The sequence below is a fragment of the Spea bombifrons genome, chromosome 5, assembly GCF_027358695.1.
Source record: "Spea bombifrons isolate aSpeBom1 chromosome 5, aSpeBom1.2.pri, whole genome shotgun sequence".
NCBI lineage: Eukaryota > Metazoa > Chordata > Amphibia > Anura > Pelobatidae > Spea > Spea bombifrons.
The window spans coordinates 73910812-74051544 of NC_071091.1; the positions used below are offsets into that span (position 1 = coordinate 73910812).

The 140733-nt window shown below is 37.8% G+C and overlaps 1 protein-coding gene across 1 annotated transcript; it reads right to left on the reverse strand.

Moving 5' to 3' along the window:
* Nucleotides 1-27242: 27242 nt before the first annotated feature.
* LOC128496956 (cadherin-7) lies at nt 27243-93869 on the reverse strand. Its single transcript, XM_053466797.1, has 12 exons — nt 93474-93869; nt 78336-78664; nt 61492-61786; nt 55329-55448; nt 49321-49488; nt 42922-43109; nt 40324-40577; nt 38657-38793; nt 36178-36299; nt 35102-35216; nt 31260-31511; nt 27243-28166 (listed from the first exon to the last, which is right to left on the reverse strand). The coding sequence occupies exons 2-12, from the start codon at nt 78543-78545 to the stop codon at nt 27673-27675; spliced, it is 2355 nt and encodes a 784-aa protein (XP_053322772.1). The 5' UTR covers nt 78546-78664; nt 93474-93869; the 3' UTR covers nt 27243-27672.
* Between the last annotated feature and the right edge of the window lie 46864 nt (nt 93870-140733).

Sequence of the window (140733 nt, forward strand, 5' to 3'; positions counted from 1 at the left end):
TTGATGCTTATTGCTCATATACAATACTGCAAGTTTATTAATAAAGTAATGATAGTTTTTTTAGTGCAGAAAATGTACTGGTGTGGGGTGGATTGGACACGCTGTAGCGCATGTATTTAATTTATATACCACTTACAGGGACTACATCAGACATTTTATCCAATTTATTTTAGGGCAACATTTCTAGTTTTTGGTCAACACAAAACAAATATTTATGACAATATTATGCATTTGTCTGTGCTTACATACTGTGTGTTTTAGTTGTTCTGTTCCTGAGTAGAGTTTATTTGATTAAGACAGTTGCCTATTTCCACCACTAGTCAAACCTCTAATTTGTAGACAACACAAAATATTGTAATTTGTATTAACTTTATATCTTATGATATATTATTCTTCATCCTCATTGATAAATATTGGTGACAAAACTAGGCATTCTACTGGGCACATGTAAAACCTGTTCCTGAGTAGTTTAAGTTGCCCATTTACACTACCAGCCAAACTTGTAATTTGGGGACAAGTAAAAAAAATGTATTATAATTATTTTTATTTATTGTTTTCTTTAGCGCCATAAAATTCCGTAGCGCTGTACAATGGGTAGACCGGACATAACAAGTAGTATGTAGCATAACAATTTGACTTACGGAGACAACGGGTGAGGAGGGCCCTGCTCAAACGAGTTTACAATCTAGAGGGATTTAGGGTGTATTACACAATAGGTAAAAGTGCCATTGTTAGGGATAGACCAGCCACACTAGTAAAAGTATTGCAGGAGAGGGACTAGGAAAGGTGAGCTAAAGGAATATGAGAGGGCGTTAATGTGCTATGTTGTAAGCGTCCTTAAAGAAGTGGGTCTTGAGGTTTTTTTGGAAGGAATAAAGGCAGGGGGACAGACGGATAGGCAGGGGAGAGCATTCCAGAGGATAGGGGCAGCCCTTGAGGAATCTTGTAAGGCTAAGGATTTTGAAATGAATCCTGAAGCACCCAGACAGCCAGTGAAGAGACTGACAAAGGGGAGAGACGTTAGTAAAGTGGAAGGAAGATAAGTCTGGCAGCAGCATTCATGGTGGATTGTAGAGGGGTGAGACGGTTAAGAGGGAGACCAGCTAAGACAGAGTTACAGTAATCAATACGGGAGATAATCAGGGCATGGACAAGAGCCTTAGTGGCATGCTGTGTTAGGAAGGGACGGATGCGGGCAATGTGTTTAAGATGGAGACGACAGCGTGCATGGGTAGATGAGGAGATGATAGCACTATTAACATTGAGGGAGATAGATGGGGGAATCTTAGCATTGGAGGGAGGGAAGATGAGGAGTTCAGTTTTGGAGGTTTTGGAGGTTGGAGGTTAAGTTTCAAGAAACGTGCAAACATCCAGGTAGAGACAGATGCAAGACAGTTAGTTACATGATCTAAGCGATCAGGAGTGGACAGATAGATCTGGGTGTCATCAGAGTACAGGTGATATTGAAAGCCAAAGGATGAGATCAGTTTGTCAAGGGAGGACGTGTAAAGAGAGAACAGAAGGGGTCCTAAAACTGAGCTTTGGGGTACCCCGATTGAGGGAGGGGAGGGGAAGTGTTACTGGAGACAGAGATGCTGAAGGTACGATCAGAGAGGTAGGAAGTGAGCCAGGAGAGCGGTGTCACGGAGGCCAAGATCATGAAGCATTTGAAGGAGAAGAGGGTGGTCCACACTGTCAAAAGCAGCAGAAAGGTCCAGTACGATTAGCATGGAGTAGTGGCCCTTGGATTTAGCAGTTAGTAAGTCATTAGTAACTTAAGTAAGGGCGGTCTCAGTAGAGTGTCAAGGGCGAAAACCAGATTGAAGAGGGTCAAGCAGGAAGTTGGAATCTAGAAACTTAGTTAATTGAATATAAACAATTCTTTCAAGAAGCTTGGAGGTGAAAGGAAGCAGAGAGATGGGACGGTAATTGGAGAGATCAGTTGGGTCAAGGGAGGACTTTTTCAAGATAGGAGTAATGGTAGCATGCTTGAAGGAGGATGTGACAGATCCAGTAGTGAGGGAGAGGTTGAAGATATGAGTTAGAGTAGGGACAAGGGTAGATGAAAGAGACTGGGTGAGATGGGAAGGGATCAGGTGAAGGGGGCATGTGGTTGGACAAGAGGAAAGAAGAAGAGCATGTACATCCTCTTCAGTGACAGCAGAGAAATGAGTTAATGTAGTGAAGGGAGAAGAGGTCAGTGGGTAGGAGGGCACAGTCAGAGGGAGGGTGAGGCCAGGGTGGTTACTGTGCAGATATGTCATCTGTGATAGATAAATTTTATTGTTGAAGAATGTGGCAAAGTCAGATGTATTAAGGTTAGTGGAAGGGGTAGAAGGGATCGGTTGAAGCAGGGAATTGAAAGTATTAAAGAGTCGTTAGGGTTGTGAGACAGAGAGGAGATGAGGGAGGTGAAGTAGGTTTATTGAGCAAGGTTGAGAGCAGAGTAGTAGGAACGTAGCATTCATTTATAGTGGAGAAAGTCAGACATGGAATGAGACCATCATCATGAGTAGGGGAGTTAATATGTTGTTGGAGATCAAAAGAGGAGGTAATAGAAATACATTTTGAAGCCATTTGACTCAATGGGGTGTCAACTGGGATGTTAAAATTCCCAAGAACAACAGAAGAAACATCAGAGGAGAGGAAGCCATGAGGAGAAGTAATCAAGAAAGTGGGGCGATATAGCATGGACTTCAAATGAGGAGAAAGAGAGTGATGGGGCAGAGGGAATAGGTTAAAAAGTACACGTAGGGGAGAGTAAGAAGTCTACCACTCCACCCTTCCTGTCATCAGGTCTGGGAGTGTGAGTGAGGTGTAGGCCACCATAAGAGAGAGCAGAGGGAGAAGCAGTGTTAGAAGAGGTTAGCCAGGTTTCAGTTAGAGCGGGAAGGTGTAAGGAACTAGAGACAAAGTGAGGAGAAAGGGAGGAGGTAAAGTTGAGAAGTTCTTGGGATGAGAGAAGGGGAGAAGAAAGTAATGATGGTGCAATACAGACACATTGTGGGGTAGCTGGAGGCTGGAGAGAGATGATTTTGCAAAGAGAAAGAGGAAAGATAAATGAGGAACAAGAGGATTCTGAACATGGTAATTGGAGAAAAATGGTGATGGGAATGGAAGTGGAGCAAACACATATCATATCATATTTTATTTTTTATAAATATCAGCTTTTTACCAGGTATTATTGTCACATACCTACCGCCATAAAGAAGAGGAAGACCCCTTTCTATCACACTACAGCCTCTTTAGCCACCAAGGAGAAGGGGAGACCCCCTTCAGTGCCTCCTCCATGGGAAAGGGGGAGACCTCCCTCTAACAACCAGTGGCTGAATAGGCTGTGACGAGGTAGAAGGGGGTCTCCCACTTCTCCATGGCGGCAGGTACAAGACAATCACAATATGAATAATATATACCGTATTTGCTCGATTATAAGACAAGGTTTTTTCAGAGCAAATGCTCTGAAAAAGACCCCTCGTCTTATAATCGGGGTCGTCTTATAATCAGATCTCAAATAGGTCCGCTGGAGGGGACCTGGATCCTCCTGTCTTATGCCCCCCTCAAACTTACCGGTGCTTCTGACTCCCCGGTGTGTAGCCGGGGCAGTGTGTAGACGTCTATGCGATTCGCGTAGACAACTCCCGCTGCAGCCGGAAGGAGGTGCGGTTAGCAGCGGGGGTTTCTGCGTCCATCGCACAAACCCTCCCCAACTGTCAGTGAGGAAAGTTCATCTGCCAGTGCCCAACTACTAATGATGCTGCATCTCTTTCACTGTCCTTACTCTGGGGAATCCTTTTTAAAAAAAAACAATCTATAATATTGGTGAAATTCGATCCTTCTGCGAGGGGCGAAGGGTGATCCTTTTTTTTTATATGTGGAGAAATTAATTCCTGCTTTAAGAGGCTGCATGTGCCTTTCTTTACTCTGGGGGATCAATTCTTATATTTTTCTAATATAGGGGGAGTCTGTCTTGTGGCCCAATTGCTCTGTCTGCCGATGCCTGGCCTGCCTTGTTCTCTGCCCCTCCGCCTCAATGCCCTTCCTTTCTCTGGGGAGTAGATTATTTTTTTTCTAATATGGAGGGGATCAATCTTGTGACTCGATGTGTCTGTCTGCCATTGACTGGCTTGTGCCATGCCCTGTGCAAAATGCCCTTCCTTTCTCTGGTGGATCAGTTCTTGTGTCTAATATGGGGGGTCAGTCCTGCTCTGCCTCTGCTGCTGCAGCTCAATTTCCTTTCTTACTTTGAGGAATAAATATTTTTCTAAATGTGTGGGAAAGTCATTGTCATGTACGGTGGGGCTGGATGTGTGCCAGTGTCAATTTACCCCCAGTGCCCTACTACTATGGCTGTTGCTGCTAGGTACACTCTCAATAGGGTGAGAACCTACTCTCACCTTCTTCATGTGGCTAAAAGTTTTAGCCACAGTCTTGCTAGTACAGTTAACATTATGCAGAATACTGGGGCATATCTACCAAAAACACATAGTGAACAAAAATGTAAAAGGCATGGATGGAGAAAGAGTTAGGCACGCATTGTCTACCCAAATCTCTCAAAGAGCACAGCTATATACAGCATGCATAGTGGCCCAAATATAGGTTTGCCCATATTCCTTTAGGATTAAAGACAGGCATGGACAGCTGTTTTCTTAGTGTATTGTGCTTGTGCTGAATATGTTGTTTTGCAGTGGCTGGATTAAAAAAAAATCTCCTTATGTTTTCTAATAAATGATTTGCTCCCACAACCATGAACTAATGCAGTGCAGATGGTACTTAAATATTCTCTAGGGAACTATGTAGCAGATTGCAGTATGTTCTTTAATGTTAACCCATTCTGTTATAAAATAATGCAATCTAGCTGCAATATTTACTTAATTTCAGAGTCTAAATTAGACAAGTCGTAAAAGTGTGTTTCTACTCAGCGTTAAGAACTTCTGAGTAATAAGAAAGCTGGCAGAAATCCCAAAGTTATCAAAATGGGAGAATTAAAAAACTCACCAAACTGCTATTCTAAATGTCAGCAATTAAAATTAATTAAAAGTCATTAGCTAACACCCTGTTCGTTTCTCCTTATTGATGTTTTATAATTCTCACAGTGTAGTTTTAGTCATGATTGCAGAGTACATCTTATTTTTCCTTTACAGTACATTTGTTTTATATTTATATATTTAACCCATAGGGTACAGGGGAATACAAAAATATTTTTTTCAGAGGCAACGCTAGACAACAAAATAAAATAAAATTTTAATACAGAAAACATTAATTTAAGAAATTATTCTGTAAATATTGCACAGAGAGCAAGAAAGGTGGCATTAAAACCATTGGCACAAATGCAAAACTTAAACTCAACATCAATATCCAATATCAACGCTGGCTAGTGATATAATGCCATAACATTCAACATCAAGAATCTGTGCATGCAAATCTATATTATCCCACTATCAATTGTTTGGCTGTCTATGCTTAAAGGGGAACTTCCATGTAAAAAATATGTTTCAATGTGAGCATAATATACAGTGGAGGTTTGCACATACATTTTATTGTTGTCAGCCATGTTATATTTTGTATATATTCTATTTACAATCACTACACTGATCTGATTCCTTCATTAGTCTGAATGTCTGGCTGGGCGATTGCATTTTTTCATCACAAATGGTATGATAAGGAGCCAGGGTGTCTACTAGATTTGGCTAATTTAATCTAGTAGATTATAATAGAATATATTATGCAAACACTAGAAATATTTAAAAAAAAAGATATGGCGCTAGTAAAAATGGTGAGAGATCCCTTTTAGGGACCAAGATGGCATAGACAGCGTGTTTATGGGACAAAGATGGCAGAGGGTGGGCTGTTTGGTGGCAAAGATGGCTCACGCTGGGCTGTTTAGGGATAATGTTGGCTCACGCTGGGCTGTTTGGGGACAAAGTTGGCTCACTCTGGACTGTAATCTGTTTGTGTAATCTGGGTGCTGGTCAGGTTCCATGTAGGGAATGTGGACACCAGGGCTGGTTTTGGGGTGTGTAACCTGTGATTTATGCCTGTAATTTAGGGTTTTATCTATACCTTTAATGCCGAGTTTTTATGTGAATTCCAGTTGATTTATTCCGGCAAAGCTGGGTTTATGTGTTATACTGTTGATCTGTATCTGCTATGCTATGTGTCCATACATTATTTATGTATACCTGCAAAAATAGGGTTTTTATGTCTTATTCAGTTGATCTATACATGCAAGTGCTGTTTCATGTGTTGTTTATTTGATCTATACCTGAAATACAGGGAGTACGTAAAAGAGGGGTATGGTTTAGTGAATGAGGGGACAAAGGGGCTTTGGGGATGATTACAGGGGGAGAGGACCTCTCAATGTCACAGTCAGGGACAGAAGGAGGGAAGTCTACACCGACTCTCACAGTCTTCCCCTAATCTGCAATCAGTGTGGCAAATATTTTTTTTGGTGTGGGAGCGGAGGGAGTGATTGCATGCTAGAGAGCGTGGAGCAGGACCCAAGGAAATGCTTGCCTAGGGTTCAATTTTTCAATATTTAAGAAAATGTTTTTGTTACAAAGATTAGCTGTTTTTTTCCTATAATAATGTATTCAACATACATTATTTTACCAGTGTTTTAAGTAATATATTATTGTACGTGTTTGCAACAAAAGAAATGGGGAGAAAGTGGGGTAGGAGACAGTAAGGAAAGAGGTATCTGATAGGGTGAAAAAAGGGGGAATCTGATGGGGGAAAATGCTATTCCCCCAGATTTTTAGGGGTTCTTACGCTCATGACCAAAATGGCTTGTAATGGCAGCTACATGTAGCAAGTCCACAACAAATTTTCAGCACTTTTGCACTTAGTTTTCGTTAGTTTCGTTAGCGATCACCCTCATTTTCATTGATTCACAAGTCTAGTAATTATATATGATGTGACTTTACTAAACATTGAAAAGGAAAGATTACATATTTTTTTTATTGCCAGCTCCTTTAAACCTGTAATAAAAACACCTATGCCATCCTTTTAACAACTATTCCGATGACCAAGGAAATGGTAAAGGAGTCATATTAAGCACTGATTAATTACTACTATTTTGTAAGCACTTCACAAAGGTGCAGAGTCAACAGATCAATTTCTCCATTGCAGTCAGGATAAATTGGATTTGCATAATTGCATGCGCTAAACAAAGTGTTATTTAACAGCGAGTCACTCTGGAATATATTCTGCTTTAGAGAGCCTACAAATTCATCCAGATAATAATGGATTATTGTACCAAAGGCGATAAAATTAAAATTCTTATTCAAGTATAAACATGACATTATGACACAAAGTGATCAAATGTTACCGGTGGCAATTTATTACAGAGAAGGAATAGTTGCCAACTAAATCTTAGTATCCTTGCATTTTTAAAATTATTTTTTGTTCACTACTGTGTACAAATATAAATGCCCACAACAGACCTCATAAAGTTGCACATACAAGCATACGTGTGTGGGCAAATAACAGCTGTTCAGCCCATTTAGTCTACTTTTTTGCTGCTGTAAAGTCAGAAACCTTATCAAGTCCTTAGTCTTGGCTTATTATCAGGATATCCTTAGGCCTATGGTATGTATGCTTGAACACATAGTAGAAAGATAAGCCCACTGGCAGGGCATGAGACAGGAGAGCCCACTGGCAGGGCATGAAACAGGAGAGCCCACTGGCAGGGCATGAGACAGGAGAGCCCACTGGCAGGGCACGAGACAGGAAAGACCACTGGCAGGGCACAAGGCAGGAACATGGCTGGAAGCCCTCTAGGAGGGCACAAAGCAGGAGCTTGGTACTTGAAAGGGTCAGACTCACAGGTTGATCAGTCTAAAGACAGGACGCTGTAGCAGGGGCCTGCTCTCTATAGCCAGGAGGAAACTGCCAGACAAAGCCACAGCACGGTACCAAAAACAGTCCAAAGCCAATGGTCAAACCGGTATATTTCAAAGCAGCAGGGTACCAAAGGGGCAGACTCACAGGGTTAAAAAGGCATATCATGGGGCACAGTGGCATTTAGAGGGTTAAAAGGCATATCATGGGGCACAGTGGCATATAGGGGGTATAAGGCATTTCTGGGGCAGATGTGCATAACTGGGGGGCAGGTTGGAAAATAGAAGGAAATAAAACCAAAATATTTTTCTCAAGCATAGCTTTTATTAAAAAAATTGTTTAAATGAATTAACATTTACTGGTAAAACTTTTTTCCTATAGGGTCGTCTTATATTCAGGCTTTTTCTTTTTTTCCTAAATTAATATTAAGATTTGGGGGTCGTCTTATAATCAGGGTCGTCTTATAATCGAGCAAATACGGTAATGTAGAAATGAAAACCAACATTCATTTTGCCCCTTAACCTAGAAAATTATATGGATGTCATTGTTAGCCTTAGAGATAGATGTTTAGATAGCGTAATTGTATTTCCGTTCCCACAGGCTGAAGGAAGAGGGTGGTTTGAGGAAGCCCACGGGCGAAACGCGTATAGGAGGATTCACAGAGACACTTAAATAGAGTATATTTTATGATAGTTTTGTAATTTATGTAATAAAGTATTTATTCTACATTTTTATATTATATTTATATACATGTACTCCATACACTCTGCTGGATCCACTCTGCTGTTCAACACCTTAAAGGGGGAGTACAGCCCTAAGTCAGTACCGTGCTCTTTATCCCTGGAGCCAGGTTACAGGCTCTAGGCAAGGTGAGACGTTAACCATAGCCACCTTTTTCTGTTCCATTTTGGATGTGTTGCAACACTGCTCTATGTGATTTTATCCATTTGTAGATATCTCCATTCAAATACAGTTGGGTGTGTGATCCCTAATCACACCAGGCATTGATGATTACATTTATATTTATTCACCCTCGCTCCGCTCCGCTCACTGTTGGTGGGTTGCACCACCAATACCAGTCTTTTATAAAAAAAGATATGTGTGTGTGGAGCAACAAAAGGACTTCTTGAGTAGGGTGACAATGCTGTGTGATCTACAAATGGGGGGAGGGTAGATAGTGAGAAGGGAGAAGAGGGTAGATAGGGAGAAGGGAGGAGAGGGTAGATAGTGAGATGGAGGGAGAGGCGAGAATAAATGATAAATGAAAGTGTGAATTAGTGAAAGTGAGTGACTGTAAAAGTGTTTGTGTGTAACATAGATGTATACCGTATTTGCTCGATTATAAGACCACCCTGATTATAAGACGACCCCCCAAAATCTGAATATTTATTTAGGAAAAAAAGAAAAAGCCTGAATATAAGACGACCCTATAGGAAAACAGTTTTACCAGTAAATGTTAATTCATGTAAACGATGTGAACAATTGTTTGTTAATAAAAGCTGATTGAGAAAAATATTTTGTTTTTATTTCCCTTTTTTACAATCTGCCCCCCCCAGTTATGCACATCTGCCTCAGGCTTGCCACTCTGCCCCACACATGCCTTATACCCCCTATATGCCACTGTGCCCCATGATATGCCTTTTAACCCTCTAAATGCCACTGTGCCCCATGATACACCTTTTAACCCTCTATATGCCACTGTGCCCCATGATATGCCTTTTGACCCCATATGTGCCACTCTGCCTCCAGAATTGCCTTATACCTCTATATGCCACTCTGGCATTTAGGGGTTAAAAGGCATATTATGGGGCAGAGTGGCATATAGTGAGGTATAAGGCATTTCAGGAGGCAGAGTGGCATTAAGAGGGTTAAAAGGCATTTCACAGAGCACTCTGCCTCCAGAAATGCCTTATGCCCCCCATTTAACACTCCCTCCCCCTCCTCCAAACTTACCGGTGCATCTGAGTCCCCAGTGCTTAGTCCGGGCAGCGTGTAGAGCTCTACCCGATTCGCGTAGAGCAGAAGTTGTCTGCATGAATCGGGTAGAGCTCTACACGCTGCCCGGACAGTAAAATATCTTAATTTAAATTTCGATACCATGAAGAAAGTTAGACAATGAAGAAATAAATAAAATAATTATCATTCAAAATTCAGCTTATTGGCAGATTCTTCTTGACTATGTCAGTTTGCTGCTTTTCAAGTTTATAGTGATTTGAAACTATACCCATTAAAAGTTATTAAAACTGTAGCTATATCAGTTATTCTATTTTCAGTTTGACATTTAGAAATCAGTCCTCCAAATTACTTAAAAGACAAACACAACCAAATAAAAAATTCAATATTATGCATGAAAGCAGGTTCTTTGTGCATATTTTATTAAATTTATTGAGAAATACATTCTTCAAGAAAAAAAATATTTTCCTAGTTGCTAAGTTTTTATTGTCAGACTTCCAAAATCATACTACCGTATTTGCTCGATTATAAGACGAGGTTTTTTCAGAGCAAATCAAATAGGTCTGACTATGAGACGACTAAGATCCAGATCCCCTGCAGCTGCTGGGGACCTGGATCCTCCTGTCTCCCCCCCCGCCCCACTTACCGGTGCTTCTGAGTCCCTGGTGTGTAGCCGGGGCAGTGTGTAGATGTCTACGCGATTCGCGTAGAAAACTTACGCTGCAGCCGGAAGGAGGCGTGGCTAGTAGCGGGGGTTGTCTGCGTCCATCGCACAGACCTTCCCCAGCTTTCAGAGATCAGAGTTCCCCGCACCGGTGCCGGACCGGTGCGGAGAATTCTCTCTGACAGTCAGGCAGGTTGGAAAATAGAAGGAAATAAAACCAAAATATTTTTCTCAATCATAGCTTTTATTAAAAAAAATAGTTTACTTGAATTAACATTTACTGGTAAAACTTTTTTCCTATAGGGTCGTCTTATATTCAGGCTTTTTCTTTTTTTCATAAATTAATATTCAGATTTGGGGGGTCGTCTTATAATCAGGGTCGTCTTATAATCGAGCAAATACGGTATATTTCATTTGAATTTAAGTTACTCTGTGAGTACGCAGATTCCTAAGTGTGCTTTCTATAACTAAGGCCATCAGATGTTGCACATTACATTCTATTACTAAAAAAAATCATATAATATTATGCCAGACAACCTGTGCTCAATGGATAAATAAGGAAGTAACATCAAGTTCCACTTACTTCCTACCCACTTCTGACCCCTTAGCATGGCCACTTTCATCTTCATAGAACTGTCGAAGCTAATTCAAAACTTATCACTAATTATAGCAACCCATAGTTTTTATTTAAATGAAACGATTTTAGTGTTTGAATGACTAATCTTGTTTTTTTTCTTTATCTGATTAGACAGGGTGTCTCCTGTCATGGGGGCGCCATCAAAACACTCAAGTCCAGTAGTCAGCAAGGTGTCTGTAGATGGACACTGGTGTCTGCCGCTAACATTCTTGATGTCCACACATTGTCAGATCTCTTTAGAGGTGGACTGGCCTGACTGCTGCTGGGGGATCAGGGCCAGTTGAGGAGATCAGGGATCACCCTCTAACCAGTCCAAAATGAAGGAAGCACAAAGAGGTCCATTTTGCATGGACTCAGTATATTTAAATGCATTCAAATAGTTGTGGGCATTGTTTAGTTAATAGAAAAAAAAATGTCCTACCTAATACCTCTCCATCTACGGCTACAGAAGACAGGTTGTATACTACATTTCTTGCACATGCTCAGTAGCACTCCTATTTTAGTCAATGGCAGTTGAGTGCTCATAGAAATCAATGGCAGTAGCCAATCACACGTATGCTGTCTGAACTCTGATGTTAAGCGACCAAGAGTGCTACTGAGCATGTACAAGAAGTTCACATAGTAATGCAAGAGAGGTCTCATTTTCTAATTTAGCCCCAAATTCACATGCAGTAAAATACATTGGTGTTGGAAAATGTATTTTAGCATGCATTCAAAAATAAGAATGCAGTTTAGGGGACTAGACAATTGTTTTAAGTAATCTCTTTATGCAAATCATAGCCCATTAATAGCCCATTCAATATATGTCTTAAATAATATTCTGCCAAATTATAACATTCTAAAACATTGAATCCTAAAAAAGAAGTATTGTGAGGAGAAGTTATACCCAACTGCGTTCTCTATGTCATTAAAAAATAAGTATACAACATTGCAGGCAAATATGTTTACCTATTTGTTGAGAATATGAGAGTATACAGCATTTTCGAAAATATGGACCACAATTAAAATTAAAATCTATGAATAACATATTTAAAGCCAAATTATAAAACAGTACCCTAGATTCTTGTTAAATGTATTATTTATTGGCACTGTCTGCACTTAAATTTATACTTGTCAGTAACAGCTGCTATATATTAAAGTAATTATTTTAGAATAGGTATCATGTATTTTTGTTAATTGGTGTTCCAAGAAGTATTTGTAGTCCAATTACTGAGTAATCATACTAACATTAAGATTTAGCGTAAATGTGTAAGACAGAAGAGAACACATAATTATTGTAGGCTATGATTACCTCCTTGAAAACATTTTTTTTTTATTTAAGATGCTTTAAAAGTGTTTTATTGTTAGAAATGTTTCATTTTTTCTGACATTTTCTGAGCAGATCTTGGGAAATTTACTGACTGTGAAACACAAATTGTAAAATATATTTGGGGCAGATGCATTAGAAAAGACAAGAAACTGAGCAATCATGGCAATTTATCAAGGAATTACAATGTGTTCTCTGCGGGTCAACTGTGGAGAATCATTCCCATGCCAAGTTTATGTTCCAGAAAGAGAGAGCTCAGCCATGTCAGGACTCTGTCAAATTAGCCTGCCAGGATTTTAGCTTTCAGTGATAGGCCCATGTATTTCTCTTACTAGGTCAACCACACAATAAGGAAAGCATTATGACATGTGATATATATTTCTTCCCTTTTCTCTAGTCTGGTAATAAAACATTGACAGTCTTCTTTGATATATTTTTTAACTAGATAACCTGCTAAGCATTCAGTTTTACAGTGAAGTTTATTCACATAAAGGTCCAGTTGTCAGCCCCAGGATCTAATCCTTGAGTGGGGCAAGGAGTTTGCCTCCTCTTCCCCTGTCCTGTGTGGGGGCATGACTAGGCTCCCTAACTCCAAATCTCAAACTCAATAAGATAGGATGTACAAATAAGCAGTCACCCAAAAAAGTTAGGTGCCAGCTTTTTTTTTCACTTCCACCATGTACAATGTTGGCATTTCATATAAAGAGTTTTAGAAAGAATTATCAGAATATTGGATGGGGGACTTAGTTGTCACTTTTAAAGGTGATTTTAACAGGTTAGATTTGTAGAAGGAACTGCTCAATGTATTTCAGGCACTTAATTGTATCGAGTACTTTCAAATTATATTTAACATGGATCTCCTTTATTAAAAGCCATCTGGTAAGGACCCATTACAATATTATAAACACAATAATGAAGACCACAACTGGTACTTGCTTATAATTAAGAAGTGGGACCGATAATTAGATATATTATGAGTATGTTCTGTTACCAGACTGCATGTGCCTGAGAATTAAGAACCAATGGTTAAATGGTTAACTATTTTCAAAAAAATATTTTCAAAAAAATGTAGTTGAAGTAGCAATATAATTGCTAACTGTCCTGCTTAATTGGAATAGCACCTGTGCCTACCCTTCTGGACCATTGTACTAGTTTGGTATGTTTCTGAATTAGTATACATAATGTATGTTTAGTAAACATGCTAACATTTGTTTGTTGTCTGAAAATGAATGTGCCAAAAATGACTTTATTGGTAACTGGCAAGGCCTCCTCTGGCATCAACCAATGAAGAACAAAAACAGCCGTGTGTATCAATCTGCAGAAAAATCAGTGACAAGAATAATAATAAAAATAATACTATCCATCTATACAAGTGCAGCCTTCCCTAGCACTCCTCAGGTGCTTATAAGACAATAAAAGTATATGGGTTTTGGAGGCCGCAGAATGCCATTTGTGTACTTGTGTGTGAGAGCATGGATGTGTACTTTTGTGTGTGTGAGCATGTATGTGTACTTGTGTGTGAGCATGGATGTATAATTGTGTGTATGTGCGAGCATGGATGTATAATTGTGTGTGAGCATGGGTGTAAAATTGTGTATGTGTGTGAGCATGGATGTTTAAGTGAGGTGAGATGGCTTACCTGTTCTGCCTGCCTTGTCCTCTAGTTTGCCTGGCTAAGCCTACTCGACACCCTTGCGCTATCAGCAAGGCCCCAGTGCCTTACATTCTGCCTTACACTCCCACCTGTAACCTGATAGATCTCTGCAAATGCAAAGCAGGCCATGAGGAGGCAAGAAAAATGGACACTGCCATAGCATTAGAGAATGGAAGAGTATGTCGCTGACAATGGAAGAGTATACCGTATTTGCTCGATTATAAGACGACCCTGATTATAAGACGACCCCCCAAAATCTGAATATTAACTTAAGAAAAAAAGAAAAAGCCTGAATATAAGACGACCCCAAAGGAAAAAAGTTTTACCAGTAAATGTTAATTCATGTAAACTATTTTTTTTAATAAAAGCTATGATTGAGAAAAAGATTTTTTTTGTTTTTATTTCTTGTATTTTCCAACCTGCCCCCCTGTTACGCACATCTGCCCCCAGGCTTGCCACTCCAATATGGCACTGTGGCCCATGATATGCCTTTTAACCCTCTATATGCCACTGTGCCCCATGGTATGCCTTTTGACCCCCTATGTGCCACTCTGCCTCCAGAAATGCCTTATACCCCTATATCCCATTCTGGCATTTAGGGGGTTAAAATGCATATTATGGGGCAGAGTGGCATATAGGGAGGTATAAGGCATTCCAGGAGGCAGAGTGGCATTAAGGGAGTTAAAAGGCATTGTATAGAGCACTCTGCCTCCAGAAATGCCTTATACCCCTATATGCCACTCTGCCATTTAGGGGGTTAAAAGTCATATTATGGGGCAGAGTGGCATATAGGGAGGTATAAGGCATTTCAGGAGGCAGAGTGCTCTATTAAATGCCCCCTTAACGCCACTCCAGAAATGCCCTATGCCCCCATTTAACACACACACACACCCTATACCCCCATTTAACTAACTAACACACACACACACACACACACACTCTCTCATCCCCCTTCCCCCGCTCTCCCCCCTCTCTTACCGGTGCTTCCAGCCGGGGCAGCGGGTTGACGTCGCCTTCTGCTGCAGCCGGAAGGAGGTGTGGCTAGCAGCGGGGGTTTGTATGCGTCCGTCGCGTATACTTTCCCCGGCTGTCAGAGATCAGCTCTCTGATCTCTGACAGTCGGGGAAGGTCTATGCGACGGACGCAGACAACCCCCGCTGCTAGCCACACCTCCTTCCGGCTGCAGCGGACGTTGTCTACGCGGATCGTGTAGACGTCAACCCGCTGCCCCGGCAACACAGAGGAAGCAAGGAAGCACCGGTAAGTGTGTGTATGATGGGGGGGGGGGGTCGGGTGAGACAGGAGGATCCAGGTCCCCTGCAGCGGTGCGGGGGATCTGGATCTCAGTCTCCTAATCAGACCTCTATTTGAGGTCTGATTAGAAGACGACCCCGATTAGAAGACGAGGGGTATTTTTCAGAGCATTTGCTCTGAAAAAAACCTCGTCTTATAATCGAGCAAATACGGTATATGTATCCATCGATCAATCTATCCACATGACAGTCAATGTCAGTTTGTCAATATGTACCTTTGTGTATACATCTATATGTGCATGGTGGGTTTCTGAATGACGTTTTTGAAGTGATGGGTACCTCCGTGTTGAATTGGCAAATTGAGGCTAAAGACCTAAGGCCAATCATGTATCTGATGGTCATACTCAGGCCCGGACTGGCCATCGGGCACACCGGGCATTTGCCCGGTGGGCCGGGCCACGGCAGGGCCGCATTGACATAGGGGCTGATGGAGCTGCAGCTCCAGGCCCCTACCCTACCTACCGGGTCCGCCACTCTAAGGGGCCGGGAAGTCCCCACCAAGGCCGGCCTTACGGGTCTGCGGCCGCACAGGCTATAAATTAAAACATCGGTTTTTTTTTTTGTACTTTATTTAACATCCTCCATGTTAAATAAAGTTTTTTTTAACTTTATTTAACATGGAGGATGTTAAATAAAGTTGAAAAAAAACCCCGATGTTTTAATTTAAACCCTGTGCGGCCGCAGACCCCTAAGGCCGGCCCTGGTGGGGGCTTCCCGGCCCCTTAGAGCAGGACCGGCCTTTGGGGTGTGCGACCGCACAGGGCGTCACACTCTAGGGGGCGTCACACTCTAGGGGGCGGTCCGCACCGGGTGCCGCTCATCAGGGGGTGCCAACTTGCGGCACCCGGCACCCCTCCAGAGACGGACAGTAATGTCCGCCGCTGGAGGAGCAGGTTCGCAAGGGAGCGGTATTGGAGGTCTTTAACAGACCTCCGGTTCCCTTGAGTGATTTTAAGCCGGGTTCAACCCGGCTTAAAATCACTCAAGGGAGCCGGAGGTCTGTTAAAGACCTCCGATACCGCTCGCTTGTGATCTGCACGGCAACAGCTGCTGTGCGCCGGGATCTGACAACAAACCCCGGCGCACAGCAGCTGTTGCCCTCTGAACCGGAAGAAGACAGAGAAGACAGAAGAACTGAAGAAGAGGAGCGAAGAGGAGGAAAAGGAGCTGTAAGGAGAAAAGAGGAAAGGTAGGAAAATATTCAGTGAGAGTGGATTAGTATATGTGTGTGGATTGGTATATATGTGTGGATTGGTATATATGTGTGGATTGGTATATATGTGTGGATTGGTATATATGTGGGGATTGGTATATATGTGTGAATTGGTATACGTGTGGATTGGCATACGTGTGGATTGGCATACGTGTGGATTGGTATACGTGTGGATTGGTATACGTGTGGATTGGTATGTGTGTGTGGATTGGTATGTGTGTGTGGATTGGTATCCGTGTGGATTGGTATACGTGTGGATTGGTATATATGTGTGGATTGGTGTATGTGTGGATTGGTATATATGTGTGGATTGGTGCATGTGTGGATTGGTATATATGTGTGGATTGGTATATTTGTGTGGATTGGTATATATGTGTGGATTGGTATATATGTGTGGATTGGTATACGTGTGGATTGGCATACGTGTGGATTAATATACGTGTGGATTGGTATACGTGTGGATTGGTATGTGTGTGGATTGGTATACGTGTGGATTGGTATACGTGTGGATTGGTATACGTGTGGATTGGTATATATGTGTGGATTGGTATATATGTGTGGATTGGTGCATGTGTGGATTGGTATATATGCGTGGATTGGTATATATGCGTGGATTGGTATATATGTGTGGATTGGTGTATGTGTGGATTGGTATATATGTGTGGATTGGCATACGTGTGGATTGGCATACGTGTGGATTGGTATATGTGTGGATTGGCATACGTGTGGATTGGCATACGTGTGGATTGGTATACGTGTGGATTGGTATACGTGTGGATTGGTATGTGTGTGGATTGGTATGTGTGTGTGGATTGGTATACGTGTGGATTGGTATATATGTGTGGATTGGTATACGTGTGGATTGGTATATATGTGTGGATTGGTATATGTGTGTGGATTAGTGTATGTGTGGATTGGTATATGTGTGGATTGGTATATATGTGTGGATTGGTAAGTGTGTGAGAGTGATGGGTGTTATGCTGTACCATTTCCAATGTCTTTTTCATGATCTAATTATGCTCTAAAAGTACATCATAACTCCCATCACTCTATACTGTTCCATACAGTGGCAGAGCTGGGAGGCAGAGGCCTTGCACCCCCACCGCAGGACTCCTGAAAGGTAAGTGAACTTCAAAGAGGGAGAGGGTAGATAGTTAGGAGGGGGTAGATAGGGAAAAGGGCGTGAGACGGGGGAAAGAGGGTAGATAGGGAGAAGGGAGTGAGAAGGGGTAGATAGGGGAGAAGGGAGTGAGAAGGGGTAGATGGGGCAGAAGGGAGTGAGAAGGGGTAGATAGGGCAATCATACTCCTATCATGCCAAGTCTGCAAGTACATCCTGGAATCTGGGTATGCCTGGGCATGATAGGAATGTGATTGCTGTTAACAATCATATATATATATACATATAATATTGTTTTTTTAATTGGTTTGTCCTATTTTGGTGTGTTACTTACTTTAAATAAAAGTGTTAGATTTTTTTATGGTGTGGGGAGGTCATATTCGGTTTCGGACAGGTAAATGCTGCATTTTCGGTTTCAGTCCAGAATTCGTTTTGGTGCATCCCTACTACTAAGCCAGACAATGAAGTGGTAGGCCTACACCACATCAATGTTTGGCGTAGTATATAGTGATTGGTGTTATGCTGCACTATTGTCAATGTCTGGCTCAATGTATAGTGATAGGGATTACGCTGTACCACTGTCAATGTGTGTCTCAGTATATAGTGATAGGTGTTATGCTGTACCACCGTCAATTTCTGCCTCAGTATATAGTGATAAGTATTATGCTGTACCACCGTCAATGTCTGCCTCAGTATATAATGATAACAGTGAGAAGAGGCAGAGGTGGTAGATAGTGATACAGGGGGATAGATAGTGAGAAAGGGGAGTTTTGTTACAAGTTTTTATTCCTTTCTTTTTTTGGGATGGGGGGGCACCAGAGGAGTAGTCCGCACAGGGCGCCAGAACACCTAAGGCCGGCTCTGCCTTAGAGTGGCGGACCCGGTTGCAGTTGCGGCGGGCTTAAGGGGCTCTGCCTTAATGCGGCCATATTTTAAGGTACTAGCCTGGAGCTGCAGCTCCATCAGCCCCTAAGTCAATCCTGCCCTGCCACAGGCGCGGTCGCAGTTGCTGCTTGCTCTGGCAACAAGGTAAGTAGGGTGAGGGAGGGGGCTGCAGTGAGAAGGGGCAGAGGGGGGTTAGGTAGTGAGAAAGGGGGAGGGGGGATAGATAGAGGCGGTACATATTGATAAGTGGGGAAGGGGGTTACATAGTGAAAAGGAGGAACATGGTGAGAAGGGGCAGATAAGATGATGAGAGGGGGTAGTGTGAATGCGTATGAGAATGAATGAATAAATGTGTGGATGAATTGTGTGAATGCGTATGACAATTAATGAATTCATGTGAGGATGAATTGCTTGAATGATTTGTGAGACTGCATTAATGAATGTGTTAATGATTTGTGTGAATGATTAAATGCAAAGATGGTACATGAAGGGTGGGCTTTAACAATAAATAAATAAATAAATAAATATGGGCTGCTCAGGCTTAAATGCCCGGGCCTATTTTTTGTCCCAGTCCGGGCCTGGTCATACTACAATAATATGGCATAGAATCAGACAATATAATGTCACTAACTGACTGCAGCTGGCCCAGCACAGTCTGTTACCTAGAATACAATACAGGAAAGTGGAATACACACATTGCTCAGCTGGGCTTTCCTTAGCTGTTGACTCTCTTCATGTTATAGCAGGAATTTTTAATTATCTCAGAGAAAGACTGCTCTTGGGACTAGAATTTGTTGGCAAAATAACATCTGACAACAACAGGCAAACATAGTTTAGTAAGGTATGTGTGAGCATTGTGATGAATCTGTATTCATACCTGGGAATGCTCAAGGTTTGAACCGGAGTCCCCTGGTCTCAAGGTCACACATTCTGGAACTGATTCATTTCTGTTATACAATGCTGTGATCGTGTATAAGACTGATTGGGTTTTTCCAAAAGTATGTTAAGGTTAATATCCCTGCCTGAATGCAAGTGATGCAAATAAGTGTATGTTTAAATAACAATAAGTCAAAGTTTCCTATAAGGATAGGTATTAGGGAACACATTTGGTGAGTCCCTCCATTGAATATTCTGTATGGGCTATTAAAGGGTTAATATTTGAGTCTCAGAGTCAGCTTGTTAGAATGCTCCCAGTTATGTCTGTATTTCATATCTAAATTGTATTCCATATTTAAATACAATATGCAAGGAAGGTACTTTACCTGGAAGGAAGGTATGATTTGTTATATAAAGCCAAACCATTAGTGTTAAAATACACTAATCAGTCATTGAAACAATATCCATATCACCTCACTCAATTATTACTAGAAAATACCTTTCTTTCTATATATTGATAACCAAATGTATGGATGCAAGTCATTATTAATTCATTATGACTGCTAGAATCTGAATTCATTGGGTAATGCAGAATATGAGAAAAGTTATGAATAAAACAGATTAAAGGCACCCCAAAGCATTGCTGGCATAGGAAAAAGCAGGTTGTTTCTAGGTTGATGTACATATATGTAGTTTGCACACAAAGTTTGCCATTTTGATGACAACTCACAATATAACACAGCAGCTGTGTTTGATATCCGGCTAAAGAAACAAAATGTAGGTAAAAAAAATGGCATTCTTCTATGAACCTCTTTTGCAACTGCTTTTGAGGACTATAACTCATCACCCTTGGCTTTATACTGGCTGAAGGTTATGAGAGTTGCAATCCACAGAAGCTCAGCAATTCATTTTTTGTTTAAAATGTATTTTTAAATTTAAATTAAAGCATCTGTGTCCCTTTATCTCTCCAGGTAGTAAGGGGGTTTAGTGTGAGCAGGAACTTGCGACACCATGATTCCATAATAGAATGGATCAGACTTTTTCCTCCAGCTAGCTGATATTACAATTGGTCAACTATTCTGTCACTTTTATTTATTTTTTTCAACTTACTTGGTTACCATAAAGACAATTGGCTGGATTGTAATTAATTCATTTATTTTTTGCTTTTTAACACTCACAGAGAAGCCACCCATCAGTCAAAGGCCAATCAGCAGACTTCAGTTCTCCACAGACAAAGTCTCTATTTAACCCCTTCATGACAAAGGCAGGTTTTATTTTTTTTAGTTTTTTTAACATTTTGCGGTGCTCATGTATTCTTCTTTCTCATTTAATGTACCCACACATTTATTTTTTTCAGGACAAGAAGGATTTTTTTTTAGATACCATTATCATCTAGATCATATCATCTAAAAAAAAATATAAAATATGGTGAAACTTTTATAACTTTTCTTACCTTAATTTAAAAAATATTTTTACAAACAGATTTTACTATTTGTCCTGAGTTTAAAAATACCCAACATTTTTATTAGTTTTTTTTCCTCCAAGTTATATGCATTGATGCAGGTAGCACTACCCAGCAATGGGTGTTTATATCCTAGAATAGATTGGAATGAGGTACCTCCCTTTGGTGTCTTCGGGAACATTGCATATCTGTAGGGGGGCGAGCTGTGATGCTGCCCTGGGAGCAGAAATCAAGGAGGCACGGCCACCAAGGCGGTAGGGAGCGGAGGAGAGGGGCGCCGTGTGAGTACAGCAGTGAGACAGAGGCTTAATACTCCCACCGCAGGACTTCAGCAGGGTAAATGAACTACAAAGATACCCACATGCCAATCAGGATTCATTCATTTCATAAATATTATCTTACAAAGATATTGACAATATGCCCGAAAACTAAAACTGCTATGTGATCACTCAGCTGGATCTCTTATTTCCCATGTTAGTAGTTTAACGTGGTTAACAAAAACACTTGAAAAAAGAATTAAATAAAGTACCTGTAAATCTTGCTATAGAACCATAACCCCTTTATTGCCAAAGGGACCTATCACACATTACATTATATCACGTTACTGTGACAATGCAAGGATTTTATTCTATTGAACATGATACATTTAGCACTGATTTAATCTTCCATTTCTCCGTTAAAATCTAATAGAAAATGGGATTATAAAACTGGTGCTAAACTTTTTACTGGTAATATAATCTAAAACAGAGTATATTGCACTCTTAGCATTTTTAAACCCACAAGGATTAAAACACGATATCGAGCACTTCCGGATGATATACTTATATGTCAATATGTGTGAAAATTATTCAGAAAATCTGAAGATACTTGCCGAATATGTTCCAAAAGTATAAAAATTCTCAGACCTAGATCTAATGTCTGTTGTTCTTGTCTTTTGGATTACGTTGGAAAGAGAGGGGAAGAAATAGGATAGATAGATAGATAGATAGATAGATAGATAGATAGATAGATAGATAGATAGATAGATAGATAGATAGATAGATAGATAGAAAGATAGATAGATAGATAGATAGATAGATAGTAAAAAATTAAGAGATAAATAGAATGATATAGGGGAGAGATAATGAGGAGGGGATAGAAAGGGAGAGATAGAGAGTAAGGGAAGGTAATGAGAAAGAGGAGAAAAGGGCAAGAAATGTCAGGTCGATTTTTAATCAGAATTCAAGGATCATTCCCTGACACCTTCTGGCCTCACCTTTCACCTACAGCAGTACCATCTTGAGTTTTATCCAGACTCAATTTTGCACAGCAGGACCAACAGCAGCACTACACTAATTATCTTCAAAAGGTAGAGCACTTTGATTAGTTTATCTAAGAGAATAAGGAAAATGATGTGGCAGCAGCCGCAGTAGTAGCAGGGAGTGGGTAGACACTGGCACACATCCAGCCCCATGGTACAGGATACTGAATTTCCCCCCAAATTAGAAACATATTTAAAGAATTTTTCACTCAGAGTGAGGAAGGAGATTAAGCTACAGCAGCAGAGGGAGGGCAGAGTACATGGCAGGCACTGGAAGACATACTGAACCCCCCATATTAGAAAAAGAACAAGAATTGATTTTACAGAGTAAGGAATGACACTGAGGTTCTGGGGCAGAATAGAGTATAAGTCATACACTGACAGACAGACACATACAGCCACATGACTGACCCCCATTTTAGAAAAAAAGAAGAATTGATCCCCAGAATAAGGTAGGACACAGAGGTGCAGGAGCAGCACAGGGTATAGACTATGCATTGGGAGGCAGACATTTCCACCTAAAAAATGAACTCCCCAATATTAGAAAAAAAAAATGAGAATTGATTCTCCAGGGAAAGGAAGGAGACAGCTACCACAGCTGCAGAGGCAGGACCGGTCAAGGCACAATACAAGCTCTGCCAGACAGGGACATCCAAATAATACAGGATTGTACAAAACTGATCCCTCCGCATAAGAAAAAAAGGAACAATAATTAAAATGACTGATCACCAGAGTAAGGATGGTGAGAGAGGAGCCGCAGTGGGAGCAGAAGTAGGCACATGCAGCCCCTTGGTGCCAGTAGCATTGGGGGCACATGGGGGGCATAGAGACCAAAGTAGGGGGCCAATTATAAAACGCTACATAAACACTCTATGTGTATGTGTGTGTATATATATATATATATATATATATATATATATATATATATATATATAGGGAGTGCAAAGGAAATAATTCCCTAAGGTCCAATTCTTTCAATATTTAAAGAAAAAATGTTTTTTTTTGTTAAAAATAGTTCCCCCCCCCTATATTTACTGTATTTAAGGTGCATCATTGTTACCAGTGTTTCCAGTTATATATAATTATACTTGTTTTCACTTGCACATAAATAATCTCTAATTAAAACTAGTTGTTTGTTATAAGTTTTTTTCCCTTTCTTTTTTGTCCATTCTTATCTTAACCTTGGCAACAAAAGTGAGTATACCCCTAAGTGAAAATGTCCAAAATGGGGCCAATTAGCCATTTCCCCTCCCCGGTGTCATGTGACTCATTAGTGTTACAAGGTCTCAGGTGTGAATGGGGAGCAGGTGTGTTTAATTTGGTGTTATCACTCTCACAGTCTCTCATACTGGTCACTTGAAGTTCAACAAGGCACCTCATGCCAAAGAACTCTCTGATGATCTGAAAAAAATAATTGTTGCTTTAGGGTAAAGGTGATGGACTGGCCAAGCATGTCTCCAGACCTAAACCCTATTGAGCATCTGTGGTGCATCCTCAAACGGAAGGTCTCTAACATCCACCAGCTAGGTGATGTCGTCATGGAGGAGTGGAAGAGGACTCCAGTGCCAACCTGTGAAGCTCTGGTGAACTCCATGCCCAAGAGGCATGATGAACATTGGCTGTATAATAATTTAAACATGACTGCAAGCAATTACAAATTACTATTGGAATATTTCATTTGGATGGATCATAAGTATGGGCAAAGCCTTCTGATTTATGTATAAAAGTTTTATTATTTTTAACATCAAGGAGCAATTCTGAATGGACAAGTATAACATTTTACTTAAACCAATTACCATCTTTTATATAAATATTCATAGTTTTTCTTGAAGCTGAAATGATCTTAAATGAAATCATGTACTACTATAGTCTGTAGTCTTGTATTGACCTACCTATTTAATAAACTTTTTACATACCATTTTCTTTATTTTAAATGTTTTTTTTTTTTTCTAATTTGAAGAATATGCTTGCACTTTTCAGGCAGGCTATTTAATCCCATTTCCTTTACAGTTGTTTACTATATGCAGATTAGCAAAATATATACATCCTTATGTCTGCCTATCTGCATTCTCAAGGACCCTCTAGGATTCAGGCAGATACTGGACCCTTTACAATTCTGTACAATGATTCTTTCAAATAGAAATTTGCCACATGAATTTGATTGTTCCACCATCCACAAAGAAATTATTAAATGACAGGATAGTTATCTGATTTGTGATAAACAAAATGATACATTTAAATAAATGTAATTTCACTGTTCGTTTCTAATAGCAAATCAAGAGTAGTTTAAAAATCTATTCACATTTTGTTGTTAAATTTACATATATTTAAAGAAATTGTTAAAAACATTAGATGACATATGTATGTATATTGCCCTAGTATGAAAACTCGAAAATGTTAATGTTTTTGATACTATAAAAAGTGAAGAGTAAAAACTATATATTTGTTAGAAGTCTGAAACAGTGCTTTCTAATAGATTGAACCAGTGTATAAAGTGTTTTTTTTCAGAAACAACATGTGTAAAGAAGCAACCGTGTGTTTTAGATTCAAAATTATTGTGACACATTAAACTGAAATTTTTGGAAAATATTTTTTTTTCTACTTTGTATATTTGACAAAACACAAAAGAGTAATGTCACATTGGTAACTTGTTTAAAAAGGTATTTTAAAAATCAGATTTCAGACCACAGACATCTTATTTAGTTTGCTATGGAAAAATATTGTACAATAATTTGATTCAAATGTCTCATACATTTTAATGGCTAAAAATCAAATGTCCTTGAAACTGGGTTTATTTCTGTATCAATGCAATTCAATAACTTTTTGTGTAGTTTCTCATTTCCTTGGTTCATTTCATTTATACAGCAGTCTAGAGGAAAATCAGAATATCCTAGTGAGTCTGGTGCTGCAAGGCAACAACACAGACCTGAATTTAGCATAGACCTGAGCCCAAAACAATAAAATGTAACATTGAGTGAAATGCTAAAGTCTGGAACAAACTAAAATAAGGAAGCAAAACATAGCAAATATGTTAAGCTATTTCCTTACATACCAGCATCTTCAGTTGAAATACGCTTATATGTTGAGCATCTTCTGTGTACTCTGTAGCTAAGGCAAAGAATTATAATGATGCTGTAAAAATGTTTTCCAGCCTAATGTAGGCAATTATAATAGCTTTCTTTGTTTTTTTTTTATATATATATATACTGAGTCGCACACAATAATTTATATGTACACACATTGCTTCCTATGTACATAACTATATATATATATATATATATATATATATATATATATATATATATATATATATATATATATTTATCTATATGTGGGTTTTACAGACTGTAGAATGGCTTGAACTAAGGCAAAGCCAAATCATACCACAGTGACAATTCCCCCTCCATAGACTCAGGTCTAAAATTACAGTAAGAACCAACTGGTAAAGAATAAAAAGTGTTTACATTAATTCTGTGCTCCTTCCTCTGTGCTTGTTGGGCCAAACACAAACAAGGGTAACAACACTTTTCAAGGGCACATACACATTTCACTTACTGTTACTCAAGAGCTGTATAAAATCACAGAGAGGAATCAGTTACTTAGTTATACATCCTATGTTCTGCAGGGGAGCACGTTCCATGTTCTTGTCAGCAACATGCAAACACCAGTGTACTGGAAACAAGAATGTGGTCATCCTAGTCCACACTGGCTTGCCTTCATTGTATGTCTGTAATTTATGTATACATATGTATCCAGGGTGTACTTTACTATAAAAAGGACTGATCTGGGAGCCGTTGAGGGGAGTTGTAGGTCCTCATACCATAACATTAGTAGAACATGTAAAAGATATTTTGAATTGTCCTTGTGTTCTGCAAAACTAGCTGATTCATTTCTACTAACAAACTTTTTCATTTTCAGATCACTAATTACATTTTTAAAATTTCCCCATGCCATTATATATATATATATATATATATATATATATATATATCTTTACTAAGCATGAACCTAATTATTTTAGCCTTTAAAAGAGAAAGGCTATGCAAGCCAACCAGCGTGAGTTCTGCATTTACATGGTATTTTACATTACAAACGATGTACAGAATTCTAGCTGTTTTAGATCATTACTCCTATCATGTAACACTGTCCTCTTACAGGTCTTGCTATCGGGTTTCTAGTACCTACAGTGAAATATGCGTGACACATCCTGCATGAACCTGCTTAGACTAGCTTTGCACCTTTATGCAGGTGCCCAGGTCGCCTACATGGTGATGTAGGTTTTGCTGTCTAACAATAACTGGCGTTGTAGCACAAATAGAGTGAGATAGTAGCTGCAGTTACCAAGCTTTGCTATATTGATAAGGCACCCTATATAATGCATAGTAGAAAATTGTTACGTTTGGTAATTTTGATTACATTCAGATTCCAGGGTCATTTTATCTTAAGTCCCCAGTCTTAGAGACAGTGGGTTAACATATATATATATATATATATATATATATATATATATTTGTTTTGTCCTGCTATAATACAAAAAACTAATGTATTACAGAGCTCAATATATACAAAGTCTAAAAGGCTGATTTTTATTCATTTAGTACCAGGGGACTCTGGCTTTTTTAGAAGGTTGCTGTTAACTATGTAATTGCCACCATTATTTTGTTTTGGATATTTTAAACACATTAATAAAAAATAGCCTTTTAGACTTTGTATACATTTATATTGAATATTTAGGGATTTAGTTCCCACAATTAAATCCCTTGTGGCCATATACAGGGTAGGTGATAATTGTGTTGAGCTGTATTACAGCGTTTGCAGATGCCTCGTTAAATAGGCTTAAATATTTTCCAATGTCATACATATAACCTGCAGAGCTCCAAGTATCTTCTCCATAGCAGTAAAATGACAATGAATACAGTTCTTGGGGGTTCTGACATGCTATTATCAGTTGCCAATTCTGTACATATAAAATCTGTTTAGCTATTAAAAGCCTCAATTATTAACATGAATACTGCATTATTATCCATATAGTGAATCAATTGTTAGATGGCGTGATAACAATGGCTGTGAAATTACAAAATATGTAATTAAACCACATCCTGCACATGTTACCATACTGTAATTGACTCCCCTTTTTGTCAAAAATTTCAGCTAACCAGAATCAGTCCTTAGATGATTAGTGGCAATTTTTGTTTGGAAATGAAATTGTGTCACAAGATACCGCTATCGTAATATAACAAATCTGTTTTCATAAGCTCACATACATTTTTATAATCTAAAAAATAAAAGATGAATTGTCAGTGCAGTCCCCAGGACAGGTATAACAAAGATATTGTTTTTCACAAAACAAAAATCCTAAAATATTAAAATGAGAACATAAGTACATTGTTATAGTCAATACTGAGTTGTTGGTTTTTTTTTTGTAGTGCATTAATCAAATGTATTCAAATGCTATGAATACAAGGTGTCCTCACCAGTTCCATACATATCAGCAAGTCTTTTAAAACGTGGGCCCCAGTCACTCAAGTAATCATAATTATGTTCAGAGTTTGAGCTGACTGACTCCAGTGAACTAAGTGAGTCTGCAACTGAGCCACTCCCTTCAAATGCATAGGTCTGCAGGGAGTCATAGGGAGGAGCACATGGATCCACATCCGCTTCTTTTAGTCTTTCCCAAATAAATTCTCTAAAGATCAAATTGTCTGGAGCACTTCTCATAGATGGTCTACTTAAAAACTGAATTTCTGGCGTTACATCTCTTCGTGATTTGTTGTCTCTAATGATGTTAAGATTTCTTAATGTAGTCATATCAAAGGCTTCGGTGTCTTCTTCACCTCCACCCTCATCGTCATACCTCACGATATTCTCTCTGATATCTCTTTCTTCATCAAAAATTAAAGGTTCTTTTTTTCGTCGTCTCATTGTTACAATGAGAAGGACAAGCACTGGAATATAAAATGTAGTATTAGTGTGAAGTACCCCATGTCTGATTTTATAAGCAATTGAATATGCCTGCTTCAACTTCAACACATGACTCACTCCTGGCTTGTTATGAAAGTAGAAAAATCAACCAATTCCTCCTCTTAGCATTGAGGTTCTTATAAACAGTGACTTGAATCGTGCAGAACTCACTGAGTTTGGGGTTGGGCCTAACTTGGCTCAAGCTACTTGATGGCAGACTCACCCACGTTTAGTTACTGTCTATTCTGAAAAAAATCATATAAGTATCCTTTTGCTGTTTTTATTTTTAGTTGAATTAATAGTTTATTACAGTATTGTTTAAATGGTACATTTAATCATTTAGTATGTTTATTCATGTTGTGTTTACTTTTCAAAACACCTTTACAATGAATGAAAAATAAAAGTGTTAAGCATCTTACGTTTATCAACTTACCTACCTTTAATTAATGTCAAATATCTCTGTATGGGGAAAGCAGTTGAAATAATGTTTTTCTAGGTGTGCACATTTATTTTACTCATTACAAGATAAATGAACCTAATTTACCATGCTTACCTTCTGTATCCTCTTTTGAAAGTATTTTCTTTCTATGCTTAAGCCTATGGGGAAAACCTTTAAAAGTCGTCCGGTTTCTCCATAATAGGGTGAAATACATTTTTTCCTGCAGCTTCCCTCGACACATATAACAAGCAATAAATTGCTTGTCATGTCGTTGCTAGTAGGCTTTCTTTAATGATCCATCTATTAGGAGATGTCTTACAAATGTAAAATATTGCTACTTCAGCCTTAATGTTTGCTTGAAAAATAATGTAAACAGTACTTCTCTCCGTTTTAAATTAAATAGAGAAGACAGTGGTTTCAGGCATCTCGGAAAAAGTTTTCAGAAAATGTTTGTGGATAAAAATGTGACCTTTACAATATCATTTAAATAGTTTGTTATTGTCTAAACAAGCACAGGCAGTATCAATTATAATTAAATGAAAGGCAATTTTCCGTGAAACTCTTGCCAATTTTTTTAATATTACCAGAACCATAAGTGTTGAGATTTCTAATTTTATTCTGTTAATTTCCAAGGAAGACAAACTAAGTCCTCAATTGAATAACGATTTAGTCTCTTTATTCCAATGTCATGAATATGAAAGTGCTGTGACAGTATACATCTGTCAGACAATCTGCCAATGTGTAATTAGTATAAAATAATAAACAATAAGCATTAAGTTAGCCAAATAAAAATACCCATAAAAATGAAAACCAAAAATCAAGCAATATTTGTCATTAGAATACATACAAAGATATATAGTATTTTTTATATTGCTCTTCTATTATTTTATAAAGATGGCAATGGAGCAATAGCAGACTGCCAATTAGGTCTGATTTGATTCCTTCTGAATCATATGTTGCTCTGTGGTTTCAAGGTTCCGAATGTCACATTTATTCCTTGTTGGAAATCCTTCTTTTGTCTTTGAGGAGCATGTCAAAATGTTCATCATTTATTCTGATATTTTTACTTTGATTCTATTACTCATTCCCCCTAATAGTGACTTAGTAAATATCAACCTCAATAGAGCTGGGAAATAACTGGAGCAATTTCAATGCTGAATTTGGAAATAGTCTCCTGGTTTCTATGGCATTTGTCTCAACTTTCATGCAGGGTTTCTCACGCCTATATTTAATTTTATAGGAATTCCTGGAAGACAATATAATTATATTCTAACAAAGTAGTAAAACCTTGGGCAACATCATTTAGTTCTCTATTACAGTCCTATTACACTGTAATCAGAAACATGACAAGATTTGTAATTAGGTTGCTGTCCCTGTGTGTATTTTGTAATATTTATTATGAATAAAACAGTATAGTTGGATATCCATGTGTTATTTAAATACTGCTACAGCCAAGACTTAAATATATTTAAGTAACTCCTAAATTTCTAATGGTGTGTGCCCATGAAAAAATGTACTACCTAGAAAGGACTATGCATCTGGAATTGGTAGCTTTTTGGCCATTTGGCCAATATTATTAGGTTGCATGCCTGTGGACATCTTATTATTTGTCAAAATTGACTTACCATCATATACCGTATTTGCTCGATTATAAGACGAGGTTTTCTCCAGAGCAAATGCTCTGAAAAATACCCCTCGTCTTATAATCGAGATCGTCTTCTAATCAGACCTCATTCTGCTTCGGCCGTGCTGCTTACCGGGCTTTGATCGCGAGCAGCGTCTCTGCTATTAGCAGCAGGAAACAGGAAGCTAGCACAGTCCTCACATAACTCTACCTCCCCCCTCCTTCCTCTGGGGGCGGGGCCAGAGAAGTTGCTCGCACAGCCAGGCCCCTGCAGAAGTCTGCGAGTGGGAGATCTGCAGTTCAGGTAAGGGGGTGGGGGGTTTGAGCGTGTGTGTGTATGTGTGATTAATGGAATGAATGAGTATTTAAATGTTTGTGAATGAGTGTGTGTGTGTGTGATAGCATGGATGTGTAAGGGGGGTGGGGGTGGTAGCATGGCATAGGGAGGCTGTAATCACACTTCTAACATCCCCAGGTTCCAGCATGTACTGGCTGCCTTGGCTTGATAGGAGTGTGATTGCTGTTAGCAGTATATATATATATATATATATCTCCAGGAATGCATTTTAACCCCCTATATGCCACTCAGCCCCATGATATGCCTTTTAACCCCCTATGTGCCAGAGTGGCATATAGGGGTATAAGGCACATCATGGGGCAGAGTGGCAAATAGGGGGGTATAAGGCATTTCTGGGGGCAGAGTGGCAAGCCTGGGGGCAGATGTGCATAACTGGGGGGGGCAGGTTGGCAAATAAATGGAAATAAAAAATATATTTTTCTCAATCATAGCTTTTATTAAATATGAAAATTAGTTTACATGAATTAATATTTACTAGTAAAACTTTTTTCCTATAGGGTAGTCTTATATTCAGGCTTTTTGTTTTTTTCCTAAATTAATATTTTGATTTTGGGGGGTCGTCTTATAATCAGGGTCGTCTTATAATCGAGCAAATACGGTTATATCCACAATACCAAAAAAATAAATGTAAATAAATTACAAAACTAGACACTTACCTAACAATGTCAGTACACAGGCTAATATTGCAATGAGAGCCCCCGTGCTCAAACCAGCTGGTAAGATGTACGCTTCCGCATTGCATGTTTGGGCTATGCCATCTGCATCACAGTCACAAACTCTAATAGTCAGGGTATTTGTACTGCTAAGAGAAGGGGATCCACTGTCCACAATAACGATGGGCAAATAAAATACTGACTGGTCTTGTCTCCGAAACCCATTTCTCCTTGTTAGAACCGATGCTGTATTATCTGTAGTTAAAAAAAAAAAAATACTATATTTACTTAAACATTTTCTGTACCAAGTATTCTTTTCCAATATTTCCACTGAGACGTTTAGGTATCAAAATATTGAACAAAGCAAGATTCCTTTCAAAAAATGTCCATTTTGTATTCTAGAGAAGACTATATTCCTAGTTATCTGTTACATTGCCAAAGGCATCTATAAATCCTGAAAGCTTGCTTATGAAAAAAAGACCTGAAAAACATAGGCAGCAGTGGTATACATTTGTCAAATGCAATTCAATTGGATAGGCTACACTAGATACAGGTGCTTTTCCCCCATAAGCATTAGGAATAAATTAGCATTTAAGTGTTGTTTGGAAACATATTTATTACTTCTTGGTACATCACAATTTCTGTCTAAATACAGGCATGATACAAAGTCAAGCAAATGTCACATTGCGGTTCTTCAATCAACGAAGTGAGAGAAAAGGGACAGCCAATTTAGCATTACTTTTGACTTTTCACTGGTTGTCAAAGATTTATTACCCTTTGGCAATGCCAGAACTAATCAAACAATCTATAATATGAAGAAAAAAAACTGTGTGAAAAGATTTCATAAATATCTAAACTCAGATTCTGAATATGTACTGTTATGTTCCAAAGAAGCCAATTAAAATTGTGTTTTTATTATTTTTTTTTGCAACAAATATATATAAATATTAAAATGTTAAATAAACATATATAAACAAATTAAATCTCATTCAGTTCTATTTATAGGGATCTCAAAACACAAAAACATTTTGAGGAAAAGAATACAACTATGCTGCGAGGACAAGAATGCAAGAATGATGATTTTTTTTTTCTTTGGGAAATTGATGTCCTTGAAGATATACTACAGTTGATCTGTGATAGCATTGAAAACAGTTACCATGACATTGCTTTATTATATGGCTGAGCAAGCTTCTGTTTGTACAAAAAAAAGTATGCTAGAGAGGGTTAGCAAAGGAGCTTGAAGAACAAAATAAGAAAGACTATTGTGCTTTGATTAAATAATTTTATGCTGTCAATAAATTATTTTTGCAATGACTTTTTCTATAGTTTTTGGATTGTTTCAAAATAGGTCATAGAGATTTGGCCATAATTTATTCTCACATAATATCTATTTGAGTAGTTTGACTAAATTAAAGAATGGTAAAATATATCTGCAATGATTACATACCATATCAACATAATGTAAATGCTATTTAGACACTTTTGGTTTTTCCTTTCAGTTTAGAGACCATTTTATTACATTTGGGAAACTAATGTCCATTTGTGCTTTAGGCAGTTTCATATTACTTTTGATTACATGAAAAAGAATATATTATTGAGAACTATGATATATTAACAGATGACCTTAAGTCTGAATAGATCACAATGTGACATCAATTCCCTCTAGGTAAATGTGTGTCCTATAGCAAAATTTTGTATAAAAGATTATTGTAAAAGACACATTTTACATACCAGTACTCATAGTAAAACGATGACTAAATGAATGTATTAAGATAATAAAAATCTTCCATCTAATGGCCGCAAATTGACACATACACTATATGTACGTATGTGCACTAGCGCCCCTCAGTGTTTGGAAGCTAAATTGCATCCTCCATTGAATTGAATGGACACCATTTTTTTGGACGATTACTTTAGGGTGAAGATGAAAAGCAATGGCTTAACATCATGGCTCTAAAAAATTAAGTGACTGATTTATGTCTTAAAGATATTCATCCATTAAGGACAAAGGTGAGGGACATAGATTTTTACTGTCCACTCTTGCGGCACCCGAGGGTGATTGGATAGACCTCATGCCTTCATACCAGGGAAGGTATACTTTATCCTCTCTCTCAGGAATAGAAAGGGAGTAGTCAGAGGATGGGGAATGTGCAGGAGATAGGGGATTAGAAAGGATGTCCCTAAATGGGTATTCTTTTATATTATTCTTATCTGATATAAAGTTTGCGCACCTGGGTAAATTAACATTTGTTTCATCTTCTCTTTACATTTCACATGTTTGTTTCATTTTATATGGATATAAAATATAAATCTGCCTATAGGTTATTGCCCATGCATTTTTTTAAGAAGGGGCAGAAAACAATTCAGAATGTTATATATATTTAGTTATTTTCAGTACTCCCAACAATGAAGCTTTTGTGTATGTATAAATGTATTTTATTTATGCACCATGAGAACCATGTAAAGTGTATGCATGTTTAGCACTTCATTCTATCTTTAGGTTTGCCAAAGATTCGTAGTAAGACCGGAACCTAGACTTTTTATACACAGCACAATAAATAACATTATATAATACTCAGCATTCACAACAGTCTCATGTGCCTCGTTTACAATATTATAACAATGCAAGTTAATGTCAGCTTTCCTCTATAAGCAATATAATTGCAAATTTCAGATGGAATCATACTGAAAATTGTAAAAAGTGAATGTATTTAGAACAATATATTTTGGATTAATTATTAACAACATTGCCATGAAGTATCAGCTTGTGACTTCATTGCAGAGAAACAGCTTGGATCCTATTTTTTTTTCAAATTTTTATCAAGGTTACTCACTAGCGATACCAATCTCATGGTTAGAGAGTTCAATGAACCCTTGATTTAAAAGAAAAAAAAAAGAAAAATTATAAGATTGCTACAACAAAGTGTGAAATGATCTTCTATGGGAAGATTTAAGGTTACAATACCATAAATCTGATAAATGTGGATCAGAGGTTGCATGAAGTCTATTGTGTATGGTCAATGTTCAGATATTTACTGATAAATATTATGGGACCATCATGTGCCTCTTCAGTACTATTAATTGGGAGTCTCAAATACTGCATTCCACACAAGAATGTAAAAAATAATATTTAAATTTGAATTCTGCCATTTTGTCCTCTACTAAAATTCCTGGCTCCACTAGGCAGAGATTTACAATTTTACTATCTTGGTTGCTGTTATCTTTTTACCCTTCAAAGTAAATCAATGAAAATATTTTGGTATTTAACTATTTGGGAAATTCTATGTCATGCAGTAGTGTGTTGATAAATAGACATTGTGTATATGTGTACCCCATCAACCCACTGTATTTTGTCTAAAAGAAACAAAGCCAGACGGAGGAAGTAAATATTTTAGTAAAAGTAGACCAGGATGAACAAAGTAAATACAATGGTGTCTCCTTGAAACAGATTTATAAGTAGAACAAACGTATAGTTAATTTTTGTCATCACAAAATTTATGATATTGGCAACAGAAAAATGGCATTTCCTGATGAGGGTTGCTATATCCTAGCTAGCAACAGACATTCTCCTCCCTGATTGGCTGCACACATAATAGCTTTTTAAAGCGTTCTAACATTTACATGGCACAGGAATAGTAAATATAAAACGTGCACTGGAAACAGATAGTTTAAAAAAAAAATTTTTTACAAGTATCTTAAAAATGCCCATATGGCCCGTTAAAAATGTTAAAACAATATTCAGGCAATTTGTAATGATGAATTAAAATTTTTGATCAAGTCACTTTGAAAATAATTTAACCATATTAACAAATGTGATTTAATCTCTGCAAAATAATAATACATACCTTTATTGTCTCTCAGTGTAAAATTTATATTATTTGCTTCTGGTGGTACACTAAAATAAAACCAATGACCACTTGATGGATCATCTTTATCCACTGCACTTATTTCTTGAATTACCTTTGGAAGAGAAAAACATACTCATAATGTACAATCTATATTATTCAGCAATGCACAGAGAATATGTAAGATTCCACTGCAGTAATTCCACATTTATATTATAGTATGAAATAAGTGGCAGGAGACTGATATGAACATCCATCAAACATGACAAAAATAATTAAACCAATGGATCTTCCCCTAAGATTATTTCCAGATGAATGTCAGATCAAAACTGAGCTGTAGAATGCTTAGACAGAACAGACATATTCATTCCAGGTTTTAAACCAATGCATTCGGCACATTTATTTATTAAACAGCTTGTCATATATGAAGAATGTCAATTAGAAGCTATAGGGAACATCTTACTGGTTCAATTATGTTTTGCTTTGTTCTAAAAGATTGGTTGCAGATGTGTGATATATCTTCTGAAAAGTTTTAAGCAAGGATTCGTCAAACAATTCCCCTTGCATCGTTAAATACACGATGGAGCAGGGGTGGGAGGGTATGATTGAAATGATTCAAGTTTGCATGTGCATTGCATTTAATTTAATAAGTCCAAGAATAATACAGAAGAATACTAAGATGCACTAAAACTATAGTGGAAGAGATACTTTAAAATGTACTTCTTAGAATAAATAGTTAATACAAGCACATTTGCTTCAGCACAGTAGAGAGAATTAAGAATAATTGGTTTAAAGTATGTCTAATGACATAAATGAAAATTAAGGAGCAGAAAACTAGGCTATTCATAATGCAATCAGACCCTACCTTCATTGTGATTTGACCTAGACAAATAAGATTGGAGGCATTTCCCCTAATTTATGGACACATGAAGATCTACAGTTGCAAGTAGTTAAAATTATTTAAATATCTTCCTGAAAGCGTTAACGTACACATGAAAACTTTAGATATTCTGCAACACCATAGTAAAAAGAAATTTAGATATCAATTCATAAACTGAGGTTTCATGAAAACTTACTTGACCAGGGGGAGAACTTTCACAGACAGTAGTCTCATATTCCATGGCAAATTCAGGAGCATTATCATTAATATCAACTATATTTATAGCTACAAATCCTTTCCCAATCTGTGCTGGATTTTCTGTAACAAGTAGAAAAAGTAGATTGAAATGTATTGTTCTTTAAAAGCCCTGTCTCCCCTTTGGCTTTTTTGTCAATACTTTGATATATCCTAAATGTAGACACATGGTTAACCAGTCTTTCTACAGTCCAGTGAGCTGATGACAGTTCTTGTGAATAGGTTAGACTGCATTCATATTTCTTCATGATTTCTTAGCAATGCTTTATAGAATAGGTTTCCTTTTGTTGAAAACGTTTACTACAATCTAAACAAACACTGATATATGGAGATATAGATGATTAAGGATATACACTCACTTGCCACTTTATTAGGTACATCTGTTCAATTGCTTGTTAACACCTCAAACCTTGAGCCACACCGGGTGCCGCTCCTGTCAGCTAAGAACAGGAAAGTGAGGCTACAATTCGCACAGGTTTAACAAAATTTGACAAGGAAAGACTGGAAGAAAGTTGCCTGGTCTGATGAGTCTCGATTCCAGCTGCAACATTCAGGTAGCAGGGTCAGAATTTGGCATAAACAACATGAAAGCATGGATCCATCCTGTCTTGTGTCAAGGGTTCAGGCTGGTGGTGGTGATGTAATGGTGAGGGGGACATTTTCTTGGCACACTTTGGGCCCCTTAGTACCAATTGAACATCGTTTAAGCGTGACATCCTACCTGAGTATTGTTGCTGACCATGTCCATCCCTTTATAACCACATTGTACCCATCTTCTGATGGCTACTTCCAGCAACATAATGCACCATGTCACAAAGCTCACATCATCTTAAACTGGGTTCTTGAACATTAAAATGAGTTCACTAAACTCCAATGACCTCCACAGTCACCAGATATCAATCCAATAGAGCATCTTTGGGATGTGGTGGAACAGGAGATTCGAATCATGGATGTGCAGCCGACAAATCTGCAGCAACTGTGTGATGCCATCATGTCCATATAGACCAAAATCTCTGAGGAATGTTTCCAGCACCTTGTAGAAAGTATGCCACAAAGAATGGCAGTTCTGAAGGCAAAAGGGGGTCCAACCGGGTACTAGGAAGGTGTACCTAATAAAGTGGCCAGCAGTGAGTATGTGTATGTATGTATATATATATATATATATATATATATATATATATATTTATACACACACACACACAAGGGGCGTTTGAAAATATTCTGTACTTTTTTAATTTAAATTATATATACAAAAGTGTGGAAACTTTTCAAATGCCCCTTGTATGTATGTACACATCTATATATATATATAACATATACACACACACTGTACAAAGGTATTGCGATACATCTCTTACTTCAGGGTTTTCAATCATACCTGTTGCCATGGGTATATAAAATGAAGCACCTAGCCATTCACTCTGCATTTACAAACATTTGGGAAATAAATGGGTTGTTCTGAAGAGCTCTGTGAATTCAAACGTAGCGCTATGATAGGATGCAACCTTTGCAATAAGTCAGTTCGTGAAATGTTATTCTTGCTGGATATTCCACAGCCAACTGTAAGTGGTATAATTGGAAAGTGGAAGCATTTAGGAATAGCAGCAACTCAGCCATGAAGCAGAATACTTTGTAAAGTCACAGAACTCTGCTGGTTCCACAGCTGAAGAGTTCCAAACTTCCACTGGCATTAATATCAGCACAATGTGCACCGGGAGCTTGATGGAATGGGTTTCCATGGACGAGCAGCTACATGCAAGCCTCACATCACCAAGTACAATGCCAAGTGTTGTATCAAGTGGTATAATGCACACCTCTACTGGACTGTTCTGTGGAGTGATGATTCATGCTTCCCTGTTTGGCAGTCTGATGTGTGAGCCTGGGTTTGGCAGATACCAGGAAAATGTCCTGACTGCATTGTGTGCCTGACTGCATTGTGTCTGGGGCTGTTTTTCAAGGATTGATGGGGAATTTGATGGGGAATTCCACTGATGGGGAATTTGCTTTAGCATACCAAGATATTTTGGACAATGCTATGCTTGTTCCTTTGTGAGAACAGTTTGTGGAAGGCCCTTTTCGATTCCAGCATGACTGTGTCCCAATACACAAAGCAAGGTCCATGAAGACATCGTTGGATGCATTTGGTGTGGAAGAAATTGACTGGCCAGCAGAGAGTCCTGACCTCAATCCCTTCGAATAATACAACTAACCATATTTCAAATCTCCAGATTTAGAAAACAAACACCCATGGATGGAACAAATATTCTGTATAATAACTGTATTTTTCTATCTGGTTACAAATTTGCCATCAGGTTCCAGAGAATATACTGCAGTAAAACGTTAGAAGTGAAATAATATGAAATTAATTCATAGATCAAGTAACAATCCATACAATGTAAAGATAAAAATGAACAACTTACGGCTTTCTATGGCCAGGACTGTGATATTGTGGACTGCATTGGTCTCTCTGTCCAAAGATCTTGCTATGGTAATGAGTCCACTGTTGGCATCAATATTGAAAAATCTCTCAAGGTCAGTATTGCGATCTATTGAGTATCTAAATTAAGACATTAAAGTAATTAGGTTGGCACATATTCCAAACTTGGAAGACATATGACGAATATATTTGGCCAAATGGACTGCATGCATTATGAATTGAATACCATGATCTGGGTTAGTGATTCTCATCATTTGGAGGTCCAAAGAATAACAGCTGTAACTGACACTGTAATACACCCTCATACTGTTCAGTGCTTATGTGTGATACCTTAGTTGATCTAGAAAATGTATCTACACATTCATATGCACAGAGAAGAATCTGGGCAAATGTTTATATAGATATGCTCTTGATCAATTAACATCTCACACATAAGCATTGGATGGTTTACAGAACACTATGAGGGTCTGTTATCTAGAATGCTGGCAGCCTTCCCTAGTGATAACTATCCACTATCATTTTAAGCAGACAGGACAGGGTTAATGGAAAAAGATTTAATAGATAACCAGAGATAACCCTCTGCTCATGTTTAATCTCCTCATTGCCTCAAATTGTCCCGTTCATTTTTATGAATATATCAAAGTTTTATGTTTTATATAAAACTTTTTGCTTAACTATGATATTATTATTGAGAAAATCTTAGTTTTCCATGATAGTTTTTACTATAGAATCATGAAGATCTTGACTAAACTAGCATAATAAATATTGCCTACACACTGTCAGAAGACAAGCTATATTCAAAGCATGCAAAACAATCTAAACTACAGTTTCTGAACCCAGGTTGTGTTAGTAATAGTTAGTTGAAGTCCCCAATTTTAATTCCTTCTATTATAATGTGTGAACCTTCAACATGTTGAACCCCATAGTGGTGAATAATTTAGAATGACTTCCCAGTATGTCGAAGGCTGCACAGTTACTGCCTTTGTCAATTTCACATGTCAATGTTTCTGCCATTTTGCAATGAGATGCAAGGTTTCCACAATGAGAAATTGTTTAATTTTCAACATGGGAACATGTCCAATGAGGCATTGAATTAATATTTGCCACATGAACACTACATTTCTGGAGGCTAGCCTAAATGTAAAACGAGAAAGGCATGTGTGATATATATGATGCAATTGTTTTTGATGTCATGATTGTTATACATTGGATTTAAAGAAATGTATTGTTTTGTTAACTCAGCTGCTACACTTGTGGAAATATATCAGCATCCCACAGTATTCCTCCACCTCTAATACTGTAACAGACTGTATAGAGATTATATCTATAGATAAAGAGAATGTTTAAATTACACATATGCATTCCAGGGAACCATATTATGCTTTGCTTACCTCATTTACACTGACTAGGTTATTTTCAATTACAATTATTGTAAAGACTTGTAAAATATATAACTATTTGGACCTAATTTAAATAATTGTGTCTCAATTCATAATGTAAAATGAATAATGTATAGATAATATACAGGTGTTTATGGATAATATAAGCAAATTAGCTAAATGTATGATTCTTCCTTTTTAAAACAACCATACAATTTATGTTCTGTTAAATAATGTTACTATTGGTTTGAGCAAGACCAAGGTTGCTTACCTCACTGGACTATTTGCTACATCTGGATCATGGGCAGATACAGTTCCAATACTAGTGCCAACTTTTGCTGCTTCTGACTCCACCATGGTGTATAAGCGCGAAGAAAACACAGGTGGCTCGTCAACATCCTCTACAATAATCTTCAATGTTGTTGTATCCACAAAGGGACCTGCACTGATGAATCGAGTGTCCATATTTTTGTTTGATGCTTCTATTCTTAGAGTATAGCTGGTTTTTGTTTCATAGTCTAGTTCCTGTAAGACATGTATCCCAAAATGCTTAACCAGCGACAGTCACCAACAGTTGCATTTTGCTTGATAATAAGATTGTGAGATATTAAATGTTTAAACTCTAAATGGTATTCTTCTTTTCAGACAAAATGTTAATTGCAAGCAACACAATAATTACATTTTTCAGTGTTGACTTTTGTGTCACGCGACAATCATAAACTTAAGAAAGGTTTTGCTTGACTTACGATGCTCTAGGTCATTTCTCCCTCATATTAGATATGCATGATATACTAATTTGTAAAGGATCTTTTATATATTTTACTATATATCCAAATATTTATTTCATTAAATAAATATCACAATGTTTAGAGATCTCTGTATTATACCTCACCTAAACTGATTCACCATGGTGGATGAAGACTTGACTATTAAAGACTGATTAGGGCCACACTTTGGGTTTCTAACACCATCAGTGAAATAGTTTCCTGTTCCAGCATACAGAAGCTTGCTAGCATACCTAAACATTGGAGATCTCTACCATTTTAGTGGCCTGGTCAGCCACCTAGTTTACCTACATGGCATGGCCAAAGCTAAGATTAGTTGCCAAACAAAATACTCCAACTTCTACATTAAATCTCTTCAAGCATTGCAATGCTAATATGAAATAAAAGCAAATAAATGGTAAGTACTGATCTAATAAGAGGTTTCCATTTACATGTTACAAGGTCTCATTGTCTCAAATAAAATATAGCACTTTGTAGTAGAAGCCAAGTACAGAAATGATTTTACATACAGCGCATATAGATTAAATAAAAATAAACTATAGAAAAAACAAACAATACTAGATACGGGCAGCATAAATAGGAATTAGTCATCTAAAAACAGGTACATTATGCTTTTAGATGTTGGGAGAAACTCAGGAATTCTGGGATTTCAGGGATTTTAGACTATGTGATGATTTGATGGAACCTGTGAGGCTATTCCACATGTGACAAACTCTGAAGGAGAATGCACATCGTTTTGTGGTGGGGCTTATACTGGATCTGAGATTGTAGGGGAGTAAGAGTGAGTTTGCTGCTCAGTTAGCATCAGCCAGATTAGCTCTTTTAATATCCCACAGCGCGTTGTACAGCATGTGAAGTTTATCAAGCTGTGTCTGCGGTGCAGAGTTATAAACCACGTCCTTATATTCTAAGACCGCCATTAACTGCACTGCACATCTCCATAGGTGGTGATCCATGCTTGATTTTTTTCAGTACAGAGAGCCCATCCTAGGATAAAGCTTTGAGGCTATCTAGTTGAGTTGTTTCTGCTTGTTTGCATGTTGGTGTTATGGCTTTTTGGCCGTAAGTATTCCAGTAGACAGGCGTCCCTGTTTTCTGCTAATCCTGAGATGATGGCACTGCTGCACATCTTCCGATTGCGAAGACATGTAAGCAATATCAGACACTGAGGATACATTTCATCTGCTCCACTAAGTTTCCTCAGCTTACCACTACGGTTCTCAACATTGCTCAAAAGAGCTTGGACAGAACATCTGCAAACCCCTGCCCTGAAATTCCTGCTTGAGAGAGACCTTGCTAATGCAATATAACTACCTTGTGACTCGTTGCTGTGCTTGGTCTTGCCATGGTGTATGACTTTTGAAACTAAATTGTCTTCAGCAACCTCACCTTTTCCGTGAGTTTGGCTGTTCCTCACCTAGTTTTATTCCTCCTACACAACTGTTTCTGTTTCAGTTAATGATTGCATTTCAGCCTAAATATTAAATTGATTATCAGTTGGGCCTAACAATATATTTATAAAATACATTGTACCTAGAAGAAGTGATGCTGTTTTGAAGGCAAATATTGATTTGATTTACATTTTCTTCTGTTCAATCAATTTGCATTTTGTTAAATGATAAAAATAAACTATTAATTAATGTGTCTGTTTTTGAACGCATTCTTACATTCCAACACCAAATACTCACACACACTGTACCGCCATACAATAACACATTCTCATCATACACTTAGACACACACTAACTCTAACACCATACACTTACAGATTCATACATATAGAAAAAACTCTCTCTCCCTCTCTCTCACAAAGCTCACCCCCACTTACCTTGCAAAGTGTACTGTCTTCATTGAAGCTTGCACTCCCAATGGCATATGTGTGAGTGGGGTCATGTAATATGAGTGACATGACCCCACTGGATGCCTTGAACCAGCAGCACTCACCTTAGGGCCCCCTGTACTCTATGCCATTAATTTAAACAAGGTAATATTGCCCTACAGGAAATACTAAACATGTTCAAATGAATTACTTCTTTTTTCTTCAAAACCCTTCTTTTAAAAAATGTAATAATCCAATAAACTTACTTTCTGAATTGTTACTATGCCTTCTTGAGTATCTTGATCGACAGATATTTTAAAAACTCCATTCCCATCACCATCCATAATTTTATAATCCATCTCTGCATTTGGTCCCACATCAGCATCAGCTGCTTTTATCTTGGCAACAACAGAGCCAATCGGCAAAGATTCTGGAACGTAGTATTGATCAGATCCTAAGGAAATAAAGAAAAAAAGTGTACAGTTTACATTTCGCATTTGTTAAAATACACCCTCCACATTATTAAAGAGGCACTCTAGTGTGACATGCAGCCCCACCAACAAGGATTGTAAGTAAAAGTACTCTAATATATACTTTAATTTAACAATAACTGTAATGCCGGTCCACAATCGAAATGCACCACCCCTCTTTGGCTCTGTTGTTTCACCACTGTTACATACTAGCACTGGAGTTGGCTTGGGATGAATACAGTATGGATGCGCTTAAGTATTTCTTCTGCAAGTTTACTGCTGCCTCATGTATGGGCCAGCCGTCATGACCTGCGTTCTCTATTGGTCCAGCCTGTTATCTTTCAATTAACTTGAATCACATTTACTTAAGATGTAAAAGGACTGCTGGAGGATACAGTATGTCGTTCACAATGAATTGCATTAGATATAATCCATAATTCATATAAAATGCATTAGTAAATCAAATTTATATGGAAATGGTTGCAAAGTAGTTTTTAAAGTGTAGCTTACAACTGCTGCAACAGACAAAAACATATATAAGAACACTGAAAAATAAATTAGAGTAGCATTGCCAAAGTAGACTTGGCCATATCTAATATGTGGTCCTATATAGCTTCTGCGCAGAATTTTTAAAAGAACCATTAAGCCCAAACACATATACACGTGTTTGACTGCATCGACTCACATTTTAATGGAAGTGTTACAGCATCTGTGCAGGAAAAGTGCTTAAGAATGCAGCCAGAAGGGAGAAAAAAATGATACATACTGACTGTCTTATTTGCAACCTCCAATAACTAAAGAATGCTTGCACCATTTTGCATACGCTCCAGTGCATTGAAGTCCATGCAAAAGGCCCTTATACGATTTAAAAAAATAAGAAATGTGGGTGTTAATTTGAAATGGGTGAAATTACATACAAAATTAACTGTAAAACTCCAGGATAGGTGGCTTCAACTAGGGCTGTGATTGTATGACTCACTATGAACTCTTGTGATATCTTGTTCAAACTGTTCATAATAACAGAACCTCCATCTGACGAAAGAGATCTCTAAAGTTCTTAAAGCTTATGCCTCACCTATGACTAAAGACTTTATGCTAGTAATGAAGAGAAAAGATGTAAGCATTTTTTGCAACCCTGACAAATGTTAAATGTATTCTACCAGCAAATTGTAAATCACAAATATGTAAAGTATAAACTGTAAATGATTGTAATATTCTTAATTATATATTGATTTCCATTTTATTGGATGCTTTTTCTGTGGTGCCAATGACATAAGGCTAAGGAAGGTCTGGGGTTATTTAAACATATAAACATACTTTATTAAACCATGAGGCACATTCTACGCATATTTTAAGTGGGATCAATAACAAATAAAGTAGTTTCTTGGAGAAATCTATCCTCAGTGTCCTTGTGTTTCTATAAAAATATACACTGTTGTTCAAAAGTTTGGGCTTAATCTTTCTTTATCCTCTGGAACTGTATCTACAACCTTCAAACATGCTCTAATCACACCTAAATCTGTCTGACTAACTATGACCCTATCTCTCATTATTTTTACCCCAAACTTAACTTTAACTTACGTTCCCTCTTCTAATTCCCTCCTTGACCCTTTACAGTCTGCTTTCAGGCCATTTTGCTCTGCTGAAACGGCTCCAACAAAAGTATCCATTGACCTGCTCTCTGCCAAAGCAAAAGGTCGCTTTGGCTTCCAGTACCATCTATATACAGATGATACCCAAATCTACTCTTGATCTTCTCCTGATGTTTCTCTCTGTCTCCCATATTACGGCCTGTCTGCTATTTCTTCATGGATTTCACAAGGCAACCTAAGGCATAATCTTTCTATCTTTATCATTAGTTTAGAGTTAATTTAACTTTTATCTTTTGCCCTTGAAAATTGTAACAAAATGAATGCAAAGTTATTTTAGGTATGAGGTGCAATCCCAGCGCACACTCAGCAAATACTATAATAGTAAACACCAATCTGAGGCATAAATATTTGGGATTCCTTCACATTATGTGGCCAAATATGTCTCAGCCTGCCACTACGTCAATGTACCCCAATTTTGGCAATTCTTTTCTAATATAATATGTGAATCACTGATGTGTTAAATTGTATTATATATTATTATTGTTATAATTAGTATTATTATTATTTCATTGTAAGCTAGTAGATTAACCCCTTAACGACAATCCCCGTACATGTACGGGGTTGCCGTGCAACGGGTTAACGACAATGCCCGTACATGTACGGGCTGCCGTTAAATAGCTGCATCGCCGCGATCGCGGCGTTTTCGCCGCGATCGGCAGCTTTGCAGCATCCACGGAAGCCTCCCAAGTGAGGCTGACCGTGGATTCGGGGAGGGCAGCCCTTGGCCGCCCTCCCCGGAAGAAAAATGGCCGCCGCCGCACCGATCATGAAAGATCGCGGCGGCGCCCGGCTAAAACAGCTTAGGAAGCGATCTGAATCGCTTCCTAAGCATAAATGGTGTTACTGACATGCCTCGATATCGAGGCATGTCAGTAACACTACCCCCCTACCCCGATCACCTTGTGATTGCTCCGAGGAGCAACCACAAGTGCCATCCTGTAAATGACGTTGCCGTCATTCACAGGATGGCATCAACAATAGAAATGAGTTCATAGAGGGTCTATCCAGACCCTCTTGTGAACTCTCGAGCTCCTCCTGCAGGTTGAATGCAGGTACTGCATCCAACCATGCAAGGTCAATGGAGCCCAGCTCACTAATGAGTGATTAGTAAAAAAAAAAAAAAATAATTAAAAAAAAATTTAAAAAAAAAAAAAATTAAAAAAATGTTTAAAAAAAATAAAAATAATATGGTAACATATAAAAATCCCCACTGTCACCAAAAAAAAAAAAAAAATTAATAAGCAAGTCCTAAAATTCTTTATCTTTACAAAAATTCCAGCATGGAAAGAGTTAAAATATTGGCATTACAAATGCCCATAGGGTGTCTCGTATTAAAAAATGCATGAGTGGATGGGATAAATTGAATTGGCCGGGTTCAAAGGTGTCCCAAATATGGGACATGGGGGCAGTAGGATCAGATGTCTAAATGGCCAAAAAATACACACCTCACAAAGGCGGCCTTTTACCTCCCAAATAACCCAACAAACCCATGCATGTGGGTATCACTGCGCTCAGGAGATGTTACTGAACACATATTGGGGTGTTGTTTGACAGGGACATATACCAGGAGCGATAAATTTATACCTGAAGTACAACGTGTGTGAAAAAAATACAAAAAAAATTACTACCATAAAGTTTCACAAAGGCTGGTGGTAAAATTAGTGCATGGAAAGGGTTAAATTACCAGCATGTGAAATACCTTGGGGTGTCTAGTTTTTAAAAATATATGACTTGATGGGGTAAATTGCATTGGCCGGCTTCAAAGATACCCGAAATGGCACATGGGGGGAAGAATTACCAGATTTTGAAAAAAAGGTTTTGAAATAGCAAAACGCTACCTGTACTTATTGCCCCATAACGTGCAGAAAAAAGCAAAAAAACAGAAAAACATTGGGTATTTCTAAACTCAGGACAAATAGTAGAATCTATTTAGCAGGTTTTTTCATTCGTTTTTGCAGATGAGTAAAAGTTTTTTGTTTAAAAAGTGAGAAAAAGTAATTTTTTAACAAAAAATCCCCATATTTTATCATTTTTTTATAGTAAATTAGATGATATGATAAAATTAATGGTATCTAAAGAAAGCCCTGTTTGTCCTGAAAAAAACAATATATAATATGTGTGGGAGCACGAAATGAGAAAGAAGAAAATCACAGCTAAACAGGAACACCGAAAAATGTTAAAATAGCCATTGTCCCACAATATACTACGAGTAATAACCCCTATTGTCCTTAAGGGGTTAATTCTAATGATTATATATCTGTAACAAGTCCGGGGTCAGGAAAGTCCCTGTTTTGGACATTATTTGCCAGCTCTCCAATGTTAAGCTTCTTCTAAAATACATATATAACAGCTATTTCTTTGCACATATAACACTTGGTTGAAGGAGCTGTGCAATTTAGGTAAAATATTAAATGATCTAGCATGTCCAGGAAATAAACACTGACATATCTATTTTTTCTTTATTTGTTTATTCAATTATACAAACAACATGAAGCATGTTCTGTTTTATGGCAAAAACCAATTAGTGCCTGCTTTTGTTTCAGATGACAACTAAGCATTCTCTTAAAAATATTATGTTGGCGATGTTGCATTTAGTTATATAATTTGATGAACAGCACCTTAAACCATTAGCATGTGCTCTGCAAGCCAGGCATAGTGTTTTCTGTCATCAGATCAGCATACGATGATGAAATGTGGCATGGCGAGATATGCTGCTCATAGGGCATGGTGTCAGAGATTCCACTTACTCATTCTGGTCTCTAAAGATATCAGAATCAGCTATATAAAATCAAAGCGTGTCTCAAATTTTTAAATTCAAGGAAAAGGAGACATAATATTAATATATGTTATTAATTTATTTTAAAAGCATTCTTCTGTTCTCAGTTATGAGAGGTACATTTGAAATAAATCAAAGTAATGACTTTCATTTTTGGAGCTTAAACATTTTTTAGCCTTATGTATATTTAATACATTTAATATTACAAGTTAAACTCTAGTCAAGCCGTTAAAATAAATATAAGGAAACGTATAAGAATTCAAGTTACATTTATTAATTTAAAAACATCTCAGGGGCTCTTTGAATAACAATGTGAGTACTTTTGAGATGCAAGTTATTATGAAATTAGTTAGAAACCTTTACCGATGACTGCCACCCAACATTTGTTTTTGTCTGCTTTTTTTGCTGCAATTCATTCCAGTAATCACTGGGATTGGATCCGCTAAAGGCAACAATGCAAACATTACATGCAGCCCACTATAATTGGTCATTTACGAAAATAGGAACAAAGTCCTTACGTTGCTCGATGAATAGCAAGTACTTGTAGTACTTAAAAAATCAATCATTGTTACTAGAAAGATCATCTCAACTGCAAATTCAGCCAGCAGATCCGTTTTGATGAACAATATTAGATGCTACTATTTAAAGATGTCTCTGCGTGTCTGTTTAAAGGAAATCTGTCACAAATTTATAGCATGGCTGTACTGTAAATATCTCTATTAGCTAAAACTCTGTCAAATATATAAATCTTGAGATGTTTTGGAAGATTTTCTGTTTGTGGTTCTATACTGTTAGCACAGTATTATTCAGGGCACCCAAAGGAAATGTTCCAAGTCCATTAACGATTTAGGGACAGAACCCAACAGTCCATCGTGTTAATCCAACACTGTGATCTCCATGATAAAAAAAAAATATAAATCCAACCCTCTCCCACCAAGGCCTCAGTTCTAAATAATTAAAGCACCCCCTCTGGCCTTTGTTACAAATTCATATTTCTAATATAGCCCCCTGTTATATCAAACATTGTTTTAGCTTCAACTAGATATTCAATTAAAAGATTCATACATTAAATTGATTTCAGTGCTATGCTGACATTATTGTACGACAGAAGAATAACAAAATATACTTTTAGCAGTAAAGGGTTATATATGTAGCTGCATACAAATACTAAAGTATGCAAATTAAGCTTTGGAGGTTTTAGGTTTGGTTCAAAGTTGCTAGAAAAATACAATATACATGCCATAAAATCTTAAAATCCCTTAAAATGTATGTCTATGTTATTGTCTATGACCAGCTGCAGTAATGTCAATAACCATATGGATACAGAGAAGATGACAACATGGCAGGAAGTGATAACACATTCTGGTGCTCAATACAACAGGGGATAAGTAAGAGCCCTGGCATGGGCGAGTGACAAGTATTTTGCAACTCACTACTAGGTTGTGACTGCAAGTTTGAAGAAAACCTTGGTCTATGACTCCAGATAGGCTACACTACAGATCAGTCTAGTTATTTTAATCCTGTATGCCACACATAATCAAGTTTTTACAGCACTGTATCATGAAAATTAAGACCATATACCACATTTTATTCTGTGAAATCTTGAAATGATTATTTACTGTAATTTTTATAATTGAAATCATAACATCACAATATATTGTACATATTTTTATTAATTACCTTAATGTTTTCAATCATGCTATCTTACATATCACTTGCTACTTAAGTATAAGCTTTGCTTATTCTTATAAAAAAAAAAAGGCTTACTGCGTGGAAATCTTGGCGGATTGTCATTGACATCAGTAAGAGTCACTGTAACAGATGTGGTTCCTGATAGTCCACCCATTTGTCCCACCATATCTTTTGCTTGGATTACTAACAAATACTGATCTTTGGCTTCTCTGTCCATGTTAGGTAAGGCTGTTCGAATGATACCTATGGTTAAAAAAGAAAAAAAAATAATGACACTCTGAATTCAGATAATTCATTTAATGTTGTGATAATACCATTTAGTATTTAATCGCTTTCGTCTACTGTGAGGTTTTACAGGAAATATTTATCATCATGTGATTTGCGGAAACATGTACATTTTTTTTTGTAACTAGAAAAAATACAAATTTTAATGTACGGTAGATGAATATGCCCTCATCCATTATTTCTTTAAGATGATTTAGATCATTAAACGCCTCTTCATAAGGTTAAAAATAATTGCATTTTATGTCAGTGTACCTACTTTGTCCCAGAGTTCCATGTCCTATAGGAGTTCCTTGCCAGGAAGAAATGGTTTCTTGGAACTCATAAACCATAGCTCATAATTCCCATATTGAAAGATTATTCAGCATCAGCAAATCTTAGTAGGGAACTCATACAGATAAGAACAGTGACTGTCTGGTCCAGGCAGGTACTTAATAATATAGATAAATTAGAAGCCTCAAAAATGAGAAGAAAATTACTTTGAAATAATTCTTTTTTTAGTTCTGTTACCTACTAGGAACCTCTAGGAACATCTACTGTCACTTTACAAAAAGCTACAAAAAAGGTAATAGTTTTTCCAACGATAAGAGTCATGTTCATATATTTCAGGATATACAGATTCATGTTTAGACAGTAAAAAATAGCTTCACTAAAGATTGTGTTGACGAGGTCATGCAATAATATGAAAAAACTTGCCTCAGACCAGAACTAACTAAGCTAGTTCTAATGTTATATATTATTGCATCTCACCTACACCTCATTGTTTAATGAATTAACCATGCTATTTATGCACACAGATATAAATTCATAAAATTACCTGAGTATAAATATGAATATTTTATTTTTGAAATCCATAAAATAGAAGAAAATGTTTATCACCATTTGTATATTTACATCAATAACTAGCGTGTTGAGAAATTCAAATGGTATTTTATGAATTGATCAATTAGGTTTTGTTTGGACCTGCAATATTTTAGCCAGAAAAGTTGGCATTTGATAGAAAAGTTACCACGAATGGCACAAACAAAGCAATAGTATTGTTGTTATGCACACCATGGTTTCTAATTATTTGTATTAATGTAGGTAATTTCAGGAAAAAAACAGAATATCATACAATGCTGTAATAACATGCCAAAAGATCTAAAGAACATTAGAGTCATATATTCAACCTACTGCTACCTCAACCCTCCCTACCATTCTCCCCTATGGAGGTTAGGGTTTTTTGCATGGAAAATCAGTTGCATATTTACCAAGATAAAGTATTCTTCACACATTTAAAGACACTTACCCATCTGAATGTAATAACAATGCATTACAAACATCATTTCTAATAAATGTTCAAACATTTCCTATAGATATTTGTGTAAAATGTTGCCTCATTCATATTTTCTTCTATGGGCACTGTAAAAGCTTCTTAAAAATGTGTGTTGTTTTTATGTAAATAAACCACCACAGGAAATGATAAAAATATGCATGTGCTAAGGTTTATTTATCAAACTCAAGTGTGTAATAAATGTTTTTGATCATTTTTTACCAAATCACCTGATTTGAATAACTTTAATATTTGACAGTAATAGATAACATTAAATTACAGTGGTTTTTTTTTCATATTTTTTTCATCTAAAATTGGGCCCTGTTTCTCCAATCAGGGAGTGGGTGTGTCTGGAAGCTCTGCCCTTTTGCAGAAATGCCCCGTGAGGCCTGTTCACAGAGAAGCGGACAAGGAAAGAAGACATGGCGGGAAGCAGATAAAGAAAGAAGACAGAACAATAAGAAGAAGCTGAGCTATGGGAAAGAAAACAGGGACATGTAAACAGTCAGCAAAGAAGGTATGGATACAATGAGAGAAAATAAGAGTGTGATGAGAAACTGGGCTAATTAGGGGGGCCACACAACAAATTAATTGGTCAACATTAGCAGAAAGGGGTTACAACTAATTCAGTAGGATAACTAGAAGGCTAAAACTAATGTGACTAACTACAATGGACATGCACCCCCGATAAAAAAATAAAAAGTAATACGTTCAATATTCTGTTTGCTACTGTTTTGGGGGGAATAGTTTTGGTATCTAAGCCTAATTCGTTACTTCAAAAACATCTCTCTCTCTGGGTTTTATTTCGTAGACTATGAATCTACATATATCTAAAGATACTAATTTAGGCTCATTAGATATTCATTAACCTCAGAATTCAGATTAATAATTAAACTTGTTCAGTACTCATATATTGATAAATTAGTATATTGATCAAAAGAGGTCTTGAAGTAGGTTGACTTCTTAGTTAGATGGGAAAAGAAAACAGAAGAGGACAGACTAAACTATGCTTCATGGTTAATGAGACTGGCATGGTTATTTACGTATTTTGGTCATTTACACGATTTAGTAGATTCATCTTTTCATAGTTTTAAAAGACAGAAAAGAAACACCTATTAATACTGCCATCCTTGGAGTGCAGGATTAGCCCACTGAGCACCTTCTGAAGGCTTTTAGCACCAGACACGATAGCTTTTTTTACATGCCGTGTGAATGTCATGGTAACTTGTGAAAAGGAAAAGCAAGCATACATACCTTTTTGAATTTTTAAAATGTTCACATATCCATTTTCATCAATTATAAGTTCTCTAAAATTGCTAACAATTTAATGTACTGGTGCTGCTAAAGAATTATTTCTTAAAATATTTGCATTTGTACTCTGGCATGGGCATGTCATACTTTCACAAGTTTACTAACATATGTTAAAAACCCTACATGTTAAAAAAGATCTAATTGCCCTTATTCACAGCCACTGAAAGCAGCATTTCTCTATATAGCAAAGGATTTGTATGACCCCATTTACCAGTTACTCCGCACAGGAGTGTTTTCAGAGAGTTCAGTTTCAGAGAGGGGTCTGTTCAGTTAAAATGCAAGAGCTTGTGAATTAGAAAAAATATGAATTTGCAAAAGTCCAATTAGTAAATTTACAAAAAACATCTTGGGGCCCAGTAAAAACCTAAAGAGAACCCCACCACTGTGCCGCCACCCTCATGCTCTTCCCACTGTCCCACCCCATGCTCGCAATAGGGGAACTTAGCCCTAAAGCTCATAATGGGGCCACTAGGCCAAAACAAGATGAAAGCCCCAAGGGCCCAGTCCTGGAAAGCAGGCCACAAAGGTACAGCCATGTGTAGTGGGCCCCTAGGGCTAATGAGGGGAACTGTGATCAAGAAGGCTGGGTTCCCCTGCTTGCTTAGGCTCACACAGGGGTACTGTTTGTGCACTTGTTGCATACATTTGACTGCAGGTGAATCAAGCTGATACAAATTGATTCTAAGGCAAGCAAACTATGTCTTCGTAAACCCGCGAGTTGCATGCAAATTGCAAATGCGAGTAAGAACTTGATTCCAAATTTCACTGTGTTAGGAGGAGAAGATTGTGCTTTTATAATAGGGGCATAGGACAAAGCCGCGCTGAGGCAAGTGCACAGGGTGGGGACACCTCTGCACAGACCCTCTCCCAGATTGGAGGAACAGGGGAGAGACTGCCCACGTGGTGCGTGACTTTGCTCCTTCCATTCGTGGAATTACATGAAGAAGCCAGAACATTGTAGATGGGTTCACATAGAAGAAGAGCTGCAGAAACATTTCTCTTTCTCCACAGTTTTCAGGAAGCACTCTGAGAGGCCAGGACAATGGAGGTGATACCGGGAAGAAGAACAAGAAGAGGCAATAGAAGAAGCGGGCTGTGCAAAAAGAGACATGGACATGGAGAAGGTAGGGAGGCAATGATCAAGAGCCTGTGAGAGTGACTGAGTAAGAGAGAGATAGAGTGTGAGTAAGAAAGTGAGAGCATGAGTAAGATTGAGTAAGAGGGAGTGAGAATAATAAAGCAACTAAATGCAAATGAAAATATTAGGAAAGGCTAATGGATATCTATTAATATAGTTGGGAAGAAAGAGGAGAGATATAATGAGATAGAATCATTTAAATACTTAAAGGGATTTAACAAAGTACAGAAGGGAGGATAAATAATAGAACAAAAGGTCATAATCTAAAAACAGAGGGTCATGGGTGTTAAGAAATAAAGTTTTATTTTACTAAGAGGGTGGTAGATAAATGAAACAGAAATGATAGACACTAATTCAGTGAGGGAATCTCAAGTCAAGCCGCCATTAGTGGACTTAAGACATAAGCAGGTTAAAGGCAATTGGGATCATAGGAGATCTATGTCATTCTCCCTAATGAAACTATTTCTTACCTATAAAAAACAAAGTCATTTAATCATAAGAATGGGATGATAAAATTTATAATTTTACTACTAATAATTTGTTCACAAATATTATCTTTCAGTAAAAAGCTTCCTTAATTCTATTTTCAATATTATAGATCTCTAACGCCAAGGCTGGAAACTCTTTCCTATAATAATTTTTTTTTCATATCTCCAAATCGTGTGGCAGTTTGCCAGAGGAAACAGAGTCCTTGAAGGTTAATGGCCATTTTACCACTTCCTAACTCAGCTCCTAAAGTATTCTTGGGTGTAAGCCATTTTCACACTGTGATATTTCACTTTCATTTTATCAGTCACTTGTATACTTCTTTGTATAATGTTGTCACTTTTTACAGCACTTAAAATTTAGCAAATTTAGCAATATCATAATGATTAACCATTTAGATGAAACAGGTCACAAAGCAGTATTTACGACAAAAAAACTCTTATTACATGCATCCTTACAAATGATAATTTACTGTACATACAACCAAACCACACTTTAATTTTCATTATTTCTGCTAGATTGGTTTGAAATAAAAAATACGAGTAAAAAAACGATACAATTATTTTATGTTGTTAGGATCTGCGTTCTTTTAAAATTCTATTTGCTTTAAAATCTGCAGCATAAAAAAATAAAATATTTTTATAATAAATGGTACCAGAATTAGGCAATAATCTGTAGGCCTTCATATTTTTGTGCTATCCCCTTTTTGTATATTTGCAAGTTCTGACCAAACCTTAGGGTTGAGCAGCCCCACCTGAGACATTAAGTGCTTTATTAACGGTGTCCAGAAACGACTTTAAATTGCATGAGCTTTCCTTTGGCTTACAATGTAGCGCAGTCCCACTGATTCAGCTCCTTGGTAAGCAATATAGCCATAAAAAATAGATAAGACTCGCCAAACTTGAGGTGCTTTGACATAGTTGTTCTCTTAGCAATATATGGCCATATGGGGTGACAGAATCCACAATATTTATGCTTTAGGTGTTTCTTGAATGGCGTTTCTTGGGTATGCACTGAACTCTGTCTTTGTGTATTTCTCTGTCATTATTATTTTAGCAGCAACCTGTGAATCTAAATATGTGTGCCTTTTATGCTTTTTAGTAGACTTGGGTGTCGGCCAACATTTGGTGTTCGTCTTTGTGGGAAAAAAATCTTCCACAAATTCGTATTCCACGAATATTTGCATGTTCTGGTGTTCAGTTCGGGCGAATATTCGTGTACATTCTTCGCGTTCTTTTTTTCTTCGTTTTTTGCTGTTTTTTTTTAGAAGAGGTTAATACGGGGTTAACGCGGTACACACTACGCAGCAGCTTTGGTGCCAGGATTTTAAAGGTCCGTACAAGCAACAACTATTGGTCGCTGGTAGGGGCCTCCTCTAGCATCAACCAAAAAATGCCCCCAAGAGAGAAGGGTCATCTAAGGTAATAATGGAACTGTACATTTTTTGTACAACAGGTGTTTAAAAAGATATACAAGATGTATAGATTTCAGCAGTGAAAGACACTGAATCAATCACAGTAAACAAAAGTATGGTAAGATTTGTTTTTTTCATACCTGTTTTTGGCTCCACAGAAAAATAGGGCTGACCCTGGAGAATGCTGTAGACCACACGAGCACTGTTTCCATAAGTGGGATCATCGGCATCTGTTGCTATAACCTGCAGCACGGACGTTCCTTAATAAAATGGTATTGTCTTTCAGTTAAGCAGATCTCAACCTATGGCAGTACATTGTAAAACATTTGTAATATTGTAATTCTAGAAACCTATCAATGATAAATATGAAAAATATATTTTGATTCAGATATAATGCACCAACAATACAACAGATATTTCAACATAATTATTACATTAAAGTAATTATTTAATCATTTATTGGATTATGGTATCTAATGCTAATGTATAGATAGATCTAAGTGTCATAATATACATCTCTGCTTTTCAGGCATGATTAGTACAATATTACCTATAGGAATTTAAATATTGCCTAAAGTTATATTTACTTTATTAAAATTGTTTAACTACACATTTAATTCTTATAAAAAATAATTATTCACTTATATAGATATGAACGGCTCATTTAACTATCTTTTTATTTAGGTTATGTTAGCAACACATCACTGTATATCATATTATTATGCTTATTTATTAAACTATATTTTTCACAGTAAGTTTAGTATTGTAATACTGTTCGTATTTTCTAACATTGTAGAGAATATCATTGTTCAATAGACAGGAAGCTACTTAAATGATGATGAAAATAATGTTTGGAATATACAATGAGATATTATATAAAATGAATGTTTAGAGACTAGTTTAACTTATATACAACCCATTGTAAAGGCTTAGGAAACTTAGGAAAGAAAGGTTAATTTATTAGTCTCTAGTTGTGGGATGGGCACTGGCTATTTAACTGGCACTTCCCTTCCACAACATCGCTGCAACTTTTTCTCGATGCTGATCTAGAAATGATGTTAAGACGCGTCCATAAGTGGCATCGCAGCTCATCCAAGAAGTCTAATTCTTCCATGTTCTTTAAAATTTCTGACTTATATGAGTATTACTGAGTATACTCAGTATATACTGAGTATTTGATCACTAAGTTTTGCTCCTCACTAATAGTCCTCACTAATAGTCAATACCATAGCTAGTCATTTTGGCTCTTTTAGCAGTCCAGCTTTGATTATTTTTGGCAGATAAGCTTTTTTTTCCCATCACACCACTATCCTCAGTTGCAATATGTAAGAATATTATGGACCAGGATAAGCCTTTATCAACTTGCATATTAAAGGCACTCTTGAGGATAGGTGCATCCCCCACGTCTTCCAATAACAAAGTCCAAAACTGGAATCCAGTAGGCATTTATTTCTCTTACCCTGTAAGCTAACAATGACGGGTTTGATGTACTGTCAATAAATTCACGTTTTGGATAACCTTGTTTGTGCCCTCTTCAAGGCCTACCAGGTACGTTGGTTATGGCACACAGATCGAATTTTCAATTATCTCTGTCCTCCTCCTCTCCATTCCTTCCCATTTGTCCTTACCACTAATGCAATTATGGCATTTAACCAAATCACTTATATAACAGCATCAAATAATAGGGTAAATAGTAGTGTTGAAGGGGAAAAAAGGCTCATCTCAAAATGGGTGTAAAATAGTATTTTCTGCCCCAGGGAAATTCTTGCAGCAAAAACTTGTTCCTGTTGTTGAGTTTTGACAAAGCTACAGGCTTTTCGGAAAATGTTCAATGTAATGAAATGCATTCACTAAAAGGAGAGTGGTTTCAGCTCCTTGATTTCACGATGCATTATGAATGTCATGGTTTAGCTTCTGCTACAGGAACATTTTGGCTGGCTGTGTATAATGTATGGTTAAATCAATGAGATTCCACTTTCCTCATCCACTGAATTAAACTGTATGCATCCAATGCTGGACTTTCATAATAAATAGCCGTATTGGGGGCGTTCAAATCACAACTCTCCTTCAAAGATTGCTACCAACTCCCCCTTTAGAGACTATTCCCTATTTGACATCAGTAGGTGGAATAGTTTCTCACTAGTCAATGTTTTTGCAGGTGTTAACATCAAAAGCAGGGGAAAAAACATTATGTCATAGTTTCTCCTAGGATAGTGTATTTTTCAGTATTTCTCCCACCTTTTGTATATATATTTACTCCCGGCCTCTAATTCTCTATAGAGACATTTTAAATGTAGTTAAGTAAAAAAAGCAATATTAACATTAATAGGCAAGTAATTAAAGGCTAGTTTAAAATAACAAAATAAAGTAAAACGTCAGTTTGGTCTATTTGTGATCAAACACAGGCAATTCATAAGTGCAAAGAGTCAGGAAATGATAAGAAAGAACTGAAAAAAAACAGTGTAAATCGTCAAGGAAAATCTATATATGTGTTAAAGCCTTGACAATTACAAAACAAATGACATTAAGACTTTATGTTGATCCCCCTCAGTCAAAATCTCAGTCAACAGGAGAATAATTACTTCCGTTTAACTAATATGCAGCCGAAGAGCCCAAAAACTTAATTCAGTATAAATCTAAAGCTAAGTAGCTTATCCTGGATGCTGGAAACATTATGAATAATAAACTTTAAACAAGTTTAAAAAACAACTTTAAAAAAGGAAGAGAAAGTGTACGTATGTTAAAAAGGTATAAGGAACCACTAAATGAGCAAGCAATATATTCTTGCTATATTATATTTATACCTCTATTGTGCAATTATAATCACAGAGAATGTGTCATGTTTTGTTTTTTTTGCATGATAAGTTATACTAGGCTACACTGATTTGTTCTGTTTTAAACTGATGTTTCCCATCAGCTTCCTTGGAAAGTTACCTCTTATGTTAAATTGTTTTTGCATTTTTTATTAACAGTAGTTTACTTTGCATATTGACATGATTGTCCAAGCTGACATTCTGTTTACTACGATAATTGCTTTACTAAGGGAGCACCAACATGTTAATATATTGTAGGTGCCTGTGAAAAATCATAGCGAGCATTTAATTTAAATATACAAAAATTAAAAATAAATAATTCTGTTTCATTAAACAGAATTAAAACATTGTCATATAGATGTTCAATGATACCTGCATTATTTATTAATTGTAATGAATAGTAATAATAATAATATATACCCCGACCGGCCATAACATTATGACCACTGACAGGTGAAGTGAAGAGTACTGATAATCTTGTTATCATGGCACATTAGGCAGCAAGTGAACATTTCATCCTCAAAGTTCATGTGTTAGAAGTAGGAAAAATGGGCAAGCTTAAGGATCTGAACGACTTTAAAAAGACCTAAATTGTGATGTCTAGACAACTGGGTCAGACCATCTCCAAAACTGCAGCTCTTATGTGGTCAGTACCTATCGAATGGAAGGAAAAGCAGTGAACTGGCGACAGGGTCATGTGTGGCCAAGGCTCATTGATGTAAGTGGGCAGTGAAGGCTGGCCTGAGTGGTCAAGTCCAACAGACTACACACGTGGGCACATGAGCATGGAGAAGAACTGGACCACGGTACAATGGAAGAAGGTGGTCTGGTCTGATGAATCATGTTTTCTTTTACATCACAAGGATGGCCTTGTGTGTGTGTTGCTTACCTGGAGGACACATGGCACCAGGATGCATTATGGTAAGAAGGCAAGCTGGCAGAGGCAGTGTGATTCTTTGGGCAATTTACTGATGGGAAACCTTGGGTCCTGCCGTTCATGTGGATGTTGCTTTGACACATGCCACCTACCTAAGCATTGTTGCAGACCATGTACACCCTTTCATGGACACAGTATTACCTGATGGCATTGGCCTCTTTCAGCGGGATAATGTGCACTGCCACAAAGCAAAACTGGTTCTGGAATGGTTTGCAGGAACACAACAACAAGTTCAAGGTGTTGACTTGGCCTCCAAATTCCCCAGATCGCAATACAATTAAGCATCTGAGGGATGTGCGTCCAGCACAAGTCCGATCTATGAAGGCCCTACTTCGCAACTTACAGGACTGAAAGGATCTGCTGCTAATGTCTTGGTACCACAACACACCTGAGGTCTAGTGGAGTCCGTGCCTCGACGAGGGGGGACCTACACAATATTAGGCAGGTGGTCATAATGTTATGGCTGATCGGTGTGTATTAATTATAATAGAAACATACACAATTCCAAAGTCTCATATGTCTACTCAGTTCTGTGTACAATTAATGTAGCATCTTTACCTTCAAATGTTACTGAACCTTATTATAGAATATAAAATTTGAAATAAAAGGGTCAGCAGTTTTCTTCTGTTAAATGCCATTGAAATTAATGGGATGGAGCACTAAAATAGTGCTTTGCTTCTTTTCATAGAGTGAGCCACTTATAGTTACATTCCGACAGATTTATTCAATGTTAAACTTAAAATAATGTGTTCTTGCCCTGATGATCTAACTCACTTTATTAAATAAATAAAATTATTGTTAGTGTGTAACTAAGAGATGGTGTAAATGTAATTCAGTCAATTGCAGCAAGGACTGTAAATTTAAACTTTTGGAGGATTTGGTCCATTCTTCAGGCATATAGTAAAAACTAGACATGCAAATGGACCAAAAACTACTCTGACAAATGTTTTTGTTTCATTGTTGGTCAATTTTGCTTCCTCCTCTTTCCTTTTTGACAAAAATCTGAGGACATTTTACATTTGGAAACTTATCACTCAAGCTGTCTCACACTATCATTCCACCAGACATTCCTCCCTTTTGTAGACGTTCACCAGGAGGCCATGTCCACAGAGAAGCAAAGAAAGAAAGACACAAGGAGCACTGCAGAAGAAGCAAGACAAGAAGATGCAAGAGGAGACGTGGGGCTGCATGCCTGGGACATGAAAGCAGTCAGTGACGGTAGGAAAACATTCAAGGAGAGTGTAAGAGAGAAGAGGTGAGAGTGAAAGAACCAGAGAAACTCAAACGAACATTGTAAAATATTCTAACACATTTAACATCTCTTCTAACCTTAAGAATATGATAAAGGACCATATGAAATTATTAGTATAGGCAATAGTCAAAGATATGTAATCATTGGGCATAAATAAATGATAATTAAGATATATTAATATGTTTCAATAATAGGCTTCAAGGTTTCCTTGACCTTAAATATAGAATGAAGGATTTGCTGAACAGGCATTCTATAGATAGGATAGTAGCTTGCTAATGCATGGTATAGTTGTAAAGGGCATTACAATATACGTACAGCGACCACCTAAAATAGGGTTTCGACGTGTAAAGATCTTAGTGAGCATGTTTACCCAATTAGGTGAAGACCAATACACTGACATCACTATCCAATCCACATATAAGCTAGGCTTTTGTAAGACATGGAGAGGCATGGGAAGAGAGGTCGAGAGAAAATGTATTTGCCATCCACGGACTCTTCACGTCCCAACACTCCCTCCCTCCATCCTCAGGAATGCATAGGACAGATGTCATGAACTAAATTCCTCTTGAAGGTTTTGTAAGACTTGTTTCGTATTTTTGTTATCTACTTTTTATATTCGTCTATTTTTGTTCGTATTAAATGTTTCACCTTTGTTTGCATCTAAGTGACTCTGCCTATTTTTGATGCACATACATATTTATGTGTTGTTCCTGATCGAAGTTTGTGTTTGGCCCTATATATATTTTCTTACAAACATTCAGAGCTCCTTGTTTTAATTTTTGTTAGTTTGGAGTCCCTCCTTATTTACGTAGATTCGGACAAGTTGACGAAATTGGCAAATTTCATTGAAATTGACATTTGTACAAATCAAAATTAACCTTTAGGTTACAAAGATCTTTTTTCAGCCAACAATAATTATGTATTTTCCTACTTGTGGTGAACTGTAATTATTTGCATCACAGTTCAACATTCCCAAAACACCCTTAGATCTTGATATAAAAACTAACACCCAGGCATCACTAAAAGTGCTGAAGCAGATCAGCATCATTACCAATGTTCAATCTTTTTCAGGTAACCTTGATGAGGACACAAGAAGCAAACATTTAAGAGCATAGCAAGGCACTATATTGTATTATTTATATAACCAATAATATAAGGTTTGTTTCTGGCTCTTGTGTTTTCTTATATATTTCTGATTTTTATTGTCTCTTACAAAGTAAGCTCAATATTGTTTACAATAACTATGTTTGCCTTGCTATTTAATTTATTCATTGAACCATACAAATATATATTATTCTTACCAACTGGAGACATTTCAGGAACTCCAGCAATATAAGGCCCATCCAGAAATTTAGGCTCATTGTCATTTATGTCCTGCACTTTAATGACAAACTCTGATTCAGGCTCCACTGGTTTATTTGTTATCCTGTCAAGAGCCTGTGCCCGTAGCGTATAATAGGCTTGTTCCTCACGATCCAGCCTCTTTGTAGCATGGATATCCCCAGTATTTTCATCAATATTGAAGATAGAACTTGCTCCTTCCCCTGACAAGACATATTTGATGGAACTATCTCCTTTGTCCACATCAGAGTGAAGCTGTGAAAGAAATGACAAGAGCTGATATTAACGTACAGAATTTAGTGATAGTAGACATGCAAAAATCAGAACATTTTGAGTTTAAGGCAGAATATAAAGATATGCCAACTGCCTTAAGAAAGGTATCTTATGCGCACTATACATAATACAAAAATATTTATAAAAAGACAATAGTAATGAATTTTACAATTAATTTCAAGATTTCCAAATCTTTCTACAGCAATATTTACATATAATTTTGTGTTCTCTACCATATAATAAAGTATTTGTTTCCATTTTCTCTTTCTGCTTTTAATTGCTGCTGTTTGTAGCGTGTATATTTAATGTAAAAGTCCTGCTTGAACATCTGCAGCTTAATTTTGAATATCCTTACCTCCTGACATGCTATGATTTGTATAAGGACTGTTATTAAAACTATTTGATTGCATCATTTAGACAGTCAACAATACAATATAATCATTTGGCTATTAAGAGTTAATAATTGAGAAACCACAGGGTCACTCATTTAGGTTTTAGTGTTTGCGTATATTTGCACATTAATGGTTAATTTTAGAACCATAACACTATGACAATATTGAATACAATTATACCACATGTTAATAATGAAAATTATTATGTGTAAAGGAAGTCTTGCCTTTTTAACTGTGTATTCAACTATGGAAATTTACAAAGAGGTGAATTTGATAAAATGATATTTCTCTTATTAAAACTGGAAGCTAAAAAAAAATATTCTGTAAAAACCTATGAATTGAAAAGCCTTTTTCTACATTTTCACCCATGTGCCATTAACTAAACAGCATTATTTCATTTTTTCCACACTAATGGAAGTTTTAAAACCTGTCCCGTTGTTCTTTTTTGTGCCATGTGTGGACATTTCAATGCACTGAACTTTTTACGGTATTACATTTTGTCCACATGATGACTTTTCCAAGTTATTGAATGCAAATGAAACTGAAATATTACATGTTTCCAAAGTAAAAAAAAAACACGACTATGCCTCAACAATAGTTAATGTAATATATTTAAGGACAAAAATGTTATTCATGTATTTATGTACTCCACGTTTTATTTATACATCTAATAAGTTACTTTTGTAAAATACATTTTAAGACGATGTAAAGCAAATTAATTAACATCCCATATTCAGCCTTTTGACACCTGGCTCCCTTTTATTAATTATCTATCAGAGAAATAGCTTTAGAAAAAAAATAAAATAAAAAGGAATATGAAAGGAAGAGAACAAGCTAAACAGCCCATTAATGCTTTACAGGACAAATAGTAGAAAAAATGCTAATGTGGTCGCCTTACTATCGCATATATATAATTATCACATGTTTCTAACTTACACAAATTAAATTCTACCCTATAGTAGACATATAAACTCACAGAATTATTAACTTAATTAAACATTCAACAATTTGAAAACATGTGAAATGAGTGGGACAAAATGATGGCTGATGCTGTATTTATGGAGGTATTAAAAGATGATACAAGATTTAAAAGATAAAAAATGTTTAGCTATAGCAGAATAAGTAAAGTATGAATAACATTTTGGCATGGGAAGTTTCGGGCAAATTAACTCTTATATGCTATTGTAACTTTGTACATTCACTAAAGTGTGAACTTAAAGCAACAAACTAACTGTCACGTTACCGAGCACTGGAGCGCTCACCGCAGAATATCTTCGCCCAGTAAAGCTGCAGCAATAGTTAGATACCCCAAGGCAGAAAACTGGGGCTTGGTGAATCCCAACAGTGAGGAGGCCCCGGAGAGGGTTCAACAAAAATGTCCAACTTACATATTTACTATTGTCAACTCGCAATTAAACCCTTCTCAAAATATAACTGACTTACAAAGAGTCCTTGAATAGCTTGCTAGCTGTAAATATATGTTGGAACATTTTTGGTGGGTGAGGTATGAGTAGGTTCCATGCCTCTCTTTAGGGTAATTTACTTAAATAACTGGGCCACCAGGAATCAACCAAACCAAAGCTGGGCTGGTGGTGAAAAGACAACCTGGCACTTTAAGGCTCATCTGGCATGTGGCTGGTGGTCAGTGTAGGCCTCACACCAACAAAGTTCTGTATAACATTTTCAGTTTTACATGCTGCTATATACCATATACAATTTGCTAACTCAACAAAATGCACATGCTTCTGACACATCAAGACACGACACAGCTGGTTAAAGTATTAGAAATTGTTTCTGTGGGAGTTACCACAAAAATCAGGCTTTGTTTCCCAGGAAGTGCTGCTTCTGTGTCAAAAACCCCAAAGCTGCTATTGTGCCAATATATAAATGTTTTTGCAATAAAATTGTCTAAAATGAAACAGTAACAAAAAAATGATTTATATATGAAGGCTCTAAGTAATAGTAAAACCAAGAAGAATATTAAATTTCAAATTGTTTTGTGTCCACAAAATCCAACAGAATTATCCTCCAAATCCAAACTGGACGTATTGCATGTATATAGATTTGGTAATTATGTATATATAATTATGTAGCAAGCGTGATTTTATACATCACACTCTAGGGGTGACCACAACCCTTAATTCTGAGAAGATGATTTAAATAAAAACGGGTAGATACATTGGATGATATTTGTCATTTTATAATTGGTATTTGTGCTGAACCAATAGGACCTTTAACTATACACTCTCCTTACACCAGCTGGGACATTTCTATGTATTTTGCCGATAATTGGATTATGTGATTTATGCTCGATAGTTTTAACCTGCATTTTAACATTTTTTTTTAAATATTTTTTGTTGTTATTGAGTGCATTGGCTCCCTGTATACATGCACAAAATAATTACTTATCCTAAGCTCTCATATGCATCTTATTATATATTCAGAAAAAAAGGTTTATAATGTAAGACTGTTATTTTCACCCTGAAATGGCTAAATTAGCTTTGAGCATTTTGGATAATAAAATATTTTATAGGAGTGATGCCTGAAATTGGATTCCTGAAGGTTATTCCTTTTATGTTCTAATTTTTTAGGTTGTAGCTGCAAGTTCTAATGATAATACATTTCCTCTATTTTACATCGCCTCTCTGGCCAGCAGAAAGAATAATTACTACTATAAAGAAGTTAAGAACTGTAAAAGGTGAAGATGTAAACCAGCTCACCTAATAACTGTGACTAATTGTCACTATATAACAATATAAACTACTGGAGTGTAACTATTCTGAAGGGTTTGCAGGGTACAATAATTTAATTTATGGAAGATTTATTATATATAGGAAAAAATGTTTTAACTCAAAGTCACAAATATTTTATCACAGAATAAAAGGCTATGATACAGGCTTTCAGGAATAATTTATGAGGAACTAAGACCTCATCCTTGCATGCTTGCATGACTAAAATGTATGGAATCTTCATTGATTAAAATGTACATCTATGGTATTTTCTAGTAATATTAGTTTAAGGATAGGATTGTTAGGTAGATGCTATTGTATAGGGCATTGTGGATAAAAAAAATAACCTAAAACCAATTTGGCATTATATATTAAAAATGTATCTAAAGATATTAGCTTTGCAGATTCTTCTCTGGTGCCAAACGATATAGGTGTTATGTAGCAATATGATAAATTTCAAGGTTAGACCAGGCCTTGTGGGCCGCTGGTCATCATCACCACATACTCACTCCAGTGGCAGATCGGGTACTGCAGTGTGTAGCAGAAGCTGCATATGCCCAATGGCATGTTACATGAGCAGAAAAGGTAGCATTCAAGGGCCACTTGAGGGCCGCCTGGCCTTCGCCAGTCTGACCCTGGGTTAGAGCCTTTCATCCACTAATGTATTCTATAAAATAAAATGCTACACAGGGCCGACTCTGCCATGGAGCAGAGTGGGACAATTGCCCCAGGCGGCACTTTTGAAGAGGCGGCACTTTGCCGTCCCAAGTGCCTTTTTTTTTTTTAAGCGGAAGAGAGGGGAGCCGAGTGGTTTTCACTTATCAAGTTTTCAATACCTGCTCGGCTCCCCTCTCTCTCTCTCTCTCTCTCTCTCTCTCTCTCTTCTCTGCAAGCCATCTAGCTTGGTCTCAATGCCGGCTTGTAATGCTAAGCGCCGGAATATGATGTCATTCCCGGTGCTCAGCAGTGAAGCAGCAGGCACTGCGGCAGAGCAGGGAGACTCTCGCCGCATGACTGCTGGAAGGTAAGTGAAGTACTAAGGGGAGGGGGGATAATGAGAAAGTAGGGAGAGGAAGGGTAGATAATGAGCTGTGCCATCGGCAGGGGTGGCGACATTTCAAACTTCGCCCCAGGCGGCACTATGTCTTGGGCCAGCCCTGATGCTACATCTTACTTAAAAGATACAAAAACTATGAATGGTAGACTGGTTTCCCCATATTTTAGGAATTTATATTGATCTTTTATAATAAGAGCTTCTTGTGCAGTACTACAGTAATTATAACAACCATTTGATTATTCTTGTTGATCAGACTATTCTATGAATTGTAATGGTGACTGTTCTACTTTTTCAATTTTGTACCACCCTGACTGAGTCAGTGTGTGATTTTTTCTTCACCACTGACCTTGTTTTGCTCAGAAAGCCCAGGAGTACAAAGGGGCGAGCATGCCTGTTTGTGCTTTTCTCTTACTCACAATGCAAATATATTACTAATGACTTTTCTATAGAAGCATATACATTAAACACAAACATATCTTGAAATAAGAGTTGACATAAAACTGTGCTGTTGGTTTTTTCAGCAGGTCCAAGCCATCCATTTATTTTGTTGAGGCTGGGAGCAGAAAGAATAGTGAAAGCAAATAATTTTTTTATCCTTTACACCTTCCTTGATGTATGGATAATGAGTACTGCATGGAACCATCACCATGCATCAGACCACACAGACCCATTGGTTGTCTGTGATGTAACCTATTCAGAGACAACCTTGGATCATAACCCAGCATGATTTGAACGGATACATTTTGTTCAGCAAATCATCACTGACGAAACAAACATACTGTCTAACTGTTCTGTCTATCACGTGTCAATTTATTTTCTTTTATAACCAACCAGTCTCAAAAATATTTTTTTCTTTAACTCTTTAAAGTTAAGATGAATTTACAATGTGTGGCATGTTATATAGCATTAAATGTATTTATTATCCAAATACTCACATATGAGAAGAGAAACTGTTTCTGCCTAGTGAGCTGTCACATTTGTAAGCTTTGGCTGAGCTACATACATTTTTTATGTGCAGTATTTTCCAGCTAACTTGGTACAAAACATAAATAAAAGCAGTGACTTAAAAAAAAATGTATTAATGACAACATATAATGTTTGTAAATTTATAAAAAGATTGCTTTATGTTTTATTATTTTCTTAAATGTATTAAAGATCAGTATTTGATACATCCAATATTAAGAGATATTATATGGTAATTATTATACCGGCTTGCCTCTATTGTGAGTTTTATAGTGCACAGTAGCATTCAGAAAAAATATATAAATCCAAAAGCATATTGGTTAACAGTAGGGGAACCATATGTACCATCCTTATTAAAACAGTATGCCGTAGATTTAAAATTATGAATGTATAATAACATATACTCGAAACCAATTGCTCACCATGTGGCCTATGTGGCCTATGATATTAAGTATGCATGTACAGGGATGACAACAATGAAAACAATGAAATGTAATAACCATTTTCTCAAACCTGTAAATTTTAGATACACGAAAAACTTAATTTAATAACAAGAGTTTGTGATACATTTCTATGACAGCAGAATTTCCCCATCCAGTGGCAAAGTACAAGACAGGAGTACACTTAAAGGGTTAAAGATTAGTATCCAGTTAATGAAACCAAATCATACAAATTGCAAAAAAGGTTTAACAATGTTAGAAAAGATAAGTCAACAGAGAAAGTGACAAGGTAAATAAAAATGCTAACTGTAACTGTTATGTAGCATAAGTGAAGTTTCCATAGTAATTATATTTTAAAACACAAAAGACCATATGGCTATTAAAATCCTTTTTTTATTTAATTTTATAAAAAAGACAAATCAAAATAGACTTCAAAAAGCACATGTTCTACTTCAACAAAATTACTCTTGGAATGTTTCATTTGTTTAATCTATTTTATCGTAATTATTACCAATGTCATAATATATTTATATCTACAACAGCAAAAACACAGTAACAATAGTACAGTGTGAAAACCAGTATAGTAGATATCCAGGATCATTTTCAGTCTTACAACCTAAAGTGTACTGAAAGATTAAACCAGATATTTACCAAAAGCTGTTTAGAGTATCTTAAAATACGGGCATTAGGTCTTAACCTATGAGTGAAATACAAGAATATGAATTACTTGAATAAACCAAATGCAAATTGAATGCAGGGCCTTAACTGGATAGTTGAGAACTGAGGGCGAGCAATAACTGGACTTAATTAAGTTCCATAGGCATTGAGAGCATTACTATAATTAAGAAGTGGATGACATAAAATAGATGATGGTTTTGTTGTTATGGACAGACCATTATTTTGGGTACTATTTCGTGATATGAGAATAATGTATAAAGGATGAGTGTTGTGCTATTTTTACACGTGATGGTTCTTGGATACTTTTATGCTTTGATGTAAGAAGCCAGTTGTAAGAAGGATGCTGATCAGGGGAAGCTGGTAGATAACGAAGGAGGAAAAGGATTTTTGATTAAACTTAGCTGAGAAATATGAGGTTTCAGTAATGCTATTTTTAAAAATAGTCATATAATTAGAGGGATTGAACACTTTGGGCATGATCTAATAGGCCCTGAAGCATCCTGCAATGGTAAAAGTTATCTCTGTTTAGGAAAAATTGTGATGGGACACCCAAGGAAGATGGCAGAAAGGCATTTAATAATGCGTAAATGTCTTGGACTTTGTGTTAGCATGCTGCTTGTAACAGTTTTTTTTAATTTATTCGCAGGATTATATTCTTAAAATTAAGATAAGGATTTGTGTATTACCCTATACATTTATTTTATTGATCCCATTATGCATTTCTTGGGTTTGATAGTGTTTTAGTTGTGTTTCATTCTGTTAAAACCCACCTACCTACCTACCTAACCAAAATACTAAAAAGCATTTCATGTGCAGTCTATAAGCAAAATCTGTTTCCAAATCTGCACAGGGAACAGCTTTTCAGCCATAATATATCAGTATTCTTGTGAAGAGTTGTAGCATCAGGACTTGTTCTAAATCATTAATTCCTCACTCAGTCCTTAAGACACACTAACTAGTGTAGGATTTTAGCAATCTCAATAGGGAGATTAAAAAAACTTGGACCATTGGGGTGCGCCGAAGACAGGGTTAAGGTCCACTGGTCTAAAGACATACAATTAGTTGCTTTTGTTCCATTGGTCATTTGCAATCAAATGCCAGTTACAAGTAATAGTAATTACCGGTATTTAGTAATTCTAATAATAAGTATTCCTGTTTTAGAATTTGACTTATTAGTTTACTGTTGTATGTATATTCAATGCAATTTATGAAGCCAGATTTGCAGTTTTACACTCTTCCCCTGTTTGGTAGAAAATATTATTGAAAATGTAATGTCATAAAAATCCACAAATGGTACATTTTATTCTTATAATTTTGAAACTTTAGTAGGTGATAGCCATCAGCTGTATAGGTTATGCTTTAACACTAAGGGACCAATTAAATATATATGCTGACACTTATTCCCCAAAGTGTAAAAATAAAATAAAATTTTATGTCAGCACTTGCATGATCTATAACCTACTTTTCTAAAATAATTAAAGAAATGACATTAAATCCTACGGAGAGAAACATTTTTCATTGAAAGAGTTTAGCAGTGTCACAGTAACAGTTTCTGAACTGGATTAGGTATAGGAGATCATATCACAAAAATAACCAAAGGTAGAGAGTAAGGAAGGTCATTGAATCAAGACTGACACCCCCCATATTAGAGAAAATAAGAATATATTCCTCAGAGCAAGGAAAGTGAGAGAGGAGTGTTATAACGCAGAATTCTGCTATAGTTTCAAAATGCAAGACAACGTTCCTAGACAATTCAACTTTGGAGTGGACCATTTCGCATTATACTGGAGCTTCTTTTGAGGACACTGCATGGGTAATGGTTGTCTCGTTTAACTGATACAGTAATACCTTAAATTAAACAGGTTTCTTACAATTTGTACCATGTTATTCATTTTTTTAATACAGAGCTGAGAACTTTTATCTGAAGTAATTGTACAAAGAAATCTTGTTCCTAGTCAAATTTAATTAACTGCTGAATCTCCTAAATACTAATGAGTTTGAAGTATAATATTGTAATGATCCATAAAGAGACTACTTGAGAAATAACATTGTCACAATATGGTGTAACTCTAGTCACTGCCAAAATAATGTGCATATGACTTTATGCCAACCCGTATTTTATTATAATTATCAATAAAATGTGCTTAATACTCTAGGAACATATAAATGTGTGTGGATTCCTATAAGGTTTAACTAGTCTCCATAACTAAAAAAATGTATGTAAAAATGAACATGTCACCAAAGTGCTAATAATATAACCATAGACCATTGAAGATAAACACATGTGGATTTTGTCCTCATGTATAACAACTTGAAGGTTAATCCATGTGAGGATATATGAAGGTCCTGTTATAAGTAAATATTATATTTCACATGCAATGCATCAAAAAGTGCCAACCACAGACAAGTGAATGGTCTTAATTGTCTAGTCTGGTGACAGCCTTTAAAAACTCAACTCTCTAACCTGAACAGAAGATGAGGACATACTATTAGAGGTAAAAGGGTTGGCCGCAGCTTTCATAAGTTCACAATCAGTGTAAAACCAACGAAAGCATGCATTTTATACCAGCCTGCTAAACCTTGATAGAAGTACAGAACAACCTCTGAGACAGCAATGCACCAATCGCTAAACTAATCAGTGGTATATTTTGGTTGATGATTGTTCTTGGTCTGATGCATAAGTGATAAGTGTACGCCTTAATCAATTACATATAGGTCTTCTGGCCAGGGCAGATCTTAACCCCCAGTTTAGTATATGGTACCACATCATGAAAAGATCCCACAACTGTATTTTGACATCTTTTGACAAGTTTCACTAATATATCAGTTGCTACTGCTACAAACTAACAAACATTTGTTACAATAAATATATGAAATTCCATTATAAGGCTTAATTGTGCAGCCAGTATGTAACAACTTGTTTAGTGCTTCTGGGAAAATGAAAGTCCTTGCCATGTATTCATGGCAAAAATATATTCTGGTATTCATTTAAAAATTACACAAATTTTTAGTTGCCATATCATCATAAATACAATCATATTTGCCACAAAGAGCCGAGATTTGTCCACATTGTATATTGGTAAAATAGGTCAGAAATGTAAAAAGTATATAAAACACAAGATGTTATTTTAAAAAATCTTAATTTGGGGGATTTTTTTATACAACTGTTCATCTTGGAAATGTACATCTTTATTAAATAATCTTACAAGAATCACTAATAACTGATGATAGTTTAACAAAGTTAAATATTTCCTATTCATTTTTTAGATGTGTAAAGAAAAATCGACTCTGTCTGTACTCTGGACTTGGTAAGACAAACTGGCACCTTTTGAAGCAAATGGAAGAGATCATAAACAATTAAAACTATCATTATTTTAGTGATAAACCATAAACCTATACTAGCACACACGAGCATGTTAACATTGTAAACTGAAAATACACACATTCTTACAGTGAATGCAAACTCACACTCATGCTAACACCACATAAAAAACTGAAATTCCTGAGAGAATGGAAGATTCAACTTAAGTGTGCGTGCCTGCATTTAACTCTGTATCCACTAAACCCAGGAGATAGCTTGCCAACCCACCCCTAAAAATTCAATAAGTTAAAAAAAAAATAGTAATAGTAAATAAATTGAGTGGGGGTCCCTAGAACCCTCTATTACCCGAGGAGTAACTATGTGCAGGGGGTAATTAAATTCACTTTGAGGACATATCAATAATTTGCATAATGCACCATACATTCAATGATCAAGTTTCCTCTTTTTTTTTTTTATCAACTATACCAATGAAATGATTATGAATGAATTTCTTGATTGACGTTACCAATGATTTTTTGATTAATTACTAATGAATTACACTTGATTGAATTAATGATCCTTTATTCACTGGACTATTTCAGTTAATGCATTTTCATTAACCATTGAAAACCCATAATTAATTGATCATCCTGATTAACATGAGCATGAATGAATTAGTTAAATCTATCATCTAAACACCACAGTAGATTGATGATTGTTTTTTGTACCAGTGAAGACATCTTCTTAAAGGAGGAGACATGGTTAACAAATACATACAGAAAGACAATATGAATGGATTTATATACGTTTGCATTTCTTGGGATCCAATTTTTTTATTTTATTTTTTATTTTTTTTGCAAAATATTCTCTACTATACATGTATGCATTGCAGTTGTTTCTCACTAATTTATCAACATAATATGTTTGATACTTGAATCAAATTAAGAAATGTAAAATATTTATAGGGTGTGTAGTTCTGCTTTCTTTCAAGTATTCTATATTTGTTCATAATTTTACTGAACAAGAATATGAAAATGAAGGGCAAATCAATACATTAAATGTAGCTTAAAAAGCATAGTTGAAATAAAGGTGATTTTTATTGATTAGTGGTATAGAGGTATGAGGCAATTACATCATGCTATTGGGTGAATTATACGCTTCTATGAAGAGGAGCTTTTTAAATGATATTTTCAAAAGTGAGAAGGGGGGAAAATAACAGGGGCATGTGTTATTTCAGTTCCAGAGAAATTGGATATATTATAAATTATCAATAAACTTGCAAGCACTCAAAGGGGCGATTAATAGACAAGTGCAACAACACATCATGGATAATCCCACTGCACAGGTTCATACAAACTAAACATATCATAGTTTTAATGTTGGATTGTCTTGAGTCAGGATTATATTTTGACAATCTATGTTATGCCCATGTTAAGGTCTTTGTGATGTTAGTCTCATTGCAGATCATAGCAGATAGATAAATCATTTTCTAGACGGTATAGTTTTATAATTCCCATGATACACAGTTAGCATCATCAAAATATGGTAACACCAGGAGATACCTGTTTAGCTTCAGGATTTTTTAATCTGTCATATGGTCAAACTAAACAGCTGTTGCTAAGGAGTATTTCAAATCTGTCAGGTAAAAATAGATATTCCGTAGAGAAACAGTTTAACTACTTTTAAGAATGTTATCTGACATGCAGTGTATCTAATTCAATTAATTATGGCACACACCGAAACTAACCAAAGTATTTGCTAAATTGTAGTGTACGTAACAGACATAGTAACTTCTTCCCACAGGGTTTGTTTCATGTAAAATGTTAACAACAGAAATGGTGTAATCATGTTTACCAGGCAATATGACATTCATACCACAAAGCAGTTCAAAATAGTTCTCCCCTGACCTACTTTGGCAATCCCTAGGATGTAGGTTAAATGACATTCAAGCAGATGTGTAGTGTTGGCAAAATTTCATCTTATGAAAACATTTCCAGGCAACCAAGTTTCTTATTATTGGCGGATTAGCAAAGGTGGCTTTTTCATAATGACATAAATGGTGATTGTTCCAACTCAACACATTAAGAATGCGTGTTGGAGAAGAAGATAGCAGACACTACCTAATCCATTCATCCATATGGAAATCCAGCAAGTAGAGAGGTACTCCTTCTGTCTAAAATCCTGCAGTTTATAGAGTGATTAAAACAAATCCAAAACCTCCAATAAATGAACGGCAACATGTTTGCTTTTTCATGAGCCACCACAATTTTCTGGCCATGTTGTTTTATTGAAACTGAAAATGTATATTATAAACTGCGATTGTTTAGGTTCAATATGCCTATTGTTGTTTGAAACTGCCATTCACTTAACTAAAAATCCAGGCTTGCTTTTCCACTTAAGGCATACAGATTTGCATTTGCAAAAGACAAAAGACACCAGTAAAGCTCTATTACCTAAACCAGCAGATTGGTTTCTTAACAACCGAAAGAAAAAAAAAATCTCAGAAGTTAATTATATTGCTAAGCAATGTAATCACTTGTTTGCATCTGTCACACTTAGATTGTTTACCACTTTAGTATGGTTTTCTCCTATTTTGTTAAACTAAAGCAAACTGTTTTGTTTTTCGGTTGTTTCTTTAATAATATGTTAGGATGTTTTCATGCCTTCTTCTGCAATAAAAAGCCCAAAACATTTGTAGAAAAGAAGCAAAAAACAAAACAATTTATTTTAATGAGATTTTGGTTAAATAAAATGTAATGTATTCCTATAGACTGCAGAAATTAACTAATGTAATGACACAGAAAAAATGAAGTAATAAAATAAAAGAAATCATGCTTAGAGCCTCAGAATTCCTGATCAGACTCTCAACAGTCTCTTTTTCAGTTTATAGACTTGGGTAAATGGGTAGCAAAATAGGCTACTGAAAAGGCAAATCACACTGAGAAAAAAGAAAAACAATAAAGCCATATATGAAATGTTTTTTTTATTTTTATTTTAAATACATTCATATTTTCAATTTAGTATAATTTATAAATCTGTGTGACAGTAATTTCTAGATTAATATAGGCAGCATTTAAACAACTAACTTTATATATATATATATATATATATATATATATATATATATATATATATATATATATATACCAAGAAGCAGCGACGCTGCAATTTGGTCAAAGGTTCTAGTGGGCCTAGAAGGTAAATGTAAGGAATGAAGAAGAGTAAACATAAAATTTTCAGACTTAATATCTCCGACACATTTAGTTTTTAAAATGAAAAATTAAAAGATTTAAGAAACACCACCTGTCCACAACAAGTGTAAACTGTTGGGAGTGTTTAATATGACTTGTCCATTAGGGACCTGTCAATTGAAATAATGGGAGAAACAGTGTATCAACGCTGAAAAGAGCAAACATATACAAAAACACAGAGCACCTGCAATCTTTTGAATTGACCTATAGGTATATTGTTATGCACCAAATGGGGTGACAACATTGATAATATAACAGTGAATAGGCTGTCATGGGTTTCCTATACAACTTTGCAGAAAATATTTCTGAATCCTTATATATTTACAAATCTGATGATGATCAAGTGTTTTTGGCCCACTTCCACATGTCTAATATATATATGGATAAAGGTTCAAGAACAGATTCTATATTCGCCACAATGGGCCATCCTGGAGGTGGATTTTTTTGTTTGTGAACTTTAGTAACTGTATAAAAGGTGGGTACAATAGTTATATTAGTAGTAACATGTGTAACAGTTTCTTCTGTAATGATACCCATAGTTAAACCCATTTCTAATACAGTGTACTTTTGCTTTAATATGATCAGTGGGATTCATTTCTAGTTTGCAGTAATAGTTTATGTCCATTAAATGTCTTTCTCATTCTGAATCATAATCCTTGGTGTTTGTCTTTGAGACGCTTTCCTCTCCCAGTTTTATTTTTGCTATGCCACAGGTGAGGCCACCTTAACTTCCTATTATTATGATTTACATAATTCCTCTACGTAACCTATTTTTGTTATGCAGCTGATTTTGTAGATTGGTCCTGGCGGCCATTATATAGATACTTGGATGAGCACAATATTTGTTTGAAGCAACATTCTAAAATGTATCATAGCTAAATTGTAGTTATAGGTATTCTTAAATCCTTGTTGGAGATACTTTAGTCAAAAGACCCACATGCATCATAAAACTTGGAGTAATGGTTCATAACATATTTTCCTCTACTAAGTTTTACAATGGCTGAAACACATTGCAGATTTTCTTGATTTGTTGGTTCAAATCCAACAAGAGACAAAAGTGTAAGGTATGTTACCTTAGCAGTGAATGAGCATTGTAAAATCATCGCAATGAGGGTTGACAGGTGTGTCTTGTAGCTATCTGGATTATGAATCACAATGAAGCCTTCAACAACAGATGTCAAAAAGCAGAACATCCACAATGGACCATCTACTGAACTGAACAGAGTCTCCTTCAAAACTGTCTAACTCACTTAATCCTATAACTTTATAACATATCCTTAGAGGTCTTACATTCAATAAAGAGTGGAAAGGTGACATTTTACATTACCTAGACTTTAGAAACTGCCAAATATACTCATGTATCTACCTTTCACTCTATCGTCATAGTAGTACATGTTGTACATTTATTTTTAACATCTTACAAGCCATTATATTTTGAAAATATCCAAATGCTGCATGTCTACATGAACTATATACACAACATGTACACAAGTTTTGGTACGCCTGACCATTACACCAACCAGGACGTTTATTACTTTGCATTCTAAATGCATAGACATTAATATGTAGCCCCCCCTCCTTTGCAGCAATAGCAGCTTCCACTAGAGTACTCATTTCAAATTACATTGAAGAATCATCATATAGTATTATGTACTAAAATTGAGTGCTTGAAAATGATATTAACTAATGGAATGGTCTAATCAGCAGGAAAATGATTATGTAAGATCACCTGTATTGTTATGTCTCCTGATTTAATGAAATTCATTTCATAATTACGTTTGACAATAATCTAACATTTCAAATAATGTGCACATAGGTTATATATTAACTAAAGTATATATATCTGTTGTGGAAAAAGAGACGATACTGCTGTCTAAATCTGAACTGTGAATTTGTTTGATTATGTACCTCTTTTTAATGAGAAGCACACCTCTGTTACCAGTCCTTCTTGATTGCCTGATGGATACCCAATAAAGGAAACTTCTACACACCATATTACATCTCCTCACAAAACTTTATAATTACATGTGTTACATTTGTTCCTCTAAATAGAGAGTTATGGTGGTAATATTCAATATTATGATGAAAAAATAAACACATATACAATATTAGGCTAAACATATAATCATCTGATTATATTGATTGTTTAAGGGTCACATTACTTATTTGTGACCAAAATCCCCTCTTTCCCTTCTCGATGTGCACCTATATATACACTGTGTGTGTGTGTATATATATATATATATATATATATACCGTATTTGCTCGATTATAAGACGACCCCGATTATAAGACGACCCCCCAAAATCAAAATATTAATTTAGGAAAAAAACAAAAAGCCTGAATATAAGACTACCCTATAGGGAAAAAGTTTTACCAGTAAATATTAATTAATGTAAATTATTTTCATGTTTAATAAAAGCTATGATTGAGAAAAATATATTTTTTAAATTTCCTTTTATTTGCCAACCTGCCCCCCCCAGTTATGCCACTCTGCCCCCAGAAATGCTTTATACCCCCCTATTTGCCACTCTGCCCCATGATATGCCTTATACCCCTGTATGCCACTCTGGCATATAGGGGGTTAAAAGGCATATCATGGGGCTGAGTGGCATATAGGGGGGTATAAAGCATTTCTGGAGGTATATAGGCATATCATGGGGCTGAGTGGCATATAGGGGGTTAAAATGCATTTCTGGAGGTCCAGAAATGCATTTTAACCCCCTATATGCCACTCAGCCCCATGATATGCCTTTTAACCCAGCATGTACTGGCTGCCTTGGCTTGATAGGAGTGTGATTGCTGTTAGCAGTTTGATATATATATATATATCAAACTGCTAACAGCAATCACACTCCTATCAAGCCAAGGCAGCCAGTACATGCTGGAACCTGGGGATGATAGCAGTGGGATTACAGCCTCCATATGCCATGCTACAACCCCCACCCCCCTTACACATCCATGCTATCACACACACACTCACACTCATTCACAAACATTTAAATACTCATTCATTCCCTTAATCACACACACTTCACACATACTCAAAAACCCTCCCCCACCCCCTCACCTGAACTGCAGATCTCCCACTGCAGACTTCTGCAGGGGACCGGCTGTAGCAACTTCTCTGGCCCCGCCCTCAGAGGAGGGAGGGGGGAGATAGAGTTCTGTGAGGACGCTGCAAGCTTCCTGCCCTGCTTCTAACAGAAGAGACGCTGCTCGCGACCGGTAAGCAGCATGGCGCCAGCATTTTTTTGGGGTCTGATTAGAAGACGACCCCGATTATAAGACGAGGGGTATTTTTCAGAGCATTTGCTCTGGAAAAAACCTCGTCTTATAATCGAGCAAATACGGTATATATATAACTAGGAATGTAATGAGCACATGTACATTGCTGCTGTAATAAAAGAAAATATAATTTCTTTGAGCTATTGCCAATGGAAATTGAAAAATCTATATAAAAAAGTTATTTGTTAATTGGTTTAGGTTTCCAAAGGAAAGTGTTTAAGTATATGAAATGCTTACTACTGGTAAGATATTCTAATAAGAGTTTGATTTTAGCAAGCTGATGAATGTAAACTGTATCTGTCTGTCTCTCCTTCCATTACTCTCGCTGTTTATTCAAGACAATAGTAGTAGTAAATGAAGAAGGAAAACATTCAAAATGCTTTATATTGCATATTCTTCTTATAAATAGGTATGAGTATCTTGATTCCTTACCTTCCCAACGTACAAAGGATCTGTACCAGTATATTCTTCCAATACAAAGAACTGATTCCACACCCAGCTGCGCTTTGATCTAGATTTCCCAGGCTGAATGTAAGGCTTGGATGTAGACATTGACAGCTCAGCTTGAGTTATTCCAGAAAGACAAAAGAAAATAGCTATAATTTGGAGATAATGACACAGTTCAAGTTTACCCATCTTCATTTCTCTTTTTCTTTATTTAACAGTCCAAGAAGGTTTCGACTTGATAATCTCAGTGGTTCTTCAGTAGTTAGGAATAGGAGGAACTACCCCTCTTGTATTGTCACTGAGAGTTCACAAACCTAAAAAAATAATTATAGAAAGCACTGTCAAAAGAAAATCTGTCATGTTTTTCTTATTAAGGCAATAGTATTGCGAAAACATTAATGGAAGCTAATGACTTTAATCTGCTAACTGTTGGTATTTTGTAATAACTTTAAACAATTATATGATCCATAATGCATAATATTTGTGCACTAAATCAATCATTTAGATTGAGTATGTAAAGCAAAATGTAAATATTATAACTCAAGAATAATCATGACATGTTCTATACATTTTCAATGGCATATATAAAATAGATAATGTAGTTAACTGAATGCCTTCTCAAATACAAATTAGTTGAAATACTATGTGCTGAGACATAATGGAGAGTGGACAAATGAGTCTGCAGGAGAGTTGTGGCTTCAACTCCTTGATTTCCCTATTCATGATGAAGGTCCAACCCCAGTGAGATTCTACTGCAAGGAAAACGTGACTGGTCCTGTATAACGCATAGTTAAATCATTGAGATTTCTTCAGTTAACTCACCTATTGAATTATGTGCTACATATACAGGGCTTTCTTGCTGGAGAAAATTGCCAGTAGTGGCCCTTCATAATGAAAAGTGAAATGAGGGAAGTAAAACTGTTGGAAACTTTCCTGCCTACATCCCATTTGGTGAATTAACCAAATACTGATAAATACTGATATTTGGCAGATATATCCTAAATACATGCTTGGTTAGTATTTCCCAAACTAGTCATCCAAATTACTTGCAGTACGGAATTTATGTATTGCACCATTATGTTCCATTAATGAAAGGGACCATTAGTGTTCCTTGTTGACTGCTTTCGAAAGTGAGTCTGTGTTAAAGGCCTACCCTTACACTAGCTATACTAATCATATGTCACAATAGTCATCCCCAGGGAATGTCAAGAGAGGGTAGTTACCAAGTTTTATAATGTTCCAATCAAGTGTGCATAAAGGGCTTTAAAAGAGCTGCTGGCATTTTTATGCGAACATAATTCATAGGAATTTTATTCAAGCAAAAATGTACACTCTGATGTCCCAAGAAAATACATTGACATGCTAAAAGGATGTAAAATGAAAAGCATATTTTATACAGTATTTTTGGTATCTGATTTGTCTACAACTTAAAAGGAAATTTACATATATATATATCTATGTCTTGTAAAAAAGAGATGAACGTAGCAATCAAACTAAATGTTTACTTACCTAGGTAAATACAATAGTAAAGTATTTTGTCATATTTTACTAACAGAAAAACAGATAACTCAAATAGAAACATTAAAAATAGCAATAAACTAAGAAAACGGTAAATAGAAGAAGCCTGCATGAGCTGGTTTAATAAAATATGTTTATAGTATAATTCATTGCAATATTTACTGCACCCTAGGCTTTAACAGTTTTGTACTTTTATTCACACACCTGCCATTTGGAATTCCAATAATGTATCATAGATAAACCTGTTAGTAGTAGAGTTTTTAATGAAACAACAATGTAGACGTAAAAGTGATGAATGGCATATTTGACAAATATTAACTTTATGTAATACGACCATCCTGTGCATTATTTCTGGCTAAAATATTTGAAGAGATACATGAATATACAGTAGATATACAATCTACAGTCATGTGAAAAGGAAAGTACACCTTCCTTGAATTATGTGGTTTTACATATCAGGGCATAACAACTTCTAGGACCCAGACCAGCAGGTCGGGTAGAAACCCAATTGCAGGGGATATCTGAGGCTCTGTCTGTACTCTGAGATGCATATCGACAGACAAGAGATTACAGTCTCACACCAGGCTGATATACAAGAATATATTGTACTGATGAATAGGAACAGAACTGGTATATACAGTGGATTAAAGCTTAAACAGGTCTCAGTTAATCATAACACAGAGAGTAGAAAGTCTTCCCGGACAGGCCTGGAACTGGAGGCAGTAGCGTACCTAGCGGGGGGCGGGGGGGGCGGTCCGCACCGGGTGCCGCTCATCAGGGGGGTGCCAACTTGCCGGCACCCGGCACCCCTCCAGAGACGGACAGTAATGTCCGCCGCTGGAGGAGCAGGCTCGCAAGGGAGCGGTATCGGAGGTCTTTAACAGACCACCGGCTCCCTTGAGTGATTTTAAGCCGGTTCAAGGATCTCCCTTGAACCCGGCTTAAAATCACTCAAGGGAGCCGGAGGTCTGTTAAAGACCTCCGATACCGCTCCCTTGCGATCTGCGCGGCAACAGCTGTTGTGCGCCGGGGCTTGTTGTCAGATCAGGGCATATGTGTGGATTGGTATGCGTGTGGATTGGTAAGTGTGTGAGAGTGATGGGTGTTATGCTGTACCATTTCCAATGTATTTTTCATTATATAATTATGCTCTAAAGTACATCATAACTCCCATCACTCTATACTGTTCCATACAGTGGCAGAGCTGGGAGACAGAGGCCTTGCACCCCCACCGCAGGACTCCTGAAAGGTAAGTGAACTTCAAAGAGGGAGAGGGTAGAAAGTTAGGAGGGGTAGATAGGGAGAAGGGAGTGAGAAGGGGTAGATAGGGCAGAAGGGAGCGAGAAGGGGTAGATAGGGCAATCATACTCCTATCATGCCAAGTCTGCGAGTGCCTCCTGGAATCTGGGTATGCCTGGGCATGATAGGAATGTGATTGCTGTTAACAATTATATATATATATATATATATATATATATATATATTGTTATTTAATTGTTTTGTCCTATTTTGGTGTGTTACTTACTTTAAATTTAAATAAAAGTGTTATATTTTTTATGGTGTGTGTGGGGGGGTCATATTCAGTTTCGGCCAGGTAGTTTTAAAGTGTGTGTGTGGGGGGGGTGCCACATACAGGATCCGCCCCGGGTGCCAAATACTCTAGGTACGCCCCTGACTGGAGGCCCACTGGCAGGGCAAAGGGTGGGAAGCCGACTGGCAGGGCAGACAGCGGGAAGCCCACTGGCAGGGGAACTGTAGCAAGGACAGGGGAACTGTAGCAAAGGCAAAGCACAGGGCTTGGAAGCCCTCAGACAGGGCACATGGCTTGGAAGCCCTCAGGCAGGGCACATGGCTTGGAAGCCCTCAGACAGGGCCCACGGCTTGGAAGCCCTCGGGCAGGGCAAACGGCTTGGAAGATAGGTAAGTCAAGCCAAGGTCATACACAGGAAATCAGAACAGGAAACCAGATCTTTAGCTGCAAGCAGACTAACAGGGACCCAAGCCAAACAAATGCAAATGCCCAGTCTGAAGGGCAAAGCAGGTTGATAAACTCAGTTAACAAGGCTCAGCTGTAAGTAATTAGATATGGGTGCTCCAGAGAGGGTAGGGTGGCCACTAATGGCTGCAGGTAGACATGATTAGAAATAATTATTGTATAGTCCTGGCAGGCAGGGTGGACCCTGACGATAACGAACAATCATCTGTTCCTTAGCGGGTCTAAAAATAAGGTAAACAACAACACATGGCATATAACACCATGTCATGATTTATTCAATAAAAATAAAGTCAAAATGAAGAAGCCATGTGTTAAAATATAAGTACACCCTATATTATATCTCAGCTCAACTGGCAATGCTTCTATCTCCCGATAAACACATCAACGTTTTATGAAAGGGCTGTCCCGCAAGCTCAGAGGAGCCATTTCTCAACTGTATAACCATATAATTGGGGTTAAGTTCCCTACCACGCCTTTGTTTGAACAGAAGTGTGAGTCAGACCTGGCTCAAACACTTGAACCTTCGGAATGGGGTGAGATCTATGAGAACATCTGGTTTGCTTTAAATTGCACCACATTTCCATCACAGTCTTCGCTTTGTTTCGGAGGGTGCGATGAGGAGGGGACACCATTACACATGTGGTAGACATGTCTCAAGGTCAAACCAATCTGGTCACACTTTTTCAATAAACTGAGTGAGGCTCTCTGAGAACCCCTATAACCGGAGCCCTGGACGGCCCTCCTCTGTAGATTTTACCCCTCAGACGCTGTGGACAAGCCGGCTCATCAATTAATTTCTCGGATATGTACAGCGGTCCGTCTGGCTATAGCTCAGACCAGGAAGGTGCATGTCCCCACGATTCCCGTTATTGAAGCTAAAATTTGGCATATACTCAAAATGGAAAAATCACTGCATATATACATGAAACATCACATTTGTTCCACCTCACCTGGGAACCTTGGATGGAGAAGTTTGCTCCGGCGGATGCCGCATTGTCTTTGCTCTGAAAATGGGGGACGTTACAAGGCCGGCTGGGACCAGGGGCTGGAGGCCGGGACTGAGAGGCTTCATTAATTTATAATTTTAGACTTTTTTCTCCCTTCCTTTTACCTTTCCTCAATTTTTCCCTTTTATACTGTCAGGACCAAATTTGTATTACCACGTGCACAGAATGATTGCATGGATCTCATTGCATGACCCAACTTTATTTTATGTTATTGTTGTATACTTATGCAAGGTAGTCTCTCGAGTCGTATGCATTTTACCAGCTGCAATATACATGTTGTCCGTATATACTTGGAAATCATGTTATATACTAATAAAATAGTACTTAAAAAAAGCTAAGTACACCCTTACTGCTTCCATAGGAATTTAAGATCAGCAAGTATGACCACTTCTGTAAAAGCCGATGTTTTAGCAGTTTTCTGGTCTGGAGCATTTAGCTGTGTGTTAACACAATGCCAAGGAGGAAATACATCAGCAATGATCTTAGAGAAGCAATTGTTGCTGCCCATCAATCTGGGAAGAGTTATAAGGTCATTTCCAAACAATTTAAAGTCCGCAACACACAAGGTCAGAACTTACCTGGCACGTCCAGGTCCCACACAGCAGCCCTATCTTCAATGCAAATAAACAATTAAATAAAATAGAAACACTCTTAGAATAGGTGTGATGGGGATATCAGGAAGCATAAAAACCCACGACACCTTCAGTGCTATTCTGAGCCTTTATGCAGAAGATATCCCAGCAGTCATATTCCTGTTTTTTCCCCAGTTCCGGTTCCGGTCCCGGTTCCTGTTCCTGCTCCTGCTCCCTTCATCTTCTACCAGACTTCCCAGTTACCAGACCTCAGCTCTCCTTTGGACCTCGTTACCTGTTACCTGCCTTGACCTCAGAACTGTTCCTTACTATGGCTTGCCTACTCTTTCTGTTTAGACGTTCCGGGCCTTCTGTACCTTTATCTGATCCTTGCCATTGGGTTCCATATCCAAACACCACAAGATACTGCCTCCAAGCATGACATACATTGAGAAAGATTGTTCCCAGGAGTTGATGTCAAAGAAAATTCACCCCAAGGTGCAATGGTCAGAGAAACTGCAAAAACTTAAGAGTAACATCTCAGGCTCTACAGGCCTCAGATAACATGTTAAAGTGCATGGCAGTACAATTAGAAACACTGAACAAGTATAATTTATTTGGAAGATTTGCCAGGAGAAAGCCTCTTCTCTCTCTAAAATGAACATGGCAGTACAGCTTAGGTTTGCAAAGTTGCATCTGAGCAAACCACAAGACTTTTGGAACAGACAAGAACAAAGGGGAGATGTCAAGCACATAGGTGGAAGGGTGACAACTTGGGCTTGTTTTGTAGCCACAGCCACTTTGGTATGTGTTTTGATAAACATAAATACTAAATAGTTTTTGGTAAACTAAAAAAGTGTCTATAAATGTATTAATATTCATATATTAAAGATAGAATTACTGGGAATATAATTAAAATAAACATAAATGCTATTAATATATATATTAATTTTCCATGCATTTTAGATGGAAGTTATCTAAAAAGTGAACATGCATAAATTAGTGTTAGGTACACTAGATAAAAACACAGAATGCATTGTATTTCAACATTGTATTTAAACATTGATCATTGGGGTGGTGATCTCAAAGTAACAATGACTGTACTTATTTAAAGTAACTTTCACATAGAGAACCTAAAGGCTATTTCTTGCACATTTTAGTATAGAGCTTAACTAACTGTAATGTAAAGGTTAGTGTATTGTAAAAAAGTGGAAGTGGAATAAATGACGTAATTTATACTTTACAGACTGCAAAAACAAGAAATAATGAAGTAACAATTCATTAAATCTTAGTCTCCTGTAAAATACATATTAAAATTAACAATAGCAGGATGGATCTACTGTATGTTGCACAGAACCCCATTTACTGTAAATTCTAATCCAAAGCACCTTATTGCATTTCATGTGATGTAGCATTTCCAGCATTTTCATTTTTTTGTAACCTCATTACGGAAAGTTTTGTAGAAATCTTTGACATTTTATAAATAATAAAATGAAATAAAGATTTTGACCTGTAATTTCAGTAATAAACTACTTGTGAAGAATAGTAGAAGTGGTGGATAGCAATACCATTAAAGAACAGAGGACAATAGTATGGGAGAACAAAAGGTAAGAATGCAGGTGTATTTTTTACTTTTGAATGAATACTATATAATGCATGTAAATGGTGTCTGCAAAGGATGGAATTGTACAGTGATTCAAACATATAGCAAACATGCTTTTTTCTAAATATATTTTTATTATCTCTTGAAAACACCCACATGTTATAATCAATACATTTTAGATTGTACAAGATTATAATAAATTGTGGATAAAATCAGCCCACTTTCTTAACTATATATATATATATATATATATATATATATATATATATATATATAATACTTTTGGTTTTAAAAGAATAGCCATGTTAAAGCCTCTTTTACCAGAATGAATATTCCCTTAGATGTTCTACAACCCTAAAAGGCACCTTGATATGTATGGAAACTAAAAGAGATTGTTCATACATAAAACTGTGTAAAAAAAATATATTATTCTTCATCTTAATGCTTTGCTCAGTTACATAACGAGATTGCAATATGTCACATAGTAACATGTGAAGGTAAATCCTTGCACCAAGCCATCCTTCAAATTCTGTTCTTCTATGACCATTTAAAATATTGGAAGGTACCACCACCTGTAATTTGCTGAACTTATTCAATGGTCTTGTAAAACTGTAAATGTGAGTATTATAAAAATGTCTGGGCCAAAGGAGACTGCATTTTAGGAATCTATATAACATATTCATATTTGTTTGTGATTATCTAAAAATACTTAGAGCACTTAAAAGGATATATCATCATAAATCAGTTTATACTGGTTAGTTTTATTGGACTGAGCCTCTTGACTCCATGGACCAATGTTTCCTTTAAAAGGTTTATGTCAACGTTCGAAGGTTCTGTATTACGACTCCTCTCACTCCATTGAGTCTCTAGGTAGTTTCGTGAGAGACTCATATATTTAGGTGCTTTCTGTGCAAAGAGTCAGCGTTTACACCTAGAAAACTATATATTTCACACAAAATTATTATGTTTGTGTGATTTAATGCACATTAAAGGTGTAGAATGATTGGAAGTAAAAACATTATAGTACAGACGATTTTTTTACATAAATATATACAAGCATTAGTGTGGATGAAAACGTACTAAACATTACACAATGGTAACCCAATTAAATTCAGAAAATAAATGTAGGGGTAAAAAGGAAAAGTTTTAAAAGAATCAATTAATAATATAATGCGTATTCAAATGTTTTTCAAAATTTGATTTTGAAATAGAAAAAAAAATTAAAAAGGGTGGAGCACGTGGGATTCTGTAAATTTGGATTGGAGACAAGTGATCTTATTATGTGTGAAATTCTCTCAGCTAACTCAGGGTGCCCACATGCTGCTTCAGTTGCATATAAAAATACAGAAATGTGTCTTCTGTATCCTTTTTAACACCACTCCTTGGGAGTGGTATTAAAGATGCCGTTCCACATACTTTGTTGAAGTTAACACCAACACATGTAAGTGCATGCAATAATCATGTCAAATTTTCATTCATAAATGTTGCCTGGGTCACTTAATTGTCATTAAATAGGTTGTTGTTATAGAAACTGAAAACACTTTTTAAAAGTGTATGCGTTGTATTTGTGTGACTTTACCGTCAGTTGAAAGAATAACATTTAAAATGATACTTCCAAAGTAGGCTTATTATGTGTATCACCAACTTTCGGCCTGTGGGTTTTTCCTTGCTCACACTGCTTAACAAAACATAAAAATCTCTCCAAAGGAGAATACATAGTTATTCCACTTCCACCCAAGTATCAATTCTTCATAACAAGTAAAAACACCACAATATCCCCTTCTAGTCCAAATGCTTGAGGTTGTGTTTGCCCTCCCCTTTATCACTCACAAGAACCTACCTAAACCTGAAAAAGAATGTCTGCGTCTACCCATACAGGATGACATGAACACCAGAATTCTGCTGCTAAGCTTATCTTTCTCACTCATCATTATTTATTTGCTGGTCCACTTTTCATGACATGAAAATACATTTTGGAGATGATGGTTTTAGATGATGCTGACCATAATATGAAAATTCTACTTTAGGAACAAGCTTCTTGAAGTAATGAATATCTCACAGTGTTGCTCATTTAGCCACTAAGGAAATACTCCTTCAACTAAGCACATGAAAAGGAAGCAATCCAGTTCAAGGCTAGCCAGAGTGAAATACTGGTAAAAACACAGTATAGAATAAGAAAAAAAACTTTCAAAATAATCAGTATCAGATCCAGGTTAAATGCTGCCAAGTAGTATTTATTTTACCAATATTTAGGTAGACATTAAGAAAATAAAATATAGTACCCATTTAACTAACATTTTCTATTGTATATTATGTACTGTTTTTATTTTATACTGTCTTATCTTGTAAACACTCTTTCAACTGACCTTTAGTTCACAAAGTAACCTTTGTTAGAATTGCATAAAAGTGAAACCCTCTGTTCACTTGTATGCAATTCTAACAAAGGTTACTTTCTTTCAGCTCTATCACTTTCAACTATATATATGTAATGTCACCAGCAGTTCACCTTCTCTCTCGATCTACTTACTCTTCATAAATGTGACTCAGTTTGTTTCATGACTGTTTATATGAGATAGATGGCATTTGCATGCTGTGGTTTGAATGAGTGACGTTTTTATCTGTGCATGACATCAGCTAGTCAACTCTTTGTTAATTATTCTAGTGTATTTTTGCTTTTTGTGCCAGGACAGGCATTCACACAACCATTCCTTTGCATTGTGTGCAGGCTGGTTATGTTAAGGAATAAAATATGTAGGGCCGTGTGTGACCTGTGCAATCGGGTCAGGTTGGCCAATATTTTAACAAAGGGCTTGTCAGGAATGGAGCAGGGTCACATAACACAAGGTCAATGTGAACTTTAATGTGGGGCAAAAGCAGCCCCTTTAGCCCATAGCAACTGCAGTCACGGGGGCTGCAACTGGAACTGGGACCACCACTCTGTGATTACTTCAGGACAGGCCCACTGCTTACCTCTGTGTTGCGTGCAACCTCTCTTGTATCACCCAGGAGAAGCAGACTCATGTTACGACACATCATATGACTTTGCTGCATTCCTGTTTCTCCTGGTAGGTGAAAGAAGTTGTGCAATCAACGCAGAGGTAAGCTGTGGGCCTGTATGGAAGTGTGCGACCACCACAGAGAAGTCAGCAGTTGAGGTAACGGTGTGGAGAAGTTTGTATGAATGAGTATGTATGAATGAGTATGTATAAATGAGTATTTGTGAATGAGAATGTATAAATGAGTGAACAAATAAGAATGTGCATGATAGCATGGATGTGTAAGTGTGAGATGGCACAGACAGGCTGTTAAGGGCAAGCATAGCACAGGGAGGCTGTTTGGGGCAAATATGGCATGGGGACGCTGTTTGGGCAAAGATGGGACAGACTCTGTGTGCAGGCTCTGTGCCAGGGCTGGCTTTTGCATTATTTATTTGATCTATACTTTCAATGCAGAGTTTCATATGTTATTTATTAATACTTGCAAATACAGCGTTTGTATGCCTAATACAGGGGACCTAAACCGGCAAAGCTGTGTTTTCCTGTGTTGTTTATTTTATCTATAACTGAACAACATGAAGGAGGAAAAGAAGAGGGGACAAAGGGACTCTGGGGTTATGACGACAGGTGTGGCCGGCCTTCATCACGAATCGCACACCGGCCCAAGATAAACGGAGAGAAGTCAGTTCATGCAAACTACCCACACTCACACTACTCCCTTGTAATTCCTGCTGGCTATTAATGTTGCACACAGGGATATGAAGTAATATTAAGAGGCAAGTACATCTAAAGGAAAGCAAGTCCTGTGGATGCAATCTAGGTGCTGTAGCAAATCCTATGTGTGCAATCTGGGTGTTGGTCATGTTTTATGGATGTAATCTGGCTGCTGGACAAGTTCTGTGGATGCAATCTGGGTGTTGGTCAAGTCCTATGTGTAATATATGTGCTCGGGCCAGTTCTATGTGTGCATTCTGAGTGTTGTACCATTCTGAGGATACAATCTTGGTGCTGGGGCCAGTTCTATGTGTGCAATTTTAGTGCTGGACACGTCCAATCTGGATGCTGGGGCAATTCTTATGTGTTTGATATAGGTGGTGGGTGCAATCTAGGTGCCAAGGCTGGTGTATGCGACCTGTGATCTATGTCTGCAATTGGGGGTGTCCATGCCTTATTTATTTATCTATTTATACCTTCAATCCTGAGTTTGCTGGTGATTTTTTAGTTGATCTATACTACGTCAGGGAGATAAAGAGAGATGTGGCACAGTGAAGGACAGCACAAACCTATTCTGGGGTATGATGGCCTGAATTCCTAAGAATGGTCCTGAGAATATGATGTCACTGTTCAGTATGTCAAAATACTGGTACCAGTGTGCTAATGATTCCAGTAAGGAAATATATAGTGGGGATATATACACATACAGAAATCTTGTACAAATAAGTTTGCATTGCTGTTTTCGACAAGTTGGGTAAAATAATTTCATGAAAACACTTCCGAGTAGGTGGTTGCCAAGAGACATAGCATTTTATTTTGTCAATACACAGAAACATATAAAACGTGTTTTAATACAAAAGTATCATAGATCTAATATATAATTTCCCTTCAGACTCAAAAGATGCAATATGAAAAATATACTTTTTTAAATGTATTTTTATGTGCTCTTAAAAACACCTATTGGTTTAAGTGTTAAAATAACACTAAGTAAAGATAATTCAATACAATATACTTAGAAATCTTTAGAGATCCCTCAATAAGCATGGTTTGCTGTATAACTTGTGAGAATTTTTAATTATAATGTGAATTCTGTTACAAGAAACCTACTAAAGAGCTAATTCTAAAGCCATTCTGCAATGAAATAGATTTGATTCTGTTGAACTGTGCTAGTCATAAAAGCCGAGTTAAGCTCAGAAACCAGAACCCACTAAAAGTGCCAATATATGCTAGAAGTGGAAGAAGCAGAATTCTATATTCTCTGAACCCTTTCTCTTTTTCTCAATTAGTGTCTCCTTTCTTCAGTACGACAGTGACACCCACTGGTTAACTATGACAGCCTTGAAGTTTCCCTGCAGAGACATCATCAATGAGACAAAGCAGCTCAGCCTTTACTGGATCAAGATATTTTAAGTTTTTCTTACTTAAGATTCTTTAACCCCTTAATGACAAAGCCCGTACATGTACGGGCTCAAAATGCATTGTTTTCAATGGGTTTAGGGATCGCCCATTGTCCTTAAGGGGTTAAACAAAATAGCATGATATTAAATGCAACTTGTTACTAAAAATTCAAAGCTGTACGTTATGTCTAGGTTATATAAAATCACCAGGCCTACCCTCTCTTCTGCCATATAACATTATACCAACATAAAGTTTCTTCACTTGCTCTATTAGTTTGTAGTATTTCAACAATCACGTAGTTAGAAAAAATGTATAAGCAATGGATATTTAATCATAGCACACATCTCTTGGGTGCTGATACTATTTTTAATGTGTAATCAACTTATATTTACAATACTAAAAAATGAAAATATATTTAATTAGAAAAAAAAGAATTTACACAGCTGTAATGCTTGGAAAATAAACACTTTGCCATTAACTTGGTGTAAATAATAATTAACCCTTTCCATTGAGGAGGGGAGGATGTACTTTGTATTGTGTTAACCATTACACCAAACTTGACAAATATCTAAACCATGTTTATTTATGTTTCTGCAACATTCATATTTGCGCTGTGTAGAACATAAACATAAACTGTATGGTGCAACTCCGATCAGATCCATATACATTGCATCTGTAACAACAATTAATACTAATACCCTACAAAAGACTTGGAGGTCCACAACAGTCAGGATTCCAGACATTAAATATACATATGGCTAACCAGTTGTTGATCTAATCAGTTGAAGTTGCCTATGTTATGTAATCCACTGAAAAATGAAAAGCTGAAGCGCTCCTTGCTAATATTGGAATAAAAAAAACCCATAAATTGTCAGATGGCCAGTTAGAGGCTAGTGTTTTTAATATAAATTATTTCATTATTGTAATATGTTTAAATTATCTGCATCTACCTGTGCATGACATAGCTGGAGCAATAACTACAACAGGAGGTACAAACGGTTAACATGAAAACGTGACAAATGACAAACTATTCTTAATCACTAGTTTGCTTAGAAAGAACAATCTTTTGAGGCAGGAGGTGTTAAAGAGAGAGTAATATTATTTTAGAGATGGAAGCTCAGAAAGGTCTCCAAGATGTTCACAAGGTGAAAACTTCACTATTAATTAACCATGGTGCTTACCAGTTGGGTAGGTGTCAATTTATGAAAATAAGACATTCAAGAATAAAAACTATTTTTTTGTGTAGAGAAATATCTATTTAAATGGAAGGAAAAAAGACCTAGAAGAGGGAGCCAGCAAAGTAGTAGCACTGTGAATAACTTGGTCTAATGTATAATTTAAGCAGCTGAGACATGAAGCAAGAATATTAAACTATTTGTTTTATGACCACCCGACTGGAACACAGAATGGAATTAAAATCATTTTATATATATTCATGTTAAGCAAAAATAAAAGATAATAACAAATATTATTACATGCACTTCATATGGCAATATTGTTTTGGAGAAAAAAGATACTGAAGCTAGCCCCTACCAATATAACATATGATGTGACAAAAAGGTTATTTGGAGCCCTGCAGTTCTGAAAATGAGTCCTACAATAAATGTGCTTCTGTGAGCTGTATGATGCACATCAAAGCAATCCTGGCAAATCTAGGTGCATGATATAGTACAATACTGAAAAAACTAGCAATACCAAAACTTTCTATATTTATTGAAGATATTTATAGATTGTTCCATATTACATTGGTGAATGATCTTTGAAAACAACAGTTTTACGAAAGTACACTACTAGCACTATTTGTCATTATATAATGTCAACAATAATCCTTTTTTTTTGTTCTGGAACTAATTGGAAATCCACCAATACTGATTTGTTTAAGATGACGAATCTTTACTTATTGTGTAATAAGATTAATCTTTACTTTCTTCTTGGCCCTTCACAATATTGCCACGTTTCAACTATATATATATATACACACAAATAATCACAACTTTGTCCTTGTTATTTCCATGAAAAACCACATAAAGCATGCAAGCCTTCACCTTCAAGGTGTGTTGGAACACAAAATACTGCTAAGTCCTATTCTTTGGTAGCAAAGCACTTATTTTCATCTGATATACTGGGCATCTAGAGGCGGTATACACACAAAGGTCATGTGTCTGTATCAATACCTCAAATATATATGTTTGTATCTATGTATTTATATAAATATATATAGATAGATAGATAAATAGATAGATAGATAGATAGATAGATAGATAGATACAACAAATATATCTTTAAGGTATTGAAAGTATGTCTATATCTATATCTATATATATATAGATAGACATATAGATATACATATGTGTGTGTATATATATATATATATATATATATATATATATATATATATATATATATACATATAGTTTTATAATATACAATATGATCGCACTTACACAATGAAGCAGTTTCCCTGCAGACATGTAGAATGTAGAAAGGTATAAGTTCCCATATACGTGTATCGTGACAAATGACTGTACTGTTAGAGCCAGTGATGTGCTCATAATTGTACACCAGCGTGAACAGAGGGTATCCTGACACTGTCTCGTGAAGTCATGCTTAACATAACCCTCTGTGACCTTAGCTACAGCACGCACTGTCAGAACACAGTGATAAAGTACTGAAGCACACGCACTGGAAGTCTTAGGACTTCACAATGTGAACAGTAAGCCTTCTGACATTTAACCTGACCTGCATTATACTGCAAAGTAAATAGAAAACCTTCATACATTTATATAGGATGGAGATGTTGTGTACAATTCCCAAGAGCATAATCAATACAGAACTACCTTTCAAAATAGCAAGATCTGCCCCAAGGTACATTCCTGCTTTCTCAACAGAGGGGAACTTGAATGTAGATGTTTAGCATCTATGGATATATTAACTTACAACAGGTCAGTCGATTATAGAGTAAATATTTACCTTGCTGGACCCTTGGATCACTTGCCTAAATTGTCTGTATAGTCTCCTGATCTGTTTGTTCTCCAGCCTATTCCCCTTTCCCTTCTGTGCCTTCTTATATCAAGCATGCCTTTTTGCAGACTTGCCTTTTTTTATATGCTTACTGGCAGCAGGTATTTTTTTTTATTATCTCTTTTCAAAGCAAACCACTGATTAGAATGGAAGTAACTTCTAAATGTCATTGATGCTGCATGCAAATGAAACCTCTTTCTGTGATACTATTGAGAAACCTAGGCTACAGTTCATTGGAATGAATTGCTTACAAATAATCCACAGAATAAAAGATTCCAAAATAGCATCTGGATCTTACCTTATTTCTTTTCAAGTGTAGCCAAAATGATTATGTAAATCCCTCCTGTGCCTTGTGCTGCTTAGCTTGTACCCTCTCCTTCAGACATGTGCAGTTAGCCTCCACTGGTAACTTAGCGGAGGTCTGATTGACTCAGGCTGTGCAGCAGGAGCTGCAGCTCAGTAGAATGATGGGCTCCTTGGCTCTGGATTGCTATGAGAGAACATACCCTCTGACTTGCTCTTACTTCATCTGGAGATATAAGGCAGCGCAGTCACTTTTCGTTCCTCCTGGAAATCACATTCACTATTAAATAGGAATCCAAAGCTAAAGCTGGGTGTACAGATGGAGTCCTTCTTCTCAGTACTCTGATCAGGAGAGGGCTCTGGAAGGGGCGGGGCTCAAGCCAATCTATCTTATGGTGAGATATTTGCATTTGAAAGCACTGAGCTTCAGGAGAGAGTTTAAGATATATTTTTCCAGCTTGTCATTAGAAGTCATGATCAATTGAGCTCTCGAGGCATAAAGGCACAGTCATAAAACGAATCACAAGTTAGGTGTTTTTTTTTTGTCTTGCTTTATAGTTTTGCCCTTTCAATCTTTCCAGCATGCCCTAGTTCCACTCTTTCACTTCTGTATATTCTCCATCCTGCTGTGTTATCTGGTGTTGGATCCTAGTGTATGATTTAGTCTCAGCGTGAGACTCATCACCTAGAAAAAAGGATGTTCAAACACTTTGTAACAATAGAGGCTGGTTTAAGTATACACTGTTGCTGACAATAGTTTAAGGATTGCTCTAGATTGCTCTTGATTTTCCAGGCATTGCAAGTGCATTATAAATTCACCTATATAAATATATAAGACAGTGACGTTTTTCCTCCAGTTTTTTTTGCATGCTTAGAAAAACATAAACATGTTTACGTTTGTGATTTCTCTTACCAAAACCAAGCACAATGCAGGTCTTTGCAGCTGGTGCTGTTGGACTACAATGCCCATCATCATCAGCCAGATTGACTTGTTGTCATATGAGTACGAACATTTAATATTCATATTTTTTTTAATTTAAATTTCTGTAATATGGTATAACACTGAACATTATTTAATAGGGGTTCTGCAAAATGATGCCTGAAAATAATGAGTAGGCATTCAATGCAAATGAGTGATTCCCTACACTACTTGTAATAATAGGAGCTGTAGCTATATATTTATGTATGAGTTGTTTTCTTGGCATGATATTTTTTATTAGACTGGTATGGTACAGTGCTGATTTATTTTGGAAAAAAAATAAATACAATAAAGTTAATCACTGGAAAATGTCTTATATAACAAAATCAACATTCTAATAGACTCCAGGCCAGTAAGCAGGAAAATGATCTAGCTCAAGCACATTAAATACCAAACAGCATTAAAATAAATACATAAAAACCTACAACGTTTTTGCCTATACTGATGCTGTTTGTGGTGAAGTGGTTTCCAACCAGTGGTGGGCTTTAGCTGTCATTGTGGTTGCCACTTTGCTAAAGTGGGACAAGCAGCTTCTGAGACTGTTCTCACTTGTAGTTCAGTGTTGTATTTTGGTTTTATGCTGGCCTAGGCAAGACTACACTGGGGCACACCCTAATCTAAAATTGACCCACCCCTTCCTGTCAAGACCACACCCCTTCCTGATTAAGACCCGCGCTGCTTCCTCTGTAAACTCCACCTGTTCCTCTCTGTACACCAAAAGTGGATACTGAGTGCCTACTTATCTTTAAATAAAATAATGAAAAGTGTAAATTTAACCATTTTTACAAAGATCAGTCATCCATGTCAACTATACTATATGAATCACAGACACCCAAATTGATTTAATTAGCATGTGGTCAGTGCACGTTAGCAGTAACGCCACACCAAGGCTTCAACCGCTGTCACTGGACATTCATACCCCATTTGCATCATTCATGCCAGACAGTGCAACTGTATGTATCAACACATCCAACCTTTAATACTACCTAGCACATACAATGACATACATTCACTCCCTACTTATATCAATCAATCAATCATGAAATAGACATTATGAGGTTTTTTGTCTGAGGCAAAACATTGACAGTGCTACAGCATAACTGTTATTATATACTGAGGCAAACATTGACGGTGGTATATTATTATCTATTATTTATGTAGCGCCAACAATTTATGCAGCGCTTTATACAATACAATAATACAATAATTCAAGGGGTATGACAAGATGAGAATTGAGAGACTAAGACAAAATGATACATTAGGAGAGAGCCCTGCTCACAAGCTTTCAATCTTGGGGGAATGAGGGGACAAACATAAGGCATAGAGAAAGAGTGAGAGGTAGTGTGGTGGTTGTATCAATGACAAGGAGGTTCTAGCAACTAAGATGCTATGCTTCTCTGAAGAAGTGGGTTTTGAGATGTTTCTTGAATGTTGGGAGGGAGGGTGAATGCTGAAGGTTCGGTGGACGTAGATTCCAGAGATATGGGGCAGCCCAAGTGAAATCTTGTAGACAGGAAAAGGAAGGAGGAGAGCCTTAGCCATGGGAAGAACATAAGGATCCATTGGAGAGTATTTTCTTATAGGGCAGAAATGTATGGAGGAGCAGTGTTATGGGGGGCCTTATAGGATATATAACGGGATATAGGATAACTGTTATCATTATAAACTGAGGCAACCATTGACGGTGGTATAGGATAACTGTGATCATTATATACTGAGGCAAACACTGACGGGGTACAGCATAACTGTTATCATTATATACTGAGGCAGACACTGACAGTGGTACAGCATAACTGTTATGATCATATACTGAGGCAAACATTGATGGTAGTACAGCATAACTGTTGTCATTATATACTGAGGCAGACATTGCTGGTGGTACAGCGTAATCCCTATCACAGACATTGACAATAATGCAGCAATAATGCAGCATCACTATATACTAAGCCAAACATTGATGTGGTGTAGGCCTACCACTTCAGTGTCTGGCTTAGTTATAGGAATGCACCGAAATGAGAATTCTGAACCGAAACTGAAACTGAAAATTCAGCATTCACTTGGCCAAAACCGAAAATGTAATGAAAGTAACACACCAAAATTGGACAAAAAATGCAATAACAATATATATATATATATATATATATATATATATATATATATATATATATATATATATATGTATATGATTGTTAACAGCAATCACTATCCTGTCATGCCCAGACATACCCAGATTCCACCATGTACTGGCTGACTTAACATGATAGGAGTGTGATTGCTAAAAGCAATCACACTCCTATCATGCCCATGTTCTAGCATGTACTGGTTGCCTGGGCATGATAGGAGTGTGATTGCTGTTAGCAATCATATATATACATTAATATTGTTATTAACAATAAACATAAAGGTGTACATGCACATGCCTCAGTACACAACCTTAGAGTATATCTATAAACATATATATACTAGCCCTGTAAATTGAGGCACAGAGAGATCATAGTGTAACCCATAAAAGCAGTTATGATTTTAATGGGGTATAGAATAAACTCCCATGAGATAGAGCCGTGAACAGGCTCTATATAAACAGCTCAGGGTGCCTTCCTTCTGAACCCACTCCAGGCAGTAAAGGATCCACGCAATTCTTTTCCTTTGGATTCTTTTATTTTTTTAAATAAGGAGAACTAGGTATAAAAACCTGTATTTCCCCAAATATAAAAATACAGTATACTTAAAAATACAACGCGTTTCGACTTTATGTCTTTTTCAAGTGTATTGTCCTTATCCTTTGGTTCCATATTTATAATGTGCCTAACACTGAGTCCTGGTGCAACCTTCAAAGTGTCCCTTCCAATCGGCTGTATTTTAAACTCAGTCCAATATGGGCATCACCCATTATTAAGGCTCTTATGGACAGAGCCGGCCTTAAGTGTTCTGGCGCCCTGTGCGGACTACTCCTCTGGCGCCCCCCCATCCCAAAAAAAAGAAAGGAAAAAAATCTCTCTGCCCCTTTTCACTGCCTTCCCTCCTCTGCCCCTTCCCTTACGAAAAAATTACTGCAGTTTTTCTGAAGTAATACTGCAGTTTTTTGGACATTTTTTACTGCAGTATTACTGCACATTTACTGCAGTTTTACTGCATTTGTACTTCACTGCACTGTAGTTGTACTGCAGTTATTTTTGTACGGAAGTACAAATGCAATAAAGCTGCAGTACATTGAAGTACAACTGTAGGTTTGCAATATAAAAAAAAGTGCAGTAAATGTGTAGTAATACTGCAGTAAAACTGCAGTACAGTGTTGTACAAATGCAGTAAAACTGCAGTAAATGTGCAGTAATACTGCTGCCAAAAAACTGCAGTATTACTTCAGAAAAACTGCAGTAATTTTTTCGTAAGGGACTGCCTTCCCTCCTCTGCCCCTTCTCACTGCCTTCCCCCCAGGGCCGGCCCTACAATGGAGCCAACTGGGGCACTTTAGAAGGAGCCAACTGGCGGCACTTTAGAAGGGGCGGCACTTTGCCGCCCCAAGCGCTTTTTTTTTGTTTTTTTTTTAAGCGGATGAGAGAGAGAGAGGGGCACCGAGTGGTTTTCGCTTACCCGCTCGGCGCCCCTCTCTCTCTCTCCTCTGCGGCGAGTCTCCCTGTTCGGTCTCGGTGCCGGCTTGTAATGCAGAGCGCCGGAAGTGACGTCAATTTCCGGCGCTCAGCATTACAAGCCGGCACCGTGGCAGAGCAGGGAGTCTCGCCGCAGGACTGTTTAAAGGTAAGTGGGGGGGTAGATTATGGCGTCGGCGAAGTTTAAAATGCCGCCGCCCCCCCCGGTGTCGGGGGCGGCGGCATTTTAAACTTCGCCCCAGGCGGCGTTAAGTCTTTGCCCGGCCCTGCTTCCCCCCTCTGCTCCTTCTCAAAGCCTTCCCCCCCGCCCCTTCTCACTGCCTCCCCCCCCTGCCCCTTATCACTGCCAAGCCCCCCCCGCCCCTTACCACTATCTACCCCCTATGCGTACTTACCTTGTTGCCGGAGTCCTGCGGTGGGAGCGGGAGGCGTCCGTCTTCCTGCTCTGTTGCGGTGCGCGCTTCACAGCTGAGCGCCAGAATAATTCTGGCGCTCAGCACGAAGCGCCAGCACCGCGACGGAGTCACGGAGAGTGAGGGGCGCCGAGCGGTTGCTGAAAACTTCACGAGCAACCGCTCGGCGCCCCTGCCCGGGACTTAAATGAAAACATCCTCCATGTTAAATAAAGTTTATTTAACATGGAGGATGTTAAATAAAGTTACCAAAAAAACTAACGGTGTTATAATTTAAGTCCCGGACGGCGCCCCTGTTGCCATGGCGCCCTGTGCGGCCACACAGGTCAGACACCCCTAAGGCCGGCCCTGCTTATGGAATGCAAAATCCGGCAGCCATTTTGGAAAAGGGCAAAAAGGGATATAGTAACAGATAGTTAAAATTCAATAATAAATCCAGAACTACATATATATACAAATTGTTTAACATATGGATACAACACATATTTAATCTTGTATAACAGACTGAGTATAATTCAACCCTTTATTGTTATCTATCAAAAAAGTTCATACTATTTCGTCCATATTAAGAAGAGTCTTCCCCATCACAAAAAATCATTGATTTCCAAATCTATGTTTAGACCCCTAGGGGAAATAATGTTCATTTCAAACATCCACTTCATCTCTGTTCTTGTGTGTTACTTACTTTTAATAAAAGTGTGGTTAACACACCGAAATTGGACACAAAAATCAAAAACAATATTGTATATATATATAATATTACATATTATATATGATTGCTAAGAACAATCACAATCCTATCATGCCCAGGCAGCCAGTACATGCTGGAACCTGGGCATAAAATAAGTAAGATTACAGCCTCCCTATGCCATGCTATACCCCCTACACACACTTACACATCCATGCTATCACACACACCTTCATTCACAAACATTCATTTACAAACATTCATTCACTCTGTCACTGTCACTTTTCCTCCTCCTCTTCGTTCTTCCTCTTGTCTCTTCTTCTTCTGTGTCCTTCCGGTGCAGTGAGCGCGGCTTCAAGGTGGTGGGCACGGCTTCAGTGTTGTGCGCTGGGATATGACATCAAATCCCGACACACAGCATCAGTTGCCGCACGCATTAACAGACCTCCCGCTCCCTTGATTGTCTTTAAGCCGGTTAGAAGGAGATCCTTGATCTCCCCAACCGAGCCTGCTCCTCTAGCTGTGGACATTACTGTCCATCTCTGGAGGGGTCCCGGCGTGATGGCACCCCCCCTGATGAGCGGCACCCGGGGCAGTACATGAGAGTGGGTCTGTACAAAGAAGGTGGAAAGGCCAAATAATTGTTAATTTTGTTAGAACTGTTAACATTTTCTAACTATGACCTATAGGTTAGGCAAAACTTGCTCATGAACTGCATACCCATTTCACCACTATTTGTGGTGACCTCTATGCATTTACCTGACAGCAGGGGATTGGGACATGACATTATCTGACCCTGGTGATGAGCAGGTATATATGATGCACTGCAGTGACACAGGCACCATCAGGGTTTGATGTCATAACATGTCACTGTAATTCCCTAGCATCATCTGGCAGCTGTTGCACTTGCTGCTGCACTTGTCTTCTACACATATCTCTAAGATAAAAAATGTTGCTTCCACTCCAGATGTGTATTTGCTCATCTGGGAATTTGTAGGAGAGTGTAATGTTTTCACTCCATGATATAACAAAGCAGGAGATACTTTTGTGGATTGTTCAGTAATATTCATCTGACCTCCTGTGAGCTCACTGTTTTTTTCAAACCTATGGTAAAATAAAAAAGACATATAATACAGTGAACTCCAATAATATTGGCACCCTTGGTAAATATGAGGGAAGAAGGCTGTGAGAAATTGTCTTTATTGCTTCATCATTTGATCTTTTCTTCAAAAAATAGACAAAAACAAACACTTTCATGGATATCAAAAAATTGCAAAAAATAAAGAAATGTTAAATATATTTGTAGTAAAATTATTTAGTCAATACTTTGTGCTACCTTTGTTTGCCAAGATAACAGCTTTGAGTCTTCGTCTATAATGCCTGATGAGGTTGGAGAATACACAGCAAGGGATCCAAGACAATTCGCCCATACACAATCTCTCCAGATCCTTCAAATTTGGCCTATGTGTTACCTGAAACAGGAAGTTATAATTGAACTAAAAATGTTGAATATCAGTGGGGTCCCAATAATTGTGCCACACATATTAAACAATGAAAAGGGTTACACAATAAGGACAATCTTTCACATACTTCTTTACCAAGGGTGCCAATATCAGTGGAGGACTCTGTACCTGTTTGTACTTTTGCCCATCCACCATTGCATCATAAAGTAACACGTATATTAAATAGTAAAAACTAATTGTCAGAATGTGAGAAGAACATCGTATCATTAATATAGACTGTTTTTAAAGTTTGCCGTTAATAGCTTCTCTGTCTTTTGCTTGAAAACATGCCCATTTTACAATATTTCCTCATTGAGCGGCAGCTTTATAAAACACACTTATAATGTGCTCATTATATATTAGTTTAGGAATAATTATCTACACAAATAAGCTTTTATTATATAATATGTATACACAATAGATTTGTGTGCCTCTTACAAATGTTATAATAGAATCTTAAAATGGAAATTCTGTGTACAAACAGTAGACACATTGCCACAGGCTATATTTTAAAAATCATGAACCTCTTATGTTACTTGTTGTATCCTAATTGCATACAGCAGGGGGTATGTTACACATTATAATAAATGAAAGAGAACATACAATTTAAGACAGACAGTAAATGAGTGAATGAGTTGACTAACTGATCTGCACATTGCTGGCATTACTCAGCAGATAAAATCAAACTTCCAAGCGACTTCCACACAGATCATTACACAAGTAAATGGCCACTTTTTAGAAATGTTGGGGGTAGAAATCTAATGAGTATATCCATATCCAGAGATTTGTGTACTTGCCAGTACCGAACGCAATGCATCTATGTATGGATAACAAACCTGCAATATACCTAACACAAATTTTACAGTTTTTTTGCCTCATCTGGACTTATGGGGAATATGCAAGATTTTATAAATTGTGATCGGTTTATTATTGTGTATAATTTGACTTTAGATTAACCAAAGCCCATCAATGAGCAGCCAATGAGGTAATGGTATAATTTGTCTATGTGTATTTCTAGAATCCTTTGGCATATCAATGGACTCCATGCTTTGGAAATTCATTTTGCACTTTAATTTTTTTAATGAAAAATACTGTCACAAGATAATGAGTGATTTTGCTCGTTATGATGCCTAGATAGATTCCAGTACAGGTCCACATTTTGTAGTTTAGCTTAAAGCTCTGGGATGCGATAAGCAGGTGTTTTATTTATTGTAGCGTCAGTACTTGTCAATCATTATTTTATTGTGTCAGCTCCATTTTCTCAAAAGAGAGAACCTAAAAGAAACACTCTATTCATAAATCACTATCTTACAATCCCAAGGTTACAGTAGTCAACATCTGTAACAAATCAACAAGGACACATCACAGTAGTGTTTATCCTAGCTTTAGTTCTATTTTAAAGAATTTTGCTTTGCTGATTATAAAACGTAAATAAATTAATTGAAAATTGCTAATATTCTAGCCAGTGAAATGATCAGTAGTTTACACAGTTTCTATATACAATGCTGGAAACTATTCTACATATATAGCGAGGTAAAGCTTCTCAATCAGTGTGGGCGTGTATGTGTATGGTACATATGTGTACATGAATTTCAATTGTTGAGCTTATAACGGGTATAAGTAGACTCACTCATCAGATAACTTCCTGGTGGGTCAGTTTGTAATTTGGCACATTAAGGGTTTTTTAGCTCAATTGTCTAAACCTCAAGAAAGAGAAAGTGGAAGTGGTCAGCAGAAGCGGAATTGGTTGTCAGAGAAGGTAGGTAAACATTTAGAAAGCCTGAGAGAGTCAACGAGAATGAGAGTGTGAGAGTGAGTGAGAGTGATTGTGGGCCAAATATACAGCCAAATAGTTCACATTTTAAGTCATTAATCCAGAGCACCTGCTGTGATTTTTCTGCATCCCAAATCATGTGTTTTCATGAATAGTTGAATTGCTTGGCCTTGTTTCCATATGAGAGGTATGGCTTAATGGCTGCTGCAAGTTGTCCATGAAGACCACTGTTGACTAGACTTCTCCTGACACTAGATGGATGTACAAGGGTCTCAATGTTTGCTAACAATGCTGAGCTTTGAAATATCTGCCTGGGAGAGACCTAGCAAATGCAGTATAACCATTATGTGTATTGTTGCTGTGCTTAGTCTTAATATATGTATTTAAAGGGGAAACTCTGCTATCAAATTCAGATTAAAATGTAATCTGCTTCACTGGGTTCATTTGCAGAATGCAATGGCTACTTGGGTATTTCTGGGACAATGGACGAGAGCACAGGAAAGACCACAGACGGTGGTGTATTCTGGGCTAGGCTAACTATATAAGGTATACAAAATAGATTTGATAACAACTCAACTGTGAACAGAAAACCTCTTTCCCTAAGTCAGCAAAGGATCCTTAGTGGACTCAATTTGCATGTCTTTAAAATGCAATATGCAGGAATATGATGTCATATCCCAATGCTCAGCATAGAGGACATCAGCCTTGGAGCTAGGTTGCAGGGGTTGGCTGGGCCATGATAAGTACAGTAGCCAGCCAAAATACGCCACTGACCAGAGGCACAGTTAGACAAAGAGATTGAAAGAGAAAATAGGAAAACATACAAACTGATGGGGAGACATAACTGAAAAGAAGACTAGGGGAAAAAGCTTTGGGTAAAAACTAGGGGAGATAGACTGGGTATATGGGTATGGAAAAAGAAGACTATGATATATACGAAACAGGTTATTGCTGCAAAGATCTACATGTTTTGATCATTTAAGATATCAAACTGGAAACATTCTAATAATTTCTTTTACTTATTTTTTACTATATTTTCTACTATATTTTTTACTATATTTTCACTTTGTTAAAAGTAACAGAACATATATATATATATATATATATATATATATATATATATATATATATATAATTTTTTTTTGTAGGATTGCTTTAAGCTTCCCTCTGATGTTAAATTGGTTGGGTGCAGTGATGTCAGTACCAATTATCACATTTTTTTCAAGTAACTGCATATGCAAATTAAGTTAGACTCAGTACATACCAATAAGCCACAAAGTGTATTATGGTGCTTTCGGAAACCTAATGATCCATTCCTTTTGTTGGACCATAAGGTGTTTAACTACTTACTAAATACGTCCCATAATCGTGGATCCAAAAAACAGACTAATGCGTCCAAAAAATTATTCCACTGTATTACACATAATCACTCCATCACAGCTTTCTTTGTTTTTCTCCCATAGCACCGTATTGATTGAAATTTGACATAAATTTACATAATTTGTGAAAAATAGCTAAGCAACTGACTGTATCCAGTAATGATATGTGAATCATACTATATCTGTTATAAGCAAGATGCCTGCTGAAATACTGACATTATATTAATTGATACGATTGGAACAATTTTCTACTAAAGCAGCAATTTTCCTTTCTACGATAAAATTGTTGTAAATGCATTTTCTAAAAGTACTTTGATCTGATTTTCAAACTCCTTTTGTTTTTGTCAAACTACCTGATTTTGATTCCAATTTCATGCAGCTTGTGCTTACAGCAATTCTTTGCTTTTCCAATTCAGCCTCTTACAGCCATCCTTCCAAAATGTGCAGCTATCTGAATTGGCTATAAAGTGTCTTTCTATTTTCAGTGGTCTAATTCCATATTACAGCTTATATCACATGCACAAGGCATGGATATGTTTGTTAATTATCATTTCAGAACATTATCATTGGTTTGTAAAGATGTATCATTAGATGCCTTGGTTTTGTTTTGATAAAAACATGGAAATTTGCGATTACATTTTATATCCATGTGGTTGAAATATAATTTTAAATGTGTGTGTGTATATATATATATATATATATATATATATATATATACCATAGAGTTTGGCCCAGGCGCTCCTCTGGTAAGATGACATAAATACACTATAAATTTAGAGAATTTATAGGGTTTTCAGGAATGATTCCCCTTCAATGTCTATAAACAAATGTGTATGTTCAGTATGCCTATAAACCTGTTCTCTGATTTTGGCAAAATGACAATGAAAACTAAATACACTAATTTTGTTTTTGGTATACATAATACATTTAGCTGTTTTAATGGTTTTAATGGTTTAAAAAGATTTCAAATGTTTGGCCATTGACGTGTAAAACTTTGGAGTTATAGATGAGGACATACGAGTTCAATGTGCATTCACATATGAAACATAGAAAAATTAACCAATCCTCCACATATATGACATATAACAATTTCCTCAGGAGTCCTTATAAATGGAATATGGGTGCATGCTGGAGGTTAAAAAGAGATGTGTGGGTGTAGTACACTATATTCCCCTATTGGAAGTATTGACTTAAAACCCCCACCCCACCAGAAACAGGATAAGAGGTGAGAGGGAGGCATGATTTGGAGTCCTTGCCCCTCTGGGTTATTTCTTTTAATATTTGCCTCCCCCATCCCCCTGAACAAGGGATTGGGAGAAGGGGGTATTTTGCATTGCGCAGTGTTCACCGGCTGCCAGAGAGGAGGATCCCCTGCAGTGCTGCTGGGGACCTGGATCCTCCTCTCTGGCAGCCGGTGAATGTTTGTGCAATGTGCGCAGACAACCTCCGCTGCTATCCAATAATTCTGCTGGGGCTACTATGATGGAGCTCTGGTGCTCAGTCATAGAAGCTGCAGCAAAAATGCCGGCCAGCAGCAGAGGTTTGTCTGAGCATTGTGCAGACATTCACTGCTGCCCCAACTAGACACCAGGGAGTCTGGGGCACAGGGGTTAAGTATGGGGGCAGAGTGGCATATCAGGGGCCCATGTGGCAAATCTGGGGGTATATGGCATATCAGGGGCACAGTGGCATATAGGGGGTACAAGGCATTTCAGGGGGGTATAAGGCATATCTTGGGGGGCAGAGTGGCACATCTGGGGGTATTTGGATTAGTCAAAAAATAATCGGCCGACTAATCGATTATGAAAATAATCATTGGTTGCAGCCCTAGATTAGATATTTACCAGTGACTGTTATTGGATGGATCAGAAGACACCTTCCACCATACCCTAGAGGGTTGTTCTGTGCCTGCTTATTAGAGCAGTGTCTGCTCTGGATATTGTAAGAGTCTCTCTTATTTTTATTGCACTATTATTATATTCTTTGTATTTACTACACTATAAGCTATTTTATTATTCTGTGTTTCTTCCAAGTTATTTTGAACTAGAGGAAAAATATTATATTTATTTTTACCCTATTTGATGTGCTCTATCCATTTTTTACATTTTAATGCTTTGTGTGAGATGACTGTGCTGCTGCTTGAAGGAAATCTTGTTAAAGGTGGCAATGACCTCATCCACTGATAATAACTACCATTTTTTTCTTGTATCTCTCCGAACTTCATCGGAACTAAAATATCAGGAAACTATTTTATATATAAAAACAAATGTGCTGCAAGAAAAAAAAACAACAACAATGAAACATAAAAGTTGTGGCAGATACTAACTATCCAGCCCATCTAGTCTGCTTATTTGGGATAGCTGTATGCCTATTCCATGTAAGTTTAAATTCTATTTCTGTATTGGCCTTTACCACAAATCGATTTTGCTTGGCGTACACAAGGGTGTTCTAACAAGTGGTGCATGGGTATTAGGTATTTTGGGATTCTGTCCCAGGTCACCTATAATCTAAAATGTGAAAGGAACAGTAGACTATATACACCATGTTACCATGCTCCTGTTTCTTAGGAATATAAAATAAGGGTGCAAACACAAATTAATATTCTCTGATTCTGACATTTAATTTATTTTTCATAACGTGATTAAATATTCAGCAATTGAGTCTTGCATTGTGAAAAGACTTAAACGTCACGTGTTGTCCCTGAAAGTTTTAACCTTAATGTGAATGATTGCATAACCATATCAGAGCAAAAACACTGTAGATTGCATGAGCAGATGAGTATATATTATGATACCAGCTGGGAAACTAGGAAACTGCTTCTAGGCTTCAAATTGTTTCTGTGTGTTATGATATTTTGGTTTGCTTGAGTAATATGTTTTAAAGGTATACAATAAAATAATGTGTTTTATATTCTTTTGCATCCATTGTTCATTGAGCATGGTCTACTTCGACATTTTGATAGTAGCACAGTTAGACGTGAGAAGCTGCCGTTATAATATTTAAAAAAAGGCAGGTTAAACCCTAATAGTCAAAAAGGCTATTAGGGTTTAAAGGGGCTCTCCAGTCATCACCTGCACTTTAATGCAAATGATATTTGCGTGATTTGTTTTTAATTTTCTTGTGGTCTGTTTTGCTTATGTTAAATGGCAGGAGATATGTTCAGTGGAAGACATCTGCCTGCATCTGATATACTCACCTCCAGTGAGCTCCAGTGAACGCTGATTGAGCAGACCTCAGTGAGCATATTCACACTCCCATGTGTGAATGTCTGGTAGGTGCTTTATTTTTTAGGGACTTTGGACTATCACTTTAAAGGGTGCAAGGACCTACAGAAAGACACCAGGAACAAAAGGATGAAAAAGGTAGGTGTGTGGGGGGGGGTTGAGTGATGGCCAAACACCCCTCATCTTGAAAACCCCTAGGTGAAATCTTGAGTGTTCCCAGGTATAGAAATCAAGGGTGACATATGTACGAGTCACAGCTAAAGTCCAACCATAGCATGAAGGCATAATGCTATCGCATAATTGCATAATTTATTTTTTAATGAAATGTCCATTGCTAAAAATATTCTCATCCTATAATAAGCAACTGTAACCAAATATTGTGGCAATATTCTAAAAATTTTCAAAATGTAAGTAAACAAAATAAAACATTTTATTGCCTTCCAAATTTTTTCAAAAAATCTATTTTATTTCTTTTCTGTTATTAAAAGGGAATTAAAACTGAACTGGTAAGAAGAAAAACTCCTTTAACCGACTTGACTTTATTAAGCGATTTAATCAGGTGAAAATTTGGTTTCAGTCTATTTCATTAGAAGAAGAAAAAAATGCCAATTAAAACGTATTCAGACTGACAGCTCTAAAGGACTTAAGGAGGGCATGTTGGAAAACATGCACAACATGTTGCTCTATTTAAACCGTATTTTTTTCTTTCCCCAAAATGTCACTACTTGTCTCAAAAGATATTGTCCTTTGCCGAAAGACTGGTGAAAGGCAACAGCTGTTACTAAGATTCTGTGCAGTCTGTCCTTTATCCTCTTTTATTTCTATAAGTCTTACATATAGTCTGAAATATAAATAAAAAGAAGCAAGAGAACTTTTAAATCACTGAACCATTTTCTCCTTTAGAAAATCTGTTTACATATGCTCGAATGGCCAAACTCAAAAGACCGTGTCTTTTGCATTCAGCCTGAGGTCAGCCCTATTGCTTTGCTCACTGGTCTATACTCTTTTCACATGGAGCAGCTGCCTCTAATTGCCATCACAAATTGATATGATTTAGACCCCTAGCAGAGTGTCAGTGCATGTTCTGTTCATCAGCAAAGGAAAAAATCCTTAGAACATGACCAACTGGGGCTTCTAACAATAAACCATAAGATCTGATTTGATACACTTTGGGCCAAGACATAATCTTGTTGTAACATAGCCCAAAACAATATAACAAACATCAAGAGAGCTAACTGCAGAAGGAAAAGAAGACATGTTTAAGTATTTATTGTGTTGCACTAAATTAGACACGGAATAAAATTAGATAAAAGAAACAAGCGGAACAAATGAATTGTACAAACAGTAGGCAAATGCTTCTTTTATTTCTTGTTGATTTATGAAATAGTATTTTAATAGATGCAATGATCTTGGCTTTCAGTGTGTCATAATATACCACCACAGGGCAAACATTAATTGTCCACATAGAGATACTAGTTTATAAAGAACCAACAACCTTTACTTTTATAGAAATAAAAAAAAGTATTATTACAAGACAAGAGACTTTATGCAATTCCTTCCTTACTACTCCCAATAGTAGCAAATGTAAAAAAAAAAAACAAAAAAACCCCAAGATTGGTGAGTCCAATCGTGGGACTGCATTTTTAACCCAATGAGACTCAATTTAAAGGCTACTTTGGACACCATTAACGAGGCACCCTGTGTGACATGTGGTGATGCTCAACCTTAAGGTTTGGTCAGAACCTGTAAATATGTACGGTAAAATATAAAGATATATATATATACAGAAAGGGGAGTTCGCCCAATTCTTGCTTTGTTGTGTGTTCTTATTAAGTATTATTATTCTAGCAACCCGGGAATCTGAATATGTATGCCTTTTATGATTTTAGGTTGTGGGCTCCCCTTTTTCGTATATATATATATATATATATATATATATATATATATATATACATATAAAAAATTCCAAAGAATGGAAGGCAGACTCCAATCCATACATTTACTTGCCCTGGTGCTGATCCTTGACCACAATTAGACATCCATGAAGAAAATAGGTGCACTCCACGTGCAGGACTTCATATTAAAGTACAAAAATGTTTATTAGTTTAGGTCTCCTACATGGAGCCTTCACCAGGACATTTCGTACGTACTTTATTTTGTACTTTAATATGAAGTCCTGCGAGTGCTCCTATTTTCGTTATAGAGGTCTATGTCTATATATATACCCTGGGCATATACCTCAGTACCTCATTAATGATGTGCAGAAAAGGCTGATTGTGTTAAAAATACAATGTAGTCACCTTAATTGAACTCCTTGGTAAGCAATACAGCAAGAAAAAATTAGATAGACTCACCAAACTTGCAGAACTTTGACACAGGGGCAGGCTAAGCAATATATGGCCATAGAGTATGATGGAATCCCCAACATTTATGCCTTTTTGTTTTTTTTTGAATGGTATTCGCTGAGTTCTTGCTTTGTTTTAAATTTGCATGCCTTCCATTTAGTCTCTCATCACCCCCCTGGTATTTCAGAACATTGATGAAACGAGTGGTTTCACTCCATAGAATCAGAGGCATCAAACTGATCACTTATCTGAATGTTAACGTCTAAAAACAAAGTTATTCAGTTAATCACCTCTTGGATGGTGGATCTTTTGACAAACCTAGCTTTTCTGATAAACTGGGAGAAGTCCATTTTGGAACCCCAGTAGTTAATCGACTTTCAGGGCTTCACCTTAGATGCTTCTTAAAAATTGATAGAATATGAAATTGAAAAACATTCAAAGGAGATTACTGTAGGTCCATTTTAATGAAAGATCAAATTTAATTAGGACATCTGCCCAGAACTAGTGGAATGTTATCAACATAATTGCAAGTGATATTTCCAGCCTCACTTTATCACATGTCCTTGCAAAGATTAACAGATCAGCAAGTCATGTCCAGACTTGGAATGGAAGAGTGACTTTTGGATTAACTCTATGTCAGACCTTTACATGAATTGTTTAGAACTTTTGGTAGATTTGATCACCCTCAAGTCTTTATCCAAGGACAAGGTCAATTGTTACATTTTACTCCGTATGGATAATATTTCTGCAGTAAGATAAATCAACCCCTAGGTGGGACAAAATAAAAAATGGCAGTATTAGCAAACCCCTCCTGTAATTTCTGTTTATTTCAGGGTATCTAAATCCAAGCAGAGTGCATCCCAGGTCTTTTTAATACCATAACATAAGCCTCATTTGCCAATGTCTTGTGCAACTTTGAGTAGATGAGTTTCCTGAATAATGCAATTATTTGGTGTGTATATTACATCTTTTAAAGCGATGTCTTCAAGAGCCTTTCCCTCAAGGGTCTGCAAATTGGTCAAGAGAATCGACCTTTAGGATTTTTTTTATTTTAAACCTATTCATTGTGCTTCTTATTCTGCTATTTGCTAATGTATTAAGTGTAATTAAATTCAAAGAATGTGCTAGTACAACAATGTAAAGTAAGGATTTTTTTTTTTAAAAAGGAGGAAATAGTATCTTGTCAAATTAAATTTGCCCTCTTCTGTTTTGTAGGTTAAATTTCCTTTCTTTCTTATGGATGGTGCTTCATGTCTTCAGATTCCACATTTGGTTTTCTATCCTGTATCTTGAAAGTTCTGTTTTGAATAAAATATGAGAATTTGGATGTTTCAGAGTTGTTATTGATGCTGTATTTGTATTGGTGGATTTAGTGTTTTATGAATGTTAATTTTCAACACTTCGTATGCTATTAAAAAATGTACGTTGCTACTACTAGGAGCAGTAAAGAAGGAATTGCATAATATTTGGCTCCTGTCTTTGATAAAATCCAGACATTATGTCTCTGCACTAGAAAAATGATTGGATTATACTTGCAGTTTTAACCTTTTATAAAAAGCATTTAGTAGTCACCCAATGTACGGCAGGTACTGGCTACCTCAATTTGGGTTACTGACCAAGATTTTCCAAAGCAAAGAGATAAATTGTTGGGTTATTGTTTATAATGTTGACTATATGCTTGATATAAATCCAATATTGATTTCTGATATGTATTGTAGGGATTGTGCTGTCTTAACTAAGAGTACAAAAGAATAAATATAGGAAGAATTCATAAATATATATATCTATATCTTTATTTTCTCAATTGTCCATCACATGACTACACATTCAGGGGCCTTTTTTTCTTTGGGCATTCACTTATATCTAATTTCATATTGGTAAGTTTTAACTTGTTTATTTAGTAATATTAGCCATTTTAAATAATATCTGCAAACACATTTTGCTATTTTATTTCTGTTGCCAAGTGTATATGTGGATGCCCTGAATCTAATATTGGTAATTTTCTTTTCTTTTTTTTCATTTTGTTTTTAAATGTATTATTTGGTTACCCAGTAGACAACAAATCATAAAAAAAAGTATTGACTACCTCTGAGGTACTGATCAAGCAAAACTAAAGAAATGAAAGATCTTCTTTAAGTAAACTAGTCTGCAAAAGTAAACCAAAAAGGATATCAGGTACTGCAAAACATACAAACAGAAAAAAAAACAAGATAAAAATGGGAGTTTATAAAGAAAACATGTACAGTAAATCAATCACAATGTTAGTCGTTTTTATGTTAGATAACACCAATGCCAGCCGCGGGAACTATCATTTTAGTGTTCCAGAGTGCAACAACTGAATTTATTAATAGACTAAGGGGTTATTTCACTAAACCATAAGTTTATATGTCAGTTATGAAGGCATGACCATTTCACGTAGCAAGAATGGACAAGCTGTCCCCACGCATTTCATGGGAATCAACCCATATGATGGAGGATCACATAATCAATGTCAAATAAAATAATAAAATGATATGGATTTCAAGAACTTAATTTATAAATTATGACAGTGGTTTGTTCAGTCATTCTTAATCTGGTATAATATAATTTATTTTTTTTTCAACCAAACTAATAAGACAAGAAAATGTAAAAGTGGCATCTCTGTGGGTGGAACATATGGATACAAAATTCCTGCTGCTAGACCATATTGGTCTGGGATGGTTATCTATAGGGATTTCCCTGCCTCTTTCATATTAACTAGAAAGAACCACAACTCCAAAAAAAGCTTCGCTTATATATAGTAGGATGGGGAAATATTAGTATATTACACTGCATCTGTAGTAGCAAGCACTATCACAACTTTTGAAGAATACACACCCATTATTCTGTGGACAGAACCAAATCTACTTTCATAGATGTATCAGTGACACCGAATCTATAGAATTGCATGTGCTAGAGGCTGTAAGTGACATATTTCTTAACTGATGATTCCTGAATAGAAACATGCTACATTGTATGTTCAATTAATTGCTGATCATTTGGCATTTGAGACAAAATTATTTTGCTTGCATATATACGTTAGATTTGACATTCATGTTAGAATGAACAGGCACCACATACATAAGTAAAAGAGTTGGCAAATCATTTTTCCTTTATGCCTTTATGATAATCCATTTACTGGCTTATACTAGTTCTCCAAGAGCTCACACAAATACAAAATACATAACAAAAGCTATCGTCTCATAATTTAAATATTTCTAACTCCTTTTCAAGTCATCGGGAAACTTACTTAATTTTCCCTAATTAGTTACTTTCTATATTTTTAGCACTAATCACACTGACCATTACATGGATATGTTGCAAAACCCAAACAAAGAGAGCATCTGTCTGTGCTCACAAATGTTATAGTATATCAGAATAACATTATCATCAATGACAGAGCCGGCTGTAATGTGCTTTGAGCAAAACACAAATATGTGCCAGCAGTTTCAGTATAACTGGCGGATGCTTTATCAAGCAGTAAGATATATGAAACAAAGAAGCACCGAAAGTTTAAAAGCTCTAGGGAGAAGACAAAAATCTATGTATATGTAATGTACCAAAGCTTAGATGACTAACTGCACAATATGTCTCATAGGTATTAGATACAGGAGAAAATGCTAAAGTTTTGTTTTAAATATTATTCTTTATTGTCTGAATGATAAAAGCTTTAAATGGAAGAAGTGTGAGCAGGGCACTGAAATACAGTTTGTAACATCTGATGTCATGCTTCAATAAAAATCATACAACTATTTAGGCTAAACAATTATATGACCGTCACTGTTAACACTGCTAAGGCTGTTAATGTTAAAAGATTAGGTTTAAACTCTTAAAACTGGTAAAACACACACACAGGCATTTCAGTCACGGCGTAGTCAACATTCAAGTACAACATTTTAGGTCTAGTTTGGAAATCAAACTTTAACAGGATTTTGTTTACCAAAATGACCAAAATAATAGTTTTTTTAGCAAAACAGAAGTTAGAATGTATTAATATTGGATCCTAATATATTCTCTTTAGCCATGGTAAGTGTACTTTTTAACATACTACTCTGATCTTACTTTTCTAAATTACAGAAACTCTTGAGAGCACTGCCCTACATTTGTACTTACACATCTTAACATGTGTTAATGTTATTGTCAATTGTCTCTGTTAAATGTTTTCACTGGCCACTATTGTGAGTGGGTAGCAGGGGCATGCTAAGGTGGGAGCAAGGGGTGCGATGCACCCTGGAGCCACAAGGACCGGTTTTAGTACCAAGTGGCCTAGGCCCCCCTAACAGCTGCCGGAGAAGCAGCACCAGTTGGAGAGCTCAAGGGTCTCCTTCTAACAGCCGAAAATTAAGGGAGCACAAGATCTGTTCCTTCAAACCATCTTCTTCAGTGCTCTCTAGCACTGCTGTGTGCCAGTGATATTTGATGCTATATCCCGGAGGTCAGTACTTAACCATCCGCCCCACAGACTTTGTGCTCCCACCACAGGATTGAAGAAGGAAAAAAGACAAGGAGAAAAGTAAGACATATGGAGAGAAATTGGGTAAGTGCTAGTGATACATGAGAAATGCAAAGGTAAATGAGAGAGAACATGAGGAGAGATAAAGACAAAGAGAAGAGACAGTGAGAAGCGAGGAGAAAGGTTAAAGATAATAATAATAAGGGGAGATAAGAGAGATAGAGATAGGTAAGGATAAAGAAGTAAGATAAAGAAAAACAGGAAGGGATATTGAGAAAGGGCATTTGTGCTGTGAAAGTGTTTGAATGTTGGTGCAAGTGTGGCTAAGGGCCAGTAAGCATGTGGCTACAAGGGCAAGTGTGAGCTAGTATGTTTGTGTGTATGGGAAGCGTGAACGTGCATGTATTTGTGTATGGTCAGTGTATATGTGTGTATTTTGACAGTCTATCTGTACTACTACTTACTGTTTTGGGCCTAAAGGAGCTAGAATCGTAACATGTTTAACCAGAGGGCACTATTTAGTATTGATTTTACTTAAGAAAACTAATAGTGTCTAGCAACTGTGTAAATGACCTTCATGAACCATGTCCAGGCCCATCACTGGTAAAAATGAGTGTGTGCGGGTGTCAGTGTACAGCCATACTTGGGAACTTTTGAGCCAGGTTGTTAATTAGGACCCACAATGAAGGTGAAACCGCACAGACCTCCATTGATTTTATAGCTTTCTGGGCAGATCAGAGGATAGTGTGACAGTGCCCAATAATGAGGTATCTTGTGGTCTTTGATAACATTTAAAACATTAATAAGCCACTTCTGTGTTCCTTTTATGGATTTTCTGTTCAGTGCCTTTTTGTCAGGCCCAATCCAGCAAGTGCAGTACTATATATCTTATTGTATAAATATATTCAAATCCTCTGTGTTACTGCAAGCTGAATTTGAAAATACTAATCCTCCATTTGATATTCCAACAAACATCTGCACAGGTTGTGTCATTATGAAAAGACTGTCATTTGAATATAGTGTTATTATTATGTGCTTACATCACCATTATATGCAAGTTGAATCTAGGACACTCTGGTGTAAATGCTTTTATTTAAATGAAACAAACTAATGTCTTGGGCATGATGCTTTACTAAGACACAAAATGTGCTTTTACCCTGGCATTATTATACTATCATGTATTCAAAAGAGAGTGCCCTAGATTGAACCCTTTCACTTGATTTCATATGGGAAGGTTGCAGCATCCTCTCTCCGCATCTGTGTTTAGGACAACATTTCCCCTGCTGCATTAGCATATACCACTTCTGCTAGGATGCTGTTCCACATATCTACCACCCTCTAAGTAAAGTTGAATTTTCTGACATAAATCTAATTTAAGATTATGAGCTTGTGTAGCATTTCTCTTCTTTTCAAATAAACTCCCTTCCTGGACTTTGTTAAATCCCCAATAGGTCTTAAATTTTATATTTTAGGAAATGTTATGAAAATGCACCGGTTCTTTAAGTTTATATACAGTATTACGTATTGCCAGTGCTAATTGTGTAAGAACAATAAACCCACTATTTATTTGTAGTTCATTATATACATTATACTTGCATGCATATTCCGTTGAAATGTACTGGACTAACTGCATTGCCTGCAAAAAAGAAAAAAAGATTGAACCGTTCTTTTGCAAAACATTGATTTACGGATTCACAAAACCTGCTGCAGCTGAGATAATATCATATTGAAACATTAACTCTAAATGTTAAATTTGGTTTAAGACACATTAATCTTGTTAATATTAATACCTTTAAAGTATTTCAAGTGGAATGTTCAATAAATCGGTTTAAAGAGGGCTGTGTGATACTCATTGACACATTAGTTAGGATCCACCATATAGAGACACCGTGTGAGATCAAAAGTTGGTGGAACTCTGAAGCCATTACCAAACCAAGGCACAAGAAAGCTCATATTGACCCAGATGTCCCTTGCTAAAGCCATTCAAAAGGTAATCACTACCCGACTCCTAACATCCCTAGAGGATAGACGGTTGGTCGACATCCTCCAAGCGGGGATTCAGACCAAAACACAGAGCTGAAACTGTGCTGATTAAAGTCTGGGATGACATGCAACATTTCCTGGATCATGGCATTTCTCTTAGATTTATCTGCCACATTTGACACCCTTCACCATACAATGATGGACTTTGCAGCTCCACTCTCAGATGGGTAATGTCTTTCCAGACAGACCATACACAAACTTTGAACATGGCCAATGTTGAAGCTCAAGCCACTAAATTAATATGCGGAGCATCCAAGGGTCATCCCTATCACCCATCCTGTTGATTATCTGCATCAAGCCGCTAACAGACCTCATCCGATCAAGGGGCTACATTTCCACCTGTATGCTTCACTGGTAGCAAATGTAGTTTCATTGAACTGGGGAAATCTACATTGACTACTGGTGAAGCAACCAGCAATTTTCAAACTAGACTATGATATTTACAGGAGATGGTTACCCTACACTCTTCTCTAAGAATCCTCTGATCATTATCAACTGTCCTTACAACAAGCAAGACATACTACAAGGAAAAATGAGGAGGCAGTCCACCTTTCATACTAGATGCACAACTTTGAAACACTTATCCGGACAAGAGGAAACCACTGCAAAGTCAGACAGAAACTAAAAACAGCCAAAACCCATTTCAGCCTAAGACAAAAAAGCCTTGGTCTGTTGCATTCCCTGGAATCATATGTAAGGGACAGAAAGAGGATAAACCTAAGGGGAAATTATGTAACACACGGTTTTGTTCACACTAAGCTGCCTTTTTACAGTTATTACAGTCACACACAAATAAATAAATCTTTGTAACTGTCACAGACGTAGAGATACTGCTCGTTTCCTTGTGATGCTACACTGATATGTAGTACAAAAGTCTATTGAGTAAAGTGGGAGCTGCAGGAGGGTTGAACGTTTCAACTCACTGATATCACTATGCTATATAGAGGGTTACCCTTTCCCATAGGTTGTACCCTTTTAGAGCCAAAGGGATGACATTGATTTTTAAATGTTCAATCTTGAATAAGCATGTCCTTATGTATCACAGAAATAGAACAAATGGCTAAATAGTCATAGTAAAATGGTAACAAATACGAACAGTGATTTTATAACAAACTACATGCTTGTAACAAGCCACACCATTGTGTTGCTTTATAAAGCTTAATCATTAGTGAAAACAATATAAACTGCATATAAGTATTTGAAAATAGATAATGTACTGAACTTCTGTTCATGATTCAGTGTTTAGCTTCCCTTTTAGCTGTAGTTCAAACTTTTCTATCACCATTTCTGATTCAGTTACATGCTCATACTTTTTCATGCAATTTGTTAATTTAGTAGTCAACATAATGTAAGCTTGACAATTTACAACATAATAAATAAATAATAAATAAATAACTGGAAAAACAAAATGTAAACTTTCTCGAAGCACAAATAAAAAGTCAAGTACAGTTAGGATCCTTAAATGTCTCAATCTTACTGGCATTCATCCAAGCTACAAGTTTTTGCTATGTACTGAAAGAGAGACCTAATACTATAAATACCGTATTTGCTCGATTATAAGACGACCCCGATTATAAGACGACCCCCCAAAATCAAAATATTAATTTAGGAAAAAAACAAAAAGCCTGAATATAAGACGACCCTATAGGAAAAAAGTTTTACCAGTAAATATTAATTCATGTAAATTATTTTTTCATGTTTAATAAAAGCTATGATTGAGAAAAATATATTTTTTAAATTTCCTTTTATTTGCCAACCTGCCCCCCCCAGTTATGCCACTCTGCCCCCAGAAATGCTTTATACCCCCCTATTTGCCACTCTGCCCCATGATATGCCTTATACCCCTATATGCCACTCTGGCATATAGGGGGTTAAAAGGCATATCATGGGGCTGAGTGGCATATAGGGGGTTAAAATGCATTTCTGGAGGTATATAGGCATATCATGGGGCTGAGTGGCATATAGGGGGTTAAAATGCATTTCTGGAGGTCCAGAAATGCATTTTAACCCCCTATATGCCACTCAGCCCCATGATATGCCTTTTAACCCAGCATGTACTGGCTGCCTTGGCTTGATAGGAGTGTGATTGATGTTAGCAGTTTGATATATATATATATATATATATATATATATATATATCAAACTGCTAACAGCAATCACACTCCTATCAAGCCAAGGCAGCCAGTACATGCTGGAACCTGGGGATGATAGTAGTGGGATTACAGCCTCCCTATGCCATGCTACAACCCCCACCCCCCTTACACATCCATGCTATCACACACAAACACATTTAAATACTCATTCATTCCATTAATCACACATACTTCACACATTAAACACACATTAATCACACATACTTACCCAAAAACCCTCCCCCACCCCCTTACCTGAACTGCAGATCTCTCACTCGAAGACTTCTGCAGGGGACCGGCTGTAGAGCAACTTCTCTGGCCCCGCCCCCAGAGGAGGGAGGGGGAGATAGAGCTCTGTGAGGACGCTGCAAGCTTCCTGTCCTCCTGCTTCTAACAGAAGAGACGCTGCTCGCGACCGGTAAGCAGCATGGCCCCAGCAGACATTTTTTGGGGGGTCTGAGAAGACGACCCCGATTATAAGACGAGGGGTATTTTTCAGAGCATTTGCTCTGGAAAAAACCTCGTCTTATAATCGAGCAAATACGGTAAATAGCTGGCATCTGCAGGCGGTAGCTTGAAAAAAGTTCTGTAGATTTTGGTCATCCTTGCCATTCCAAAACAGCTGGATGTAAGCTATATACTTTGCTCCTTAATTACTAGTTCTTTCCACTAGCCCATATATAAATTGGTGTATCTTGGGGCAGACCATGCACCTATAACTATGCACATAACCATTGGAGGTTTTAGGCGGCTCTTAATACTAACAGAATTCTTTTGAGGTTTAGTTGTAATAACAATATACCATTACTGTAGAAGAATAGTTTTATGCACATATTTTTGTTTTCCCTTTTAGAGTTTTTTTTTTTTTTTTAAAACTGTATTAGGAATGGATTTACAAGAATATTTTATATTGGGCATTTCTGTGTTTTCACATTGCTATTGCATTCTGCCAGAAAATTTAATTGCAGTGTTCATTCTATTGCCAAATGCCTAGTAAGAACATAGCCATTTACAGGATGACTGTGTGTCATAAGGGAGATTATTTCAGCAAAGGCTTCATATACCAACAAATTTGCCAATACCTACATTTGTGCCAATAGCCCGAACAGATCTGTCACATGCTCACTTGTTTTGTGCCGTTACAGACCACAATTGTACCAGTTTTATGCCAGGTTGTAGCAAAGTATAATTAGCTTTGTGTAAATAGTATACAAACACTACTGAATAAATATTTCTCTACCATTTGATATCATGAAACATTCTTATTCCCTCTTATTTTTTTTAGTAGATTAAATTTATATATTTGACACTGCAAATTTTCAGCACTAGCCTTCGCAGTGTAGTACAACAGCTATACTCACAAGCTTTCTGTCTATAACAATTATTGCAACGGAAAAATAGTCAGTTAATGGTCATGGCATTAAATAAGCATAAAAAGTTATCAAAGGTCACTTTCTTACTTAAACAGTGTTGCTATAATGCCTCAATGCCTATAATGTCAATGTAAGGCATTATAGCAACACTGAAAACTGCAACAGGATGCCTGTGTGGCCCCTCTAAAGGGTGTCAACATTCAAAATATACAATATGGAGACAGATGCTTGCCCAAAAAAATTACAACCACAAACTTTGACAGAGGTTGGTAGTAGAATTAGTGAATGGAAAGGGTTAAATTACCACCACTTGAAATACCCTGGGGTGTCTAGTTTAAAAAAAAAATATATGGTTTGATGGGGGTAAATTGAATTGGCCAGGTTCAAAGATATCCCAAATAAGACATGGGGGCAGGATGACCAGATTGTTTTTTAAAAAAAATGGTTTTGAAATTGCAAAACATAAAAACATTGGGTATTTCTAAACTCAGGACAAATATTAGAATGTATTAAGCAGTTTTCTTCATTAGCTTTTGTAGATGAGTAAAATATTTTTAAAATGTTTCCATATATGTTATTTTTTTATAGTTAATTAGATGGTAATTCCTAAATTTCCTAAATTTCTTTAGAGGATATCAAAAGAAAGCCCTTCTTGTTCTGAAAAAAACAATATACAACTTGTGTGACAAATAACATCCTGGTCCTTAAGGGGTTATATACATTTCTTACATAAAAAATTAAGTTTCCACTGCCACCCCATTGCTAGCAGAGTAGCTCTGGGAAAAACAAAGGCTCAGTCCTAAATCCACCTTCTAGGGTAGAATGCATTAGAAATTTGAGAACATATTACATATTTTTCCCATTGTCTATTCCCCCTAGCTGGCTTGAACTTGTACAAACAAGCTTTCATAACTTTGTATGGAAGGGTAGTAGACCGAGGATCAGTAAATATACTTTAAGTTCTAGGGTTGCCAAAGGAGGGCCAATCAGAGGCCTACGTGGAAGAAGGATGGTACAAAATTGAATCTGAGGCCTCTGGAATGAAGGATTTAAAATCCATTATATGGTCAATTAAATCCTCAGAAACAATAAAAGTAGTTAGAGAAAATAATATGATCCTGGGAAAATTATCCCTGTATGGTATGCATTCAAAAATAAATTAGGCCTTAAAGATAAATGAATCAAGTCTTTGATAATTGACGATCTTTCACTTACAGATTGGAAGCAAACAGGGATTAATGTCCTTGAGAATTTATTAATAAACGACAGGATTAAATATTTTGCTATATTAAATCAACAATATAATCTCTCCAATTCCAATATTTTTAAATTAAATTAAAATTAAAAAAATCATCTGGATCCTTTTGGGGGAGAATGATTGAAGAGATTTCTAGAATATTTCAAAAGCACAACCATAAAAAAAATATTAGCTAAATGTGTTATATGTGTAGCATCCCGAAATGGGAGAAAGAACTAAACGTTCAGATATCACGATAAGAATGGTGATTGCCAGAGTCATAAAATGGGTTCATGACCTATCCTTGTTAGAAACATAATATAAAGTTATAAATAGATAGTATTACGTACCTACTAGACTGGCTCGGATGTAAGACCTGTTGGGGATGTGAGGAAATCAATGGACATATCGCCACATTTGGTGGAATTCCAGAAAAGTCACCAAATTGTGGAATAGGGTATTAGATTTCCTAAAGAGGGTCAGCAATATTACCATCCTTAGATCCCCAGCTTCAGTTCTTTTGCATATAAATTGGCCTCTTATGATTCAGATGGTGTTTGCAATTCACAGCTGCTAAGCGACTAAAAAAATTATAGCCAGAGAGTGGAAGCAAAATAAGGATTTTGAGTGGTATAAATCAATTAAGATACCAACTTCGAATGGAACTGGGGGTCAGTAGAATTAATACGATATCTCCAGAAAAACGCAAAGTCTAGGAGGACTGTCTGGCTATGTTATATAAAGGATGGGGGGCCCTGGACGGGACTTTAGTCTCTGGTTGTCACTAGACCCTCCTTCCCAGGGGTTGGGTAACCATCAAGCAAGGTAAAAATAGAGATTATGTTGTATTTACATTAGTCCGCCATTTTATGTTAGTGTACTGTATAAAGATGCACATTTCGATATATTGGGTGCAGGGGTGTTCCCATCTCTCTTCAGATAAATCATTTAAGTAGTTTTCAACACCTCGAGATGGGATCCCCAACACCTATATATTTTAAGATATTTTTATTTGTATGTGTTACTTACCCGTCCTCGGTTCCCACGTCGCCGCAGCAGCCGCCACGCAGGAGAGGGAGACCCCCCTCCACCGCACGGCCATCTCCGCAGCAGCCGGCACGAGGGAGACCCCCCTCCACCGCACGGCCACCTCCGCAGCAGCCGACAAGAGGGAGAGGGAGACCCCCCTCCACCGCACGGCCACCTCCGCAGCAGCCGACAAGAGGGAGACCCCCCTCCACCGCACGGCCACCTCCGCAGCAGCCGCCACGAAGGAGAGGGAGACCCCCCTCCACCGCACGGCCACCTCCGCAGCAGCCGCCACGAGAGGGAGACCCCCCTCCACCGCAAGGCCGCTTCCGCTGCCTTCCTCTGAAGTGCCGCGCAGGAGAGGCAGACCTCCTGGTACACGGCGTCCTGCTGCTGCGCATGCGCGACCTCTAGTGGCGAACTCGCATACTAGAGGAATTTATGAAGGGAGATTACGCCATCCACAAGATGGCCGCGAGTCACAGACACCGGAAGTGATGTCATGAGGGGCTGATGGGAGATTCAGACTTCCTCTGCGGTTCTCCATTTAAACCCCTCAGACCAGTTTCACCTTGCCTTCTGATGGTTGTCTATGCCTTGTGCTAGTGCCCAGATAGAGTTTCCTGATTCGGTATTCCTGTGTATGATCCTGGCTTGTCTGACTTCGTTGTTTTCCTGAATCCTGACCTCGGCTCTGTTATTTGACTATCCTGCTCTCCGGTATCCTGACCTCGGCTCTGTTATACGACTATCCTGCTCTCCGGAATCCTGACCTCGGCTTGTTATACCTGTTCTGTCCTGGAGTCCTACCTGACCACGGTGTCTCCTACTACTTGTACGTGACAGAATCAGAAGGCCAAACATGAGACCCGCTTCGGTGGGACTTCAAGGTTCCTGTGAGGATCGTCTAGATGAGATGGATCATCGTCTGGATCAGTTTGCCCAGGCGCTCCAGACGCTTCTTCAGCGCACTGATCCTGGACTACAGATGCACGCTCCAGCAGTAGCGCCCCCACCGGTTCCTTCTCCGACTCCAGTTCCTGTGGTTCATGTTCCTATGAATCTTCCACCGCCACAACGTTACGGAGGAGATCCTGCTGCTTGTCGGGGGTTCCTGAATCAGTGCGAAATACATTTCGAACTTTCACCTTACGCCTTTGCTTCTGACCGGGCCAAGGTTGGGTACATTATTTCGCTCCTCACCGACAAGGCTCTGGCATGGGCATCTCCTTTATGGGAGAGGAGTACTCCAGTAGTTTGCTCCTACTCGGAATTTGTCTCTGCACTACGCTCCGTATTCGACGTGCCAGGCAGGAGGTCTACCGCTTCTTCCTCTCTGTTTAACATTCGTCAAGGGGAGCGTCCTCTGATGGACTATGCTATTGAATGTCGCACCCTTATGGCGGAGGTGAACTGGACTGGTGAGGCACTTATTGCAGCTTTTCTGAATGGATTATCAGAGACTTTGAAGGATGAGATCGCTGCTCGAGATCTTCCCTCTGATCTGGATTCTGTAATTTCTTACGTAACTCAGATCGACCTTCGTCTCCGCGAGCGTCAGGTGCAACGGGACAGTTTGAGAGCACGTGAGAGAGGACCTGCTTTGGGTATGCTGCGTCTGTCCTCTGTTTCTAGCGGCACTCGGATGACGGTGCCGATTCGAGTATCCTGGCCTGAGGGATCCGTTTGCACAGAGGCTTTTTTGGACTCGGGAGCTGCAGAGAACTTTATCGATGCCCGTTTTTGTGTACAGCAGCTCATTCCCACCATGCCTAAAGACATGCCTGTCAGACTTGAGGCCATTGACGGCAGACCGCTTCACCCGGCTCAGGTTACTCAGACTACTATACCTGTGACACTCTCCGTAGGCATGCTTCACAATGAGAGACTTCAGTTCCTGGATACCAGCGGCACGCCTTGCTGTGCCAAGATTTATACGTGCATTCCACGCTAGACACCCGTCGCGTCCTGGTGGTCGCCCTGAGGGCGCCCTTTTGAGGGGGGATACTGTTACTTACCCGTCCTCGGTTCCCACGTCGCCGCAGCAGCCGCCACGCAGGAGAGGGAGACCCCCCTCCACCGCACGGCCATCTCCGCAGCAGCCGGCACGAGGGAGACCCCCCTCCACCGCACGGCCACCTCCGCAGCAGCCGACAAGAGGGAGAGGGAGACCCCCCTCCACCGCACGGCCACCTCCGCAGCAGCCGACAAGAGGGAGACCCCCCTCCACCGCACGGCCACCTCCGCAGCAGCCGCCACGAAGGAGAGGGAGACCCCCCTCCACCGCACGGCCACCTCCGCAGCAGCCGCCACGAGAGGGAGACCCCCCTCCACCGCAAGGCCGCTTCCGCTGCCTTCCTCTGAAGTGCCGCGCAGGAGAGGCAGACCTCCTGGTACACGGCGTCCTGCTGCTGCGCATGCGCGACCTCTAGTGGCGAACTCGCATACTAGAGGAATTTATGAAGGGAGATTACGCCATCCACAAGATGGCCGCGAGTCACAGACACCGGAAGTGATGTCATGAGGGGCTGATGGGAGATTCAGACTTCCTCTGCGGTTCTCCATTTAAACCCCTCAGACCAGTTTCACCTTGCCTTCTGATGGTTGTCTATGCCTTGTGCTAGTGCCCAGATAGCGTTTCCTGATTCGGTATTCCTGTGTATAATCCTGGCTTGTCTGACTTCGTTGTTTTCCTGAATCCTGACCTCGGCTCTGTTATTTGACTATCCTGCTCTCCGGTATCCTGACCTCGGCTCTGTTATACGACTATCCTGCTCTCCGGAATCCTGACCTCGGCTTGTTATACCTGTTCTGTCCTGGAGTCCTACCTGACCACGGTGTCTCCTACTACTTGTACGTGACAGTATGTCTGTCTTTTTATACTTTGTCATTAAAAAAAATATATAAATATTATGACTGTAGATTGGAATATTAGAATTGTTTATTGAAATTACATACAATTTAGAATCTACTATCATACTATACTGCAATAGCAAGTGTGTATGTTGCAAATGCAAATTTCCTTGAGTGAATTTACAAGTTGGACTTTTTTTTCAGTAAACTTGCATTTTTTAGCCAACTTACAAGCACACAAAGTTAAGAGGTTTGGCACACATATAAATAGAAAAGAAAAGGAATATAACAATAATGTATTATTATACCATCCTGAATATTTCACAGATGTGAGACTTTTCTAATTCTAAATATTTTACACAGAGACTTGTATAATAAATATGAGTTTAAATATGTATGGGGATGTTAATAAAAGTTGCTGATTTAAATAATGCTCACAAAGCAGGGAATATAGTTCTTTGGATTCTAATACCTGTTCTTAAGTTGTTAGAACAGAAAATCTAATATCCTTTCTATACCCTGTGCAGCCACATACACAGCCCCACTATCATCTTACCACACTCAAAGTGCTAGTAGTAATGGGTCATGTTTTTGCATCACATAACGTTGACTCAAGGGACAGATGGCCCTACAGGCTCAGGGCTACATTATACTTTACCTCTGGAGGCTCCATTTGAGGCTGCCAACAGAAAACACCCTGGAAATTTAAAGAACCCTACCCAGACTCAAATGATATATCACTGGTGCCCTAGGTTTACCAAAAATGTGTTACTATATCATAATGCTGAGCTCATAATAATACACAAACATGCAGTGCCCCTTAACAGTTAACTGATATTAATTTACATTTTCTGTCTGCCTAGCATGTGGGCTGTTGGAATGACAGGTAATAATTTGCAATTACATAGCAGTCTATAGAATTTGTGTAATTTAGAATACTAGGTTAAGTCTCAAGACTGCCAATTTCAACATTTTAAAATAATCAGCCATACTTGTTATTCATGTTATACATGTCTAGGATGAAATGTTTCTAAAAACACTTGGAAGTAGAACTCTTACTTTCTTTAACTAGTGAAGGCATTTATCTATTGTTCCTAGATTTTATTTCATTGTATAAATTACCTGTAAAATCTTGGGTATAATATGTACAAGTGATCCCTTTTTGAAGAGTCCTGAAAAGGGGTTGAGTATTTTACCCGAGCACAAATTTGTTTTTATCACTCAAGGAGAGGTGTGTGTGAGAGGTGTGGGGTGTCATAAATAACTGGCCTGGGGGTGAAGAATGCCGAGAGGTAGAGAGTTAACCAAAGGACAGAACAAATAAACACAAGGAAACCAATAAACACATTAACACATCAGAGACAATAACATCAATTAGACACATGTTGGACATTAACCCCTTCAGGACCGATGTTTGCAAACTGCGTCTTCCCTTGAAGACCGCGTTTTTAAAAAAATATTTAAATTCTGTGCTTGTGATTCGCTTCAAAGCGATCACGTGCATGGAATTGAGGGGGAGTGGTCTGTACGGATCACTGGGGACACCCAGTGGAGAGTAGCAGCCGCCCCTCGCGATCCCAGCGTTCATAGCGACGCTGGATCGCGCATCATTGTTGACGCACCAGGTACGTCCCGGTCTACCGGTGACCTTTGACCAGGAAGTACCAGGTACGTCCCCGTCTTGAAGGGGTTAAGATGAAGTTCATATAAAGTTCTGGTAGTATGTCAGGAAACCAGAATCCACATTAAGTTCCTCTTTAATGGTGTTGAAATATGTTATCATTTTCATCTCAGATGTTTTCCTTTCCTGAGAGTCTTTGAAATTTCCTTTGAGTACTTTTAATTTTCAGGTTTTGGATGGAGTGATTATTCTGTGTAAAATGATGTCCTACTGGGGTGCAATATTTGGTTTTTGATGGAACTTCTGTGTAGGTTCATTCTGAGATGCAGCTTAAGCCCAGTTTCTCCAATGTAGCACCCTTTGTCACATGCTGAACATTGTATCATGTACACCACGTTTGCCGATGTACATGAGTAAGAATCCTTGATGATGTAAGTTTCGTTGTTGTGACTGGCTATGTTACTGTCACATATATGTTGGCAAAGTTTGCAGCGGGATTTGTTGCATGGTACAGTGCCATTCTGTGTATGCTCCTGTTCTGGGGCCAGTTTGCTGCGCACTAATCTTTTCCTCAGGTTAGGTGGTTGCTTAAATGCCAGTATCAGGGGCTGAGGGAATATTTTTTTTCAGTATGGGGTCCTCTGAGAGTACTGGCTGCAGGTCTTCCCTACCATCACTTGTTTTAATTTGTAACCTCTGTCATGTTGATCAGTATTGCTTCAGACCTGATGAAGAGAGGATAACTCTCAAAAGCTTGTCTTTTAAACATTATGTTAGTCCAATAAAAAAGGTATCACCCCATACTCTGCAATACTCTGCTTTTTGACATTGCGTCTACTGGACTAATACGGCTTAACTTTGGCTGGATTCAATGCCAGAGATAAATCAATCTAAAGTAATGCAATAGCAAACTGTGCATATATCACACTGGGGGAAAATGAGATTATAATAACTCCATCCATTATATGATTATAACAACTCTAGCCATTATTTGCATCATATGCACTTTATTGGTATGATGGCTGCATGGTCCCTTTAATAATCCGCTATGCATTTGCAATGGACAACACGGAAATTAAAGGGACGATTCAGCTATTATAATCCATTAAGGTTGCTTCATTGACTGTGATAACACCAGAATATGCTAATATAGATATTTAGAAATCTGCATCCTGGTCTGATCAGAAGGTTTTCACATGCTCTATTTTTATTTTCATCTAGTCTTCTGCAAAACAGTGGCCATGTATATTTGATGTGCAAAATGAATGAATATGTGTCACTTCAATTTCCCTTGAGCACACTGTGAAAACAATTCAGGTCTCTCTCAGTCAATCACAGTAAGGTATTATCCCTGATGCTGTCACCATATATGTGATTTATGGAAAGGTGCTTGTGACTTTTTAAATATAAAATATATATTTTTTGTTGTTGTTGTTGCTTGTTTAGAAAGCTTAACTTGTAATGGATTTGTTATGTTTTAATCAAACTGTTTTCTCTAAGTTAAGGTGTCCTGAGTTTCTAAACAAAGATTCACATCCATCTGTTTACAATTTTAAAAACATTTTTGTTTAGATTTCTAATCTCTAGTTTTGTGAACTAAATAAATGAGTTTATTTAGTGAGTAAAATATTTCACTTTTTAGTTTTTATTATATCAATGTAACACGTGTTCTAGAAATGCATTAATAACTAGATTAAATATTAATGTTGATATAAAGAAAGTTACTTTTATTGTTATATTAGATGCACTTCCAATTCTAAAATGTTTTTTTTTTTACTTTACATGATACTTGATACCTCTCTTTCACCTAGGATGCACCTGTGTTCTTAAAACACATTCTCCGATGTTTTGTCAGACTGAACATATTTAGGGGGTTTAATGGATATATTATTTAAGAGTGAAATATAACATGCAAAATTATCTTTGATCATAAAAACATTCACATTTGAAGGATGAATTTAATTTTTCTTGTGCTAGACAGGGCTTAAGCATATATTCTATAAACTCATGTCCTTGCCAAAAGCTGCATATTTTAGTGGGTTGGTTTGTCAGTGATTTCATCTGTTTGACATGCTTGCTAGAGGTCATATTTTCATTTAAAAGTCAAAAACAGTACTATGACAGAGGCTATAGAGTAAGGGCTTTGATGACAGAGGATTCAGTTACATTGCTATTGGTTGTTTATTGAGGGGAAAACCATTATTGTGATACTTTTCTTTCATTTAGGCTCCTAAAGAGCTTCATAATTTCAATGTTCAGAGTGCTTTAACTCTTGTTGCTATATATATATATATACTACATGCAATGTTCATTATACAGAACTGGCCCCCGCTGGCTCAAAATGGCCACTGCAGAGTCCACACTCTGAACTTTGGGTCTGAAACCAGCAACACTGGAAGAAGAAATAAGGAACCAGTTGAGAACATTTCAGTCCTCTGCAGATTTCTCTTACAGTGTGAAATAGGTTTAAAGGATAGAAAGACGAGAAAAAAAAAGAAAAACTGAGATGTATTGATTAAGCCTCCTAATTGGAGCAGTTCCCAAATTCTCCAAAAGAGAAGAATGCCATATAGTTTTAGTATATGGTCATGCCAAAAACAGGTAGGACTACTATACAATCTATAAGTTCAAAGTTACAATTTATTACTGAAATAGTACAATTGTTATAAAATGCACTGTATGGTTAAAACTTGATATTCACAGAGCTTTTTCAATTCAGGTCTGTACACACTTATTACAGATAACCTAGCTATTTTGCATGGAGGCTTCTGCAGAGGTATATGCATAACATATAAATGAATGGAAATTTGTTATAGTTATTAAAAAGTGTGGTTAAAAGAAAGGGTGATTTGTGTATGGTCCAATACCTATTTTCTGAGCTGTTTACACTCCGGGGATGATCCAGTATCAGTACGTTTTTAGGCGTTAGCCTAAAGCTTGCCTCACTGACATGTAGTCACTTGCTCTGTCTGTTCATGAACTGACACTACAAAATCCTGTGAAAAGCCATCACAGAAGAGCGAAAGTTATGGCCGCAAAAGGGGGCCAACTCTATATTAATGCCGAAGGTTTTGGAAAGGGGCATGCAACAAGATCAAATAGGTGTGATGGCCACATGTCAGCATACGTTTAGTCATATAGTGTATGATCTCCTGTGACTTCCTTGGTAGTATCATTCTAATGAAGGAACCTATGCCTTAAAATAAGTATAATCCTAGAATTTTAGCTTATGATGTAAATACCAATTTAAAACTTACTTCTACATGGTGGACCCATTGGTGATGATGCATAGTCCATCAGCTTGCTTGCATCTAATAAACAACTGTGTAAAATAGATTGCATTTCCTTTACCCCAATGGCATGGAACCTCTGCCCACTTTGCCTTATTGACAAACCATTACCATTGCATCTTTTAGCATATGGTTATGTAAATATTTCATACTTACTAGACTTGTGCATTTGGATTCTTACGAATTGCAAATTTTCAGAATTTTGGTAAATTCAGTGATTTGTATGAAGCCCGAAAACAAGGCCAGATCCCCCAAAATTCTCTCTTATACTCTCTCATACTCGCATTCCCGTTCACTCTCTCATGCTCTCTGAATATTTCCCTACCTTCTCTGGCGACCACTTCTGCTTCTGCTGACTACTTCTGCATCTTCATCTGCATCTTCTTTCTTCTCTTTTCTCTTCTCCATTTTATCTTCAATCTTCAACCTTTAATACTTTATCTTCTTTTTTCATTGAAAACTCCATGGACATAACCTGACAATGTCCACCACAATTGCAGCGCAGTGGTGACACCCTCCCCAATCCTCCAATCGGGGAAGAGGACGTCACCGAAAGCGCCAACTGAAAGGAAATATGGTGGCACTTGAAGAAAGAATATTGAAGAAAGAATATTGAAGAAAGAAAATGAAGAAGAAGATGCAGAGGAAGATGCGGAAGTGAAAGTGGACGGCAGAAGCCAAAGTGTTCGGCAGAGAAGGTAGAGAAACATTTTGAGAGGGTGAGAGAGATAATGAGATTGTGAGAGATTGAGTGACAGTGTGAGAGAGTGAGTGAGAGTGAATATGGGCACCGGGCAACGTTTCGTTCCCGATTTAAAAATGCCCCTGAATTTTCGACCGAACTGAATGGGCAGAGAACAAAATTTGTAGCTTGAAAACAAATGGAATATTACATTTAAATAATGTATTACTATCATCTCTGTGAGTATTTAGGCACGTTCAAATGGGTCAAAAACTTTTCGTACAAATTTTTTGGTTCGTTTTTGGCCCATTTGCACATCTAATACTCATACTCAAGTCATAGACATTCTAGAAAGATTAGCGATACATTATTTTAAGCAACATGAGCAAGGCTCCAAAATCCGGTGTCAAACACAAAGACGATTTCAGTAAAAAGAATGCAAGCATATTGTAGAAAACAATTTCCAGCTTAACATCAAAGTTACAGCTTGGTTTACAAAGACAGATACTGTCTGCCAATTCCCAAGGCAAGCAAGTTTTAGCAAGAGAAAATGTATCCCCCTTGAGGAATGCAAGACGGAGAAAACCTGATGGCTCAAAGCTTTTTCTATTTTGAGAAAATATCTGTCTTTGTTAAAACTGTAGGTGATCTGAAACCTTGACTATTGCAAATTTCAAAATCAAGTAGATGATTTTGATTTAAACAATTTATGTTACATCAGTTCACATATAAAAACAAAACTCAATGTATATACATAGAATTGTAATTACATTAGAAATCAAATTTACCAATCACATAAAAGTGAAAATCCTAAACTGGAGGGAGTTGCCCTTAAACATGACCTACTATGAACCATTACCACGCTAGGGTTTCTTGCAGTAATTGTAAGGCACGTACCGCCCGGCGTACGGTACGTGCCATTCAAGGTCCGGGACTTACCTCCCGTGGCAGACCGCGTCTGCTCGCGGCAGACTCCCGGTCCCTGTCGCCGGCTCGGGCAGTCTGTTCTTCACTCCCCGCGTCCACGCGGGGAGCTGGGGAACACGCCGGTGACGCGGCTCTGGTCCCCACAAAGGGGGCGGCGCTCCAGCACGCCGCCCTAAACTCCTCTCCTCCTGCTAACAGTGTGCAGGAGGGAGGAGGAGGAGTGGGGATAGAGGCTTCCCCTAGAGGGGCGGCACCTCTGGTGCTGTCTCACAGGGGAATGATGGTAGGGGGCGGAACAGAGGGCGGAGATCCAGACGTGACGTCAGACGCCACGTCTAGGATCTCCATAAAACCCTCAAGCTCCCTTATGTCGGCGCTCAGATATTCTGAGACGCTCTGTGCCCTACACAGCGTCCCCAGTTCTGTGCTCCTTAACCTGTTTGTGTATATTTGACCTGACCCTTGCCTGTGACCTGTTTATGCTACTTTGCCGCCTGGACCTGACCCTTGCCTGTGACCTGTTTACGCTACTTTGCCGCCTGGACCTGACCCTTGCCTGTGACCTGTTTACGCTACCTTGCCGCCTGGACCTGACCCTTGCCTGTGACCTGTTTACGCTACTTAGCCGCCTGGACCTGACCCTGGCCTGTTACCTGCCTACGCTATTTGGAGTACCGCCTCTACCTGATTTTTCTACTGTGCCTTATCTCTACTACTCCGGACTATTTCAGTTACCACCTGTAGTCCTGCATTCTGGGCTCCTTCTACCCTGCTAATACAGACACTTGCTGGTGTCTGACATAATATCTGAGCCATACATGGAGTCCGCGGGGCTAGCTGAGGCCATGACGTCTATGTCTCACCAGATAACCTCCCTTAACCGCACTGTGGGGGAACTTCAAGCGGAGGTAGCTGATCTCCGGTATCAGCTACAGGAACTTCGATCCGGACGCCTAGCTCCTGGAGGGGTTCTGGACCCCGAACCTCAGATAGCTATGCCTGATAAATTTTCCGGAGAGAGGTCCCAATTCCGGACTTTTCTTACAGCTTGCCAGGTGATGTTTACTCTGAAACCCCGCACCTTTGCCTCAGACCGTGCGAAGGTACACACAGTAATTTCATTACTGGCAGGTGAACCACAGCAGTGGGCCCATCACCTCCTCCGCACTAATGACTCAGTCATTGACTCCTGGTCCACATTCCAGTCAGCTTTAATCAAGGTCTATGATGACCCACTAAGAGCAGCTACTGCCCAGAAAACACTGCGCCACCTCAAGCAAGGTAGGCGACCAGTGGAAGAGTATGTTACAGACTTCCGTCAAGCTGCGGTGGAATCTATGTGGAATGAAGCAGCCCTCCTTGATCAATTCCGTTTAGGTCTTTCGGACCCTTTGAAAGATGAACTGGCACGCGTTGGGATACCTACCTCCCTGGAGGTACTTATAGACTTGGTGATTCAGATTGATCGCAGATTACGTGAACGTAGACAGGAGCGTACCTTGGAATCCAGCCCTCCTAGGCGTCGGCTCTATCAGGCTCCTGCTCCAGCTTCAGCCCCTACTCCTGCGGTTGTCCGATCTCCTCAGATCTTTTCTCCCTCCATGGAGGAACCAATGCAGATAGGCCTCTTTCGGGGACCACTTTCAGCCGTGGAACATTCCAGAAGAAGGACATTGAATCTCTGTCTTTACTGCGGCAAGGCTGGTCATATGCTCCGCGAGTGCCCTGTAAGACCCTCTAAGTTGGGAGGTAAGCTGTTTACGATGCATTCCACAGAGAGACCCACTGTGTTTCGTTCTGCTCCTCACTTATCCGTCTCTCTCATTCTACAGTGGACTGAGGGTTCCGTCACCACATCGGCCATGGTGGATTCCGGTGCCAGTGGGAACTTCATGGATTCAGCATTTGCTTCCGTGCATCGTATACCTCGTCTCACCAAGTCCAAAGCTCTGCATATTCACCTGGTCGATGGTAATCCTCTAGCCTCTGGTCCTGTTACTCAAGAAACCACTCACCTTACTCTTCGCCTGGGAACCCGTCATCATGAACTTCTGCAATTTGATTTAGTCCAGTCCCCCTTGTTTCCTGTTATCCTCGGTTTACCTTGGTTAAGACGGCATAACCCCTGTATAAATTGGGAGAAGGGAACACTCTCCTTCTCCTCCATCCATTGCAGAACTTCCTGTTTATGTCAACGCACTCCTCCACATGGACAGTTGCTTTCTCTGGAGTCACAACCTGTCAACAAAATAACGCCGGGTATCCCTTCCAGCTACTATACCTTTGCCGATGTTTTTGAAAAGAAAGGTGCAGACAAGCTCCCGCCTCATCGCAGTTATGACTGTCCTATTGACTTGCTTCCTGGTGCTCCCATTCCGTATGGACGTATTTATCCCCTCTCGGGTCCTGAACTCAAGATTTTAAAAGACTATATTGATGACGCTCTTAATAAAGGGTTTATAAGACCTTCTACTTCTCCGGCCGGTGCAGGCATGTTCTTCGTGGGAAAGAAAGATGGGGGTTTGCGTCCTTGTATAGACTATCGTGCTCTTAATGACATTACAATTAAAAACCGTTATCCGCTGCCCTTGATACCTGAACTTTTAGATCGTCTTAGCTCGGCCCATATTTATACCAAGCTAGATCTACGTGGGGCATACAATTTGGTACGGATAAGAAAAGGAGACGAGTGGAAGACGGCCTTTCGGACACGGTACGGACATTTTGAGTACACCGTGATGCCGTTTGGTTTATGCAACGCCCCAGCAACCTTTCAACATTTCTTGAATAATGTATTCCGGGACTATTTGGATGTCTTCGTTGTAATTTATTTGGATGACATATTGATATATTCAGTAACCCTGAAAGAGCATCGAGAACATGTACGCAAGGTTCTTGTCCGTCTACGTGAAAATAATCTTTATGCTAAATTGGAGAAATGTGCATTTGAGACTGACACAGTGGAGTTCCTCGGGTACCTTGTAACCCCCCAAGGGATTCAGATGGATAACAAGAAGGTTCAAGCCATCACCTCCTGGTCTTGTCCTACCAATAAGAGAGAGGTCCAACGTTTTATAGGTTTCGCTAATTTCTATCGAAGATTCATTCGTGATTTCTCTAAAGTAATACAGCCGAATATGCCTATAATAACCAAACACAAAGGACTATTGGCTGTTCCCCTTTTTTCGCCAACTTTGGGTATCACCCTGCTTCCCTGCCAGCTGTTCCTATATCTGATTCTGTGCCTGAAGCTGCAACGAGACTTCAGCATCTCATCCAGTCCTTTAATACCATACGAACCAACATCCTTAAAGCCCAAGAGTCCTACAAGACCTATGCCGATCGCCTTCGTTCTCCAACCCCGTGTTACCAAAAAGGAGACAAAGTATGGCTCTCCACTACACATCTCCGTCTATCCTGTCCCTCGAAGAAACTTGGTCCTCGATTTATTGGTCCGTTTTCCGTTATTGAGATGGTTGGTGTCGCTGCAGTCCGTCTCCAGTTACCCACCAAATATCGTATCCACCCTGTTTTTCACATTTCCCTTGTGAAACCCTGGAGACCCTCGTCAGATCCTCCTCCTCCACCTCCTGTGGAGATTGCAGGAGAAAACGAATACGAGGTTCAGCACATTCTTGATTCCCGCATTAAGAACGGCCGGTTAGAATATTTCATACATTGGAAGGGTTATGGGGTGACGGATCGTTCCTGGGAACCCATTAGTAATATTCATGCACCTATTAAACTCCGTGCATTCCACCGTAACCACCCTGATCGCCCCAAACTTGAACGCCCCCGGAGGGGTCGTCTAGGGGGGGGGTTCTGTAAGGCACGTACCGCCCGGCGTACGGTACGTGCCATTCAAGGTCCGGGACTTACCTCCCGTGGCAGACCGCGTCTGCTCGCGGCAGACTCCCGGTCCCTGTCGCCGGCTCGGGCAGTCTGTTCTTCACTCCCCGCGTCCACGCGGGGAGCTGGGGAACACGCCGGTGACGCGGCTCTGGTCCCCACAAAGGGGGCGGCGCTCCAGCACGCCGCCCTAAACTCCTCTCCTCCTGCTAACAGTGTGCAGGAGGGAGGAGGAGGAGTGGGGATAGAGGCTTCCCCTAGAGGGGCGGCACCTCTGGTGCTGTCTCACAGGGGAATGATGGTAGGGGGCGGAACAGAGGGCGGAGATCCAGACGTGACGTCAGACGCCACGTCTAGGATCTCCATAAAACCCTCAAGCTCCCTTATGTCGGCGCTCAGATATTCTGAGACGCTCTGTGCCCTACACAGCGTCCCCAGTTCTGTGCTCCTTAACCTGTTTGTGTATATTTGACCTGACCCTTGCCTGTGACCTGTTTATGCTACTTTGCCGCCTGGACCTGACCCTTGCCTGTGACCTGTTTACGCTACTTTGCCGCCTGGACCTGACCCTTGCCTGTGACCTGTTTACGCTACCTTGCCGCCTGGACCTGACCCTTGCCTGTGACCTGTTTACGCTACTTAGCCGCCTGGACCTGACCCTGGCCTGTTACCTGCCTACGCTATTTGGAGTACCGCCTCTACCTGATTTTTCTACTGTGCCTTATCTCTACTACTCCGGACTATTTCAGTTACCACCTGTAGTCCTGCATTCTGGGCTCCTTCTACCCTGCTAATACAGACACTTGCTGGTGTCTGACAGTAATAGATATAATAATCTGTCCTTATCTTGTATATCGTCTTGACCTAATTGTAATAATTAAAGTTGCCTTCTTTTTAGGAAAGGTTTTAAAACTGCAAATTATTTTCTTGTAGCCTACTGTGAAAGTGTATCCCAAGGACCCATGGATCATGAAGGTGTTCATGACTGTAGGTTTGCTGGATCATTCTCTACATCTTGACTCCTGATTTGAGCTAGCAAATGAAGTATTACTGTTAAGAAGGGTAGAGAAGTGACGCTTTTCATTTATCATGCAAGTTGAATGGAGGGTGAGGGACGGACAAATGAGCCAAAAATGAAACAACAAAATCTGTTAGAAATGATTTTGTGCCTAGTGCACAAGTCTAGTCTATATACAAAGCCTCTCCCTCCATTCCCTACTAAGGAAGGCAGACAGTGTTCTTCTGCAGAGAAAAAAAAAGTGGCGGGCCAATCATCAGTGTGACTGCAGAGAGGGACTGTTAATCAGAAATGGGCTGGGCCGATTGTCAGTGTGACTGGGAGGGTGTTCTTGGTCGAAGGCATAGTAATTAAATTGTGTATCTGCCCTGCTAACTCAGCATCTCTACTACTTCCCAGGAGGGACTGGGAAGTAGTAACTGCAATCTACAACCACTGTTGTATAAGACGCACCTAGTTTTTAGACCCCAATTTTTTTAGAAAAAGGTCTTATACATGGGGAAATACGATAGGCTGTGTTACATTTGGTGTAAAGCTAACACAGCATTCAACAATGAGAACATCATACCAATAGTCAAACACAGTGGTGGAAGTGTGATGGTCTGGGGCTGTTTTACTGCTTCAGGGCCTGGGTGACTTACCATAATTGATGGAACTATGATTTTTTCTCTGATCTAGAACATCCAGAAGTAGCATGTCCGGCCATCAGTTTGTGACCAAAAGTTCAAGCGCAGTTGTGTTATGCAGCAGATCAATGATTTGAAGCACACAATGAAGTCCAGTTCTGAATTGCTCAAAATAAACAAAATTAAGGTTTTTGAGTGACCTAGTCAATGTTCTGACTTGACTTCGATTGAAATGATGTGGCATGACCTTAAAAAATGTGTCTGTAGCAAAACAATTCTGTCAAGAAGAGTGGGCCAAAATTCCTCCATAGCTAGCTAAAAGACTTATTGCCAGTTATTGCTAACATTTGATTACAGTTGTTGCCACAAAATGTGACACAACTAGCTATTAGATTTAGGGGCAATTATTTTTCACATGGCTGATATAGATTTGATTAACACTTTACCCTCAATAAATGAAATGATCATTTAAAAGCTGCATTTTGTGTTTACTCATGTCTTTGTCTTTGTCTTATATTAAACTTGGATGATCTGAAACATTTACATGTGGCAAATAAACAAAAATAGAATAAATTGGGAAGGGGACAAATACTTTTGCACAGTACTGTATTTTAGACATGTGCAAATGGGTTAAAAATGATTTGGACACATTTTTTCAGTTTATTTTTGGCCCATTTGTTTCATCCTGTTTTCTGGTAATTCGTTTAAGTTTGGAAACAAAATTAATTGTCCAATGCCCACACTCACATGCTTGTTTTGATTCTCTCTCTCACCGCTTCCATATCTCCAAGCCCTGCTTCTTCTCTAGCATCCTCTTCAACTCCATGATCTTCATCTTCTTGTTTTTTTCTCTTCCACCTTCTTTCTTCATCCGCATCTCTGCAGACATTATCTCCCAATGAACTTTCAGGAAATGCCAGTGATTCTGGTGACATCCTCCATCGTGGAGAGGGTATCACTGGATTTTGCAGACATTTATGTGAGGTTATCTTTGACCAAAATGGTAGTGATTCTGGGTACACACACTCCCACAATCCTCTATTCAGGAAAGGGCATGGCACCAGAAGCTTCCTCAGTTTTGAGTAGGTTCACGGATAGTTATTTTTAGGCAAAATGGCAGGGCTTCCAAGTACACCCTCTCCCCTGATCCCAAAATCAGGGGAGAGGATGTCACCGGAAGCTCCACCATTTTTATGGACAAAGAAAGAAGATGGAAAAGAGAAGAACAAGAAGATGAAGAACATGCTTGAAAAAGAAGCAGAGCTGTGAGATGTGGAAGCAGGAGAAGGTAGGGAGACATTCAGAGCATAAGAGCGAGTGAATGAATGAGCCCATGAAATTCGAACAAAAATTCTGAGCTTTTTTACTTCGTTTTCATTTGTTTCAGGGTTTTGCCTTGTTTTCAAAGATGCTTAAGAATTGACGAGGTAGGTAAATTTAGTTACATTTGCATGAATCCAAATGCGCCAGTCTATTTAAACTTTTCTAAATATATTTTAGTTACATGTATTAACACCACTAACAATATTAAATATAAAAGTATGCGGGGATGACCTTGTGCAGTGACAATGACTTGTGCTAAGGTTTTCCTTTGACCTTATGAGACAAACTCTGTTTTAGATACAGAATCAATACATACTTTTCTGTCGTTATAAGATATGGTTGGTAAACATGCATGTGCTTTTGAGCATTTAAATATTGTTTTTTTTTATTTGTTTCCTACGGATTGAATTGCTTATGTTTAAGCATAATTTTAGAGTGTGAGACAAAGACAAAGCAATATATTGAGCCAATTATATTCTATAAAGCTAATTGTTGAAACAGAAAAGGACACTATTGTTCAAAAATGTTTTTAAATTATACTAGTATTAATCTAGAAATAACTTACAAGGCTAGATTGTTGGAGGAGATTTTAAACTAGTAATGGGGGGATAATAAATACCAGGCTAGACAGTATAGAAAGGGAAGGTGTTGTAGTAAGTAACCAGGTGGGTGGATCTGGAGGCTTGGTTTCTATATATATAATAGGGAGATGTATATATTTTACGCCCCATAATAAGGACAGCATGTGTGATACATGACAAGCTTAAGCATGTTTACAAATGCTCACAGTTAAGGGGAAAAGATCCATGAACTTGTGACAGTAGTAACAACTGAGAATGTTGATTTAGTGGCTATCACTGAGACATGGTATAACAAGAAAAATGACTCGGACTGTTTATATAGAAAAGACAGAGAGGACAAGAAAGGAAAGGGTTAGTGAGAACTTAGAGTCAGTTTGCGTTACATTACAATTTGGTAAAAGTACAGTAACTCATTAATGGAAATCCTACATTACTGAAAGGGTAGTGGATGCAGAGCCGGCCTTAGGTGTTCCAGCGCCCTGTGCGAACTACTCCTCTGGCGCCCCCCCTCACTACCCCCCCTCTGCCCCTTCAAACTACCCCCCCTCTGCCCCTTCAAACTACCCCCCCTGCCCCTTCAAACTACCCCCCTGCCCCTTCAAACTATCCCCCTATGCCCCTTCAAACTACTCCCCTCTGCCCCTTCAAACTACCCCCCCTCTGCCCCTTCAAACTACTCCCCTCTCTGCCCCTTCAAACTACTCCCCTCTCTGCCCCTTCAAACTATCCCCCCTCTGCCCCTTCAAACTACCCCCCCTCTGCCCCTTCAAACTACCCCCCCTCTGCCCCTTCAAACTACCCCCCCTCTGCCCCTTCAAACTACCCCCCCTCTGCCCCTTCAAACTACCCCCCTCTGCCTCTTCCTTCAAACTATCCCCCCGCTCTCCCTACTTCTCCTTATCCTAACTTACCTTGAGGAGTCCTGCCGGCATTTCATGTTGAGCGCCGGCACCGCGACGGAGTCACGGAGAGTAAGGGGCGTCGAGCGGTTGCTGAGAACTTCACGAGCAACCGCTCGCCGCCCCTGCCCGGGACATAAATGAAAACATTGTTGTTTTTTTTTTGTTGTTGTTTTTTTTAACTTTATTTAGCATCCTCCATGTTAAATAAAGTTAAAAAAAACTTTATTTAACATGGAGGTTGTTAAATAAAGTTAAAAAAAAACAACAACAAAAAAAAACAACAATGTTTTCATTTAGGTGCAGAGGGGGCGGCGGCGGCGAAGGAGGAACCCGCGGCGGCGGAGGACGAACCCGCGGTGGCGGCGGCGGCGGCAGCGGCGGAGGACCCCGTGGCGGCTGCGGAGGAGGACCCCCGCGGCGGCGGCGGGGGAGGACCCAGCGGCGGCGCCCCCTGGAGTGTGGCGCCCTGTGCGGTCGCACAGGTCGCACACCCCAAAGGCCGGCCATGAGTGGATGTATGGGATAGCTTTCCAGCAGAAGTGGTAAAGATTAATACAGTGAAGGAGTTTAAGCAAGCATGGGATAGGTATAATGCTAAGCTAGATCTAAGTTAAACCCAGGGACTAAGAAACGTATTCAGAGGTTGGGCAGACTTGATGGACAGAATAGTTCTTATCTGCCATTACTTATTACATTTTATTGGTTAGTTTTAAATTATCTGTGGCTATTTTACCAAAGGAAAATTTAGAAAAACTGCAAAAGATATTCTGGATATGTCTTCACCAAGCCAATCAGCATGCATTAAGATTCTTATATTTAGCTACTAATTGTGCAGATATATGAAGTGGGCCTTTTCTTTTAAGTTTGTTTGTACAACTTTTAGCTTAAAAGAAGAGTCAAAGTCTGACAATTTTGAGAACAATACCAAACAAATCAATTTTGTTAGGTTTTACTGCAGGAAACAGAATCGACCATTGCTGTTTATGAGAAGTACATTTTGATATATTCCTGAATAAAGAAGAAACAGGATTCAAGTCAATGAATGCACATAAAAATTGCTTTTTTTGTCTGTAAATTAGATACCACAAATGGTATAAATCTGTATCTTAATAACTCATTAGTGATTTTTGAAAATATACTCTTGAGAACTAGATGCTACCAGCACTGTTAAAAATAATCATGTTAGTTTTTATCATGCACTATTTTCTGATTCATCTTGAACCATAAAATGAAGCATAAGCTAAAAGTGCATAAAGATTTTGTGTAGAAAGTCACACGCAAAAGGACATAAATTAATATATGGCTCAAGGGAAAAGAAAGAAGTTGGATATGAGAATATGACAAATGTTATGTTTAATTTCTCCCCTAATGCAAATCAATTGAAAA

Excerpts from the sequence above, each read along its gene's own strand:
- LOC128496956 (XM_053466797.1), bottom strand. The coding sequence starts at position 78,545 with ATGAAGATGGGTAAACTTGAACTGTGTCATTATCTCCAAATTATAGCT. Across the intron at positions 43,110-49,320 it reads TCCGCCAAGATTTCCACGCA|GATCTGATCAATACTACGTT; the intron begins GTAAGCCTTTTT and ends TTATTTCCTTAG. Across the intron at positions 40,578-42,921 it reads GCATAGTAACAATTCAGAAA|GAACTAGACTATGAAACAAA; the intron begins GTAAGTTTATTG and ends CATGTCTTACAG.